At 40.5% G+C, this 144,179-nt stretch overlaps 1 protein-coding gene across 1 annotated transcript; it reads right to left on the bottom strand.

The window, feature by feature from the left end:
• Nucleotides 1-21,875: 21,875 nt before the first annotated feature.
• Nucleotides 21,876-22,676, bottom strand: LOC148035039 (uridine 5'-monophosphate synthase-like). The gene has a single exon (XM_087680617.1). The coding sequence runs from the start codon at nucleotides 22,440-22,442 to the stop codon at nucleotides 22,104-22,106; it is 339 nt and encodes a 112-aa protein (XP_087536743.1). The 5' UTR covers nucleotides 22,443-22,676; the 3' UTR covers nucleotides 21,876-22,103.
• Nucleotides 22,677-144,179: the final 121,503 nt, after the last annotated feature.

The following is a 144,179-nucleotide window of genomic DNA, read 5'->3' as shown; positions in this document are numbered from 1 at the left end:
CACTTAAGGGTGAATGTGCTGCTAGTGGAGGAGAGAACATGTAAAAAAAGTAACAAAGTACAAATGTACATAAAGTGCAACAGGATGAGGAGTAGAGATTGTCATGCCACTACGTGGACACAATGTGAAAAAGCATGGAATGCATCATCATCCGACTTCTTTATTGATCAAGAGAGTCAATGTGATCTGAGTCATTAGTACTAGTGTGAGTTGCATGGATTATCCAAAAATACTAGATTTTTGGATAATTTTAGATTATTTTTATATTATTTATTATAAAATTTTAAAAATTTTAGAAAAGCTTCTAGATTAGGATGACATGCAAAAAGCAAGTTGCTTTTTTAGCCAGTTATGAAAATTTTCATAAAAAAGGCAAATTGACGAAATCGCGTGCATCGCGATCACTGTAAATAGGTTGAAAACTAAAGTTTGAACTGGAAGAGGAAGAAGAAGTGATCTAGGAGATCCGTGATTAGGTATCCTGGGGTTTTACCCCCTTTTCGGAGCCAACAGAGCCATCAAATTTGGATTCCGAGCAGCAGAGAAGGAGCTATAATTTTGATGCACGTTTTGTTCTATGAAGAAGCTCCAGGAGATCTAATGCTTGGATATTGCTTTTGAGTAGTGCAATGATTCCAAGTTCTTTCAATACATATTGATTCAATTCATTGTGCTTTGTCTTTGTCGTGTTTACCACTTGTGTATTCTCTATCTTCTCTTCCATCTCCTATCTCTACTTCCTTCTACCTCTGATCCCCGGTAGATTCGACCTTTCGTCAAAAACCCCTCTGATATTTGGTGAACCCGACGTGAAAGGTCGTCAGAAGAAGGAAAGACAAGATGGGAGAACCTTCGAACACAATCTCCAGTGATGTTTTGCAACAATGGGTGCAAAATATAAATATGCTTATGCAGGTACAACAACAACAACAACAACAGGTGATGCAAGCTTCTGCTCAAACAGAAAGTGTTGTGATGAATGCTTTGCAAGCAGTTGAGCGTGAGGTGAAGTTATTCAATGGCAGGAATGTATCTACATATGTATATATCTATGCTCAAAAGATTAAATTCTTTGGAGTGGCTCAATTTGCATGGAGCCGGTATTTTGTACATGTTACTGCACATGAACTGAAAGCACGGATTACTGAATTATACTTGCAGGATGCTGACTGGGTAGCTTTTAAGAAGACACTCAGGGAAGGATACTAGTTTGATTATGCGCAAGACTTTTCAGGAGTGGGTTTTACAACCCAATAAGGGTCTTGTGGCTACAGAATTGTTAAGAGAATTTGAAAGCCGATTTGAGTAGTTGGATCTTGTAGAACAGCAAGCTCTTGCGAGTCAAAAAATTGAATTGTTTCTATAGGCAGCTGTTCCTGAGTTTCAAGAGAAGCTTGATGACTTGCTAGAGGATCAGACTGTAGAGGTAGGTCTTAAAATATTAATCTTTGGATTTTCACTTGGAAATGGGAAACCTCTATTGCCTATTTGAACATTATTTCATTCTATCATAAACTAACTTTAAAACTAAATGAAAAGTAGTACCTCAATTGGAGCTCTGACTGGTGGACTTTCACATTCTCCCAATGCATCCAAGTTTAAAAATCCACCTCTTATGGTTAATCATTTATAAAGGTTTGTAGATAGGAGGAGAAGGGCAATCAAACTTGGTATTGGACATGTCTTTATGCCAAATATGCAAAAAGAAAGTAGAGATTCAACCTCATCTCTTCTTAAATTGTAGTTTAATAAATAATTCCTTAATTTTGTTTACCATATCATTAAGACTTTTCATCCCCTTTCTATTTGCTAGAAGGAGTGGTTAATAGGTGAAGCTAAGAGTCTTCCAACACAAATCTAGACGTTCATTTAGGCCTATCTCTTATGGGAAAAACAACATATAGGCTCAATACTGACCTTTAAAGTGATGGAACTAATCATGAAAAAAACTTTCCTCATTATCATTATTACCATTACTATTTTTGTTGCTAAAAATTTATCGCTATATGCATTGTTATATAATGATACATATAATGATATTATTATTGGCACGTATAGTGACTAAAATAGCAATAGTTAGAGTAAAATAGTGATGGTTGCGAATAAATTTGTGATACAAATAATGATAATTATAAACAAAAAGTTTTTTTGGATAGTAGTCCATGCAGCCCTGCTATCCTCTAGCTAGATGGGCTCAACGTTCTTCTAGATTTCGTTTGTAGTCAAACATACAACTAAGTTCTAAAGATTATATATCATGATTTACGAAAATGAAGTAATCCATTGATCAAATACAAAAACAAGTATAATGATAATATCACATGTGTAATACTACATTGAATGATAGGAAAGAAGAACAACAATAGGGAAAACTGTCTATATAAAAGTTGCTCAATATGAGCTGCATAAAAGGAAAGGTAAATGTGTGTACATAGAAGGCTAGATACACTTTAAAAAAAAGGGTGTATGGAGTAGAAGACCAAAAAGGAAGGCGTGCTCATGAATCCAAACTTTGGCTATAATTAATCTCCATTTGATAGCTCATCTTGATGTAATTGATCATTAAAAGGACTCTACAACATAATGAAAGATTAATCTTGTTGGAGCTATATATAGCTCACTCTATCTAGACTAGGTATCACCTATATATATGTAGATTGTGATTAGTATGATATAGTATTTGGGAATGTATATAGTGTGTTTCTTCTCTCACTATCGCATCTCTACATATGTTCTCTCTCTACATTTCCACATGGTATCAGAGCTATCATGATCGACTACAACCACTTCCTTGAAGAAAAAAATTGAAAAGTATACCTATGTAGTATCTCTTATGTTCTTGATTCATGTTCTTTCTATGCTTAAATTTGATGTATTTTGTTTGTTATGAGTATCTTATGTTATGAATTTTAAGTATAAAATAAGTTTACTCGATCATCATTTAGATTGCAGATATGTTGAATTGTAGATATGCATTGCTTGGACACCCTAAAATTTTCTATTTGGAAAACTCTTAAGGACTCACAAGCTTTCTTTCTTTCAAATTTGTGCTCAACTTGGAGTTTTGTATCAAAGGTTATGTCAATTAGGTAAAGTGGACTTGAAACAAGCAAACAAATAGGACACTAGCTTTTCGTGCAAACTTCTATGACATAGATTTCATCACGATTACTCACTCTTCCATTTCTGCGTTTCTGTCATAATTAGTCAGGATATCATCTATTCTTTCCCAAAAAGTAAAGCGATAACATTTTGAGCATTGTTCATATTTCTCCTCTATGTTGGATAAACTTTTTCTCTCACACAGTTTGCCTATTTTAAGTCACTTGTTCTTGCCCAAGTTTCGTCTATCTTGGGTCTCTTTCTTTTGGAGTATGCTTTTTGAACAAAACATCTATTTTTACATCATAACTTCTACATACGATTTGTTGTGCTACACTTTTGTCTCATTGTTTCGTATATAGTGTGTAGATTCTGTGATCCCATATTGTACGTATTCTCTCAACCAGCTATGTCAATTTCTATAATCATCAAAAGATTTTCTTCTGGACAACATTTCCTTCCTCACTTTCAAGGACAAGGATTCCTTGGGTGGAAAGTAAAGATGTTGCTAATTCTTGACAAGGCAATGACTTGCATGATATTGTTCTTGGTAATTACGAATGTCTACTTTAACCAATTGATCGGGATCATGATAATACCCTTGTAGCTAAAGGACCTATCTTTGAAGAATGGCAAACTATTTATCATGAGTGGGTCAGACGCAACAAAGCAACTTGTTGGTATATTTTTCTACTCTTCAAGAATCTCTTATGCTTGATGTATGCAAACGTTCAACCTCACAAGCTATATGGGAGTATTTGATAGCAAATTTTGAGAAGAAATCTATTATAGAAATACTTTATATTCATAGTCAGCTAAGTGAGTTACAATACAACATCAGAACTTTTATGATAACACATATCAAATCATTTCAAGAATATTATCAATTAGCTCGTTGCTCATTGGTGATTCTAGTCTACGAAAGTAATTGGTAACACAAACTTCTTAACACTGTAAAGGATTCTGCTTATGATAATATTGTTACCATATTATCTAAAAAAGGTGGGATCAATTTTGATCAAGCTTTTATATCTTTGATTGAATATTCACAACAACATGAACAACGATACACAAATCCAGAAATAGATATGATCTCACAAGAGGACACATAATCAAAACAAATCGACCAAGGTTTACTTGCTCAAAGGCATCCCTTTCCACGCTTTACACATAGAAGTCATTGTGGTGGTAACTTCTCTTGTCTCAAGTTTCCTAATAGACATTGTTCTTATTGCGAAAATAGAAATGGTTGCACTACAAATGATTGCTAGGCAAAACAATATGATGAAGAACATGGTATTACAAATAAATAACCATGTTTATCTATAGATTATTCTCCTTCACTACTATAAAAAGAGTGGTTATCCAATCCATTTATGTTTCAAGATGCGTTTTAATTCAGATCATAATGGAGCATAGCCTACACATGACAACACTACTAAAGAAGAAAATTGTGTGAGTTATTCTATCTGTTAGGAAAGAATACTTCATGTTTGTGATGGTTCTCTTTTTATTATTCATTCTAGTGCTATGGGAAACATGAAATATCAATCCCAATGGTGGTTACATAATTATTGTTCTATTTCTGTCAAGAAATTGGTTTATCTTACTGATGACACAACCTCTCAAGTCAAAGGTATATGTGATTTATATATCAATACTATTTCTTCTACAAGAATAGTACGTGGAGTTTTACATATCCCAGATCTACAAAGGAATCTTCTTCAATTGCAAGTCTTGTGGATCTTGGTCTCTTTGTTGGTTTTCACCACCAAGTGTCGCATTGAGAAAGACAGCCAAATCATAGTTGTTGATTCTTGAAATGGTAATCTTTTTGAGTTATCTTTAAATGAAGATGTTGCAAATGTTATTACAACTCCTAGCAATCTTAACAGCAAAATATGGCATCATCGCTTTGTTCACTCTGTTTTTTCTAAGCTTGTTGATCTTTATCGCGTGACCTTTGTTCAAGGTATGGAATTCAAAGCTCATCCTCATACGGGTAGTTGTGAATATTGTGCACTTGGAAAGCATATTGGTAAATCCTTTTCCATTTCCACCACAACTCATTTTAGAGATTTGCTTAATCTTATTCACATTGATATTTGTGGACCTTTTCCTCCATCAAAATCTCAATATCGATATTCATGAATTTTATTGATGACTTCTCAAGATTATACAACTATTTTTCTCTTGCGACACAAATCAAAAGCTTTATTATCTTTTAAGTAATATCAAAATGTTACAGAAATTTGTGTTGGTCATCGCATCAAGAAACTTCATAGTGATAATGGTGGAGAATACATTTCAAATTATTTTGACGATTATTGTAATAATTAGGGAATTCATCATGAACATACGGTTTCCTATTCTCCTCAACACAATGGTATTGCCGAACGTAAAAATAGGACTATTCTCAATGCCATGTGATGTATGTTCATTCATTCTAGCTTATCTCAAGTTTTCTAGGTTGAAGCAATCTTAGTAGTAGTATTTATGCAAAATCATTTTCCTACAACTACCACAAGGAACTTTTAATCATTTCCTATATAGGGGGAAAAAAAAGGGAATTCCCTATCAATTCCCTAGTTAAAAATACACGTAAGTAGGAAAAGTAAATGATAGGGAAAATGGAACATTTTCTAGTGAGAGAAACTTGGCAATCACATAGTAAATTTTCTACGTAGGAAAATTTTCCTATGTAAGGAACTACATAGGGAATTTTCTCTAGGAAATCTCATAGTAAATTTTCTACATAGGAAAGAAAATTTTCTACATAGGAAAAATTTCCTATGTAAGGAATTTTATCTATGTAGGAATTTTCTCTAACTAGGAAATGTTCCATTTTTCCTATCATTTACATTCCCTACTTATGTATATTCTTAACTAGGAAATTGATAGGAAATTTCCTTTTTTTTTCCTATGTAGGGAATAGGAGCTAGAGCAATCGATCTATAGCTATTATAGGGAATGCCATGGATCAAGAGAGCAATCTATCTATAGCTATTATAACAAACCTACTATAATACTCTAAGCACATGTAAATCTACATTTTTTGACTCATAAGACAAATCTGAAGCTTCTTTCACTAAAAGAAATGATAATTTATCACCACTCAAAGCATGAGAAGCACAATTAGACAACTAGATATGCATTTTTATTGTAGTCCCAACCTCCTCCAAATAGGCTGCATAACTAGACAACTAGATATATTTCAAAAAAAAAACCCAGCTTTCTTTGGTGTGATGAAGAAGATTCATAATCTACCCCCTCCAAGGTTTTTCCGTAGTTGTGTTGCATCATGCACATAGTCTCTTACTAGTTTCACCTAAGCAAGGAAATAATCTGAATTTATATATTCATAGATAAAGCATGTCTTTCAAGAATGTGACAAAAAGTGTTAAAATATGGGGGATCTAGAGCATGGCAGATGCGGAAGCTATGGAGGTTGAAAGAGGAAAAAGGAACTCATGAAGACATTGAGCTTGACAAGGACAAATTGTTACACAAGTGAATTATGTTTCAAGATTGAGACTTGGACTCATAAACACAATCTTGTGTATTGACAGTGACATGATACTTTACTGAAAAGAAAAGAGTACTATCATTGCATTAGAAAAAGAGTGCAAGTACAATGCTTTATAGAAATCGAGTGGTGGTACTTTCTCCTACTGTGCATATGGGATTCTGGTCATGAGCCCTCACTGCTTCTCACAAAGGGATTGAAGTAGGTGTGATTGCAAATATCTCAACACCCCTCCTCAATCATAACCAGACGTATAATGCGTATAGAGGCTTCAGTGAAAGCAACACCTGCAAAGTGTGGGCACACCATAAACATGACAAAATACCAAAGGCTGTCGTAGAAAAAAGCTAAGTGTGGGTGCCACAAACATGATGGACATCTAGAGTTTGTAGCAGGGGGCCTCACAAAGTGTATAGAGACTGTAGTACAAGGATAACTGAGGAGTTTACAAGTTTATGTTTTGAGACATTAGGGCTAGGAAATACAAAACTAAAAAAGTCTATTTGAATAGAAGGATTGATGAGGTTTTTCCTTCTCCTGGTGGTCTTCTTCTTCTTCTTCTTCTTCCTTTACTTCGTTTTCTTCTTCTTCTTTGACTGTAACTATATAGGCCTTTTAGGACCTCTTTCTGGTGTGGTAGAACTTCTCGGTGTGTCTGGTCCATTTGTAGAAGACATAGAAGAGCTGATCCTTCTTGCCTTTGTATATGTTGCCAACATATAATGCATGTTCATCTCTAGAGGTGCTTGCTTCTTCTTCAGTTTTTAGCTTCTTTTCCTCCTCCAATAGTGATGCCTGGATATCAACAAGTTCAGGTTTTGGCATATTAATTAAATTTGTTGATACATTATTATATTCAGGAGACAAACTCTTAAGTAGAACTGATGCCAGGAGGCATATTCCACGGTGGATTCCGTGAGGTTTTACGGTGGATTCCGTAAACTTAGATGACCGGGGCTCATACGCAAAGAGGATTCTTTGTGCGAGAAGTTGATAGGGACGCCTGTCCTTTTCGGGCGTTTCATTAATTTAGTGTGTACATGGGTGATTCCATAGCGGGTGATTCTGCAAAATGCATATTAAATTAATAAACGTTTATGAGTTTAGAGTGCACACTCGTAATAAATTAAGGTTAGGATTTATTTCTAACCAGTTGATTTATTTATGTAGCTGAAGATTGCTAGGTATTCACTTTTGTCGGTTTAATTGTGTTATTTTACTAACGATTGTGAATGCTTCACTTGATGTGTAGAGATAGCAGCAGTGGCGGAGGAAAGCATTGGAGTCTAGCGAGTTTTCGACCTTTGGACTATATTTTGATAGGCGCCACGCCTATATTTTGTTATGTCTATAGAGACATTGATTATTTATTATTATTTTGTATGCGCTTATGCGCCTGGATATGTTATTTTTATTTGGACATTGAGATTGGGCGTGCCAGACTCTTTGGGCACCGTCCATTAGCTTTATTTTCCTATTTTTGGTAGAAAGCAAACTCAAAAGCTAAAAGCTTGTCATATTTTTGTAATTGGGCTATTTTTGAGCATAAAGATTGGAAATATACATTAAATACATGCTTTGTGAAGCGCTCACACAAGGCATGGGGGAGATTGAACCCAATTTGTCTCTTGTCTCATGTCGTGCTTGCTTTTACATTGGTTTTTGTGCTAAAAAGTAGAGTACTTTGTTCTTGGGGACCTTTGGGAATTCACTACGTGAGCTACCTGCGTCCGATCTGCGCACCAGTGGTATCAGAGCGGAGCAGAGATCAAGGGCTTCCAATCGCTACCAATCTCGGGCGAAGGCGGAGCTCCAGGAACAAACGGCCTCTACAGTCAATCTCGTCGCGAACCGTCGATACAGGCAGACTTCTGGCGATCAAGAACCCCTATTTCCACTGTCAGATCGCGAAGGACCACTCTCTGTCGGCGGAGGACCACTCCTACATCCTCACATACAAGTCGTGAAGAAACTGTGAGAAAAGCTCTTAATCCTATTAATCAAAAGCTTAATTATAAAGCTTAAGGGTATTAAAGAAGCTTATTAGCTTCAAATCGTCAAATCGTGGCAAGAGGAGGATCAGCCCGAAAATCGCGCGCAGTCAAAACGGCCCCCCCCCCCACGATTCAAAAAAAACGGCGGCCTGTTTCTTAAGCTTATTAGCTTAAGCTTAACTAATTAAGCTTAAGTTACCTCAAACTCTGCAAGTCAGTGAAGACAAACAAGTCTGTAAACTTCGGGTCCTGCGCATCAGAAGTCAAGTTTCGCAAGTCGACACTAATCAAGTCCTGCAAGTTCTGCAAGTCGGCTAAGTCCAGCAAGTCAACAACCCTGCAAGTCTGTTAAGTCTGCAACTCTGCAAGTCAGACTAAATCAGAACTGACTAACGCTCGAAACTCCTAGAAGACTTGTTCGTTTGCAAAAACTCAGAACTGGAAAGTTGTTCGCAGCAAGCTGTTCTACCTATCTACAAGTTCGTTGAAGTACTTTCAGCAAACGGAGACAGAAATATTGCAGAATTTCTGAAAATTGAAGAAGAAAATACCCAAAAATACATAGCCTTGTAACCCCAAATTTGAGCTACGCTCATCCCGCTAACTGATTTTGAGTGAGAAAGGTTTGTTGAGTTTTACAGGATGACTACCCCACATATGGATGATCCTATGGCTGAAGACGATCTACCCGAGCCTACCATGGAACAAAAGCTGGATCTTATCATGCTGCAATTGGAAGAAGAGCGAAGAGCTAGGCAAGCTTTGCAAGCGCAATTGACAAAGCTACAAGGAGCGTCCACTGACAAAGAAGAACCTCAAGCTGAAGATCTGATTCGTCATACCATCGACGCCACTCTTGAAGCACAAACCATTCGCAAGGAATCCAAGATAAGTAAACGAAGTTTCAAGTTTCGCACTTTCAATGGCATAAGAGAAGGAAAGACTGTTTTATCATTCATTAGCCAGTTTGATGACTATTTCCATGAGGAAACTTATCCTGAGAAAGATAAAATCAAGTGTGTTACTAATCATCTGATAGATAGAGCATCACTTTGGTGGACTGTCGTCCGCAAGAGCATAGAATGTCCTGCTACATGGGAAGATTTCAAGAAGAAGTTCATGCAAAATTTCCTACCACCGCAATTTCATGAGAAGGCTATCAAGCAATGGGATTTACTTCAACAACGCGACCGTGAGCCTATTCCACAGTATACAGAGCGTTTTTGGAATGCACTCCTACAGCTACGCATGCTTGAAGACGTACCAGAGACGACACATAAGCGGAAGTACATGTCTGGACTTCTTGGACATTACTACGCTGAGGTGAATATGTTCAAGCCTGCTACCCTTGAAGACGCCATCTCCTTAGCTCACGACACTGAAGATAAGTTACGCGGAAGAGATCGACGACCACAGCCATTCCAAGCAAACGGTAATTATGGATCTAAACAATTCAATTCAAATTTCAGAAGGTTTAATCCAGGTCGTTTTTCATCACCATCTTTCCGCAAGAATTGGCCCAAACCACCTGCATTACCATCCACTGTCAATCCAAATCCTAAGCCTATCCAACAAGCAAATCCAAATATACCCAGACTCCCAGCCATTGCAAATAATGTGACCAAAGCCAAGCCCATCGTATGCTACAAGTGTCACCAGCCAGGCCATCTCGCAGCAAATTGTCATTCAAAGAAGCCATCAGCACATATCAACTACCTTGGAGCTATGGACGAGGACGAGCATGAGGATATGCCAGATTTCACTGAAGAAGATGATGATCCTACTACTACTTCCGACACTTTACCAGGTATGCCTACTTTACATTCATTATTGACTATGAAATGTATGGTACATGGAAAAGAAAGAACTATACTGCATGATGACGGTAGTACCCATGACTTTATTTCAGCAAAATTGGTAAAGGAATTGAAATTGCATACTGTACCTACACACTATCGTATAAAAGCTGCATTTTTAGGCACTAGGTACAATGGCACACAAGAAGTTCAAGATTTAGAAATTCAAATTGGTCCATATATTGAAAGAAGAAATTTCTTAGTTGTCCCATTACAGTCTAGCGACATTATTCTAGGAATGCCATGGAGACACCAACATAATCCCAATATAGATTATTCCACACACACAATGAATATAAATTTTCAAGGAAAATCTATTACATTATTTGGTATGCATGCATCTCATATGTTTCCACTGCTTTCGCATACTCAAGCAAAACGTGCACTACGCAAGAATACTAAATCATATCTCATTTGGGTGAATGAATTGCACGCAAAAGAAACTCATATGCACCCTCAGCATAAGGAATTTCTTGCATATTTTAAGGACTGTTTTGCAGAAGACCTACCACCAGGTTTACCTCCATCACGTCCAGAAGACCATAAGATTGACCTAATACCTGGCACACAACCACCTTGCAAAGCCCCATATAGGCACAATCAAATAGAGCAAAAAGAAATCCAGAGTCAAGTAGAAGAATTACTAAATAGAGGTTTAATTCGACCTAGCAGTTCCCCATTCGGTGCACCTGTGCTCTTAGTCAAGAAAAAGGATAATACTTATCGGATGTGTATTGACTACCGAGCATTAAATAAGATCACTGTAAAGAATAGGTATCCTATACCTAGAGTTGACGACCTTATGGACAAACTGCAAGGATATTCTATATTTAGTAAAATTGACCTTAAATCTGGATATCATCAGGTGAGGCTAGATAGATCCGACATATTTAAGACTGCATTCAGGACACAGTTTGGCCATTATGAATTCTTAGTCATGCCATTTGGATTAACTAATGCACCTGTTACTTTTAGTAGAATGATGAACCGTATTTTTCTAAAATATCAGTATTGTGTGATTGTTTTCTTTGATGATATTTTAGTATTCAGTCAAAGTGAAAAAGAGCATTATGAGCATTTATCATTAGTTTTTCAATTACTGAAAGAAAATCAATTGTTTGCAAATCCTGACAAGAGTGAATTCTTTAAGACAGAAATAGAATATCTAGGTCATATTGTATCAAAAGAAGGAATAAAAGTTGATCCTAAGAAAATTGATGCAATATTGCATTGGCCTGTTCCTAAAAATGTACATGAATTACGTTCATTCCTTGGTCTTGCTAGTTTCTATAGGAAGTTTGTACGTAATTTCTCATTACTTGCTTTACCACTGACCAAACTTCTTAAGAAAGGCATTGTTTATCAATGGATTGAAAACCAGCAGAAATCCTTTGATTTACTTAAACGTGCATTGACCAATGCCCCTGTCCTACAATTACCTAACTTTAATAGACCATTCTTTTTAGTTGTGACTGATGCTAGCGGATCAGGAATAGGAGCCGTGCTAATGCAAGACAACCATCCAATAGCATATTCTAGTTCTAAGCTGAAACCCTCTGAGCTTAAATATTCAACTTATGACAAGGAACTCTTAGCAGTTGTCCAATCATTGAAACAATGGAAGCATTATTTAATGGGTTCAGAATTCATGATAAAGACTGACCAGCAAAGCATTAGACATCTACTTAGCCAACCCCAAATTTCTGACCGTCATATCAAATGGGCTTCATTCATTCAAAGTTTCCATCCTATCATTCAATACCAACCTGGAAAAGAAAATGTAGTTGCCGATGCATTAAGTAGAAGACCTGCAATTCATAACATTTCTATCATATCTTTTGATTCTTTGATTGCCATGAAAGACACATATCACCAGGATATTACTTTTTATTCTGATTGGCAAAAATTAGTTCAAAATAATTTCATTCCTGTTGATTCATTGTCATATAATGATGGATTCATGTTCTTTGAAAAGAGACTGTGTGTTACTATTCCATTCCGATCTTTTGTTTTGAATGAAATTCATTGTCCCCCATATCAAGGTCATAGAGGTATCATTTCTACATTACGCATGTTAACTGAAGATTTTTATTGGCCGCATATGGATGCAGATGTATCTAATTTTGTTTCTGAATGTTTGATTTGTCAAAGAATAAAAAGACATCATGGTAAACAGTATGGGTTATTAATGCCTTTATCTATTCCATCTAAACCTTGGGAACATATATCTATGGATTTCATTACTGGTTTACCAAATACTAAATCTAACCATGACATGATTTGGACAATTGTAGATAGATTTAGTAAGCAAGCATATTTCATTGCATGTAAGAAAACTTTAACAGCATCACAAGCAGCACAGTTATTCTTGAAAACTGTTTTTACTAACCATGGATTGCCGAAAGTGATTATTTCAGATAGAGATTCTAGATTTTGTAATAATTTCTGGATTACACTGTTTGCAAATCTAGGCACAAAGATTGATTTTTCATCTGCATTTCATCCAAAAACAAATGGACAAACAGAAGCCACAAATAGCACTATTTTAGATCTTTTACGTGCATACACTATCTCTAAACCTTAAACATGGGATACTCATTTGCATTTATTACAGTTTGCTTACAATAATACACCGCACACATCTACAAAGAAAGCACCTTTTGAAGTTATTTATGGATATAGATTATCTACACCTGTTGCCTCTTTGTCAAATAGAATACAAAGTGCCGATGATATTGCTGTTATGCATAACACTATTTTTGATGAGGTCAAGGATATGATTGCTAAAGCCCAACAATCATATACCAAACAAGCCAACAAGAAAAGACAAGCCATGAATTTCAAAGTTGATGATTATGTTTGGCTTAGAATAGAAAAGCGTAGACTGCAAAGTGTAGATAGACATCCAGTTGTCAAATTAGCCCCTAGATTCTACGGACCATTTAGAATCATTCATAAGATTAATGACAATGCATTCAAGTTAGAATTGCCATCTCATTGGAAAATTCATAATACATTTCATATTAGTTTATTCAGACCATTTAGAGGACAATTACCTATCCACCCTGTCTATGAAAACCCACCTTTACTAGAAGAAGAGACTGAAATCCTTGAACCAGAAGCCATCATAGACACTGATTACATGACCACTAGAACTGGCCGAAGGTACTCTAGATATCTCGTGAAATTTAAGAACCATCCTGTAGAAGAAGCACAATGGATGCACGCTAGAGACCTAAATGCTTTCCCCACTCTATTAGCTCCACATTGAGCTAATAGCAATTGAGGTCAATTGCTATCCCACCCCGGGGGTATGATGCCAGGAGGCATATTCCATGGTGGATTCCGTGAGGTTTTACGGTGGATTCCGTAAACTTAGATGACCGGGGCTCATACGCAAAGAGGATTCTTTGTGCGAGAAGTTGATAGGGACGCCTGTCCTTTTCGGGCGTTTCATTAATTTAGTGTGTACATGGGTGATTCCATAGCGGGTGATTCCGCAAAATGCATATTAAATTAATAAACGTTTATGAGTTTAGAGTGCGCACTCGTAATAAATTAAGGTTAGGATTTATTTCTAACCAGTTGATTTATTTATGTAGCTGAAGACTGCTAGGTATTCACTTTTGTCGGTTTAATTGTGTTATTTTACTAACGATTGTGAATGCTTCACTTGATGTGTAGAGATAGCAGCAGTGGCGGAGGAAAGCATTGGAGTCTAGCGAGTTTTCGACCTTTGGACTATATTTTGATAGGCGCCACGCCTATATTTTGTTATGTCTATAGAGACATTGATTATTTATTATTATTTTGTATGCGCTTATGCGCCTGGATATGTTATTTTTATTTGGACATTGAGATTGGGCGTGCCAGACTCTTTGGGCACCGTCCATTAGCTTTATTTTCCTATTTTTGGTAGAAAGCAAACTCAAAAGCTAAAAGCTTGTCATATTTTTGTAATTGGGCTATTTTTGAGCATAAAGATTGGAAATATACATTAAATACATGCTTTGTGAAGCGCTCACACAAGGCATGGGGGAGATTGAACCCAATTTGTCTCTTGTCTCATGTCGTGCTTGCTTTTACATTGGTTTTTGTGCTAAAAAGTAGAGTACTTTGTTCTTAGGGACCTTTGGGAATTCACTACGTGAGCTACCTGCGTCCGATCTGCGCACCAAGAACACCAATGCAAACATCTTCTTCCATTTTAATGTTGATTCCTGCAAGTTGGGCTAGAAGTCCTTCCATGTAATTTAGATGCATGGCAAGTGATGTGCTCGACTTCATTTCAAGCCTGAAAAACTCTATCAGGAGACCATACTTTGATGATTTAGACTGTGCACTGAACAAAGTGTCAAGTCTCTTCCATGTATCCTCTGAAGTCTCACAGTTATCCACAAGGTGGATATAGCTGTTGTCTAGCTCCAGTTTGATAATGGCTTGAGCCTTATTATCATTCTTTTCCCAAGTGACAGCAAGATCCGCATCACGGGGCTTCTTTTCTTTTCTAGTGGTAATGGCCCAGAGGCCCTTCTTCATTAGGATGAGTTTGATGCGGGTCTGCCAGGTATGAAACCCGATTTCTTTGAAGAGAGCAGTTGAAGAGTCTTTTCCCATGTTAGAAGGCTGGAGCAACAACAGATAAGCACTAGATTTTAGTAGTAAAGTTGATTTTTAATGTGTCAAAAGACACAAGCAATGGCAGTGTAGTATCAAAAGATACTAGTTTGAACTTTGATATTTGTTGCTTGAGTTTGACTTGATTCTTAATGCTTGCCTTGTCCTTCAACTTGAGTCCCCTCCTTGTTGATGGATACTTGAATCCTTGCTAGAAACTAAGCTGGGAGCTCAGATCAGAGTGGCAGCAGCTTTGTTGAGTCTAGAGGAGCGAGAGAAATGAAGTGGAAGAAGAGCTTGAGCTTGATGTTGAATGATTGGTCTTCCAATCTTCAAAAAACTCCAAAGATCTCCAAGAACTTTCCCTCCTTGATGTGTGGTACTGACTAAATCAGTGAATTTGGATGTCAATAGGGTCATCCAAGTAGCATGAGAGAGAAAGTGATGAGATTTTTGAGCTTCAGTGAGGTTTGGCTATGGCTTCTGAATTAGGGTTTCTAACCCATGCCTGTTGTTTTTGCACAGTGCGCATTGTATACTCAATCATTTCAATAACATTTTACATGAGATTGAAGATTGATTGATGAGCTTTAAAAGCCCTATGGAGTTGGGCAAGATTACACTGTGCATACAAGGAGAAAACGGCCCGATCAGAACTGCACTTATTTTAGATAGTCATTAATGTTGGGGTTTGATGTGCCGCTGAGCTGCACCTAAAGTTGGGGAACAACTTTGTAGAAGACACCGTGAAGAGATATCCCCTCTATTGCAAGGTCTAGCTCCTCAAAGTTGGCAGGGTTTGTCTGGCTATGGCAGACACACAGGGAAGCAACTGTGTAGAATCACAATGCTTAGCTTGAAATGGCCTAATGTTGAGCTTTGAGATGATAGAGAGGAGCCCCACAAGTAGGGCTATAGCTCTCCAGAAGAAATCTTGTCAAGATCTTGTCTGGTTGAAGAGATCTAAGAGCTTAGGTGCAGGGTGGCTATGACTGCCACAAGGTCAAATGGAGAAGGAGTAGAAGATGAGCTTCTAGACTTAACCTGAGCTGGACTGAGATCAAGCATGCCCGACTAGCTCTGATACCATGTTAAAATATGTGGGATCTAGAGCATAGCAGATACGAAAGCTATGGAGGTTGAAAGAGGAAAAAGGAACTCGTGAAGACATTGAGCTTGACAAGGACAAATTGTTACACAAGTGAATTAGGTTCCAAGATTGAGACTTGGACTCATAAACACAATCTTGTGTATTGACAGTGACATGACACTTTACTGAAAAGAAAAGAGTACTATCATTGCATTAGAAAAAGAATGCAAGTACAATGCTTTATAAGAATTGAGTGGTGGTACTTTCTCCTACTGTGCATATGGAATTCTGGTCTTGAGCCCTCACTGCTTCTCACAAAGGGATTGAAGTAGGTGTGATTGCAAATATATCAACAAAAAGCATCAAAAGCAAATCATAGAATGGTAAAGCACAAACCTTGTCAAACCGACAAGATTCAAGGATACTCAAGGTGGTTGACTTGAAAGACACTAATGCAAGACTAAGTTTGAAACCAATGCGAGTAAGTGTTTCAATTGCTACCTTCCTTATTACCCAATCCTTGTTCTCCAAAGCTTCATGTATACATGGCATCAACAAAGCCAAATGTTGTTGAGTGAGGGCTCCAACTTGTTACATAGGATATGCATGTTGAGACGAATCGACATCTCAATGCACAAATACCAGAAGAGGGCCCCTCTTCTTGATAACAACTAAGGGTTTTTCAGTTGAAGACCTAGACCAATTAGGACTTGATGAATTTGAGTCAAGTGTAGGTTCACTTCCAAGGCCATCTTCTCCTGCACCCATGCTTAAAGTTCGAAGCTCTAGATTCTGCATTGATAGAGCCAAAATCCTAGCCATCTAGGACAACATTGATAAGTGATTAGTCAAATTCAAACAAGATGCCATTTAAAAAACCCTCTCTTTTGCAGTTGCACAACCCATCTACCATAGAAGACATTAGCAAAAAAAAAGCATACAAATGAAACCACCCTTATCACAATATATCTTCTACATGTTCTGTTATTTATAACACTCACTAAACATCATATGCATACAATTACAGTCTATGAATTCGACAACAATTATAAAGTGTACCTCGGGTTTAATAATTTCCAGTTCAGCACTCTCAGAATGGATAAAACTTAACACCGATATTGAGGGTGCCAATGCCCCGCCAACCTCCATATCACTAGACGATTCCTTCATATTCTTTCCTATTATTTGCACCCGCATTACGTCCTTCTGCCTTCCATTAGATGCTTGAAATGGAGTTGCATGAATCCTACCTACCTATAAGCTAGAACAAATAACCGTAGAAGAGTTTACCTCTTTTATTTTACTCCCATTAGAGGGGAATAGAAAATTATAAACAAAAATCCAAGAATGGCCAACATTTGTAATCAACAATCAAGGAATTGTGCTGAGGACTTGCCAACATATTAGTTTTACCAACAAAAAGTTAGCATGACAAGCAATTTGTATTCAACAAGGAAATGTGCCAAGGACTTGTCAACATTTCATAATCAACTTACAAGCCAAAAATGATTAAAAAGTTACAACAATGTGTGCCTCACAAGAAAAGCTATTTTGGTACTGATGGCAAGTATTGACACCCCAATATCCACTTAAAGCTTCTCTAGAACCTACATCAAAACTTTAATCTAATCTTAGGGCCAACTAATGGTTAATATAAAGAAGTGAACCCAACCTTATTGGAATCTTCACTAAAACAATAGAAGATGAGGCTTACAAAGTCTGGTTCATTTATTGATACATTCCTTGAGTTTGCACATCTACAAAGTTAAGCATCATCCCAATGTATTCAAAGCTTTACGTAAATTAACCTCCCTTAAGTGCAATGAACAAAGAGCATGCCCCCATGTTCAAAAGTTCAGGAATCATAAACATCTCAACTTAAAGAAAGCACAAGAACAAATTCACTTCCAGATGTGATCATGCTAAAAGGTGGTTGTAGAAGAGCAGTAAAGATTATTTTCTTGACTAGCCATACTTTGATCTCAAACACAATAGTACTCACCAAGATGAGAAGGTAGGACAGTGATGTGTGGATGTGAGTGATACCACCATATGACTCTTGTTATTCTCCTAGTATCCAGAGATATCTGACGCTCGCCTACGGGACTTTCTTCAAGGTTCCAACCCTCTACCCCTTAATGATTCTTCCTTGGATTGTGCCTATTGGAAAAGCAAAACCCTAAAAGCATCTATAGTAAAAAGTAGGATGTCCTGTAGACTACGCCTATCCCTCTGTGTCTATGACATATTTCTTTGCATTCAACACCTATGACTGTCCAATTTTGATAGCTCATATTTAGAGTTGTGCAGCTTGTCTTTTACACCAACACCTCTTATCCATGATGCTCCCAACATGTGCATCAATCATGTCACTTCAGGGTTGACACAGTTGCCATGTCTCCTATGCAGGTCTCATTTACCATTGTCAAATATAAATTCTTCACTAGAAGGTCTTTTAAAATAGTTGCTGATTCTATAGATTTAGAACATTCAGTTGAATAAGGCATATTAGATAACTTTTACAAGGAGTATGCAACAAGTAAAATTTCAAAGTTCACTTGGCCATGAATAATCACAAACCAAGAAGTGATTCAACATGGACAAGTATATTGATTATATTCACATGCTTTTATAAGTGAAACAAAAAGGGCTTTGTCTATTTCAATATCCCTCTCATGCATTCCTTTGAATAGTCTCAAGTAGAGAGCAGACAACCTAGCTTTCCATGGCCTTTGATTAATGTATTCTAGAGAATGACATTTTTATTTTGGAAACTTTCAAAAAGACTTGGGATGAGCTTTCCAAACTACCAAAGTTCACATACTTGTCAATAATGGCAATTCCAATGATGACATCTTGATCTAGTCCAATTTTGACAACTTGATTGTGTATCTTTCTACCCCATTCTCCTTGAATGCTCCCACATGCCTTTAAAATGGATGAAAATAGATCATTGTCAGGCATTATACCCAGTTGAAGCATTCTCATGTATAGTTTAAGAGCAATGATATGTTTACCAGTTGCCATGTACCCTGAAATCATTGCAATCCATGACAACATATTTGTAGCATATCCCCAACTGTAGCATATCCTGCAATCAATACATTCCATGAGACTACATCTCTACATGACAACTTGTCAAAGACTTTGCGTGCCTCCACCAGACTTTTACACTTTGTGTACATGTCAATGACAATATTAATAACCTCAACATCCGATTCAAGTCCACATTTGAGCACCATATCATGTATTGATTTGCCATACATCGCATCTTTAATAGCATTGCATGCCCTTAGAATGGACAAGAAGCTAAACCTATCTGGGTCAATGCCCTTCTGCTGCATGCTGGTAAAAAGCTCAATTGCAATAATGCTTCTTGCAAGCTCTACATGTGTTGTAATACCTTTTCTACCAAACTGACCACTCCCAATTTTATGCAGGTTTGGCTCATGGGGATATTCATTTTTTATTGGTAGATCATAGTTGACCATGAGAGTGACCTGAGCTCCCCCACCACAAAAAGGCCCACAATAAAAAAACCAAACAATACAAACAAAGCCAAATAAAGTTACACCAAAAAAACTTGTTGGTTCATTTTCATTAATCTTGTACCTAAAGTTTCCACACAACAAACAAATATGTACATAAAACCTTCAACATAATCCATCAACATGAACATAAGGATGCAAAATGAATAGACTAATGCATGTTTGCACACATGCATAAAACCAAACCTAGTAATTGCAAATGCTCCTTATGTTTGTACATAGTCTCGTAAAACACACTACACATCAGTCTACAAACACACATAAAATATGCAGACATAGATGTAATAAGGTATGTACCCTACAAACAAGACAATTAACCTTTTCAAATTGTTAATCTCCATGTTTACTCACTCTTCATGTCTATGTCATACTAGTTTAGAAGAAAAGAAAAACACCAATATGATGAAACCCAGCAATCCCGCCACGCCAATTCAATACCATGAACCCTTTGCAAATATGTCACATCCTACTAGTACAACTTTGCCAATAGTAGGAGCTATTGAAAGATCATTGAAAGCATGTTCATAAATTGCAATTGCATTTGAGGCTGTAAAGGGCCTTCAACCTATACACCTATCCATGTGATGATGGAAAATCGTAAAGACTGATCAACATAGATCTCTTCCTTCAAATCATCATTGAGAAGTAGACTTCACCTCAAGTTGATAAATCGGCCATCGCTAGCTAAGGTAAGAACCGCCCTAATGGTAGCCATCCTAGCTATAGGTGCAAAGGCATTATGGAAATCCACTCTTAGCTGTTATTCAAGGCCCTTTGCAACAAATTGCGCTTTGTGCTTATCTAAAGTGCCACCATTGTGGTATTTGGTCTTAAAGACCCATTTAACACCAATCACCTTCCCATGAACATGCCTAGGCACAAGGTCCCAAGTGCCATTCCACTCAATAACATCCAACTTCTACTCCATAGCCTTCTTCCAATGTTAATTGCAAAACCTCCTTCACAGAGGTGGACTCTCTATCCTACATGGCACGGGTTATTAGGTAGGAGTTAATACAAACAAGCTTGGTGGAATGTGCTACGATCCTTCGAATGTTCTCACAACAAGATTGATCTTCTTTTAAACTTTCTACTCGAGATCCAAATAGACTTTGCAAGTAAAATATTTAGCATCTAAAAGACCCCAAACATAGCAATTGAGTTGTGATCCAAGTTAAGGAGATGGTTCTAAGTACAAGTTTGTCTAGATTGTGCCAAAATCCTAACCTTGCACAAGCTGAAATAGGTCAAGCAATGTTCACATCTCAAGCCCAGGACACCATAAAGAGGAAAACAAGTTCAGTTATCCACATAAGAATGATGGATGATCACAATACTTTGAGACTCCCCCTTCAACACGCCTTTGAACCTATGCTTTCTTGGTGCTCTATAATTACCAAAAACCACTATGAAGAATTTGAAATTATCCAATATCCCTTTGACATAATATTTTAACTCTGGAGTCTGTCCAATGGATACTTTGGCAACCACTCCAATGAGAGCCTATTAGACATAGATGCAAAAAGTATAACCACTATATATAGTAGGTGCATTTTTTGCATGTAGAAAAGTGAGCAGCCTATTAGACAACCTCATATTTTCTAGATGCAAAAAATGCACCTACTAGGCATAGATGCACTGACAACTGACTGCATGCAGCCTAGCTTTGGTCTTTTGATGCCCATAGTTAAGAGGTGGGCCTACTGTGATTACATATTTGGCAAGTGATGGTGAATACCTGAGTCTCTCATAACTCGTATTGCAATTGCCTTGATCAAATATTGTGGTGTTGTTCCTAACCAAGGCCTTAACAATAATAAACTCAAATAACCTATACATGATAGCATCCACTAGATAGATATATACAACCGAGACATGTAAAGATGACTTCAATTATACCACACTCTCAGGTCCAATCAGATAGCTCCTTGAAGAAATGCTCCTCCTTGGCTAGATGATTGTACTCATGTGGAGCAAATTAGTGCATCAAGAAGGTCTCTAGACTTGAAGTGTTGGTGTATTTAAGTTCCAGAATAATTAAAGGGCATATATATATATTTTCCTTGATCTACTATGTTTTCCAATTATGTAACTTGAAATCAATGTAAAGGACAAAGAAGCGCACACTGATCGATTGCTTGTGTTATTGGTTAAGTTATACCATCAGATCTCATTGTTGTTCTAACTGAAACAAAAACCTTATACATACCTTTTCTGCAATAGCCAATAGCTCTTTTGCTGTGTTCACATATGCAGTGACAAGTTGCTCTTCTTCCTTTCCATGAGCTCAAAAAGTCTCTTTGCTGTTGTGCTTTGTGCAAGAAGAGTACACTGGCTGTAAGACATCCTACTCTTAGGAAGATGGGGAACCTACCCTTGTGCTGGGCCTGGCAAGGAAGTCTGATTCTCTGCCAAAAACTGCCGCATAGAGGCAGCCACATCTTGCGTTAGCTTCCCATGCCGCACGGGCACCTCCACCATCTGAGTCAGCTCGAGCACAGCATGAAGCTTCATGCTGTTCCGGTGCACTTTTTCAGGGCCCTCTTGCTGTCCGCCGTCGATCAGTGAGCGGAGTGACAGTCTTGAGAACAGAGGTGCTGGTGTGGTGACAAGGTCCTCAAGGACGAAATAGGACTGGCTAGGGCGGAAGATGCCCTCGATGGCCTTGCGTGTGACGTAGTCCTTGACCTCCTTGTGGCGCATGACCATGAGAACGGCCCGAGCGAGGGAGATGGCAATAGCAATGGGGAGCGCGCTGTAGGGAATGTCATAGATGATGTCGAAGCGAAGGGAGGAGATGGTGGAACAAATGGCCTATGCGACCTGCACGAAAGGCAGGGAAGGAGACGATGACTCGGAGGTCTATGTATATGGGGGAGGTGATGCCGCTCTTGAGCTTGAAGCTCCCGAATTTGACTACCTCCATGTCATGAAGAGCCAAGACAAGCTTGTCGAGCTCGGAGAGATCATCCATGGTGGCTAGCTCATCTTTTTGTGCCATTACTCTTCAAACTCAACTTTACAACCTCCTCTACACAAGTGATGAAATGGCCCAAACCTCATTAGCCTTAATGCCTTGGTAAAAGTGATCTATATATTTAAGATTAATTATCGTTTCCAAAAGTTGGTGCTTTAAAACTTCATCAATGCAAGTGCAAGGGAAGCTATAGGGGGTACCAATCACTAATGCCTTCTTAGTGTAGCAAGGAAAGAAGAATAAGAACCACTATTGGGTTCATGGCAAGAAGAAATCTCGCTAAAGATTGTTCTTAGAAGAAAACCCAACATGTAGGAGATTCAGCTATAGCTACTAAGACAAAGCCTTTGATCCAAGGTGAGGTGGCCCAATGTGGCCACCCCCACCTAAGAGCTTCTTCTCTAACCTCATGGTGACAACTCCCTACTTTATCTTATGGATGGGAGGATTACATGAAGTGGTATTTCAATAGGAGGAACTAGTGCCTTCCTAGGAAGTATTAGAGACCATTCACCTTGAGTACTTTAGTACTTATTGGGTGTACTTTTGTTTCACTTTCTTCAATGAATCCATTTCTACATTTTGGGAGGTGATTTATAAGTCTAGTTCTCAATGTGATTAGCAGCTTGGGATTGACTTTTACTTCTACATTGAGTGCTCTTTCAAATGTTATGTATGAGTGATGAGAATAGGACAGCCTTCATGGACTTTGAGCAACTCTTACTTGGACTACCCTAGACATTGGTAAGTGATCACCATATATGTGGGGAGTTATTTCTTCATCCCATGCTTTGACTTGAGGAGTCTTTTTTGTGCTATCCCTCATGCACATCTAGTCTATGCATAGCACCAGGACAACCATGAATCTAGCTTTTTCTTGAAGTCTTTTAATCATTTTAACATTTGTTCACTCATAACATTTATTGAGCATCAAGAGAAGGTATTAAAAGTTTGTATATTGCTTTATAAATTTTTATTAGGGTTTTTCTTAGGACTTGTCCTCTCAAGACTCATCCCAATTTTAGCCTATATATAAGGGCAACCCTTTTGGCACCCCACATATCATGTACACTTGATATTCACTCACTCTTGGTTGGTGCTTCACTCTTGGCTCTAGCTCCTTGCAAGTGTTCTTAGTATCTTATTTCCATCATTATTTAGTTGGTATTTGTTTTTGCTCATTAAGCTTGTTTATGCTTTGCATTGCCTTCTTACTAAGTGCATAGCCTTATGATGGTGTAAGGGCATGCTCTCTCTTACGTCAAGGGAGAAGCTTGCTAACCAAGGAAGATAGTCCCCTCTAAACCCAACTAATCATGAACAAAGCCCTTGCCAAAAAATGTGTATTTCACCATTTGTGAAAGATCCTCCTTAAAGGGTATGCCACCCATGGAAAACATGAATATCAATAGACGTATCTTGAAATACTAAACATTGGGGCAAGGACGGATTTCTCATATCCATTTCTTATTTGGCTCAATGCTTTGGCCCCCTTTAAGGAGGATACATTTTTGTAATAAAAAACCCTAAACTATCATAACATATCTCTTAAAAGGGAATCAAATGTTAGAAGAGCATGGCAACACAAGGAACTAATAGGATGCCTTTGTATCTAAATAAATGCCAATACTCCTTGATGTCATAGGAAATGGATTGATTAACCAAAATCATGTCAATGTCTAAGGACATATTGCTCACTTTGCCTACGATCAAGTTTGATTGAGGCTAAGTCATTTGGGATATCAAGGTATCCCATTAGAAAATGTGAGAAAAATCAAAGACCCAAGGCAGATAGGCTAGTTTCTCAAGGAATATGTGTTCTGAGGTAAGTAATAAGATTTTATGGATGTGAGTGATCAATGCAAAAGTTTGATTTTTGCAACATGGAATGCCACAGGTGTTAGTACATTTAACATTTTTCTTTGGAGGCTAGTTGTGTTGAAGTATCCCATAGAGATAAACTTAGTAAGTGTATACATCTTTTATAACATTGTACGTTGTGCAAAAGAGAATTCCAATTGGTTTCTATTGTATATAGGTATTAAGCTAGGCCAAATGATGGTAAATGTTAAATCATTTATTAATAGAATTTACGAAGAAATTTTTTGCAGCAGATCGTAAAAAAGTTGGAGATGTAATGTTATATTAAGTGCATATATAACCTACAATTTCCCTAGCTATATAACCTATAATTTCCTAGTATAAGATGTGGGGAATAGAATTCCCTAGTTGTATGTAGGGAATCTATGGTGCGCAGATCGGATGCTGTATGCTCGCGTAGTGAATGCCGGAAGGTCCCCAAGAACAATAGAACTCTACTTTTTGCACAAATTACAAGGTAAAAAAACATGAACGACAAGAGCAAGAGACCAATTGGGTGCAATCTCCCCCCATGCCTTGTGTGAGTACTCCACAAAGCATGTATTTTATGTATTATTCATCTTCATGCTCAAATAATAGCCCAAATTACAAAATAGCAAGCTTTTAGCTTTTGAGTTTGCTTTAACACAAAAATAGGAATAAAGCTAATGGACGGTGCCCAAAGAGTCTGGCATGCCCAATAAAATGTCCAAATAGAAATAACATAACCGTACGCCCATGCGCATACAAAATAATAATAAATAATCGATGCCTCAATAAATAGGCATGATAAAATATAGGCGTGGCGCCTATCAAAATATAATCCATAAATCGAATACTCACTATCCTCCAATGCGTTCCTCTGCCACTGCTGCTATCTCTACATATCAACTGAAGCATTCACAATCGTTAGTAAAATAATACAATTAAATCGACAAAAGTGAATACCTAGCACTCTTCAGCTACATAAATAAATCAACTGGTTAGAAATAAATCCTAACCTTAATTTATTACGAGTGCGCACTCTAAACTCATAAACGTTTATTAATTTAATATGCATTTTGCGGAATCACCCGCTATGGAATCACCCATGTACACACTAAATTAATGAAACGCCCGAAAAGGACAGGCGTCCCCATCAACTTCTCGCACAAAGAATCCACTTTGTGTATGAGCCCCGGTCATCAAAGTTTATAGAATCCACCGTAAAACCTCACAGAATCCACCATAGCACGGAATCCACCGTGAAATATGCCTCCTGGCATCATAGCCCCGAGGTGGGATAGCAATTGACCTCAATTGCTATTAGCTTAATGTGGAGCTAACAGAGTGGGGAAAGCATTTAAGTCTCTAGCGTGCATCCATTGTGCTTCCTCTACAGGATGGTTCTTAAATTTAACTAGATATCTAGAATATCTTTCGGCCAGTTCTAGTGGTCATAAAATCAGTGTCTATGAAGCTTCTGGTTCAAGTATTTCAGTCTCTTCCTCTAATAAAGGTGGGTTTTCATAAATAGGGTGTACAGGTATTTGGCCTCTAAATGGTCTCAATAAACTAATGTGAAATGTATTGTGAATTTTCCAATGAGGTGGTAATTCTAACTTGAATGCATTGTCATTTATTTTATGAATGATCCTAAATGGTCCATAGAATCTAGGGGCTAATTTGACAACTGGATGTCTATCTACACTTTGTAGTCTACATTTTTCTATTCTCAACCAAACATGGTCATCAACTTTGAAATTCATTGCTTGTCTTTTCTTGTTGGCTTCTTTGGTATATGATTGCTGAGCTTTGGCAATCATATCTTTAACCTCATCAAAAATAGTATTATGCATACTAGCAATATCATCAACACTTTGAATTCTATTTGACAAATATGCAACATGTGTAGATAATCTATATCCATAAATCACTTCAAACGGTGCTTTCTTTGTAGATGTGTGTGGTGTATTGTTATATTCAAACTGTAATAAATGCAAATGTGTGTCCCATGTCTGAGGTTTAGAAATAATATATGCACGTAAGAGATCTAGAATAGTGCTATTAGTGGCTTCTGTTTGTCCATTAGTTTCAGGATGAAATGCAGATGAGAAATCAATCTTTGTGCCTAGGTTAGCAAACAGAGTAATCCAAAAGTTGTTACAAAATCTAGAATCACGATCTGAAATAATAACTTTTGGCAATCCATGGTTAGTGAAAACAGTTTTCAAAAACAATTGTGCTGCTTGTGATGCTGTTAAAGTTTTCTTACATGGAATGAAATATGCTTGTTTACTAAATCTATCTACTATTGTCCAAATCATATCATGATTAGATTTAGTATTAGGTAAACCAGTAATGAAATCCATAGAAATTTGTTCCCAAGGTTTAGATGGAATAGACAAAGACATAAGTAATCCATATTGTTTACCATGATGTCTCTTAACTCTTTGACAAATCAAACATTCAGAAACAAAGTTAGATACATCAGTGTCCATATGCGGCCAATAAAAATCTTCAGTTAATGTACGTAAGGTAGATATGATACCTCTATGACCTTGATATGGGGGACAATGAATCTCATTCAAAACAAAAGATCGGAATGGAATTGTAACACACAATCTCTTTTCATAAAACATAAATCCATCATTATATGACAATGAATCAATAGGAATGAAGTTATTTTGAACTAATTTATTCCAATCAGCATGAAAAGTAATATCCTGATGATAAGTATCGTTCATAGCAATCAAAGAATCAAAAGATATAACAGAAATATTATGAATGGCAGGTCTTCTACTAAATGCATCAGCCACTACATTTTCTTTTCCGGGTTGATATTGAATGATAGGATGAAAACTTTGAATAAAGGATGCCCATTTGATATGTCGGTCAGAGATTTGGGGTTGACTAAGTCAAAGGATTTCTGTTGATTCTCGGACCAAAGATAAACAATTCCTTTCTTTAGAAGTTTGGTTAATGGTAAAGCAAGTAAGGAAAAATTACGTACAAATTTCTTATAGAAACTAGCAAGACCAAGGAATGAGCGTAACTCATGCACGTTTTTAGGTACAGGCCAATTCAATATTGCATCTATTTTCTTAGGATCAACTTTAATTCCATCCAATGATACTATATGACCTAAATACTCAATTTCTATTTTAAAGAATTCACTCTTTTCAGGGTTTGCATACAGTTGATTATCTTTTAATAACTGAAAAACCAATGACAAATGCTCATAATGTTCTTTCTCATTTTGACTAAACACCAAAATATCATCAAAGAAGACAATTACACAATACTGATATTTCAAAAATATACGGTTCATCATTTTACTAAATGTAGCAGGTGCATTAGTCAATCCAAATGGAATGACTAAAAATTCGTAATGACTAAACTGTGTCCTAAATGCAGTCTTGAATATGTCTGACGTATCTAGTCTCACCTGATGATAACCAGACTTAAGGTCTATTTTACTAAATATAGCAGATCCTTGCAGTTTGTCCATAAGGTCATCAACTCTAGGAATAGGATACCTATTCTTTACAGTGATCTTATTTAAAGCTCGATAGTCAATGCACATACGATAGGTATTATTCTTTTTCTTGACTAACAGGACATGTGCACCAAATTGAGAACTACTAGGTCTAATCAATCCTCTATTTAGTAATTCCTCAACTTGACTCTGAATTTCTTTTTGCTCTATCTCGTTATGCCTATATGGTGCTTTGCAAGGTGGTTGTGTGCCAGGGATCAAATCTATCTTATTGTCTTCTGGACGTGAAGGAGGTAAACTAGGTGGTAGGTCTTCTGCAAAACAGTCCTTAAAATACGCAAGAAATTCTTTATGCCTAGGGTGCATATGATTATCTTTTACTTGCAGTTCATTCACCCAAATGAGATAGGATTTACTACTCTTGCGTAATGCACGTTTAGCTTGAGTATGCGAAAGCAGTGGAAAAACATTAGATGCATGCATACCATATAATGTAATAGATTTTCCTTGAAAATTAATATTCATTGAATGTGTGGAATAGTCTATATTTGGGTTATGCTGGTGACGCCAAGGCATACCTAAAATAATGTCACTCGACTGTAATAGAACAACTAGAAAATTTCTTCTTTCAGTGTATTGACCAATTTGAATCTCTAAGTCATGCACTTCTTGTGTACCATTATACCTAGTACCTAAGAATGCAGCTTTGATGCGGTAATGCGTAGGTACAGTCTGTAACTTCAATTCCTTTACTAATTTTGGTGAAATAAAATCATGAGTGCTACCGTCATCATGCAAAATAATCTTTTCCTTTCCATGCACCAAACATTTCATAGTCAATAAAGAATGTGGAGTTGGCATACCTGGCAAAGTATCCGAAATAGTAGTAGTGTCATCCTCATCTTCTGTGAAATCAGGCATATCTTCATGTTCGTCTTCGTCCATTGCTCCAAGGTAGTTGATATGGGCAGGTGGCTTCTTTGAATGACAATTTGCTGCTAGATGTCCAAGCTGGTGGCATTTATAGCATACTATTGGCTTGGCTTTGGTTACATTGTTTGCAATGGCAGGAAGTCTAGGGACATTAGGGTTTGGCTGTGGAATAGGCTTAGGGTTTTGATTAACATTGGATGGTAATGCAGGTGGTTTTGCCCAATTTTTACGGAAAGATGATGAAGAGAAACGACTTGGATTAAATCTTCTAAAGTTGGAATTGAATTGCTTAGATCCATAGTTACCATTGGCTTGGAATTGCTGTGGACGTCTGTCTCTACCTCGCAACTTGTCTTCAGTGTCGTGAGCTAGTGAAATGGCGTCTTCAAGAGTAGCAGGCTTGAACATGTTAACTTCAGCGTAGTAATGCCCAAGGAGTCCAGACATATACTTGCACTTGTGTGTCACTTCAGGCACGTCTTCAAGCATGCGTAGCTGGAGTAATGCATTCCAAAAACGCTCTGTATAATACTGAGGAATAGGCTCACGATCCCGTTGCTGAAGAAGATCCCATTGCTTAATAGCTTTCTCTTGAAATTGTGGAGGAAGGAAATTCTGCATGAACTTCTTCTTGAAATTCTCCCAAGTAGCAGGACAATCTATACTCTTGCATACTACAGTCCACCAAAGAGATGCTCTGTCCACTAAATGGTTAGTGACACACTTGATTTTATCTTTTTCTGCATAGGTTTCCTCATGGAAATAGTCGTCAAACTGACTAATGAATGCTAGAACAGTTTTTCCTTCTCATATGCCATTGAAAGTACGGAATTTGAAACTTCTTTTACTTATCTTTGATTCCTTGCGGATGGTTTGAGCTTCAAGAGTTGCGTCGATGGTACGTTGAATAAGATCTTCAGCTTGAGGTTCTTCTTTGTCGGTAGACGCTCTTTGTAAATTTGCCAGTTGAACTTGCAATGCTTGCCTAGCCCTTCGTTCTTCTTCCAATTGCATCATGATTAAGTCCAGCTTTTGCTCCATCGTAGGTTCAGGTAGGTCGCCTTCAGCCATAAGATCATCCATATGTGGTTCCGTCATCCTGTAAAACTCAAAAGACCTTTCTCACTCAAAATCAAGTTAGCGGGATGAGCGTAGCTCAAGTTCGGGAATACAAGGCTTATGTGTTTTTGGGTATAGCTTTCACAATCTTCGAAAAATCTGTGTTTTATCCTTCTTCATATGCTGAAAATGCTTCAGCAAACCTACATATGGGTAAAGTACCTTCCAATGAACAACTTTGCAGTTCGGAGTTTCTGCGCAAGAACAGCCCTTCTAGGAGTTTTAAGCACAAGTCAGTTTTGACTCCAGTTGACTTGTCTGACTTGCAGAGTTGCAGACTTGAACTTAGTTGCTTTACAGAACTTGCAGAACTTGACTTGAAGAAACTTGCTGAACTTGACTGATTGGGTGTGACCTGGAGTTAGTTATGACTTGCAAGATTGAAGAGCTTGTGTGACTATAGCTTAATTGATTGAGCTTCAAGCTTTATGGTAGTAAACGGCGCAATTCGTGGGGGGGGGGGCGTTTTTCTGACGCCGCTGAAATTCACGCTGATCTTTCGAGTTACTAGACGTCGATTTTTGTGGCTTATGGCTTATTTATTAAGCTTAATACTCATAAAAGCTTTAAAGCTTGTGAGCTATGGAGCTTACTGTCTGTGGAAAAAAAAAAACGTCTTGGAGAGGGAGATGTAGGAGTGGTCCTCCGCCTCTGTAGACCGGTCCTTCGCGATCCAATGATGGAAACAGGGGTTCTTGATCGCCAGAAGTCTGCCTGTATCGACGGTTCGCGACGAGATTGACCGTAGAGCCCGATCGTTCCAAGAGCTCCGCCTTCGCACGAGATGGGTAGCGATTGGATCCCGCTATGGAATCACCCATGTACACACTAAATTAATGAAACGCCCGAAAAGGACAGGCGTCCCCATCAACTTCTCACACAAAGAATCCACTTTGTGTATGAGCCCCGGTCATCAAAGTTTACGGAATCCACCGTAAAACCTCACGGAATCCACCATGGCACGGAATCCACCGTGAAATATGCCTCCTGGCATCAATCTATGTAAGCATACCTAAGATTTCCTACAATGAGATGTGGGGAATGTGATATTCTAGTTATATGTAGGGAATGCATTTAGATGTATCTAGGAAATATTAGAGAATTTCTCACATTTCATGGGTTTTCCTATATAGGAAAACTTCAAAATCCTTTTCTAGGACTACTCAGAAGCAATCTCCAAGCATTAGATCTCTTAAAGCTCCCTGATAGACAAAAAATGTGCACCAAACATTATCTTATTCTCTATTGCTCAAACTACAAATTTGATGGCTCCGTTGACTCCGAAAGGGGGATAAAACCCCAAGACACCTACTCAAAATTCTTCCAGATCACTCCTTCTTCTCCTAGTTTGAAGTGCTATTTGCTCCCTGTAAATTAGGATAACATGCCGCACCATTTCGAAAGCCCTTCTTTTTGCATGACATCTCCTAAAATTGGTTGAAAAGTCACTTTCTTTTTGCATGTCACCCTATTCTAGAAGTTTTCTATAGCTTTTTAAGATATTGACAATAAATATTATACAAAATATCAAAAATAGGCTAGCTTGTCCAAAAATCCTGTAGTTTGGAACTAACCATACTATGGACACTAGCACCAATGACAACGATGACATTGCCTCTCTAGATTAATAAGAAAATCGGATGATAATGCACTTCACGTTTTTTCACACTATGTCTGCATAGTGACACGACAACCACCCCTTTTGAACTTGCACATCCTTCAGTATGTGCCATCGTCGATGCACCACTCGGGTCAAACACCCATAGCATCAACTTGTCACTCATCATGCATATAAGAAGGCATCCCTTAGGATCATATATTAAAATACTCAGTATTTATACAACTCTTGAACCACACCCAGTGCCCCTTCTAAGGTCATAAGGTCTTGGGTGTGCATCATATAATAGAGGTTGTTGAATCTCTATATACAAGCTTTTAATGCACCCATCAACAAATACATAGCAACATGCTTGCTCTTTCAAAGTCCAATGCATGGAAATATGCTTATACTAGCAATTATATACCACATCAAACGTAAATTGAGCCTCACTTGTATCCAACACATATGCTGATTATCACCAAAAATAGTGAAGTAGTCCATATCTTGAAGTATCTTTGAATTTCCTATCAAGGCCTCTAACAAAGCATCTTAAATATTTTCCAATTGCGGAGCATTACATTTAATATCCTCTAAAGGCATATCCTCGAGCTCATGAATTGTCTCATAAACGATAAATGTATCTTGCAAATCATGTGCATCCAACAGTTCACCAATCTCCATTTGAGTCTCTGCATCAAGTAAAAAGTGAGCTTTGTATACCTCTTTAAATGCATTAAGAAAATCTATATATGTAATGGTTGACTCTTTTAGTATAGGATCTTCCAAGGCATCCTTGGCTGTCTCCATATCAAAGTGCAACTTATTTCCTAACTATTTTCCCTTGCTTGCTATCATGTTTCTACTCCTAGCCAAACTCTTCCATAACATTCTCGAGAGGTGGCCGATTTTTGTAGCTTTAGGAGGTGTAATATCTCTGCTCAATAAAAGTTAGTTGGTTGGTTCGAAAGTTAGCTAGTCAGTTAATAAGTTAGTAAGATTACTAACTGAAGACTAACTAAGGTAAAAACTAACTAACATTAATTATTAATAATTTTTATTTAATTTAAAATATTTTATTAAAAAAAATCAAGAGTCGTACATTCGATATTTTTCTCGGATTGGCAAGGACCGTCGCTACCCTTCACGTAACTTACAATGTAAATGAGACTTATGAGTTATATTAATCACTAGGTTAATGTGTATAGTTTGGATGGTCCAAAAATATTAGATTTTGGGCAAAACTAGTATATTTTAGATATTTTTGATATTATCCTAAAAAAAGATATGGAGATTTTTAGAAATTGGATGTCATTTAAAAGAAAAGACAAGAGATATTTTAGTTAGTTTGGAGATTTTATAAAAAGAAAAAAAATAAAGAAAGGATTTGCAAAATCGCGCGTGCTGCGATCACAGTAGACAGGCAGTGGACAACACTTTGAACAGAGAAAAGAAGAAGGAGTGAACTAAGAGCTTTCTAGACAAGTGTCTTGGGGTTTTACCCCCCTTTCGGAGCCAATGGAACCATCAGATTTATGATCTGAGCATCAGATCACTGATCTTTCCAAGATCCCCCTCCACAAAGAGCTCCACTTCTCAACCACAAGGCCTCTTCTCTAATTCACTATAAATATGAGGCATGGGAGAGATATAAGAAAGCATAAGGAGGCCCTGAAAGGCTGTAAGAGAGAGGGAGAGAGAGAGTATACCCCTCCAAGAGATTGTGAGCGAGAGCTTGACACACACAGAGAGAGAGAGAGAGAGAGAGAGAGAGAGAGAGAGAGAGAGAGAGAGAAGAGTCACCCCGAGAGGCTGCAAGGAAGAGAGTTAGCTCAATTTCCTCTATCTCAATCCTCGACTTAACCATCTTCTCTTACGCTCTCCCATCTTGAATCTATTCCACCTTCTTAATCTCTTGAGTCTACCTGCGGACGATGGCCTCCAAGCAAAGAATGTCACGTGCGGATGACAATCCTACAACCAGCAACAAGGCTTCGGGCAAAGGCATCACTGTCAATCCAACTACAGTTCCGGTCGTAAGTAATGTATTTTCAAATTGATAGATGCTTGCTTTGATTCTCGTATGAGATACGTTAGGCCCCATACTATTGCACGAGTATAGGTCATGGGAAAGGATAAATTTCATCTCACCTACTCGAAAGATGGAGTTTGTAAAGTGTATATATCAAGGGAAGATAATTACACCTAGTTACATATGACTTATTTGCTAGTAGAGCAATTACAAGGAAGAATTATTCAAGCGTTATGAATGGCATAGTCGTCAAAAGAACGACATTAAAAGATTGGACATACAAGTGCTAGATTAAAGTATAGTCAAGGGTTATAAATAGCATAATTGCTAAAACAATATGACATTAAGAATCATGAATAGAGAAGTACTAGTTTAAAGTTTAGATACTTCAAAAGTACTTAGCCTAAGAGTCTAATTGCTTGAGATCATCTCGCACTTATCTTATCAAGTATTTTTACGTTATGCCTATAACATGTTTGAATATATGAGGATAATTTTCTAGTTGCCTCATGACTTGACTAAGAGCTAAAGTACAAGAAATTAATCATAAGGGTTAAAACTAAGATGTCTTGAGTTCCGTCCGATAACGATGACTTTTTCCAATCCAAATCCAGGATTGGGTTATCAATCAAGGTAAGTGACCTATAGAACTTACATCATGAATAGTGTTTGAACCCTTAATATATGCCCTAGCCGAAGGAATGAAGTGTTAAGAACATTTTTGCATAGTATTGCTCTTAGATCCCAAGGGGGAGAGCAAATATGCGATGGAAAATATTATATCATCTACTCTTGCATAGTTTTGGAAAGAATGCAATTAGTTTTGTTGATTGATCGAACAACATCCTAAATGTTTTTACATTCAACCGGTTGTTAGTTGTTGTTTGGGTGATTATTCCAAGTGCTTGTGATTTATGGTAAATGCATGGCAAGGGTCTGTGATGACAAGTCGCCATGGGAATAAAGGAATGTTTTCTTGGAGAATGATATTAGGGTTGAATGCCTTGTTTGTGCTTGATTCTTAAAGGATTTAATTAAGGAAGGATATATTGCACAAGTGGATCACCTCCATGATTGCACCGCATATCAATCGAGAGGGCACTACTTGATTCATAGGCCGAAGGTCGAGTGGTGAAAAGGCCAACCACGGGAATGCTGTTTCGCTCCTAGATAGCTTGCGGGTTAGTTGGAGCTCTGGACACCCTTGCTAGGTCTAGAATGGAGTTGAAGACCTCCATGGTCCCCAACATCTGGGCATGTTGGGAGATCCTATTCTAGATAAAGGATTGTGTTTGTGGTGCCATGTGAATTGGACCAGTTACTTCTGCAAGGCAGAAGGGATACTTCTGTTGGACAGAAGCGATGCATAATTTCTCATGTATGGGCGGGAGACAAAGATTAACTTGAAGATAAGTTAAGGAACTTGTTTGAACTTGTTTGTCAATAGATTGCTTTGCTCTGTTTTCGTGTTTGTGCTATAAGTTATGCGAACAAACCCTATTTCCTAAAATGCTTAATTAATGAAGCTGACTTTAAGTGTCACGCATAAATGTGGTAGGACCTAATTAGAAAACTAAAGCTATTAAGGGAAGCGGGCGGGCGGAACCCTCGACGGGTTCTCATAAGTTTTTATCGTCATTTGACCTTTAGGTATTGCTAGGTTAGAACCCGATTCATGCCGTTTTAGGGGACCGGAATGGGACTATGCCCTATGGGCAGAGAGGTTGAGCAGCTCATCCCTCTCGTTTCCCATTCTCTTTGAACCAAGTGTGGCATGGGTCTGCTTCGGATTGGGTATCTCTGCATAAAGTAGGATGTCCAAAACCCGATGCTAGAATGTTGTTAGGAGACCTTGGCCATTAGGAACCCAAATTTCAGGTCGATCCTAGTGGGTTCAACCGTAAACGTTTCGTTGTGAGGCGGATTCGGGAAACCCTAGGTGACAAAACTCAAAACATTCCCTGGGAGTGTCGGGCAGTGATGCTTAGATTCGTTTCTTGATAGACCGCTAAAAGCGTGCCTAGACAGTCGATGGGCGGGCACCCTCACAGGAGGATACACACTTCTTCTTGTCACTCTCTTAGATATCCATGCATTATCTTCATCTCTCTTCTCTTTCTCTTCCACAAGTACATCCATGTTTTGCACTTTTGCTAAATATTCATCCATTGAATATGCATCCATGGGTGATTCCCAGCTAGTTATGTCATGAATGTCTTGCCCTACATAAGAAATTTCATTATCAGAAATATTCCTCTTTTCAACTCCATACAAATCATATGTCCATATTGCAACCTTTGGACCAACCATCACTTGGCCAAGCATTCTATCCAACTATAGACCAAAAGTAGAAGCATGTACAGTCGCATAAGCATTTTGTACATCCAAGTCTTCCAACACATTTTTCATACCTCCCTTTCCAAAATTCAAAGCAAGAGGCATCCTATTTTTTAATATGCATGTATAATTCAATAATTTGGGCTTTCACTTCATGTACAATGACCCATCTTTTGAGCATATATATGCAAATATGTGGATACATTCCTACCATTAAACACCTTCATCTCATGCTCTATTGCCAACAGAGCATTTATCACAACAGTTTCTGTTTGAGCACAACCTACATCACCTATTGTTCTTGTTGTTGTATCTACATAAGCATGTTGATATTCTATACTAACTATTGCAAAACATCATTGGAAATTGTGCTTGAAGGTTCTCCCATCATGTCTTTCCTTCAAATGACCTTTCACATCAGGCTCACCAATGTTAGAGTGGTTTTAATCAAAAGGTTGTATCCACGAGAGGGATCAAAGAGAGAAGAAAGTAGAGAATAGGAGATAGAAGAGAAGAAAAAGAATAAACAAGAGATACACAAGATAAAGACAAAGGTCAATGAATCAGAGCAATATGTATTGATAGAACTTGACAAGATGAATAAAATCCTTGTCTAGGACTACTCGGAAGAAATCTCCAAGCATTACATCTCCTCAAGCTCCTTGGTAGACCAAAAACATACATCAAACATTAGCTTCTTCTATGCTGCTCAAGCTGCAAATCTAATGGCTCTGTTGGCTCTAAAAGGGGGGTAAAAGTGCAAGATTTCTGCTCAGAATTGTTCTAGATCACTCCTTCTCCTAGTCCAAAGTGCTATTTGCTGCCTTTAAACTGCGATCATGCACCGCGTGATTTTGAAAGCCTTTCTTTTTGCATGAGAACTTCCAAAATTGGTTGAAAAGCCACTTACTTTTTGCATGTCACCCTATTCTAGAATTTTTCTATAGTTTTTAAGGATATTTACAAGAAATAATATCCAAAATATAAAAAATAAGCTAAACTTGACCAAAAATCCCATATTTTGAAACTAACCATACTATGGGCACTAGCACTAATGACTAAGATGACATTAACTCTCTAGATTAATAAGTAAACTGGATGATGATTCATTCCATGTTTTTTCACACCGTGTCCATGTAGCAACACAACATCGCTGATCTTCCAATCGATAATGAGTATGGTACTTGTCATATTTATGATGTTGATATTCTTAAGAATGCTCTCAATATTTGTAAAGACCCTCTCTCTTATCATACTCCTCATGTTTATGATGTTGATATTCTTGAGAATGCTCTCAATATTTGTGAAGATCCTATCTCGTATCATGATGCCATGTCATCCCCACAAAAGGAACAATGTCAAGAGGCCATAGAAGTTGAGTATGAATCTCTTCTCTCTAAAGATACATGGGTCCCAATCGAGTTACCGCCTGGACATACTACTATAAAATGCAAGTGGGTTTATAAGACTAAAAAAAAGTATATGGAACATTTGACAAATTCAAAGCAAGGCTAGTTGCCAAAGGTTTCTTACAAATTTCAAGAGTTGTTTATCAAGAAACTTTCTCACATATTGTTCATATTATCAGTATTCGGGTCTTGTTAGTTTTTCTATTGAGTTTGATTTGGAGGTTCACCAAATGGATGTGAGAACTGCTTTTCTTAATAGTGATTTAACGGAAGAGATATACACGGAGCAACCAGAGGAATTTGTGGTCAAACATAAGGAAAATTTTGCTTGTAGACTTTATTGGGCACTCTATGGTCTCAAACAATCTTCATGAACTTGGTATCAAAAGATTGATCTCTTCCTTACAAAACAAGGTTCTATCTCTTATTCTTCAAATCCTAACTTATATGTCAGGCGTTGTGATGATAGTTTTGTTATTCTTGCTCTATATGTGGATGATACCATACTTATTTATAACAATCTCAACTTCCTTCAACATGTAAAGAAGGTTTTATCTTCTGCGTTTGACAGGGTCGATCTTGGAGACATACACTCATGTCTTGGTATTCAAATTCAACCCTATCAAGGAAAGGGTGTTTTATTACTGCATCAAACAAAGCTCATTGAAGATATTATTTAGAAGTTTGGTTTGGGTTCTGCACATCCTGCTAGTACTCCTTGTCTTGTGAGCTCTACAAAAAACTCTTACTTTCTACAGAATGATGGACAATTATCATTATATCAACCTTATGCTAATCTTGTTGAATGTCTTCAATTTGTTGGCTTGAATTCTCACCCTAACATTCTTTTTGCTACAAATTTTATTGGAAAACATCTTAATTCTCCATGCCTTAAACATCGGACTGCAGCTAAACGAGTTTTGAAGTATTTGAAAGACACTAAAGATTTTGGGTTGGTTTATCGGCATTAAAAAAACTTTGATTTTGTACATTCACTTCAACTTTTGGATCATATAGATGCAGATTGGGTAAGCTCTCACTTATCTATGCATTCTACAAGTGGAAATTGTTTCTTTATCAATGGTTGTCTTGTTTCTTGGACTAGTAAGAAACAACGTTGTGTTGTTGTTTCCACTACAAAGGCTAAATATATAGCTACATCTTTAGCGGCTCGAGAGTTAGTATGGCTTTGAAAAGTTCAATCAAATATTGCAAAACCTCGTCTCTCTAGCACACCACTTAGATGTGATAACCAAAGTGCTACTAGTCTTGCTAAAGACTATGTTCAACATAACAAGTCTAAACATATTGCAATGCATTATCATTATGTTCAATATGAGGTAAAGAAAGTCATGATCATGATTGAACATTGTCCAAGTGATCAAATGATTGTAGATATATTCACCAAATGACTCAATGAAGCTTGATTAACTCTAATGTGCTTGGAACTTGGAGTTGTCTCAACTTCCATCTTTGGTATTAATCTACTATGACATTGTAGTGTCATTGTGCATACTCCTTGTAGGCACCATGATATAGTTCACATATGCACATACACCTCAGACCTCTTGGTCATCCTTGTACGTACATATTTAGTTGCACTTCACATGCACAAATTCACTTTACATACACGCAATAATCCTTCTTGATCATGTTTGTACATTTGTATATAAGAGATCGGGCTTTTCCCTTTTGCTCCCCAAGGGTTTTCTCACCCGCAACTAGATACCTTTATTTTAGTGGGGTTGTTAGAGCTATATATAGCTCACCCTATCTAGACAGGGTCTCACCTATATATATATGTAGATTGTGATCAATATGAAATAGTCTTTGGGAGTGTATATGGTGTGTCTCTTCTCTCTCTACTATGTCTCTACATACCTTCTCTGTCTACATTTCAACAAATCTAGAGAAGATAATCCATCATAAGAACTATAAATTTACTTACCAAAGAAACATGAAAGATAAAATTGCCATGTGCATATGGCTTATTGATAAGTGCAATCAAACTATGTTTGTTGATACATTTTTGTCAAATGATTACTTGTCTATACCATGAAATAATTTGTCAAGTCATATATTAAATTCTTTCTTGGTTTACATACATGATAGTAAAAGATGGGACTGGCTAGTTATTTCCTCACCACAATTACTTGCTAATTCATGAAAAGGCAAGTGGTAGGCATGCCAAGGTCAAGATTAGGTGAAATGTCTTATTCAAGTCACACAAGTTTAGAAGAGAAAATTTGTATGCATATGGTCCAAGTTAATGAACTAGTGACTTGTTTTAAGGCTTCTTATACAAAAGCTTTAAGGAGGGGAATGTGAGGTTGAGAAAAAGAGAAAAAAGTGGAGAAAAGAAAACAAGAGCTACAAAAAAGGAAACATGTCTAAGTTTTGGAGCTCTTGGAGAGGCCACCATAGCTTATGAGAAAGTTGAAACAAGAGAGAAACTCATAGGGATTGAATCCAATGACATCCTAGGAGTTTCTTGATACTTAGAAGTTGGATGTTGGACAATGTATATTTTGTAATAATAGTAACCAATAGGGTATCTACTATCATAAAGCATTCACAAGGTGATTCTAAGTCTTCCATGGCATCTCCTTTATGTATATGATGCTCTATTGTTGTTAGATCATTGTTGCTAGAATAAGAATCCATGGTTTTATGAAGGATTGGAAGAGCAAAGGCTTACATTTTCACTATCATAATTACATTAACTAGTAGGGTATCTACTTTAACAAAGGTTTTTTGAGGTGTTCTAGGGCCTTCAGATGCATCTCCTTCATGCATTTGGTGCTCTAGGGATGAGAAAACACTGCTAGAATAAGAGTACATGGTTTTATGAAGATTTGGGGTAGCATAGGGATTCCTTTTATTTTTTCTAATAAAACTATCATAACAATGTTGAATTACTAATTTGGTGCCCATACAGGGTTTTAGCCAAATCCAATGTATGCTAAAACTTAGTAGTACACATGATTAATAAGGGCTGCCATTTATGACATTGTTTGATAGTTTATCCATAGTTTTGGACCCAAAATCATTTGAGTAAGCCTATTTAATGCAGGGTTATGTTAATGAATAGGGTGCTCTTTGAGTAAAAGTCTTAGAGCTTGGATTATATGCTTGTACTTGAGTGCTTGTAATGATGGTATCTAACAAACTCTATCATATAAAGATTGAATCAAAGGATTTTTTGAGGGTTCTTGTCTTGATGTTTTGTATCTAAACTTGATTCTTTTTCTTTATTTCCTTATTCTTTCTAGTCTTAAGTCTCTATAACCTTCTCATCATAAGCCCCATGGTTAAGGCCTTTGATAGTATCTGTTCCCATATCGTGTCTCCAAGCTTGTAGGATAGCTATTTGTAATAGAGTGCTATTGAAAAAAATACAAATTAGTATTATTAAAATTGATTAATTATTAAAATAAATACATAAAATAAGAAAGTCAACACAACTAATAGAGAGCTTTCAAAATCCTCCAAGTAGGTCCTATGACTGTCAATTCCAAGGTGATGCATGACTCTTTGCCTCTAGTCATGTCCTTTCGACCTCTTAGTATTGCCACTATTGCTATGGAGAGTCTGTGGCCTTCTCTATGAGCTACATTTAGTCCTCCTAATCTAGCTACTTAGGATTTCCTACACCGCTCTTTAATTATTGTGTTCCTTATATCCGAGTCTCTATGGGACATATAGGTACATATTTGCTCCATCATCCACCCTGTGGAGAAACAATCGGTCATAAAAGGTATTGGAAACTCCTCATGCAAGGGTGCTATTACATAGTTCTTACTATCCTCTAGTATATTTTTCAAATGACCTAATAAATTGTGCCCAAAAACATACTATTATAACTCTTATCTATGCACAACATTCATGTAGATAGTACCAATAATCTGCTCCACCAAGTACCCATAACTTGGTGGGATATCTCTAGTATAAATCCTCTCCTACCTAGGACCATGCTCCTAAGCATGACTAGGAGACTCTTCTATATTTGATGTACCTATAAGAATGGTATCTACAAGTGTATCATCTAGAGGAGAGGCACCTCTAGATAGAATTTGGCAAACCTTGGTGTCATAGGAGTAAAAGTCACTATAGCTATAGCCATGCCAGTGGGTGTACACTCGATCAATGGGAGAAGGATACTACATCTATATCTTTGTAGTAAGCACTAGAGCCACCGTCTTTAGAAATATGATGGGAGAAAGGGAGCATATCAATAAACTATGGAGTTGTAGGATATGTATCTCTACACAACCCCAACAACTAGTCCTTGTATGGTGAGGAGAGGAAGTTTGTAGCTCCCTAAATGATCCACCATAGCCGCCACCTCCACTAGTCAGGCAAGGCGTACCTAAGCTACCTCTCTCTATGGTCACTTGGAGTATCGAATCCATCTACTAGAGATGGATGCATTGGAGAATACAAAGGGAGAATAGCTAAGCATCGATTGAGACAAATCTGCATTTAGTCTGCCCCTATAGTACACCACTAGAGACATACCTGTGAAAATCTCCTCTTCTCCTACCCTTTGGACCATCTATAGTGATATGTAACCAAAAGTAGATGTTAAAATATTGTGTACAAATATTAAAGTGAAGCACAATAACTATATACATCTATGGACTTGAAAATAAGTTTAAAAGCATATAATAATGTACCAACATAAGTAAATGGTCAATTATGATACTAACAATAAGAAAACACAAATACAATTGATTCTATAGCTTCATAACTCTATCTTGGCATAGTTTAGCATACCCTAGAAGATCCATGCAAAGGTCTTTGCAAAAATAAGAGTCTATTTTTCTTTTAAAGGATTCTTGTACACATGTCTCCTTCTCATTGGATTGCCAATGCTTGTCTCCCTCCACATGCTGCAAGCCCTCTTGATTGCCTAGTTCCTACAAATCCTTCTGTCCTACCTCAAGGGGGTCACTATATATAAACCCTTTATATAATGTGAGTTTAAAATATATTAGAAAATATCCTTTCTTTGCATGTTGTAAGGTAATAAAATAATCCCTTTTCCTTTAAGAAACTTACGTATAACCACATATTCAAGAATTTGGGAATTTTCATAAAGTTTGGAAATTTATATTGTGATTAATATTTGGACAAATGGTCAAATCTTATCCCCTTACTTCAAGGTGAAATTTTTCCTGGATATTATATAAGCAATCTCCCTAAGTCCCACTCTCAACTATGGGTTTGAGATTTAGCCACTTGGTCAAATCTTTACTCCTTATTTGAAAGTGGAACTTATGAGATTCCCAAATTCTCTAAGATGGTATTGTATCTTTTAAAATTGTAATTTAAAAATTCATTATATAAATAAAATATTGTATTTTTTGCTAAATAAAATAGCCCTTCTATTGATTGTAGGTGGTTCTCCCCCCACCCCCCCCCCCACCCCCGAGTTCCCTACCAGCATGCTCTTCATGTCCACACTAGGTGCAATGTTTTCATGATACACCTGAGCACTTTGAGATGTTATATCACAACATACAACCGGCAAAGTTGTTGTAGGTTTGAAAAGAACATCACCGGTATGGATGCAATTAAGAACTTGTTGAATGCTGAAATGACTTGGTTTTTTTTTGGCTCATTTTTATTGTTTTTGAGGCCTGAATGATTGATTTCTGAAGGATTTTGATTGATGACTAGTTTTTTTGAAAGTGTTTGAGAGTGTTTTGGATTATGTTAATTATGTTTTGGAAGCTCATGATGATTTTTAGTGTTGAGGTTCTGATTCGTTCTGTTTAGCTTCTGTTTTGTTCTATTTTTCTTCTATATGAAGCTTGTATTAATAATTGATGGAAGTTGAGGTTATTTGAAATCTCATTCACTTTTTCTTTATAGTTTGGAATGATTTTATTATGAGTTATGTGGTTTTTATGCTTCGTATTGACCTTCTGTAACCCTCTATTGAGCTTCTATAGCATCTATTTTCTTATTATGTTCTGTTTTGTATGTCTCTGTAAGTGTTCTGTGAGATGTATTTGTGACTTTGGGGAAGTTTTATAGCCTTGGAAAGATGTGAATATAAGTTAAAAAGAGCTCAAGGAAGTAGAAGAAGTAGTTATTGAAGACTCAAGAGAAAACTGGAGTGAAGTGATAGTGATGAGCTATGAAGAGTCACTGTAGTGGCTCTGGTGACCTTTCATATTAGACACACCTTTTGGAAGGGGCATCCACGACCAAATAGGGATTGCTATGAGTGATTATTGAGTATTGTAGTGAGGAGATGATGTACTATTGATTGAGAGAGAAAGAGAGAGTCAGAGATAGCCAATTCTATGCAAAACAATATATCTATCTATGAGAGACTGTGAAAGAAAACTATGAAGACAATGAAAATGAATACTATGTGATATTTTTCCATTCAAAGTGGAGTATTATTATTTTTCTCCTATGTCTATCAAAGAATTCTATGAAGAATATGAAGAGAATGATAAATCTTATTAAAGTTAAAGCTGTGGGAGAATCGTTTCTATGATGCTGCATGAAGATTTCTTGCTTGTGGCGTTCTTTTCCTTGTTGTGGTTCTCTAAAGAATGAAACAAAAGCTTGTTGATATTATAAGATAGATTTTCTTGCAGTAGAGACCCCTTTTCCTTAGTGTCTCTCTTGGGGCTCCATGTTTTTTGTGTGTAACTGGAGAACCTTGCCATCAACAAGCATTAGAAGAGGCTGAGAATGAGGAGAAGAATTCATTAGTGTCTCTCTTGGGGCTCCATGTTTTTTGTGTGTAACTAGTTGGAGCCAACCCTGTGATGAATGATGCAATCAAGAGGCAAGTACTAGAACGATTCTAGAGGTACATGAGAAGAGAGAAGGAAAAAATCAAGGTCGAGAATGAGCTTGCAGCAGAAGCCTCCTTTGATGCCCTAAAAGTACTCTTTACAGAAGTCACCGTGGTGACTTAAGGTCCCCTTCCTAGTCAAATATCTCTTGGAAATATTGATGACATGCCAGCAAATATAATCCCATTGCCCATTTTTAAGGAAGAGTACAATGAAGATCCTGATCTTCATGTAGCAAAGTTTATGGTAGCATGTGTGGCTAACAATGCCAAAACCCCCAAGCATTGGTTAGCAATATTCCTCGCCACTTTCAAAGGCATGACGTTTCAGTGGTATGAGAGACAAGCGACATGAACTTTTGGCATATGGGATGAAGTTGGCCTTCCTCACTAAATTCAGGCGTGAAAGTTTTGAAAAATGCATGCAAGAGGAGTTCATAAACCTAAGTCAGTCCTTTGGAGAAAGAGTAGAAGCTTATGTCTCGCAAATGGAATCCATCTTGAAGAGATGGACCAATCGTAATTTGGATGAAGGCATCCAGAAAGGATTGTTTCTCAGAGGCCTATAGCTAGAAGTTTGCAAGTTTGTGGAATTGAGAAAACCAATCAATCTGTAAGCTATAGTGGAAGGTGCAAGACTGTATGACAAAGTTGAAGTAAGGTTGTCAATGACCATAGGAAGAGGATTCTTACCTCCTCCCATGCCAAGAATGGTATACCCACCAAATGCAGCCCCAGGGATAGTTCCCTATCCCTATCCGAGATGCAAATAGTGCCGCAATACAATGCTCCTAATCCACAGTGGTTGCAAATGACAATGCTCCACATGATGGTCCAACCACAACAACAGTGGTCTCAAAAAGTTCCTCCAATGGCGACTCACCAATAGTGGAATCCTACCCAATGGAATCAACAACCCCAAGTTTCAACAAGAGCGCTGAATCAAAACAATAATAGAGGACCTCCTGGATCAACCTAGCCAGTGTATGTAGTAATCATAGAAGCTTCCCAAAACCCTACCACAAGTACTCCAAGAGGTGAAAATCTAAAGGACTACCTGTCCAATTTAGTTGCAAGTATCAAGAAAGAGTTTATGGATGTGATTATAGAATAGCTACAAATGCTGGAGCCTCGAAAATTGGTGTATGGATTGAAGGGCGCTTTATTGTAGATGGATTGAATGATAGAGGCTCATCAGTAAACATAATGACAGATGTGACAATGAAGGACCTAGGCTTGCAAGGACAACAACCTACACATTGGCTTATTAGATTGGTAGACCAAAGAAGAATCAAACCGTTGGGAATGCTCCTGTATGTAAAGACAACCCTCGCAGGAAGAGACTATTGGCCGACATATCGAGTGGTCAAACCAAATTCCTATGGGACCTCATATCCTCTACTGGTGGGAAGACCTTGGCTTTTTGAAGCAAGAGCAAGAACGAACTGGTTCAAAGGAACCCTAACCCTCGGCAGAGGATCCAACAAAGTGGTGTTGAAGTTGTATGGATCGCAAAAAGGCAATGGATCCACATCAATCAAAGTCATAACAGAATCCTCCAATGAAGTAACAAATGGTACATCAAGAGATGAAGAGGCCGTCAAATAGATCTTCCCAAGAAAACAAAGGTAGCCTTTTGAAAAATTTCCTTCTTATCGCTAGTCATTCTGAGTACGGCTTGTCCGTTATTCATTTTTGCAGGTTTTCGTGTCTTTTTCATGCATCTTTTCATCCTTTTTCCATGTGAACTTTCCCTATTCTCCTCACAACTGTCTTCTGATTTGATAGCTTGATCTGAAGCCCCTTCCTGCCCATTTTCCTTTTTACTCCACCATGTTTCAACCTCTGAATTTTTGGTTCTTAAATTTTATATGTGTTTTAGGCTCTCTTTTCTCATTTTTTTTTCATATGAATGCCTCTTTTGGACCTTGAAAATGCATTCTAACCTCATCATCCTGTTACCTACACTTGTCCTCCTAACTTTTTTCCTTTTTATTGTTTTTTGTTCCAAGGTCCGTCAATTAATTTTTGTACCCAGTTATCGATGCGATTTTCTTATTTTTCCCATGTGAACGTGCCTTTTTTGCTTCGGACCAGCAATGTGATATGCTAGTCTTGCTCTCTCACTTATTGTTATGCACATATTGTGGAATGTCACATAAGAATTTCTTATTGTTTCGTACTTAATTTTGTCTTAATGGGTGGAAGTAATGGAAATCATATTTGTGAGAATATAGACAAAAATAACTATCCATTATGAAAGTTGTGTGTGACCAACTTCCTCATTTAAAATGCATTTATAAGTTTATTTTAGGTGAAGAAAGTGGACCAAAGCTAAGTGATCCATTGAATCTGCAAAATGAATTAAAGGCATGGAAACAATGAAATATAAAAGATAAAAATTAAATGTTTTTGCTTGTTTGTAGCCATTGATAACACTATACTGAGATATATCAAAAAGGTGAAAAATTCACAAGCAGCTTAGACTTGGGAGGCGGGGTCACTCATGGATATATGTATGTATCATGTGGGTTCAAACTAATGGATTTTTAAAATACCACTTTTATACATTTATTACATACACAAGGGTCTGATGGTGGGGAAGAATACCCCTCTGATGACTTTAGTGATTCTCTAAAGTCTCATAGAGTAAAGAAACATGTTACATATACCTATACCCTATCGTTATTATAACCCTTTGAGTGAGAAAAGCGAGTTTCAAGTGATCAGAGGTATTACTTTTGATGGAATTAGTAGTTGGTACGTATATAGTAGAGATGCATTGGATTATATTGATGATCTTCATAGTCATATGTAAACAAAAAAAGTAGGAATCGTAGAGCCTTAGTAGACTAGAGATATCATTTGATAGTGATGTATCTACTAGGCATTCACTTCTTGATGGAGACTCTAGCAGGTCAAAGAGTTTGGATAATGAGCTTGGTAGCCCTTTAGTGAGGACACCAAGTGTGGAGAGAGGACGTAGTAATGTAAATGCTCCATTAAGTGATCCAGTGGTATGCAACTTTAGTAGGGTGAGATGCACTATTAGAAAATTTGATTTTGAGGATTTTGTACCTCACCATTATACTTATATAGTAAAGATAGTTGATGTTAAGCCTACTTGTTTTGAGTAGCTTGGTGGTCATACTCATTGGGATGTAGTAATGGATGAGGACATGGTTGTATTAGAGGCCAATCAGACTTTGGATCTAGTACCATTTTTTAAGGGTAAGAAAGCTATTTTCTATAAGTGGGTCTATAAAGTAAAGCATAATGCAGATGGTTTTATTACCATGTATAAGGCTATGCTAGTTACAAAAGGCTATGATGTTATACATTCGAAAGTTCAAGGTAGAAAAGCCCCGAAATGTCGAAAATGGAATCTTTTGTCTTATAAACGGAAATGGAGCTTGGAGCTTGAGGATTGAGCTTGCACCTTGGATCATGGAGCTACTAGAGAGCTTGAGAGAGGAGGGAAGTTGATCAGGCATGAAGGTAAGCTCAATACACTTGTAGGTGTGAGAGTGTGCATGGCTATGTGAGGGATAGCCATTACACTTTGATTGAAACACTTGAAACGATAAGCGGTCCGTGGGTCTTGGCAGTCTAGCGAGAAGCTCCTACATTTTAATTCCATTGCTAGGAAAACAAATTCAAGCTTTGAGTACTTTCACACTCTAAATCGAGTGATGAAGTAGGAGTTCAACTTTGAAATAGCACTTGGTTTAAGGTAGGAAGCAAGTGAGTTAGAGGCTATTTGATTTCTTTTGTGCGGATTAGTTTAGGTTTAGGAAGCTTTTTGTGCATTGGTTGGAGTAGGAGTTGTACACTTATGATCAAATTTGAGACATTAAGGTTTAGGAAAATGAGAAAAAAAGAAGAAAAGATAACTCTTTGGGTAACTAGAAAATAGAGAAATAGGGGAAGAAAGGAAATAGAATTTTCGTGTCCAAGAAGGAAAATGGAGTGTAAAGGGAGAAAGAGAGAAAAGGAAAGGTGAAAAAAGGGGAAGAGAGAGCTCATTTGCATTGAGTGACATTGAGAGAGAGCTAGTGAGAGAGATACAAGGAGTGATAGGTCCATAGATTACAACACCAAGGATTCATGTCTCTACACTTCCAGCTCTTCCACGTATACCCTGAATCCTTGTTGTTGATTGTTGCTTTAATCTAGAATCTTGGGCAGTTTGAATAGTGGAATTAAGTAATTAAATATGGTATTTTTGTAATTTGGTAAGTTTTTTACCACCGCTCGGATGGCGACTGCAGGCCTTGGACGACCTTGGATGATCGAGTCATGACCTACCTCTTAGACATCCAAGTCATTTGAGTGACCACTCAGATGCATGTTGACCTAGATAGACCTAACTACTCACCTTGAGTGGCCAAAACTTGGGGCCTCAAACAACCACTCGGACACTTGGACTGGAACCCCTTGTCTGAGTCCAAGTCTCTGACCACTTGGATGGCCGAATCCTTTAAGAAGTCCACTCGTAGGACAATCAAACCCATGACTCGGATGGTCAAGTTTGGGATTTGTACTAGTTGTCCAGAACCCTATTTTGACTCATTTTTAAACCTTCAGGGGCTTTTTCAGCCAATTTTGAACTGACCAGAATCAAGTTGAAGTGTGGACCAGTAGATGAAACTATAGGACTATTTAACAATTTATGGGGGGACTTAAAGAACCAACCATTAGTAGTTATCTTGGTAAAGACCCAAGTTGATTTGCTTGGCTAGGGACAGGCTAGGGACAGACCACCTTTCATGACCTGTAGAGAACATAATTTCAACTCTTAGGAGTAGTCAAATCCCCTCCAAAAGCATCAAGAATAGGAAATCGATTGATGCAATTGGCTCCATCAAAGGTCACACTCAGTAGTGTAGGCATTTAAGCACATGTGAAAGCTGGAAAGCTTGATTTCGCATTGCACATATCAAGATGCATTACTAGTATATACAAGCCTTGCACATTCGTAAGCTATTGGATTAACAAGAAACATACTAAGGGAGATTAAGCTAACAATAAGCCCACTAGTAGGAGTACAATCCCAAGAATCAGACAAGGGATCCAAAAACCTGGGAACCAAGACATAGAGGGGACCGAGCCATCACATTATTGAGAGAAGGAAAGGCTCGCCAAGATTAGCAGCTGGCTTAGTTGACCTCATAGATGCACTAGTGGATCAAGAGGAAACTACTTACATAGTAGACACTAGCTTAAATTAGAACAGAGTCTAGACCATTGTTCCAAAAGGGCCAACTTGTCCTATTCTTTAAGACACAAATAGAAAATTTTTTAGGCAAGCTCAAATTCTGGTGAAGTGGTCTGTTCTCCGTCTTTCATGATTTCAACACTAGTTCTATTTGACCGATTTACAGGCTACGAAGTCTAGCTATGTCACTATCATGTTGATGGCTTCCAATGCCCATTTCCCACTGGAGCCCCAAGAGAGACACCAAGGAAAAGGGGTTTCTATTGCAAGAAAATATATCTTGTAACATCAACAAGCTTTTGTTTCATTCTTTAGAGAACCTCAACAAGGAAAAGAACACCATTAGCAAGAAATCTTCACTCGGCATCATAGAAAAAATCTCCCTTGGCTTTAACTTCAACAAAATTCATCATTCTCTTCATATTCTTCATAAAATCCATCAACCAGCAAAGAGAACACAAAGGAAACACCACTTTGCATGAAAAAATATCACATAGTATTCATCTTCATTGTCTTCATAGTTTTCTCTCAAAGTCTTTCATAGATAGATACATTGTTTTGCATAAAATTGGCTATCTTTGACTCTCTCTTTCTCTCTCAATCAATAGTACATCATCTCTCAATAATAACTCATAATACTCCTTCTTTGGTCATGGATGCCCCTTCCAAAAGGTGTGTTTGATATGAAAGGTCACTAGATCCACTAGAGTGACTCTTCACAGCTCATCACTGTCACTTTTCTCTAGTCTTCTCCTGAGTCTTCAACAATTGCTTCTTTGACTTCTTTAAGCTCTTTTGAACTTATATTCACCTCTTTCCAAGGCTAGAAAACTTCCCCAGAAGTCACACATACATTCCACAGAACACATACAGAATATACAGAATAGAACAGAATAGAAACAAAGCAAGAACAGAGGCTCAACAGAAGGTTTACAGAAGCTCACAAAAGATCAACAAAAAGCATCAAAACTACATAACTCATACTAAAACCATTCAAAACGATCAAAAAACCATTCAATGAGCTTTCAAAAGACCTCAACTTCCATCAATCATCAATCCATGCTTCATACAAAAGAAAATCAGAACAAAACAAAAGCTAAACAGAAGGTATTAGAACCTCACAGAACCTATTAGAACATCACAGAGCCTCATATTTCTACTGAGAATCATCATGAGCTTTCAAAAAATAATCAATCTCATCCAAACCCAAAGTAATCTTCCACATGTAAAATGTTGGTGGTTAAGTGCTTACCTCGTGAGCGCGTCAATAAACTCTAGCTGCATGGAGCACAAGAGCCGAGGCTTGAAACCCATAGTTCCACACGGGAACACCCTTCACGGGAAAAGGCAAATGGATAAATGGTTAAATTTTGTGTAAATTTTTTTATTATTAATCCCCTCCCCTCATGGCGGGGAGAGGGAGTGTGGGAAGAGCATGCATGAGATGGAGTGGTGTGGAGTGGAGAAGCATGAGGGAGGGGAAGCATCCAAGCCAGCCATGTGGGAGGCTATCTCCCCTCCCCCCCCCCCCCCCTTACCCTATATAGCCACCCCTTAAGCTTGGGAGAGGGAGGAGAGAAGGAGCTGTCATGCTGCCCCAGGCCATCGCCATCTGCCACGCCACGCTGTTGCCGCCTGCTGCTGCTGCTGCACCACACTGCGCCACTCCACGGCCACCATCATCATAGTCATCATTCTCATCTCCATCCTCGTCAACATCTCCTCCTTCCCAATCATTTCCACCCCCCTTCCACATCATCTCTTGTGTTGAGAGGCTTGGAAGCTTCCATAAAAGTTTCCTATAGCCCCTATTCACATGTGCCTTCTCGAGTGCTTTAAAAACCGCGACTGTAAGGCCGTGTCCTGCACGAAGGAGAAGATATCGGGTAGAAAGGGATTCGTAACACGTAAAGAACCCAAGAGGAAGTTGCTGAACCGGAATTTGACACGTCAATGGCTCCCAAGAAAATGGCGAGAGGTGCTCACGCAGGAGCTTCTACCCAAGCACACGTGTGGACAATACTTCGAACCTCAATGCCCAGGTTCTTAGAAAATTAATTCCGCATAAAAGGAATGCATTAGGCATGTTTAATTTTCATGGGGAAGTTATGAATGCATTTATTCATTCGTCTTACAAGATTTAGTTGCGTGTTGCACATTGCTTGCACTACCAAGTTGCAACCCTGAATGCATATTGCACTTCCAAGTTGCAACCCTGAATACATATTACATAATGCACTTAGGTAATGATTTCCTAGTTGTGATTCATAGGAAATAATCGTTGACATCCATAAAATGTTGTCCAAGTAGTTGCATTGCATGAAAGGGATTTATGTTCCAATGCATATTGCATGCGATGAAAATTACGTCCTAGCATTCATGGAGTTCTTTTATCGAAGTTTGTATTTAGAAAAGAATGCATTTCATATTAAAGCTTGAATTCAATGCATTAAGCGAAGGGTTATGAGCATAGCTCTCGATGAAATTCAACGTAGGTTTTATACGAGTTAGCCCTAAATTGTCAATCATTGTAGTTTAGGCAAGGAAAAGAAATGATCATTGTACATTTTATAGTTGCATAGAAGGAAAAAGACTATGAATCGCATATTTGCATGGAATGTTATGTCTTGCAATTATTTACATCTTTTTAGGAAAAGTATTTGCGTCTTTAAGGAGAGATCACCTCTTGTCGCAAGACAATTAGATTAATTAGGTAAATCGCTTGTAATGGCATAACCCACATGGGATCCATAAAAGCATAAATAGTTGGTACAATGAACTCCTCAAAGTGCTAGGTAGGGTTTAGTTACGTTAAAAATTCTGCCTAGTATCGCACTTGGGATGCCAAGTCAAGACTTCCAATCCCAAAGATCCTACCCACATTCACAGAATGTTAGGGTTAGTTGAACGCCTATGCAAGAACAATCTAGGGTTTTTTACCCTAAGGATCAATTGACCAAATTCTAGACTTCCTTTTGAATTTAGAAACCCTAGGGCCAAACGTTGTCGGCCTAGTAGGGTTAGGTCAAGAGGACATCCCAAAACCCTACATCTTGACCATGGAATATTGTGCGATGGGAGAAATGATCCCACAAGATAGGTGCGACACTTGTCTCATTCAACAAGTTGCAATGTTGCATGATTTTGTGACTAAAACACATAATAGATTTGCCACTCCTTAGAACAAGGTTGGCGAGTTCTAAGAGGATGAACAGACATCCTGCTACATCACCCTTCTTTGAGGCTGATTTTCCTAGTCATGGTAATTATGAATTGCCTAGCAAGCAATTGACCAATCTAGATAGGACAACGAGGTTGTCCAAGAATTATTGACCTTAATGTAAGGAAACCTAAGGTATTTGTTAATTTGGGTTAACAGGGTATAAACCCTAATCCAAGAAAAAGGGTAAACTAGCAACACAGCTTACGAAACCCTTGGGGATCTTGCCAAGTCGCAATTGATCCCGGATCGAATGCTGGATGCATTCGGAGAGATGGAATTATACCTTAGCAGTTGGCCAAACAAACGACCACTGGATTGATTGTGTTTGTACAGTTAGGAGCACTATTTATACTTCTTTGCTCAAAAGAATTAAAGATGGAAAAATAATTAATGCTTCAGGTTGAAGGCCTGGAGGGAGAGGCAGCATCAGTTACCCCGGACTGTCTGCCTGACCCTAAGCAAGGGGTTTGTTAGCCGCGCCGGGTACGTGGACTGAACGTGTCGCAAGAGATCTCTCCGTGGGTGCTACTTGGAGCAAGAGGACGCTTGGGTGCCAAGGGGGGCTCTGGTCGTAAATCCCTTGCCTTCGGGTCCTCCACAAGAGGCCGACGTGACTCGGGATTGGATCTTGAGGCTCGCATACTAGTCTATGGGCAAAAACTTGGAATAGCGATCCCTGAGGATTGCTGAAATTGCCTTCGGCGGGCGGATTATGGATTAGCCTTCGGGAGGATTATGGATTAGCCTTCGGGCTGGATTATATGATGTATTCCAAAGACTGATAAATAAGATCAATTGTTGAAAAGGAACTTGCTTGACATTGTTTTTCTATGTCAGTGCTAAGATTATGTGAAGGAATCAGTGATTAATTGGCTAATTAAGGAAGCTGTTTTTGCTTGTCAAACTAAATGTGGTAGGTAATTAGATAACTAAAGCAACCCTAAGAAAAGTGCGGTGGATGTGACCATGGGTACGTCCTACACATGGGTGGTCCCGATTGGCTGTGAACTTTTCTTGAAGGAATTTGACAGCAAGGAACGATGACCTAGAATCTAGGATACTAGAGTTCCGATTTATGATGTTTTAGGGGAATGGAATGGGACTATGCCTTACGGGCAGAGAGATCGAGCTTTGCATCCCTCTTGTTTTCCATTCTCCTTGAACCAAGTGCAGTATAAATCCGTTTCAACCCTGACGTTTCTGCGTAAAGTAGTTCGACGCTAGCTACCGTTCTAGGAATTTGACCACTAGGAAAACCCTGATTCACGTCGGTCCTAAGTGGGAATGGCCGGAATGCTTCCGCTTCGTGGCAGACTCGGGAAGACCTAGATCGCAAACCCCGTGACATTCCGTGGGAGTGCCGGGCGACGCTTTCTGGACTCTCTTCCCGGTGGGCTGCTAAGACATGCCCTATGAGTGAACAGGTGACGCGTTACAGTTGGTATCAGAGCGAACCAACGAGGATCTAATATTTATAAGGAAACTTAATGAGGAGAAGTAGAGCAAATGTTATAGTTAAGAACATTTTCTTACTTACTTATTGATGTTGACTTGCAGAGTCGTGAAGCATGGAACAAATTCTTGGTGTTCCAAGTTATGTTTATGACTGCGATGCGTGCCTCGGTTTATTAATGGAGGATCGATATGATGAATATCCTAGACCGCATCTACAATCCTTCACCCCTGTACGTGGAACGGAGATGGACGAGTGATTCAAGAATTTATTACATAGCTGCCCATCAACTTGTGTACCTTTGGACCAACTTGAAGAGAATCAAGTGGATGGAGGACTTAAAGATCATGAAGCTGTTCATCTTTGTTGAGGCTCATGCAAACACAACCCTACATGTCGGCAGTCGAAAGGTTAAGCAGAATAAGTATGTGTACGAGGAAGTGACTCGAATAATCCCTACCAATAGGATCAAGGTGTTGGGATGTTATGAGAAGAACGGGTATCAAAGGAAAGGATACCCTAAGCTTCCTATGACCTATCGATTCCTGAAAATCCATGGCCCCAATCCATATTATTACTTAGTTCACAATCTTATTCTCCCCAAACTAATGTGCCAATCAGCTTGTTCCATCTTCCCAAAAATAATTGTACTCGAAAGGGCTATGCCCATATGAATGAAATAGACCTTTTTATCAATGATTGCCTTGGTTGTAAGTGCTGGTAACGGAGTTAAGTGATTAGGTCACTTGTCTAAAAGCTGAACTGGGCATATAAAGTAATGTGAGAAATGTTTAGCAAGTTTTTAACATAAAGAATTTCATGCCCAAGCGCAACCTCTGACCCCTACACCATGTACGGCTGTAATTCAAGAGAAGAAGTTCCTTCTCAAGCAAATCAAACCCCCTGAATTTGATGGTAAGGGAAGGACCATCCAAACCGATGCTGAGATCTGGATCGAATCCATGGAGGATTATTTCGAAGTAGCAGGTACTGCGCCCACCAATCAAGCAATGCTCGCCAAGTTGAAGCTTACCGGTGAAGCAAGAATTTGGTGGAAGCAATGGTGTAAAGACCAAGGGATCTCGGAAGGGTCAGTTACTTGGGAGAAGCTAAAAAAAGCTGTGCGAGGAAGATATCTACCACTTGCCTACCGCATGCAGAAGATGAACGAGTTCTATGAGCTGAAACAGCTTGGAATATCTCTTGATGAATACTATTCAAAATTCATCTCTCTTTTGAAGTATGCGCCACAAATGGATATGACACAACAGGTGTCAAAGTTTTGTGTCAGATTAAATCCACCGATAAACACCTGCCTCGAATCAATGCGCCTAACAGACCTTCAGGATGCACTCATTCGAGCTACGCCCATAATACAGGAGATGTAGGCCAAGCCAAGGAATAACAGGACTTGGTCATACAAGGATCAGAACAAGGGAGTGTATAGGTCCCAAGCTAAGAGAACGCAGGGACAAAGTCAGGGACAAAGGAAGAAAGCCAGGGCCAACACTGTCAATAATTTCATTCCTACCCAAGGTAATGGCCGTAATCTCTGTTACTTCCATTGCAATGAGCCTGGTCATTTTAAAAGGCAATGTCCCAAGCTTAATGGAGGACAATGCCAAGGACCATTCCAAGGAACTGTCCGTGGCCAAGGAGCCGCCGTCATGGCCAGAGGGAGAACCTCTAGTGTTGCCAACAAGGAGCTGTGTGATGAAAAAGACCCATCCATGGAAGCAGACATTGAGAGGGCAACGGTTCATGCCGCTCTTCACAAGAAAGGCCCGAATTGCCAATTCTCGGTGATTCAGACTCCATTGGATTATCAAGGTAAAAGCTTCAAAACCTTGATTGATTGTGGCAGTACACATTCCTTCATTTCACCAGTTTGTGCAAGAAGATTAGGAATAGCCACAATAGATGCACCTACCTTACTTGTAGAATTAGCAAATGGTCGTGAGGTCACTTGTACCAGGCAAACTGCTAAGGTGAGTTCAGACTGAACTCCATATTCGAGATTTTGGGAATTTCCCATCAATATGGGAAAACCAAATCAAAATGGATTTCATGAATTTTGGGAATTTCATTAATTTGGAACTTTGTGCAATTAAACATATTACTGCTTATGGTTGTTTCCAAGAGATTAAAAAAAAACTCAAAAAGGTGGTGTTAATAAACACCTTAGTTTTAATATCCTTGAAATATTCAAGAAAAATCTTCAGTCGATGGATTCATGTAGACTTTCTTTAGCCTTCAATACAACCTTTGGGGGAATTTTAAATTGTTTGGGAGATTTTGTACCTTTCTTCATCCAAGAGAAGACAATGCTATCTATTGTTTCCCATCGTTCATGATCTTTTTTGTTGCACATCCAATATTTATCCCAACAATTAAAATACACCTCTGCATCTGTAGCATTTTGACGACTACAAACTGGTGCCCAATATTGTATACGTACCTTGTTGAAGTTTTTGGAATGTCTATTTGTATCGACCTCACTTTGTGCAACACCAAGCCATATTGGATATATTGGATCTGAAGGTCTAACAAGCACAAAGTCATCTTTCTTAACATCAAGCATTGGTTCAAATGCATGTTTGGGTCATTTGCTCAGAGGACCACAATAGTGATAATTCAACTCTTCCAATCCAATGAAGTCATCTGCATTATCTACATCTATATTGGTTACATCACTTTGTGTTCTTGGCCAAAAATCTATGAAAAATAAATCTTCTTGGACATTTGAGTTTGAAGAGCGTAGATCATATGTTTCCAATAATCAATCACTGGTGTTATAAACTTTGTGAACTCTGCTTCAGGTCCTTGTACATTTGACCATCTTTCCCAATACTTCAAATAATCTTTAACTCCACTTACTACTTCTTGATGATCCTTAACGTACTCAAACATGGGCAGCAACATTGGAACACCCTTTGGAAGAGTAGGCTTTCCTGCAAGGTCTCTCTTCCATAATTCAATGCCACCTTCTCTTGGTAACCAGTTTGGGGACTTTGGATGCATCTTGTATTGCATGATAGGTGTATCTCCTTGCATATAAAACCGAAATTGAAGAGGTTTTGAGTGACCAACAAGTGTATCTTTTGAATCACACAAGTATCCCTCAATGTATCTCTTAAATTTAGGCACACGTGTCAATAAGAAAGGTGTAGGACTAGTCATCTGGCATGATTGAAAATGTTGCATAAGATGAGGAAAAGTGAAGGTCATGCTCGTCCTTAGCTTCTCTGAAAATTTGTTGAACATTGCATCGATGTCTTTATGTGTATGACCCACCATGAGAAACCCAAGCTGGATCATCTTGAATGTTCCTCGTGCAACAAGCAATGATAGATATGCAAAGAGATAGCGATTTTTGTTTTCTGACCCACAATTATCAATTTGATGAAGTAAGTTCTCTGGCAATCGTTTAAAATGATGTTGGTCATCCTGTGGTGTATTATCTTCCATGCATGATTTATTTTGTGCAACACCTTGATGGTGGTCTAGTGCTTTTTTCGAGTTGAGGGTATTTAGTAGCATAGAGGTTGATCTTGGCATTCCATCTACTTGTAGATCACCATTTTCATGCCTGTGTAGTTGCTCCAAGTTCCTAAAGCACAATGACAATGAGACAATTGTGAAGTTAGGATCATGAGGCCATAGATCGAGTGAGAAATGTCCATATCTACCTTCTCCATGTCCATGTGTAATCATGCCTGTTAAAGAAACTAGTAGTTGAGTAGATCTTTCAGTCTCTTTTGATTGAAGCCTTAACCTGGGGATAGCTGTCTTTTGCTGGTCCATTTTATAATGTATGATGCACAAGTTTTTATCTGGATCTAACGCTGAGAGAATCTACTTGATGTTTTTTATTCTTTCAATAATATTAGTTAATTGTGTTGAAATTTCTTATAAAGTGGTTTAAATCCTATTTTGTACTTTATAACCATCTACTATACAAGCATACTCAACAAATGCCTCACATCGTCTATCACTTACATTGAACAACTCACAATTATCCATGTTGAAGCAGACTCCTTTAGTCTCTACTTTGAAAGATATGGAAGCAATGCAACTTGCTCATGAGTTAGGATATCATAAACATTTCATAAATGGTAGTGCAGCTATCTACAAAAGTTGTATTTTTCCAATATACATGATGCAACAAGACATTGACTCTATATGGACTAATTTTGACTTCCATAGTAAATATATCCCTTACATTAAGGGCTTTTGCATGGCTATAAAATATATGCTTGTTAAAAATTTAAAGTGTTTTGTGTAGTTACCTTGGTGTTTTTAAACGCCACCAATATCAATGAGAGAATCTACTTAATGTTTTTTATTCTTTCAATAACATTAGTTAACTATGTTGAAATTTCTTAAAGTGGTTTAAGTCCAATTTTGTACTTTATGTCTTCGCTAACAAATAAGTCTTGATTGATAATAAAATTTATGTCTATTTCTTTGGAAACACAAACCATTGGTCAAAGGTTAAATCTTTAGTCTTAGAAAAATCATAAACTTCTAGCTTGGTATATAAATCTTTATTTTATGATATGAAAATTCATTTAGCTAGTCAAAGTGTGAAGCTAGTTAATTTTGGCCAAAGTCAATATCCATCTTGTCCATATATTGTCAAGATAGATAGAAATTTTGAATAAAAGATATTTATATATCATGCATATACATACAAAAAATGTAAATGGGGTGAGAAATTATTTGACATACTTGTGTCTATTGGTTTACACAAAAAAAGAACAATCACATCATAGGTTATCCAAACTTATTACGATATGGTATTAGATCAAGTTATTAAACCACACCTAGTTAGTGGTGACTCTTTTAAGGCCCTAGTTCATGAAACTTATACATGTCACTTTAAATGATGCTATATCTAAAAGAAAAACTTGTATTATAATATCTTCAAATCCATAACATTATAAATTTTGGCCATGATAACATATTTTCATACAATGTTTAAGGCTTTTGTATTCTAAATTCTCTCTCCACTCCATCAAACCTTTGTATTCTTAATTAAACTTGGAAATTTCCTAGCTATATACTCGTTAAGCCTCCTTGATGTTTCCACCACCATACAACATCATATTTTGTTAGTATGCTAGAAAAGATAGAGGTGAAATCCAAATCTCGTAACAGCCACATAGCTTACATTCATCATTTAAGCGCTCAAGATGTGTGATCTCATATTTGTAACATACAAAGTGCCCTTTAAAGATAAACATAAACATAGTGCTCTCTTTCATTCACAAAAGTAAGACATTCATTCAAAGTGGGACTTGGGAAATTCCCAAAATCTCTAATATGGTGTTACTAGGTGGAAAGTCGACTTCGGTCAGATTCAGGGTTATGAACCTAGGTGTCCACGAGTGTTCACTCAGAATGGATTGGCTTAAACCTAATGATGCCCACATTCACTACGGAAAGGGCCAATTTTCCTTTTGAAATTCTGAAGGGAAATTGGTCACAACTCAAGGAGAGGCTGGGAAGCCAAAAATTCAACTAGTCAAAACATCTCAGATAATAAAAGGAGTTAGAAAGGGGCTACTTGTCTATTTGATTAAGCTAAATAAGCTAGATCAGAATCAAGAGTCTAGGGAAGAACCTTCATGGCTAAAGGAGTATGTTGATGTATTTCCTGAAGAGCTGACATAGCTTCCTCCTCAAAGGGAAGTTGATCATGAAATCAAGCTAGCGCCAGGAGCTGCACCAATCGCAAAGAGGCCATATAGAATGTCTATCCCAGAAGCGATTGAGCTGAAGAAGCAACTCAAGCAACTGTTAGACCAAGGCTACATCCATCCTAGTAGTTCACCATGGGGAGCTCTAGTGCTATTCCAGAAGAAGAAAGATGGAACGCTCCGGTTATGCATTGACTATAGAGGGTTGAATCAATCAACCATTAAGAACAAATATCCTATCCCAAGAATAGATGAGCTTCTTAACCGTCTTCAAGGTGCGAAGATCTTCTCCAAGATTGATCTCAGGTCTGGATATTATCAGATAAGGATCAAGGAAGAGGATATCCCAAAGATGGCATTCAGCACAAGGTATGGGCACTTTGAATTCCTAGTCATGTCATTTAGGCTGACAAATGCACCTGCTACCTTCAATAGGCTAATGCAGGATATCTTTAGGCCCTATCTTGATGACTTCGTACTTGTTTTCTTTGACGATATCCTAGTCAACTCCAAACAGGAAGAAAATCATGAACCCTAGCTTCGCATCGTCCTTGAGACAATGAGGGCACACAAGCTTTATGCCAAAAAGAAAAAGTGTGCATTTTTCAAGCGACAGATTGAATATCTGGGATTCACCATATCAATGGAAGGAATTTCAGTAGATCTGACCAGAGACGTTCTGGAGTGGCCAACACCAACAATTGTTAAAGAAATACGTAGTTTTCTTGGATTGATAGGATGGTACAGAGTCTTTATAAAAAACTATGCTTTTATTGCAACGCCACTGACGGATCTACTGAAGAAGCAAACATCAATTGTATGGTCACCTGCTGAACAGTCCAGCTTTGATAAACTAAAGCAAAGCTTGGTATCAACACCTATCTTGAAATGTCTGGATCTTAGTAAGGAATTTGAAGTAATAACTGATGCTAGCATACTTGCCTTAGGATGTGTGCTTATGCAAGAAGGTCATCCTGTAGCATACTCTTCAAGGAAACTGAAGAGCCATGAGAGGAATTATGCTACCCATGATCTGGAGCTATTAGCTGTCATCCATGCTCTCAAGCTTTGGAGACACTACTTGCTGGATAACAAGTTTACCCTAGTGACGGATCATAAAAGTCTCAAATGGATCTTTACCCAAAATGAGCTCAATATGAGGCAATGTCGATGGATTGAAGTGCTGGAGGAATATGATTTTGAAATCAAATACCGGCTTGGAAAGGAGAATGTAGTTGCCGATGCACTCAGTCGCAAGGCATTTCTAAATTCTCTGATTTTACAAGATCCATCAACAACTAGATCTTTAGCCACAAAGGTATCCATGCCAAACAATCCAATTCTTGAGATAGCTAGAGAAGAGGCATGCCATGACCTAACCTATCAGCAATTACTAAGGGAGATCCCTATCAAGGATCAAGACTCGAAGCTACAAGCAAAGTATCTAGAATTCTCTATCAATAGTGGACTTGTCTACTATAGAATGAGATTATGTATACTGGCAAGCCAGTCACTCAAGCAGAAGATACTTTGGGAAGCCCATGACTCCCCTTTTTTAGGACATCCTGGCTATGCCAAGACCCTCAATGCAGTCAGGAAGAGCTATTACTGGGAGAGGCTTAAAGGTGATGTTCTCAAATATGTCACTGAATGTTTGTCTTGTCAACGCATTAAGGCTGAACATGTCAAAATGCTAGGGAAATCGCAACCGCTTGACATTCCCCAAATGAAATGGGAATTCATTAGTATGGACTTTGTCATTGGCCTACCCCAAGTTTAAGGAGGATACAATTCCATTATGGTTGTGGTTGATATGATCACCAAGGTTGCACATCTTATTTCTGTTAAGACAAACTATAAAGCCTCGGACATTGCAAGGTTATTCATCAAGGAAATATTCAAACTGCATGGGTTGCCCAGAAGAATCATTAGTAATCATGACTCTCTCTTCACATCACACTTCTGGAGGGCCATCTTCGAAGCCATTGGGACTCAGCTCTGTTTCAGTACAGCTTACCATCCCCAAACCGATGGTCAAACGGAGCGAGTCAACCAAGTTATTGAGGATATGCTAAGGGCACATTATTGTCGTGAACCCAAAAAGTGGATTCAATATTTGCCACTGGTTGAGTTTGCCTACAATGCTTCCTACCAACAAAGCATTCAGATGACCCCTTTTTAAGCATTGTATGGGCATGACTATCATAGTCCTTTGAGCTTTTCGGATCCAACCTTAAGGGTTGAAGCTTCAAAGCAGATGCTGGAAGATATGGATGACCAAATCAAGTCAATAAGACAGGACATCCAAGCTGCCAAGGATAGACAGAAGGCTTATGCAGACCTGAAATGTCAAGATAGATCCTTCGATGAAGGAGATATGGTCTTCATTCGCGTACGTCCAAATAAGAGTTCCCTATCCTTGGGTAAATGCAAAAATCAAAGTCCAAGGTATTGTGGACCCTACAAGATTCTCAAGTGCCTAGGGCCTAATGCTTACAGACTTCAACTCCCCGAGAACCTAAAAGTTCATAATGTATTCCATATCAGTCTACTGAAAAAGTATGTGCCTAACCCTAGTCATGTACTTGATGATCAACAAATTGTAATGCCTAGCCAAGGAGTCCTTGAGCTACGGCCTGACAGGATCTTAGATGTTAGAGAGAGGCATTTGAGATCCAGAACCTTGAGAGAATACCTCGTCCAGTGGAAAGATTATCCCGAAGAGGATGCCACTTGGATGGATGAAAGTACTCTCAACCAACAATACCCCCAGTTCTTCTCGAGATGAGGACATCTCGATTCCTCTAAGGGGGAGAGAATGTAATATTTTCGCACGAAATATTAATGATTTTAGATCCCGTGCCCCATGCAAAAATGCAACCTAAAGTAATCTCTCACATGTAAAATGTTGGTGGTTAAGTGCTTACCCCGCGCGCACGTCAATAAACTCTAGCCGCATGGAGCACAAGAGCCGAGGCTTGAAACCCGTAGTTCCACACAGGAACACCCTTCACGGAAAAAGGCAAATGGATAAGTGGTTAAATTTTGTGCAAATTTATTTATTATTAATCCCCTCCCCTCAGAGCCGATGCATGGCGGGGAGAGGGAGTGTGGGAAGAGTATGAGATGGAGTGGTGTGGAGTGGAGAAGCATGAGGGAGGGGAAGCATGCAAGCCAGCCACGTGGGAGGCTATCCCCCCCCCCCCCCCCTTATCCTATATAACCTCCTCTTAAGCTTGGGGAAGGGAGGAGAGAGGGAGCTGTCGTGCTGCCCCAGGCCGTCGCCATCCACCACGCCACGCTGCTGCCGCCTGCTACTGCTGCTGCGCCACACTGCTATACTCCACGGCCACCATCATTATAATCATCATTCTCATCTCCATCCTTGTCGACATCTCCTCCTTCCCAATCATTTTCACCCCCCTTCCACGTCATCTCTGGTGTTCAGAGGCTTGGAAGCTTCCATAAAAGTTTCCTATAGCCCCTATTCACCCGTGCCTTCCCGAGTGCTTTAAAAACCGCGACTGTAAGGCCGTGTCTTGCGCAAAGGAGAAGATATCGGGCAGAAAGGGATTCCGTAACATGTAAAGAACCCAAGAGGAAGTTGCTGAACCGGAATTTGACTCGTCAATGGCTCCCAAGAAAATGGCGAGAGGCGCTCACGTGGGAACTTCTATCCCGAGCACACGTGTGGACAATACTTCAAACCTCAATGCCCAGGTTCTTAGAAAATTAATTCCGCATAAAAGGGATGCATTAGGCACATTTAATTTTCATGGGGAAGTTATGAATGCATTTATTCGTTCGTCTTACAAGATTTAGTCGCGTGTTGCACATTGCTTGCACTTCCAAGTTGCAACCTTGAATGCATATTGCATAAGTAAAAAGCTGGATTTGTCTAAATGCATCCTTGTTTTCCTCGTGAAAAAGAATAGCACATAATGCACTTAGGTAATGATTTCGTAGTTGTGATACGTAGGAAATAATCGTTGACGTCCATAAAATGTTATCCAAGTAGTTGCATTGCATGAAAGGGATTTATATACCATGCATATTGCATGCGATGAAAATTACGTCCTAGGTTGGGCTAAGGGTTGAAGGACAAATTAAATCATTAATGGTCTTGTGGCATTCATGGAGTTCTTTTATTGAAGTTTGTATTTAGAAAAGAATGCATTTCATATTAAAGCTTGAATTCAATGCATTAAGCGAAGGATTATGAGCATAGCTCTTGATGAAATTCAACGTAGGTTTTATACGAGTTAGCCCTAAATTGTCAATCATTGTAGTTTAGGCAAGGAAAAGAAATGACCATTGTACATTTTATAGTTGCATAGAAGGAAAAAGACTATGAATCACATATTTGCATGGAATGTTATGTCTTGCAATTATTTACATCTTTTTAGGAAAAGTATTTGCGTCTCTAAGGAGAGATCACCTCTTATCGTAAGACAATTAGATTAATTAGGTAAATCGCTTTAATGGCATAACCCACATGGGATCCATAAAAGCATAAATAGTCGGTACAACGAACTCCTCAAAGTGCTAGGTAGGGTCTAGTTACGTTAAAAATTCTGCCTAGTATTGCACTTGGGATGCCAAGTCAAGACTTCCAATCCCAAAGATCCTACCCACATTCACAGAATGTTAGGGTTAGTTGAACGCCTATGCAAGAACAATCTAGGGTTTTTTACCCTAAGGATCAATTGACCAAATTCTAGACTTCCTTTTGAATTTAGAAACCCTAGGGCCAAACGTTGTCAGCCTAATAGGATTAGGTCAAGAGGACATCCCAAAACCCTACATCTTGACCAAAGGTATTCTTGACCATAGAATACCGTGAGATGGGAGAAATGATCCCACAAGATAGGTGCGACACTTGTCTCGTGCAATAAGTTGCAATGTCGCATGATTTTGTGACTAAAACACAAAATAGATTTGCCACTCCTTAGAACAAGGTTGGCGAGTTCTAAGAGGATGAACAAACATCCTGCTACATCACCCTTCTTTGAGGCTGATTTGCCTAGTCATGGTAATTATGAATTGCCTAGCAAGCAATTGACCCAATCTAGATAGGACAACGAGGTTGTCCAGGAATTATTGACCTTAATGTAAGGAAACCTAAGGTATTTGTTAATTTGGGTTAACAGGGTATAAACCCTAACCCAAGAAAAAGGGTAAACTAGCAACACAGCTTACGAAACCCTTGGGGATCTTGCCAAGTCGCAATTGATCCCGGATCGAATGCTGGATGCATTCGGAGAGAAGGAATTATACCTTAGCAGTTGGCCAAACAAACGACCACTGGATTGGTTGTGTTTGTACAGTTAAGAGCACTGTTTGTACTTCTTTGCTCAAAAGACTAAAGATGGAAAAATAATTAATTCTTTAGGTTGAAGGCCTAGAGGGAGAGGCAGCATTAGTTACCCTTGACTATCTGCTTGACCCTAACCAAGGGGGTTGTTACCCGCACTGGGTACGTGGACCGAACCCGCCACGAGAGGTCTCTCTGTGGGTGCTACTTGGAGCAAGAGGACGCTTGGGTGCCAGGGGGGGCTCTGGCCGTAAATCCCTTGCCTCGGGGTCCTGCACAAGAGGCCGACGTGACTCGGGATTGGATCTCAAGGCCCACATACTAGTCTACGGGCAAAAACTTGGAATAGCGATCCTTGAGGATTGTTGGAATTGCCTTCGGGTGGATTATGGATTAGCCTTCGGGCAGATTATGGATTAGCCTTCGGGCTGGATTATATGATGTATTCCAAAGACTGATAAATAAGATCAATTGTTGAAAAGAAACTTGCTTGACATTGTTTTTCTATGTCAGTGCTAAGATTATGTGAAGGAACCAGTGATTAATTGGCTAATTAAGGAAGCTGTTTTTGCTTGTCAAACTAAATGTGGTAGGTAATTAGATAACTAAAGCAACCCTGAGGAAAGTGCGGTGGATGTGACCATGGGTCCGTCCTACGAAAGGGTGGTCCCGGTTGGCCGGGAACTATTCTCGAAGAAATTTGACAGCAAGGAATGATGACCTAGAATCTAGGATACTAGAGTCCTAATTTATGTTGTTTTAGGGGAATGGAATGGGACTATGCCTTATGGGCAGAGAGGTTGAGCTTCGCATCCCTCTCGTTTCCCATTCTCCTATAATCAAGTGCAATATAAATCCGCTTCGACCCTGACGTTTCTGCGTAAAGTAGTTTGCCTGGGGCTCGACGCCAGCTACCGTTCTAGGAATTTGACCACTAGGAAAACCATGATTCAGGTCAGTCCTAAGTGGGAATGGCTGGAACGCTTTCGCTTTGTGGCAGATTCAGGAAGACCTAGATCGCAAACCCCGTGACATTCCGTGGGAGTGCCGGGCGGTGCTTTCTGGACTCTCTTCCCGATGGGCTGCTAAGACGTGTCCTACGAGTGAACAGGTGGACACGTTACAAGCCATATCCCAAGACCCTGGAATAAAAGACCAGTTAAACACTGGTCGTGTCCACAGAATCATGCAACATCCGTGGTCATGGACGAAGAATGTATGGATCATAGCCAGGTGTATCTAGCACTGTTTTGGGAGGAAGGTTAATGTAATCAGATGGAGAGGGAAATGGAGTAAGAGGATAATATTGTAACACAGGATAAGCTAAGTCATAGAATGAGGGTAAATGAAGTGATAAGGAAGGTGGAAAATATGGAGAATGCATAAAAAAGGTTTGAAGGGCCAAAAAAGAGAGGAATAGGAATGGTAGGAAGAGGTGCAGAAGGGGTAGGAGATATTGTGGGATTAGCAATAAAATGACAAATGGTAAATATAGGAATGTGAGGTGACCCAGAAGGGGTAAAAAATAAAAGAGGAATGGTATTAGGTTTAGACAAAAGAAGAGAAACAGATAAAGGAAAATGATAAGATATGAGGGAATAAGACAAAAGATCTGTAGGATCTAATGGATAGAAAGAACAATGAAAATGAAGATCTTGGAAAAAGGAATCAATAAATAATGGATGATCAGCAAGATAGCTCAATAACTAAGATTGTAAAGGCTAGATAACATATTTATGGAATATACTTTTGAGACGACGAGGTTCCAAAGCACCAATCTCCAAAGGTGGATGCCAGGCATGTCCTTCACACCAAGATGTATGTTCATGATAAGTCTTCAAACTCTCTGGTAGCAAAAGCTCCACTGAAGTGCATATACATAAGTGCACATACATAACAACTTGCAAGATCACACCCCCCACATAAACATTTAGATCTTCCTCATCAGGGATCTTTAAATGGCCTGTAAGATACATAAAAGATAATAATTGAACTTCATGGGAAACCAGCTCATCTACAAATCTATCAAAAACAGCTCTCAACAAATTTGCAGTTCAAAGATTTGACCATCCATCCTCTGGAGGTTCCAAATTCATGTTGCTTAAGGATATGCATAAGGCAAATCAATGCTGATGATATTTAACCCAAAAGGAAGGAGGTGGTGACACCAAGTTCATGCATTGTTGGAGGCATTCTACTTTAGCAGCAAATCCATAACACAGCTTACCTTTATGTTGCAATTGGTCAAGCTTCTCCCTCGAGAAGATACGACTGAAGAAACCACAGGGGCTGGAGGAGGAATAGAAAGAGTGGCAACTTTTTGATTAAGCTCCTCAATAATCTTCTTTTGGGCCTCAACAGTTTCTTGGGAATGCTGCATTTGACCTTCACAAGTTCCCAATTTACAAGCTATCTCTAACATCTCCTCAAGAGCTGCATTTTTGATAGTTGTTAAGGACATATTCTTAGCTTCTAATGTAGCTACTTTAGCTTCCAGCTCCTGAATTTTGGCTTTCTGGTTATCCATCAAAACAGTTGCCTCAATCATTTGGTTATCAATGTCACTCAGGGCAGCTTTTTTTGATGCCAAATCCTCCAATGCTTTACTCAACTGGCTGGTCAATGAATCCACCTTGTCTTGCAAGGATGTAAGGGAGGTCTTCGTAGACAGGACACCAGAAACTATCTAAGAGAGCAACGATCCAGCGATCAATGTTTGTAAGGAAGCAAGAATTTGTTGATCTAGCTGTCCATCCCTTTGAGCTGCAAATAGGTCGACATGAGAGAAACACAAGAAGGGAACTACTAGAAACAATAGTATCCTTGACCAGAGGATTTGTAGTTGATACTGTAGAGGGACTAGGTGGCCCTTTAGTACGTCGGTGCTTAATTTGAGAAAATCTCAGAGGGAGCTCATCCTCTAAATCTGATTTTGCCTGTAATGGGGGAGGGGATGGAACACAAGGTGGTGGCTGCTTCGGAAGAGGAGTAGGATCAGCCACTGGCACACCACCAAGAGGAGGGGCAAGAGTGATAATCTTTTGAAGGAAAGCACCATAAGACACATTACTGCCTTGAATCTTTGGAAATGTTGATCCATCTTGGCCAACATGAAGGCTGACCAATTAAATTTAGCCCCTTCTAGGATCTGAATAGAAGCAATGAAAAGCTACTTGGAGAAACATTTAGATGCAGGCTTGCCCGACATAAATCTATCTTGCAAAAATTGGCAAAGTTGCTTCCATATCGGGGAGGCCATAGGGGCAACAGAAACCCTTGAACTGGTAATAACCTTGCTAGACACCAAAGGGGTAGAGATCTCCTTTTGAAGAAGGGAAATGATCTCTTCAGTTGTCAATAATTGGTTTCCATTAGGGATAAAAGAAGCTGAAAAAGGAAAACACAATGCATCACTAATGTTGGCTATGGATAAGCAGAAGCGTCGGTTATAAACCAAGCCAGACTGGTTCTTGTATGACGCCAAGACGGAGTTGCAAAGCTTGTTATCCAATGGTGGAAACTTCACAGCCACAAAAGGATGAAGACTAGCATGGAAAATACAATCCACCTCCAAAAGGGGGGAATAATCATGCACCAAAGTGAGTAGAGGAAGATGATGCCATTCAGACTATACAGGATGTTCACACACACACACAACCAAGGAAAATTAGGAAAATTTCCTGTAAAACCCAAACAAAACCACGACTAAGAAGGATATCATAGGAAAGTCACAACAAAAAAACAGGACTAGACTAGACTTTCCCAAGCAATCCACAACCTACGGAAAAAATTTGACATGACCTATGCACACGTGAGACTGAAAGCTTCGTGATATGCATGACAATCAAGTGCCCTGATCCTCGTAATCAAGCACACAAAAAGAAATATATAAGTTTCAGCATACTGTAGCCTAAATGCAAACTCCAATGGAAAACATAATGACCGACTCAGACCATTATGGACAAATATGACCGTCCTCTAGACCAAGGAATCCCAATCCCTGTAATCATTGAGCGTACACCTAAAGTGCGGTGAAATGAGCGGGGTGATCACTATCGCATTCATTTTACTCAATGAAAAATTAGTTGGCAATTCATTTTTAATTAAACCCTTAGTGCATGGTGGATTGATTTCATAACCCAACCCCACTTTGATAAATTAACTAACTGATTGGATTGGGGGTCTCAAAAAATATAGTTCATTTTTACAATTATATGATGTTTGGCGCAAAGCGCATGCGTGACTTCAGGGGGTCTATTTTAATTACAATTTAAATGTGTTTGTAGTGCGTGTACACGCGCACTGTGAATGGATTTTAATTGACAAATTACATGGATTATGGTGGAAAAGTGCTTGTGCAACGGCGGGGTTCCTTTTATAATTAACGGTTGGGTTCATTGTAATTATAATTTATGATGTGCAATGTGGTCATTTAGTGGGTGCAATGGTCAGTAGATTTGAAATTACAATTAATGGTGTGTTATGGTGCATGTGGGAGAGGGAAAAGGAAAGGAACCTAGCAGTGGGTGGACACTCACAAGGTCTAAAATGTACTCCACGTCCAAAGAATCTACACAAAAGAGAAAACAAATCCACAAGTGGTAATAGCAAGACGATTAGGGAACATTCTGTCTCCTGTCAAATACAAACCAAAAGATGAATACCATGATGCACCAAAGAAAAAGATGGGGGACTTGTGCAGTGTGGATGATCACATCATTAGGGAAGGGGGATTGGAAAAATTTCATGGGTCTGTGTTAAGATTTATTGTCCTGCATTTAGTAGGATTTTGGGTGGGGTGTTTCGTTTAACATTAAAGTTGTTTGTTTGGTTTTGTTTTAGTTTGATGTTTATGTTTTTTTTTTTGTTTCTTTTGTTAAATTGTGGAGATGGGTGGTGGAAGGGTCAAAAATGTAGATAAGATTGGTTTGTAGGTTGTGTGCTTGTGGTTGTTGTTTGTTGTTTGTTCTTTTTCTTTTTTTTAAGTTTATGTGTGGAGACACTAGAGGGTTTGTGTTTGGATCATTTTGTTTTTCAAGTGACGTGTGAAATTTCAAAATGAGTGTGAATGAATTAGGTATTGGATTCAGGGTTTTTGTTATTGTTTGTTTGTTTGTGGTGTTTTGTTGGTTTGTTTTTTCATTAAATGAGTTCAGCATTTATATAGGCAATGTAAGCTCATGAAAGATTGAAAAATATGTGAAAGAATGTGTTAAATTTTTTTGGGACTTAAAAAATTAAAAAATTATTATTTAAATGATTTTTTGAATTTTTATGAATTGTGAAAGAATTTTGAAAATTTATAATATTTTATGTTATTTATTCATGTGTGTTCAACAAAGAAAAATGATCCAAAAATCAACAATTGATTAAGAAAAATTTAGATATTTTTTATGATTTTTAATTTTTATAATTATTTTATGATTTTTGGTGGTTTTTATGGATTTTTTAATGGGTTCGGATTTTAAAAGTACATGCGAATAGCTGCTAGCACATATGAACTGCATAAAACTACGTAGGAATGGCTACGACACATGAACAACTGCTAACGTCCGCACCATCGTACGAATAAGAGGACACACCCGTCCATGCGCATGAAGAGTTGCGAAATAGCTCACGATTAAGTCACGAACACGAGCAATAATACCCACGCGCACAGGAACACCCGCAATCGGGGTGGTATTTGGTAGTGGTGGTTGACACATGGTTGCGTAGGAATGTACAGGTGGTTGGCGATAGGGGTGTCGACGGAACTGGAGGGTGGCGCAGGAATAGGGGCCGAAAGGGGGGTAGTGGGGAGTTGGGCGGGTTCTGCGGGGGAACAGGGGCTTAAGAAGGGGTGTGGGAAAAGGGGTTGAGCAGGGGGGAAGTGAAAGGGGAGTGGGGTGGTGGGTGGGATGGGGGAAGAAGGGTGTAAGAGGGGGGGAGGGGGGTGGGGTGGCGGGACCGGGGGAGGGTGGTTATGGGGGGGTGGTTGGCGTGGGGGGCGAGAGGCAGGACCAGAGCAAGCAGGCGGCAGTGAGGGCGCTCCACAGCGGTGGCAGGCGCCTGGTTGGCGGCAGGGTGGCGATGCGGGTGGCGCGAGGCATACAGTGCATGGCGGCACTTCCAAGGAGAGGAGGCAGGCAAAGGAGGGCAAGGCCCTATCAACGGGTAGGGGGGAGAAGAAGAAGAAGAAGAATAGGTAGAGGGAGGAGGAGGAGATGGAGGGAGTGGGGAGAAGAAGAGAAGGAGAGTAGAGAGAGGGGAGAGAGGGGCAATGGGGGAGAGGGGAAGGGTATGTAGAGAGGGGGGGAGGTGGGAACTGTCGGGGGGGGAAGGTATTATGATATTTTTAATTAAAAAAATAAAAGATAAATAAAAAACAAAAAATAAAAAACTATTATAATTGGATTGTTGTTGTGAAAAAAGAAAAGCAAAGGTAGTCCCCCCTCGTCCCACACACAAGCACGGGGCATGGGTAAAAAAATTTGCAGTGGCAGGATGCGTAGATGGCCAAGACACCATTACGGGGGTGAATGGTGCGACGGATGCATTAGAAGACATGCAAATTGAAAAATGCAGATACTCACACGCAATGCAAGAGACGCGTACACATGTAAAAACATGAAAATTTTAATAAAATCCAAATCGTACATCGGAATGAGAAGTTGTAAAAATGAAAAATGTGCCGTAAGGCAAGGGGAAGACAATAGAAAAATACAACATTGGGTCTAGGGAGAATGCAGGGCATTCACATGGGAAAAATGTCAAAATCAAGCTTAAAAATGTATATGGGAATTAATATCAGAGAATCTGTTCATCAGAACAAAGTACAAACAGAATGAGAAATGTGTCAAGAATGTGCCCAACAATCCTATCACATCAAGACACCATTCCAATCTAGATAAGATACGTTCACATGGAAAAAACCCAACAATCGTACTCGAAAAGGGATTTGAAAATTAATAGTTAATGATCCGTCCACCGGAATGGAGGGCAGTCAAAAGGAGAAATTTCAAGACATAGATGATCTTCAGGGCTGGCACATTAGAACTCAATTCCGATGGGGTTAGGAGGCATTCACATGGAAAAAACAATAAAACAAAGCTCGAAAACACCTATAAAATTTAATAATGAAAAATCCGTAGGTCAATACAATGCAGTGTAAAAATAAGAAATGGGCAGGAAGGGGGGACGGTCAAGGCTATCTACGTAGAATGGAATTTGGAGGAGAATAGGGTAGGTTCATATGGAAAAATGATGAAAGTACACATGAAAAAGACATAAAAACCGGCAAAAATTAATAACAGACAAATTGTATGTTGGAATGATAGGGTGTAAAAAGAAAAAAGGTCAAGTGGAAGGTACAAAATGGGGTTGTTACATCACATCATCGTTCTGAAACAATATAGGATCGTTCACATGGAAAAACATCCAATGGGTGGGAATTGCTTCAAAAATTAAGAACTTTCAATCCGTTGCTCATAACAGGGGGCGGTAAAAAGGAAAAGGTATAGTTCAAAGGGATACACACAGCTATAAGGTTGGATTTGGGTTTTTTTGTAAATTTAGGGTGTGTTCACATGGAAAAATGACCAAAATGCCATGTAAAGAAAAATAACAATAGGAATAGCCTCGTAGGTAAAGGAGACGAGAGATGGTAGGTGGGCAAGGGACCCATTAAGGTAAAGTGAAGACATGGAATATACGCAGATTCCATGAATGATATATATAATATGTATGCTCGACAGACATGCAGGGACATGTCCCCACACTTAAAACCTTACTGGGTATGGTGAAATGACTCTGCATGAACACAAGATGTGCCACTAGATTGTTCATTAACATCCCCACACTTAAAACATGACAGTCACTTGCAAACAGAAGGTGTAGGGTAAGAAAAACTTGGCCCAGTTTGTCGTGCATTGCGGTTGATTATTGACATCGCGTCATGCGTCGCAGTCGGCTATAGGAGGTACCAAGATATATTCACATCATACATCTAGCATGGCAAGGACCACGCAGTAGCACCCAGGGGGAGGCAGCTTAGCTGATGAAGATGTAGGAATTCGGGTGATGGACCTAAAAACGGGCCGGCACTGGCTCATGCACTAGCCGGGCCTCGTCACTACGCACAAGACAACCCCTCGGCCTCGCGGCCAGGAGCGTCTATCAAAAGCTCTGCCTTCCTAAACATTGTGTTTGTAATACGTTGTAGTCCAACTGATCCTAACCCAATATTACTCCTCAGAGGGAGTCCCTTTCACATAGCCAAAAGGCTCGAATCACAAACACATGGGGTTCCTCCTACGGCTGAATGCCGTCCACCCTCTGCGACTCTCCTACACCTTGGGGATTGGCTCCTCGATGCGTCGCTCAACATATAGACATTTCGCACGAAATCCACTCAAGGTACCATTTAATCGTATACATGAATATACCATTGTCCTTACTTCTCTTTTCCCTAGACCCCACGACTAGCCTATGGCTTAGGGTGCCCTGTCTCTCACTCAACGTGGGTCAAGGTCCTAATGAAAACAATTGCTGTGCATCCAGGATTTCTGATACCTTTTAGCATTTCCATGATTTATGCATATTGTGGATGCTAAGTGCTCAAACAATTGTGAAATCAATATTGTGCACATGTGCAAAACATCCTTTCAATGACTTCCAACTACCGTTCTTATGCGGCATTGCACAAACCTTGCACCAAGGAAACCCTCGTGCTACTAGGCTCTTATTTTATAATTATTCACCGACCTATATGGCATGCAAACAAAAACAGCAATCTTTTCATCATTTTACTCCACATTTAGACACACTTTAACCACTCTACCCTCCCATCGATCAAATGTTGCATTGTTGTATAGATTTATAGGGTATTTTGCCATCATTTTATGTGTAGAAAGCGGGAAAAAACACACTAGAACAAGAAGGTGGGGTTGAACTGAGGCAAATCCTCATGCTTCAGTCCCCACAAACATTCACAAACATTGCTCTTAATTTTCACTAATTTTCTGCACCCAAAATGCATTTTTTCCCTATTTTTTAATGATTTTTCTCTATTTTCCTTGTATTTTTCCTTATTTTTTGCATTATTTAATTATTGAAAATTCAAGATAGGTTATGGGCTGTGGCCCTTAGTTCCTTCTTACAGCAAAAATGAAAGTTTAGTTGGTGTTCCTATTCATTTTCCCATTTTTATGCCCAAAAACATCATTTTCCCTTGATTTTCCATATTTTACGTGTTTTAGCGTATTGTTTTGAACCACAAAATGCATATTTTTCTGATTTTCTGATTATGATCAGCAAGAACTCATGGAAAACAGCAACATAAACAATTTTTAGCCCACATGAACGACATTTTATCAATCAAAAGCCATAAAATCTCAAATTTCCTTTGAAAATTTTGAATTACCGCTTATTTGCATGTTTCGGGTTTCATGTCCATGGCTGCAAATCTGAAAATCAGCAGCACTTCATGTCCATCACAATCACCAATCACCATTTCCAGCCCGTGGAGCAATCCGATCCATGCCGGACAAGCCTCCATCATTCTTTCTTCTTCCTTCCTCTTCCCACATGAACTTGCCTTTAGAAGAGAGAGAGGAAGGAGAGAGAAAGACTGATTTTCTCTCTCCCTTTACAGGTTGCCATTCCCCGCGTGGATTGAAGCGATGCGGAGCGAAGGTCGAATGTGGAAGCCTGGCATAATTCAATCCATGGCTTACTTGACAAGAAGAATCTCCATTTTGGGGGGGGGGGGGGGGGCGCGTTTTTTTCGGCGGTTGAAAACAACCGCCGCCCCCCCTCCATCACGTTTTTTTTTGAAGGGGGGGGGGGGGGGGGGGGGGGGGGGGGGTGCCAAAGGTCACCCCCCTCTATGCACACCTTTTGATATTTCAAATTTGGCCCCTTTTTGGGCACCCCGGCCGGTTTTTGGGCCACTTCCTCATACGGACTCCGATTGACGTGCTGTAAATTTCTGGGCGTCCCTCTCGGCATCCCGGACAGGCCTACAGCTCCCACATCCTGTCCTGACTGACAGAAAAATTACTAAAAATCCGGACGTGTCACTTGGGCGCCCGTCGACTGCTTATGCTTAAAATCGTCCTAGATCGAGCCGCCGCCTTTGACGGTGAATATTTTTCCCTTGAAATTCATAATTTTTAGCTATTTTTAAACACTTTCCGGCACCAAAATTCTGCTCTCATTGGCGACCATGGGATAGGGCGACTCAGCCCGTCGAATCCACGGACATATCTGCACATAAACAACCAAAGAAGCATCAAACTGATACAAAACAATTATATACTAAAACTCAGCACAATGCTTCCCCTACCCCTGGACAGAACCAAAGCATGATATCCACAAGGAGTAGGCCTAGCATCATCTAATAAAAGATGCGAAGTGAGTCACTAACTAGCTGCTCCAACACAGCCAAACTAAAAAACCTACCAAAGAGGTTGCCCTAAGTGGTAGTCAGCGCTACTTACCAACTAAAAACAACACCACTAGGAGCTCCGGCAAGGAGAGGACTCCTATAGCCTGATCAAAGAGTATTTTCTTTCAGTACATTTCTTCTTTTAGGGTTGTTATTGGATGAACATGGGCATGTAAAAAGGAGGGAGCTGAGCGTAGTGACCCAAGGAGAACAGGGCATCGGCCTCAGGACCTGTCTCGGCACCCAAGAACCTACCAAGCCCTCGCAAGGCGACACTTAATCCTTTTCTAACGCTCACTTTTATTTTCGCTCCAACCTTCCTTGTTTTGTCATTTTTTTTTCAGCAAGAAGCCACCCCTAGGAAGACAAGGTATCGGCCCCAGGTCTGATTCGTCCCCAGGAACCTACCAGGCCTTCGCAAGGCAATGATCAACTGCTTATATATTTTCATTCATTTTCTTTTCTTTGATAGGGGTTAGAACCCCTTTTTACACACCTTCGTATTTATATTCATCTTCTAGGATGTACAGGATTTCTTGGCATCATCATTATTAGCTTCTGGCAGGCTGCTCTAACTGCCTCACTACTAACAAGAACTCCCAGAACGGCTGCCTAGCAGGCTAGCAAAACAGGGCCACTAGGACTTCCTTCTAAAACAGGTATTTTGATGCTTAGCAATGTCTTTATAGGAGGCAATGACTACTCCGACCTCCCTCAAACATACTAAATCGAAACCTCGGGACTTCATACCTTGGTTGCCGGTCCCCAACAAAAATGTGTCCCCTCGACAAGTACAAATACACATATAACAGGAAAGAAAGGTACTCGCAAAGGAGAGATATCACCTGGAGTGGCCACAAGAAGCTTCCATCGCAGCAAAGGCTCTGCCAGGCTCCACCAAATTCCACTAACCACGAAACCTGTCCAGCACAACACTTAAAACAGAAACCCAATTAAACGCACCTGCACTAGACAGGGAAATGGCCCTCTTGGCCTAATGAAATGAAACTTAGCTTTGCTACAAAACTGAATCGGCCCTCTTGGCCTTATGAAATCAAACAATACTACGCACAACATCCTCCTGGAAACAACTATGATAGACATCAAAGCATACCATTCCCAGGGGAACAGGGCTTATAGCCCTAAACTAGGTGCATTAAATTATGACCTATCCCTCCTGCGTATATTGCAAGAGGTGTTCGCATCACATGTCGTCTAATCAGTCTGTGGGTCCAAGATAATAAAGGCAGATGAGTCTCGCTTACCCTCTGCATCACCCAGATCAACCATCGTCTGCCAAAGAGGGCATGTTCAGAAAGCATACCCCACAAACGACCGGGTCCTGTCTCACCATCAATAGATATATCGGGACAAGGGCCACAATTAAAGAAGAGGTCTTCTTCATATGCAAAATTAGCCAAAGAATCGGCAAACTGATTCCAATTCCGTGGAATCAGCTGGAAAGGCACTTTATCAAATCCGTCTACCAGGGCTATGGCAGTATGATGGTATATGCAAAGGATGGGGTTTCGTACCATGTACGTCCCATTGAGTTGGTTTAAAACCAATTGAGAATCCCCTTTCACCAATAACTGGCGGATACCACCCTTCTTTGCAATATTCAAACCCATAATCAGGGCTTTGTATTCTGCCATATTATTGGTAAAATTCACCCCGAGATAAGTAGCTAACTTCATGACAATGCGTCGTCGGGGGTCTCGGATGACAACTCCTACACTTCCTTTTCTGCATGCACCCCTGGACGCCCCATCAAAGTACAAGGTGTACGTCCATAAAGGGTTTACATATCCCGCCATCCTGAACTCTACTAGTAATTATGGTAATCGAAATTCAGCACATTCAATGGGTGGACTGTAGGCTCCATCCCTCCATCGTCATTGAATTCAACAGGGATGCTCGTCAAAATTTGTAGGCAGTGATGGAAGAAGACCTTGATCTCCCAAATAAATGTCCCGCCTTCTTGCTCAATCACCTTGTATCCTTTGCTCCACCAAATGAGCTTTCCCTGATGATACCTTTGTTCCAAATATGGGTGTTCTAAATAAGGGATCAGACGACCCATCAACCTCTATCACGATTTCCTTGCAGATGTTTGATCGATCTTGCCTAAACCTGCAAGGCAGTCATAGCATTAGTGTAATCAAAAGTAATAAGGTTTAATCTTATTAAGATTAACCTTATTTTTAAATTCTATCCCCTCAAGGTCAGCTAATAAGACTGTGGATTTATTCTTTCCTATTCTAACGATCCTATAGGGCCCATCCCATTTAGGCTCTAGCTTGCCTGGAAATAATTCACGTCGTGCATCATAATACAGAACAAGCTGTCCTTTCTTGAAGGTGTATTTCTTGGCTTTGAGGTCATGGAGTTGCTTCATTCGGCGCTTCGCCACTTCTTGGTGCAATAAGCTCTGCAACTTAAGCTTATCTAAATGTGCCAGTGTCGTCAAGCGCTCAAAAAGTGCATCTTCATCGCTCAAAGAATGATTGATGGCAAACCGAATAGTCGGCAGCTCAATTTCTAAAGGCAAGACACACTCCTCCCCATATACTAACTTGAACGCGGTACGACCAGTGGCTCGTTTGAAGGTCGTATTATAAGCCCACACTGCCACGTATAACTTTTTATCCCAATCTTGTTTCTTTTCCGACACAATTTTGGACAGGATGCCCACAAGCTGCTTGTTGGTGCTTTCAACTTGCCCATTGGCTTGCGGATTATATGGGGTTGTCTTGTTATGCTTGATTTGCCACATCTCTGTCAAACCTTTAAACACCTTATTCAGGAAATGGGTTCCGCGGTCCGACACTAATTCTTTCGGCGGACCAAACCGGCATATTATCTGCTCTAAAAGGAAACTAGCAGTTTCTTTAGCATCATCTTTCCTTGTTGCACGTGCTTCTGACCACTTTGTGAAGTAGTCAGTTGCTACAATGATGTACCTCTTTTGTGTAGTCGACGACGGAGTAATAGGACCCACAAAGTCTATTCCCCACTTCTCAAATGGAAGTATCGCCATAATAGGGGTGAGTGGTCGTTTCCTATTCTCTCGACTATCATGTCGTTGACAAATATCGCATCTCTTAACATACGCAAACGCATCCTGGAAGATGGCAGGCCACCAATAACCTGCTCTTAAAGCCTTTTGTGCTGTAAGCCGTCCAGCAAAATGGCCACCGCAAGCAGAATCATGGCACTCTTCCAAAATGAATGGCACCTCGTCAGGCATCACACATCGGCGATAGATGTCATCAACCCCTTGCCGATATAATGTACCTGCGATCAAGGCAAACTTTAATGCTTGCTGCTTAATTTTCCTTCTCTCAGCTTTAGATAATTCAGATTCCGCCTCTCCTGTTGATAAATAATGTGTTATTGTAGCATACCAGGAGGGAATAGATGCCGTATCTATTTTAAATAACAACTCTATGTCACTACCTTCAGCCACAGATTCTTTCGGCTCCCCAAAGTCCACAAGACATTCCACGATGCCTTGCAACCTTGGTGACTTACTCCTGATTTCATAATCAAATTCCTGCAAAGTGATCAATCACTTTGCTAGACGATCAGGCGGCTGTAGCTTATTCATCAATAATCGAAGTCCCTCCGCCTTCGTATAAAGCACGACTTTCTCATAGAGAATATAATGCCTGAATTTCTTGGTCCCAAAGACCATCTCTAGACACAGCTTCTCCATGTAGGTATAATTGATTTCGGATACCCCTAGCTTTCGACTAGCAAAAGCAATCGGGTGGTACCACTTCTCTTCCCAAATTTGGGCTAAACAGCAGCTGATACTATACATGGTAGCTGCTGAAAATATATAGAACGCCTCACCTCTTTTAGGTGCTTTTAAAATGGGTGCTCTTGCTAGCTCTTGTTTCACATCCTCGAATGCTACCTTACAAGGGTCACCCCATACAAATGAACAGCTAACGGACAATAAATTTGTAAGCGGCAACGTTCTTTTTGCTAAGGCGTTGATGAATCTACGATAGTAACCAACCGAAGACAGAAAGCTATGAACTTCTTTCGGAGTACGTGGTGGACCCATGGCAACTATAACTTTAACCTTCTCGGGGTCTGTCGCAATTCCTACCGAACTGACCACATGACCCAGCAATAGCCCATAAGGTACTCCAAAAACACACTTCCGTGGGTTTAGGGCGATGCAAAATTGTCTACAACGCTCAAAGCATTTTCTTAAAATGAGCAACTGCCTTCCTCTCACGGTGGCGGCCCCTAAGTCATCAATAAACACCTTCAACTCTTCAGGGGATATGTCACCGAATGTCTTATCTGCTGTTCGTTGCCACAAACCAGGCGCATTGCATAAACCAAAGGCCATCACATGGTACGCAAAAGTACCAAATACAGTGATAAAAGTTGTTTTCAACTTATCCTCTTCTGCAATTGCCATTTGGTTGTATCCTGCAAAGCAATCCATAAACGAATATATCTCCCTACTCGCTAATTGATCCAAAATCTGGTCAATAAATGGCAACGGGTAGTAGTGATGCCAGGAGGCATATTCCACGGTGGATTCCGTGAGGTTTTACGGTGGATTCCGTAAACTTAGATGACCGGGGCTCATACGCAAAGAGGATTCTTTGTGCGAGAAGTTGATGGGGACGCCTGTCCTTTTCGGGTGTTTCATTAATTTAGTGTGTACATGGGTGATTCCATAGTGGGTGATTCCGCAAAATGCATATTAAATTAATAAACGTTTATGAGTTTAGAGTGCGCACTCGTAATAAATTAAGGTTAGGATTTATTTCTAACCAGTTGATTTATTTATGTAGCTGAAGACTGCAAGGTATTCACTTTTGTCGGTTTAATTATGTTATTTTACTAACGATTGTGAATGCTTCAGTTGATGTGTAGAGATAGCAGCAGTGGCGGAGGAAAGCATTGGAGTCTAGCGGGTTTTCGATCTTTGGACTATATTTTGATAGGCGCCACGCCTATATTTTGTTATGTCTATAGAGACATCGATTATTTATTATTATTTTGTATGCGCTTATGCGCCTGGATATGTTATTTCTATTTGGACATTGAGATTGGGCGTGCCAGACACTATGGGCACCATCCATTAGCTTTATTTTCCTATTTTTGGTAGAAAGCAAACTCAAAAGCTAAAAGCTTGTCATATTTTTGTAATTGGGCTATTTTTGAGCATAAAGATTGGAAATATACATTAAATACATGCTTTGTGAAGCGCTCACACAAGGCATGGGGGAGATTGAACCCAATTTGTCTCTTATCTCATATCGTGCTTGCTTTTACATTGGTTTTTGTGCTAAAAGGTAGAGTACTTTGTTCTTGGGGACCTTCCGGGATTCACCACGTGAGCTATCTGCGTCCGATCTGCGCACCAGTGGTATCAGAGCGGAGCAGAGATCAAGGGCTTCCAATCGCTACCAATCTCGGGCGAAGGCGGAGCTCCAGGAACAAACGGCCTCTACAGTCAATCTCGTCGCGAACCGTCGATACAGGCAGACTTCTGGCGATCAAGAACCCCTATTTCCACTGTCAGATCGTGAAGGACCACTCTCTGTCGGCGGAGGACCACTCCCTCATCTCCATGAATAAGTCGTGATAAACAGTAAGAAAGCCATATCTCTTTTTTCAAAAAGCTTAGTTTAAAGGCTTAAGACAAAGCTTAAGAAGCTTTATAAGCTTCATAATCATCAGTCGATTAGCAAGAGGAGAAGTCCGAAAAATCCGGCGGAAAAAACGGACCCCCCCCCTCACGATCAGAAACGGCGGCCTCTTTCTTAAGCTTATTAAGCTTAAGCTTAACTAATTAAGCTTAAGCCACACTATACTCTGCAAGTTCTACAGGGCAGAGAAGTCAGTAACTCCGGGTCCTGCGCATCAGAAGTCAAGTTTCGCAAGTCGACACTAATCAAGTACTGCAAGTCTTGTAAGTCGGCTAAGTTCAGCAAGTCAACAACCCTGCAAGTCTGCTAAGTCTGCAACTCTGCAAGTCAGACTAAATCAGAACAGACTAGTGCTTAAAACTCATAGAAGACTTGTTCGTTTGCAAAAACTCAGAACTGGAAAGTTGTTCGCAGCAAGCTGTTTTACCTATCTGCAAGTTCGTTGAAGTACTTTCAGCAAACGGAGACAGAAATATTTCAGAATTTCTGAAAATTGAAGAAGAAAATACCCAAAAAATACATAGCCTTGTAACCCCAAATTTGAGCTACGCTCATCCCACTAACTGATTTTGAGTGAGAAAGGTTTGTTGAGTTTTACAGGATGACTACCCCACATATGGATGATCCTATGGCTGAAGACGATCTACCCGAGCCTACCATGGAACAAAAGCTGGATCTTATCATGTTCCAATTGGAAGAAGAGCAAAGAGCTAGGCAAGCCTTGCAAGCGCAATTGACAAAGCTACAAGGAGCGTCCACTGATAAAGAAGAACCTCAAGCTGAAGATCTGATTCGCCGTACCATCGACGCCACTCTTGAAGCACAAACCATTCGCAAGGAATCCAAGATAAGTAAACGAAGTTTCAAGTTTCGCACTTTCAATGGCATAAGAGAAGGAAAGACTGTTTTATCATTCATTAGCCAGTTTGATGACTATTTCCATGAGGAAACTTATCCCGAAAAAGATAAAATCAAGTGTGTTACTAATCATCTGATAGATAGAGCATCACTTTGGTGGACTGTAGTCCGCAAGAGCATAGAATGTCCCGCTACATGGGAAGATTTCAAGAAGAAGTTCATGCAAAATTTCCTACCACCGCAATTTCATGAGAAGGCTATCCAGCAATGGGATTTACTTCAACAACGCGATCGTGAGCCTATTCCACAGTATACAGAGCGTTTTTGGAATGCACTCCTACAGCTACGCATGCTTGAAGACGTACCAGAGACGACACATAAGCGGAAGTATATGTCTGGACTTCTTGGACATTACTACGCTGAAGTGAACATGTTCAAGCCTGCTACCCTTGAAGATGCCATCTCCTTAGCTCATGACACTGAAGATAAGTTACGTGGAAGAGATCGACGACCACAGCCATTCCAAGCAAACGGTAATTATGGATCTAAACAATTCAATTCCAATTTCAGAAGGTTTAATCCAGGTCGTTTTTCATCACCATCTTTCCGCAAGAATTGGCCTAAACCACCTGCATTACCATCCACTGTCAATCCAAATCCTAAGCCTATCCAACAAGCAAATCCAAATATACCCAGACTCCCAGCCATTGCAAATAATGTGACCAAAGCCAAGCCCATCGTATGTTACAAGTGCCACCAGCCAGGGCATCTCGCAGCAAATTGTCATTCAAAGAAGCCATCAGCACATATCAACTACCTTGGAGCTATGGAAGAAGACGAGCATGAGGATATGCCAGATTTCACTGAAGAAGAAGATGATCCTACTACTACTTCCGACACTTTACCAGGTATGCCTACTTTACATTCATTGTTGACTATGAAATGTATGGTGCATGGAAAAGAAAGAATTATATTGCATGATGACGGTAGTACCCATGACTTTATTTCAGCAAAATTGGTAAAGGAATTGAAATTGCATACAGTACCTACGCACTATCGCATAAAAGCTGCATTTTTAGGTACTAGGTACAATGGCACACAAGAAGTTCAAGATTTAGAAATTCAAATTGGTCCATATATTGAAAGAAGAAATTTCTTAGTTGTCCCATTACAGTCTAGCGACATTATTCTAGGAATGCCATGGAGACACCAACATAATCCCAATATAGATTATTCCACACACACAATGAATATTAATTTTCAAGGAAAATCTATTACATTATTTGGTATGCATGCATCTCATATGTTTCCACTGCTTTCGCATACTCAAGCAAAACGTGCACTACGCAAGAATACTAAATCATATCTCATTTGGGTGAATGAATTACACGCAAAAGAAACTCATATGCACCCTAGGCATAAGGAATTTCTTGCATATTTTAAGGATTGTTTTGCAGAAGACCTACCACCAGGTTTACCACCATCACGTCCAGAAGACCATAAGATTGACCTAATACCTGGCACACAACCACCTTGCAAAGCCCCATATAGGCACAATCAAATAGAGCAAAAAGAAATCCAGACTCAAGTATAAGAATTACTAAATAGAGGTTTAATTCGACCTAGCAGTTCCCCATTCGGTGCACCTGTGCTCTTAGTCAAGAAAAAGAATAATACTTATCGGATGTGTATTGACTACCGAGCATTAAACAAGATCACTGTAAAGAATAGGTATCCTATACCTAGAGTTGATGACCTTATGGACAAACTGCAAGGATCTTCTATATTTAGTAAAATTGACCTTAAATCTGGATATCATCAGGTGAAGTTAGATAGATCCGACATATTTAAGACTGCATTCAGGACACAGTTTGGCCATTACGAATTCTTAGTTATGCCATTCGGATTAACTAATGCACCTGCTACTTTCAGTAGAATGATGAACCGTATCTTTCTAAAATATCAATACTGTGTGATTGTTTTCTTTGATGATATTTTAGTGTTCAGTCAAAGTGAAAAAGAGCATTATGAGCATTTATCATTAGTTTTTCAATTACTGAAAGAAAATCAATTGTTTGCAAATCCTGACAAGAGTGAATTCTTTAAGACAGAAATAGAATATCTAGGTCATATTGTATCAAAAGAAGGAATAAAAGTTGATCCTAAGAAAATTGACGCAATATTGCATTGGCCTATTCCTAAAAATGTACATGAATTACGCTCATTCCTTGGTCTTGCTAGTTTCTATAGGAAGTTTGTACGTAATTTCTCATTACTTGCTTTACCACTGACCAAACTTCTTAAGAAAGGCATTGTTTATCAATGGACTGAAAACCAGCAGAAATCTTTTGACTTACTCAAACGTGCATTGACCAATGCCCCTGTCCTACAATTGCCTGACTTTAACAGACCATTCTTTCTAGTTGTGACTGATGCTAGCGGATCAGGAATAGGAGCCGTATTAATGCAAGACAACCATCCAATAGCATATTCTAGTTCTAAGCTGAAACCCTCTGAGCTCAAATATTCCACTTATGACAAGGAACTCTTAGCAGTTGTACAAGCATTAAAACAATGGAAGCATTATTTAATGGGTTCAGAATTCATGATCAAGACCGACCAGCAAAGCATTAGACATCTACTTAGCCAACCCCAAATTTCTGACCGTCATATCAAATGGGCTTCATTCATTCAAAGTTTCCATCCTATCATTCAATACCAACCTGGAAAATCAAATGTAGTTGCTGATGCATTGAGTAGAAGACCTGCAATTCATAACATTTCTATCATATCTTTTGATTCTTTGATTGCTATGAAAGACACATATCACCAGGATATTACTTTTCATTCTGATTGGCAAAAATTAGTTCAAAATAATTTCATTCCTGTTGATTCATTGTCATATAATGATGGATTTATGTTCTTTGAAAAGAGACTGTGTGTTACTATTCCATTCCGATCTTTTGTTTTGAATGAAATTCATTGTCCCCCATATCAAGGTCATAGAGGTATCATTTCTACATTACGCATGTTAACTGAAGATTTTTATTGGCCGCATATGGATGCAGATGTATCTAATTTTGTTTCCGAATGTCTGATTTGTCAAAGAATAAAGAGACATCATGGTAAACAGTATGGATTATTAATGCCTTTATCTATTCCATCTAAACCTTGGGAACATATATCTATGGATTTCATTACTGGCTTACCAAATACTAAATCTAACCATGACATGATTTGGACAATTGTAGATAGATTTAGTAAGCAAGCATATTTTATTGCATGTAAGAAAACTTTAACAGCATCACAAGCAGCACAGTTATTTTTGAAAACTGTTTTTACTAACCATGGATTGCCGAAAGTGATTATTTCAGATAGAGATTCTAGATTTTGTAATAATTTTTGGATTACACTGTTTGCAAATCTAGGCACAAAGATTGATTTCTCATCTGCATTTCATCCAGAAACAAATGGACAAACAGAAGCCACAAATAGTACCATTCTAGATCTTTTACGTGCATACACTATCTCTAAACCTCAGACATGGGATACTCATTTGCATTTATTACAGTTTGCTTACAATAATACACCGCACACATCTACAAAGAAAGCACCTTTTGAAGTTATTTATGGCTATAGATTATCTACACCTGTTGCATCTTTGTCTAATAGAATACAAAGTGCCGATGATATTGCTGTTATGCATAATACTATTTTTGATGAGGTAAAGGATATGATTGCTAAAGCCCAATAATCATATACCAAACAAGCCAACAAGAAAAGACAAGCTATGAATTTTAAAATTGATGATTATGTTTGGCTTAGAATAGAAAAGCGTAGACTGCAAAGTGTAGATAGACATCCAGTTGTTAAATTAGCCCCTAGATTCTACGGACCATTTAGAATCATTCATAAGATTAATGACAATGCATTCAAGTTAGAATTGCCATCTCATTGGAAAATTCATAATACATTTCATATTAGTTTATTGAGACCATTTAGAGGACAATTACCTATCCACCCTGTCTATGAAAACCCACCTTTACTAGAAGAAGAGACTGAAATACTTGAACCAGAAGCCATTATAGACACTGACTACATGACCACTAGAACTGGCCGAAGGTATTCTAGATATCTAGTGAAATTTAAGAACCATCCTGTAGAGGAAGCACAATGGATGCACGCTAGAGACCTAAATGCTTTCCCCACTCTGTTAGCTCCACATTGAGCTAATAGCAATTGAGGTCAATTGCTATCCCACCCCGGGGGTATGATGCCAGGAGGCATATTCCACGGTGGATTTCGTGAGGTTTTACGGTGGATTCCGTAAACTTAGATGACCGGGGCTCATACGCAAAGAGGATTCTTTGTGCGAGAAGTTGATGGGGCTTCATTAATTTAGTGTGTACATGGGTGATTCCATAGCGGGTGATTCCGCAAAATGCATATTAAATTAATAAACGTTTATGAGTTTAGAGTGCGCACTCGTAATAAATTAAGGTTAGGATTTATTTCTAACCAGTTGATTTATTTATGTAGCTGAAGACTGCTAGGTATTCACTTTTGTCGGTTTAATTATGTTATTTTACTAACGATTGTGAATGCTTCAGTTGATGTGTAGAGATAGCAGCAGTGGCGGAGGAAAGCATTGGAGTCTAGCGGGTTTTCGATCTTTGGACTATATTTTGATAGGCGCCACGCCTATATTTTGTTATGTCTATAGAGACATCGATTATTTATTATTATTTTGTATGCGCTTATGCGCCTGGATATGTTATTTCTATTTGGACATTGAGATTGGGCGTGCCAGACACTATGGGCACCGTCCATTAGCTTTATTTTCCTATTTTTGGTAGAAAGCAAACTCAAAAGCTAAAAGCTTGTCATATTTTTGTAATTGGGCTATTTTTGAGCATAAAGATTGGAAATATACATTAAATACATGCTTTGTGAAGCGCTCACACAAGGCATGGGGGAGATTGAACCCAATTTGTCTCTTGTCTCATGTCGTGCTTGCTTTTACATTGGTTTTTGTGCTAAAAGGTAGAGTACTTTGTTCTTGGGGACCTTCCGGGATTCACCACGTGAGCTATCTGCGTCCGATCTGCGCACCAAGTAGTCCTTAACTGTCTGCTTATTCAGCTCCCTAAAGTCTACACATAAACAGATTTGATTATTCTTCTTCTTTCTAATCACAACTGGTGAACACCATTCCGTGTGTTGCACAGGAAAAATCAAACCCGCTTTTCGAAGCTTCTGTAACTCTTCAAACAGGCCGTCCCTCAGTTCGAAAGGCATACGCCTTACTTTCTATCGTACAGGACGACTGCCCTCTTTCAACGGAATTGTATGAACAGCAAGACTAGGAGGGATGCCTCTCAACTCATCATAAGTCCAGGCAAAGATATCACGGAATTCCTGGATCAAGGCCACATAGTCCTCCATTTCTGCTGAGCTGAGCATAGAACCTAATTTGATTGGCCGCGAATCATCAGGCGTACCAAGGTCTAGCTCGATAACATCTGCATCTCTTATACGATCTTGGCCCTCTATCGGCTCATTCAAAGTGATCTGATAGATGTCTTCCGTGGTGGATCCCTCTTTGGACTCATCACTCGATGATGTCTCACTGGCAGATAAATCTTCTAATGTCTCCAATTATGTAGAAGATAGAGGAGCTCTCTCACTCTGCGGGGACTCAGGATAAGCATCAACCACCACACGCTGGGCACCTCTGCCGAATATTAGTCGACCGGCGGGTATATCCACTTGGCAGTCCGCTTGCAAGATCCAAGGTCGTCCGAGTAATACTTGGTAACTTGGACGGCCTGCAAAACGAATCACCCTAAAGTCCAATAGGCATTCTACATTTGCAACAGTGACATGGACCTTAGTAATGCAGCCTTCTGGCTGTCTCAAACTATCATCTGCCATTCTGAGAATTGTGGAGGTATCTTTCTGAATCGCAAGACCCAACCTTTCCATCAGTTCAGAACTCATAATGTTAACAGATGATCCCGTGTCGACAATGGCATAATCTACTAATATCCCATCGACATAGGCTGCAACCCTTGGGCAATGCTTCTCAGCATGCTCGAACCAGTCATCACCAACTCGCGCAATACCCAAAGATTATACAATATACCCGGTACGTAAAATCTTTCTAAATTCCTTGCGTACTCCTGGGGAAAGCTTAATAAGCTGTAAAAGATTCACATCTGGCTTGACTTCGCAAAGAGAGCTCGCCAAATCGAATTCATGATAGTTTGATAGAGCTCGCTTTTCACGCCAAACCATCCGCTCTTTAGGTCACTGAACCGGCTTTAATGCCTCCTTTTTAACTTTCACCTTCTTCTTTGGTGGTTCCTTATCGGCTTTACTTTCTGCGGGCTTCAGAGGTCCCCCTTCCTTGGCAGGATCCAAAACTTGCGTTCCTTTGTCACCTTGTTTAGGGTTTCCGTCGACAGGCTTATCCTTGTCGCCCTCTCTACCCTTTTGACCTCTTGTAAGAACAGCTCGCAGATTAGAGGTTTCAGCATCGTTAACGCGTACAGCTCAATCAAACTAACCCCACTACCACTTGGTAGCTCCTCCACTGTAGTCTTTGGTCGTTGAAGTATTTGTTTAGGCCCGTCCTCTCGCTGGGAATCATTTCCTTGGGCACGATGATTAACAGGCCCTGGTTGCCGACTTCCTCGCTGGAGGGAACTGATCTTACTCCAGCAAGTAGCTGCTAAATGGCCAGATTTTCCACAAATGTCGCACTTAACATTTGGGCAATTTCTTGGATAGTGCTGCCCACCACACCATTTGCAACTAAACCTCGACGGTGCACCCTCCTCTGGGTATCTACTTCCTATCAAATTTTGTTGTTTTTTAAGGAAGTTGACATCAACGGCTATTTGTCGATACTGCTCCGTAATCATGTCGGTATAATGCTTCATCATGTCCTTAACCTCGCCAAGAACATTGGAAGCACTCGACTCATAGCCTTGGTCATTACCATGTCGTTCCATCGGCCTAACAATTCGATTAGGCACTGGTTGTTGAGTCACAGGCATGGTGTTAGAATTGACCACCTGGCCTCCACCACTTGGAGCCATTTGACTGCCCGTAGGCATCGATATGCTAGGGGGAGCTGGTAATAAAGGCACATTCTGTATCATGTTCCCTCTCCCATTAGGGTTAGCCATCGCTATCCCTTGACCACTACTGCCATTGGCCATTGCCATATTGTTTCCCAATACTAAACCCATATTCGAATTGCCTCGAGAAGCATAGGCTGCTTGTAGTCGGGATTCCACCTCTTGTGCTCGTGTAATGGCAGTATCTATATCCCCCAAGGGAACACTACTCAACTGCAATTGGATATTAAAGTCCAAACCATGTAGGAAATATTGCAATTGGGCAGCTGCGGGGATAGGAATAGAGGTGTCCAACTTACGGAAAACCTCTTTTATTTTTTTCGCATAAGCACGAATATCCTCGTGTGGTTCTTGGCGGGTCACGTTGAGTACACGCAACCAATATTGTCCACCCCTTTCAGGGGCAAACTCCCTTCGAAAAGCTCCATAAAATGCATCAATGTTCAATGTGGTTCCGGCTTCTAAACCATGATACCATATAGCGGCTCTTCCTTTGAGAGTCATATTGAAGAACATCATTAAATGTCCTTCTTCTTGGATGCGACAGTTAAACATCAGCTTTTGAAACTCCCTAATGTGGAGTTCCGCATCTTCCTCAACTAGCCCATTAAAAATGGGTAACGGGTACCCTAGAGCCGGCAAATCCGTCGTTCCTGCTGGAATTGCAATAGGCTGCGCCATGACGAGGATTGGATTTGCACTAGGAATAAGGGACGGTGGGGTTACACCTCCCGCACTTGACGTGGACTAGCTTATAGAAGGAAGGGGAGCACTAGAGCTTCCACCTTCTCCTAACTTACTGCTTGTGGCCCCAAGACCACTAGATCCACTCCCTCGTAAGGGTTCAGCACCGCTACGCTTAGGGGAATATCTCCTAAAAATTTCAGCACGTCGCCTAGCTCTTTCGTCTATTTCTTGCTTTTGGATTTCTGCTAGACGATGCTTATCAATAAATAACGGATCAATCTCAGTATTCTTTGGCATAAACTGCTAGTTGGTCCCTAAACAACCAGGATTCGAGAACCGCCACTTTTAAGCGGCTCCTGGCAGACGTACCACTAATGGACCTAAAAACAGGCCGACACTGGCTCATGCACTAGCCGGGCCTCGTCACTACGCACAAGACAACCCCTTGGCCTCGTGGCCAGGAGCGTCTATCAAAAGCTCTGCCTTCCTAAACATTGTGTTTGTAATACGTTGTAGTCCAACTGATCCTAACCCAATATTACTCCTCAGAGGGAGTCCCTTTCACATAGCCAAAAGGCTCGAATCACAAACACATGGGGTTCCTCCTACGGCTGAAAGCCGTCCACCCTCTGCGACTCTTCTACACCTTGGGGATTGGCCCCTCGATGCGTCACTCAATATATAGACATTTCGCACGAAATCCACTCAAGGTACCATTTAATCGTATACAGGAATGTACCATTGTCCTTACTTCTCTTTTCCCTAGACCCCACGACTAGCCTATGGCTTAGGGTGCCCTGTCTCTCACTCAACGTGGGTCAAGGTTCTAATGAAAACAATTGCTGTGCATCCAGGATTTCTGATACCTTTTAACATTTCCATGATTTATGCATATTGTGGATGCTAAGTGCTCAAACAATTGTGAAATCAATATTGTGCACATGTGCAAAACATCCTTTCAATGACTTCCAACTACCGTTCTTATGCGGCGTTGCACAAACCTAGCACCAAGGAAACCCTCGTGCTACTAGGCTCTTATTTTATAATTATTCACCGACCTATATGGCATGCAAACAAAAACAGCAATCTTTTCATCATTTTACTCCACATTTAGACACACTTTAACCACTCTACCCTCCCAATGATCAAATGTTGCATTGTTGTATAGATTTATAGGGTATTTTGCCATCATTTTATGTGTAGAAAGCGGGAAAAAACACACTAGAACAAGAAGGTGGGGTTGAACTGAGGCAAATCCTCATGCTTCAGTCCCCACAAACATTGCTCTTAATTTTTACTAATTTTCTGCACCCAAAATGCATTTTTCCCCTATTTTTTAGTGATTTTTCTCTATTTTCCTTGTATTTTTCCTTATTTTTTGCATTATTTAATTACTGAAAATTCAAGATAGGTTATGGGCTGTGGCCCTTAGTTCCTTCTTGCAGCAAAAATGAAAGTTTAGTTGGTGTTCCTATTCATTTTCCCATTTTTATGCCCAAAAACATCATTTTCCCTTGATTTTCCATATTTTATGTGTTTTAGCGTATTGTTTTGAACCACAAGATGCATATTTTTCTGATTTTCTGATTATGATCAGCAAGAACTCATGGAAAACAGCAACATAAACAATTTTTAGCCCACATGAACGACATTTTATCAATCAAAAGCCATAAAATCTCAAATTTCCTTTGAAAATTTTGAATTACCGTTTATTTGCATGTTTCGGGTTTCATGTCCATGGCTGCAAATCTGAAAATCAGCAGCACTTCATGTCCATCACAATCACCAATCACCATTTCTAGCCCGTGGAGCAATCCGATCCATGCCGGACAAGCCTCCATCATTCTTTCTTCTTCCTTCCTCTTCCCACATGAACTTGCCTTTAGAAGAGAGAGAGGGAGGAGAGAGAAAGACTGATTTTCTCTCTCCCTCTACAGGCTGCCATTCCCCGCGTGGATTGAAGCGATGCGGAGCGAAGGTCGAATGTGGAAGCCTGGCATAATTCAATCCATGGCTTACTTGACAAGAAGAATCTCCATTTGGGGGGGGGGGGGGGGGGCGCGTTTTTTTCGGCGGCTGAAAACAGCCGCCGCCCCCCCTCCATCACAATTTTTTTTTTGAAGGGGGGGTGCCAAAGGTCACCCCCCTCTATCCACACCTTTTGAGATTTCAAATTTGGCCCCTTTTTGGGCACCCCGGCCGGTTTTTGGGCCACTTCCTCATACGGACTCCGATTGACGTGCTGTAAATTTCTGGGCGTCCCTCTCGGCATCCCGGATAGGCCTGCAGCTCCCACATCCTGTCCTGACTGACAGAAAAATTACTAAAAATCCGGACGTGTCACTTGGGCGCCCGTTGACTGCTTATGCTTAAAATCGTCCTAGATCGAGCCGCCGCCTTTGACGGTGAATATTTTTCCCTTGAAATTCATAATTTTTAGCTATTTTTAAACACTTTCCGGCACCAAAATTCCGCTCTCATCGGGTGATAACGAAGGATATTGCAGTCAATGCACAATCACTCAAATGGGGAGGAAAGAACAGTCACTCGCTTCATAACATACATCACTCAATGAATCTCGTAGAGAACCCCATAATGTACACCCGATTTAGAAATCGACAAGGAAAATGGGACAAAAGGAGTATGCTAGGGGTGCACAGCTGATGGTGCATAAGTGTGTCCAATCTTGTTTGGCATAGGTGCAAGCAGGAAGGCCAAGGCGCCTTATGGTGTAGTGTATAGAACAAGGTGACGTGTCTTATGATAGCGGCAGAGAACCATCCCGTGGGTGCATAGGGAAAGGAAAACATACCTTGTGCCAAGCTTTGTAATGTTCCTCAATCTCACCTCTCGATGATTGTTTTGAGGACACACTAGTCACACTCAACCCCCCTCTGACCGACACTCTATTTGAGAATACAGGAGGGCAACCCAATCTTTACACCCATTGTTGTTATCCTCACAATCGCTTGTGTAAAGATTGTATGCCTTGTGTGCATTTGATGGTACAACTGTGTATCCCGCCATGTGCTAGCATACAGTGTGAGAAGGAAGGCCAGGGAGCCTTATAGTGCAGTACACATGAATAGATCATACATCGTGCATTCAGAGGCCCAGCCCCTACATGCAACCCTCCATTCACACATCTCACGTCTCTGTTGAATATCAAGGGCAAGGACTGGACACTCACCCCACCCTCTGTCTCACACTCTGTTGATGAATACAAAGGGTAGCCCATACTCACAGCCCATCCTATTAGGATAAAAGCTCACATCACTCAATTGTTTGTCGATGACGATCGCTTCGTTTGTTGCTAGCATCAGGGAGTTGATGACAAGGCATACCAAGGGAGGTAGCCCATATATCTAGTATTGTAGATTTTTTGGACATCATGTCGTCTGTGTTAGGGAATCACATGTTCTGCGGGGAGTACAGAGACAGCGCACCAAGGGAGGTGGCGTTGGAATTTCTTCTGGAAAAGTATCTATTGATGATTCGGCTATCCTGGACTGCGGATGTTACCACCTTTTCCATAGCCAACTTCCCATCTAAGGGTGTTTCCACCTTTTCTCAAAACAAGGCCTACTATGACAAGGAATTGCTTTCTTTTCTCCCATAACAGTTTTTTTAAATTCTTCTTCTTTTTTTCTTTCTTTCCTACACCTGAGGGTGTTTTCGAAGAATAGGTCCACATGACAGAGTCCTTTTCTCCCATGACCGATATATTTGTATTTTTTATTTTTCTTTTTTATTGTATTTGAAGTGTTGAATGGCAAGAACGCCAAGTATCAGAACCATCCTCGCCACCTTTGTTGTATTAGACGGAAGGGAAGCCAAGGAGGAGGAGAAGGTGGTGACGAGGGGCTATCAGGACAAAACCATATCATCAGAAACAGCAAGAGGATTATCAAGAGCTTAGGTAAATCCATCTCGACCATTGTGCAAAGAATAATGAAGCTATTGATGGTGATTGTCAGGATCCCCAAGTAGGGTAATACTTCTTGAGGCGAGGAAGGGATCATCTGAAGCATGGACTATTTGGACATGGACTGAGCCATTTGGATTGATGGCAAGTACCTTGGACACAAATATTCACCTCATACTTATGCGAGAAGGTGTGTGGAGGGTCATATCCACTAACAAGCCACACCACGTTCAGGGAAACCCTTTACCTTCTGGACTTAGACTACTCTGAGCCATTCGGATCGACTGTCTAGACTTGGATTGAGCCATTCGGATTGACGGCAAGTACCTTATAGGGACCATCCAGCATTGTTGAAGCTTGCCTAGAAATTTGCCAAATCGGGAATCATAAGTGAGGACTAAGTCACCTTCCTTGAACTCCTTCTGCTTGATGAAGCCATCATGATAGACCTTTCTATGAGCTTCTGTGGCTTCCATGCACTATAGGGACATCCTACAGATCTCATCAATATACTCCAAGTGCAAGAGGCAAGGTTTCAGGGACTCGGTATCTCCCAAGTGTCCGTTGATGGCCATGCATAGAGAGGGTAGCTCGAGCTCAATAGGAAAGATGGCTTTTGTTCCATACACCAGCTGAAAAGGAGTTTGTCCTATAGTTGCCTTATGGGAGGTTCTGTACACCCAGAGGGCCTCTGTAAGTCGATCATCCCAATCATGATGATGTGTGGCAATCGTCCTTGTCAGGATTGAGCAGAAGATGCGATTGGTGACTTCAACTTGGCCATTGGCACTGGGGTAATAGGGTGTGGACTTATGATGACGGATTTTGTACAATTATGTCAACTCTTCCATGATCTTGTTAAGGAACCTTGGTCATTCACAAGCTCTAGGGGACTGCCAAAATGGGTAATGATGTTCTCGTACAAGAACAAGTCCACAGTATTACCAACGTCCGCTTCAGAGCTTTAGTTTCACACCACTTTGTTACGTAGTCTCTGTATAGACCAAGATGTATCTATTCTGCTCCCTTCTGGTTGGCGGATCAATGGGGCCCATGAAATCAATCCCCCACTTCTCGAATGGTTTTATGGGAAGAATGGGTTGCAGGGGCATGGCATTGAATTTAATAGGCTTTCCCATTTGCATTGACAGGCATCACACCGTTTGCAATAATCATAGGCATCCTTATGGAGGATTGGCCACCAATATCCTGCAAGTAAGGCCTTTCTGGTTGTCGCTTCTCCTGCGAAGTGTCCACCACAGGGATCATCATGACATGATTTCAATACTATGCAAATCTCTTCCCTACAACACATCTTCGCAAGACTTTGCCCTTACCTTTCTTGTATAGAGCACCTCCTAACAGGGTGTAGGGGACTAATTCCAATAGCAACTTCTTCCTCTCACGGCTCGAGATACCAAGGGGATAATGTTGGGTTGCCAAGAGGTTGGCTATGTCTGCGTACCATGGCGTAACTTTTTCGACTAGAAACAAGGAAGCAACAGGAAGGTTTGTATCATCTTGCTCTTATTCATCATCACTTTGAGGGATTCGTGACAGATGATCCAGCTAAGAGATGAGAGAGACCGGGTTTGGTAACCACTTCAAAGTCAAACTCTTGAAATAGAAGGAGCCATCTCATCATTATTCCCTTCACGTCAGCCTTGTTCATCAAGAAGTATAGGGCTTCATGGTCCATGTAGAATTTGAAATACGTCGACAATAAATAATGTCGAAACTTCTCCAAAGAAAACACCATTGCTAGACACTCAAGCTCCATCACTGTGTAGTTTCACTCTCTGTCGGTTACTCTCCGGCTTGCATAATAGATTGGTTGATCTAACTTAGAGGGGTTATTTTGGCATAAGATTGCACCTAGGCCTTCAACTGATGCATCGGTGTGTACATGGAACTCCTTTGTCCAATCAAGAGGTTGCAAGATGGGTGCCTCAATCAAACACTGCTTTAGGGTGTTGAACGCTTTGTCACAATCATTACTCCATGTAAACTCGGCATCTTTCCTCGGGAGTTTATGCAAAGGGGATGCCTTCGTCACAAAGTGTGCAATGAATCTTCTATAATAGCCCACATGGCCAAGAGAGCCCCTTAATTGCTTAAGGTTGGTTGGCATGTTTAAGGTGGAAATCTTCTCAATCTTAGCAAGATCTATTGCTTACCCTTGTGTAGAGACAATGTAACCTAGAAGAACTCCTGATGAGATGCCAAAGACACATTTGTCGGGGTTGAGAGAAATCCTATACTCTCGACATATATCAAAATACTATTCGAGGTGTTCCCATGCTCATGAATTAGGCTATAGACATAGAAGTCATCGAGATATACCTCAACGGAATCATATAAATGGTTCTAGAAGGTAGCCATCATCACTCATTGGAAAGTAGCAGGAGCATTACAGAGCCCAAATGGCATCACTCTGTAAGCATAGATTCCCCATTCTGTTGTGAAGGTTATTTTGGATTAGTCCTCTTCTACGATTTGGACTTGGTTGTATCTGCTGAATCCATCCAAGAGGGAATAGAGCTCACGGCCTGCCACTGAATAGTTGGTCTCTAAAAGAGATAAGGAAATAACTCTTCTTCGTCTTGGAATTTTGCTTTCAAAAGTCCACACATATTTAAAGTTTTTCGTTCTTCTTGGGTACTACCACAATGGGTGAAACCCATTCTTTGTTAGCCACTGGATAAATGAACTTAGCTTCAAGGAGCTTCAATAATTTGGTCTTCACCAAAGCAGAATAATTGGGATTTATATGCCTCTGTCTTTGCCTCACAAGTTTGGCATTAGGCTCTAGGTTGATGTGGTGGTGACATACCATGGGATCAATCCCCTTTAGATCTTTGCACGATCATGCAAACACATCTAAGTTCTCCTCTAGTAGGTCTCACAAGACCATTAGTTCCTCTTTTGGAAGATTTAGATCTTTCAAGTGATGTTCACTACCATTAGCATCCACGAATGTCAATTGCCTTTCACCTTCCACTTCATGTATAAATGTCCCATGGACTGCTTCTGGGTAAAGATCTAACTCCTTCAAGGGAGTGGTCTCACCTTCTGATGATGCACTGGAACTATTGTTGTCTTTTAATGAAGGCTTAGCTCTCTCTTTGGGAGTCTGAAAGGGTATCATTGAGGCTTTGGGTTTGGGTTGGGGATAAATTATTTATTAGCTCGAGCATTTGTCTTCTGAAGATGCATCCATGAAGGTCACATAACAGGAACTTTCTGTGTTTTGTTTAAACTGCGGGACTGGGGGTTGTTGGTAAGGTGCATCGTCATCATCTTCTTTAAGGTTGGGTAACCTTGGATGACAAGAGCCACTACTGAAGGAATGTCTATTCTTCTTAATCCATTTCTTATAAAGGCTTTGCTCATGGCATGATTCATTGGTCAGTCCAATAGGTATCATAATCATTCTGTCAAAAAGAAAGGGATCTTCTACTTTTGAGGCTATAGGAACTTTAGGAACTTTTTCCTCATCTCTACCTTCTATGAGTAGGATAGATCCTTCTAGCTTGCTTTCATAATCTTCTTTTACATTATCACCTTCATCCTCTTCAAATTCTGTTTCTACATCTGTGGATGCTCTATAAGAGAGAACAAGCTCTCTATTCTGTCTTCCGATTCTGCTTTTGCCTCTATCTTTGTCTCTATCTCTGTCTCTGTCTCTGGCGTTGTCTCTGCTACTGCCATGTAACAGGGAGAACAATATAAACATGCTTCTATCTGTTGGGGGTAAAGGCGCCTCCGCCTAGCCGCCCATGTATTACTACACTGACAGTCACCCCCACTGCACATTGCAAGTGGCGGGCGCCCGTCACCATCACTTTATTCTTTATTCTTTTAGTGACAATTTGAATAAAGGAAGGCCCGGTCACACATTGTGACTGTTGGAGTTCCCATTTCTTGTCTCTCTCTTTCTTGCTCTTGCTCTCCCACCATAGCTCTCGAGTCCAAGCTTCGATCCTTCTCTTCCTTTCAACTAGTATCAGAGCTCGGTTTCCCGACTCTTGAGCTTGGTTCGTGGCATTCTCAGCTTCCCATCGACTCTCTACTCGCATTGGCTCTCCTTCCCGTCAGCCATATCCGACTCCTTCGAGCTCCCGTCACTCCTTGGCTTCCCGAGCTTCTTCTCAGCCTATTGAGGCACCCTCAGGGCATTGAAGCAAAGGTATTTGATCATTTTCTTCAGGGATTACTTCAATTCTCATGTCTCACAGGCTATAAACAAGATTGGGGCAGCCACCATTGAAGCTCCCTTGCTTCATATCTCACTTGCCTTTGAATAAGACTTGTTGGGGCTCCTTGTGGGCCACCATTGGCCACTTCTCTTGCCCCCCAACACCTCAAAATTCAGCCACGTGAGCAGCAAGCCTCCCCTATAGATCTAAATAGTTTGCGCCATCTTTCTATATCTTGTGTACAACACCAAAGCAGCCCCCTACTTCCTAGTGGTCCATTGGCATTATGTTTGGGCTTCATAATGCACTCTTGACATGGTCTATGGCTTGTTCTTGAAGGCTTGAGTATTGAACATTGATTTGGGGCTGATTCAAACATTGTTTGGGACTGTTTACAGCAGTTCATAGTCATGTTATGCTGATGCTACATTGACAGTAAATGCTATGCTTGTCTAGGCATACATAGTCAACCGGTTTGATGCCTATTGGATGCCTATCAACTTGGGGATAGATTGCACATGTTATGCCCTCATTTTGGCACTGCTTTGGGATTGAAATTTCTCAGTTTTTATAGTCATTTTATGCTGTAATAAAAGCGGGCTGAAACTATTACACATGCCTTGGGTTATGCCTATTGGTTCCAGCCTATGTCTTGGATACATGCCATGAAGTATTAATCTTCGGGGTACAACTTCGAGCTTGGATTTCATTCCGGATGCTTTTGGAAGAGCTTTGAAATTACACACTCATTGAGATGGTTCATGCTTAACAGTGGTATATGCCTTGGGTTTATGCATACCCGTTGCCTACGGCTTGATGCTCATGTCCTGGTTGATTACCCTATGCATACGTTGAGCTTGAGTGCTCATTGAAGATCTACATTGGATGCATTTTGGATTATCTAGAGTTGTCTTGGATGTTACTTGGCTTGTCAAAGTTTGGATTGGGATGTACTTGATGTCTTACATGCTTATGGATGCTACATACGGATGCTCTACCGCCTACATGTTCGGGATATACTATTGATGTATTGTCTTGGACTTATGTCATTGACACTGTGTCTTGCCATGGTTTGAGCTCTTGAACTCGTACATACGGCTTTTATGCCAGTGGGAGCATTCTTGAATGCTTATCAGACATTGAGCAGACGGTGCTTTTATGCATTGAGTAGTTACATGCTATTGTGTAGTTACAGACACTTGAGACTTTGGGATTTCTTACCCTTTGGAATGATGCATGGTTTATATGTCTTGATTCACTGTATGCTTATGATCTAAGTCTTAGATTTGGATCCATATCTTTGTGAGCTGACACCTACTTGTGTCAAGTTTTGGTAGTGGCAGGAACACTTTGCCCCGTTGACTGGGGGTGTGCCTACTCACTGGCAGATGTTTGTATGACATGCTTGGGTGTTGGATTTATGCTTATCGACCGTCATATGCTTATGTTATGCCCGCATGATGCCGGCTTTGGTCTTGGCAATATCTGATTGCCTTGGCATCCGATTTTGGCACTGTTAGTTCTCATTTACTGAAATCTATAATTTCTTACAGCAAGTATATATGTATGGATTGACATGGATTTTTCACGCTGAAACATTCTGAAATGATGTACTTTCACTAGTACTTGGTGGGCAGCAGCTTTGGTTACACTTTTCTCGCCATTTTCTCTCGATTTTTTGTCATTTTCTACAGTAAACAGCAAGTAGTTTTGAACTGTCTACAGTCTTCCAGCCTGCATTATGGCGAGTTCATCCATTGATCATGCTATTTTCAACATCACTAAGCTTGATGGTACGAATTACTCTTATTGGAAGAGCCAGATTTGGCAGGTGTTGGTGCATAAATCGCAGATCAAACCTTTGAGGTTGAGCGGGCATCCACCTGCAACTATGCCAGATGAGGAATGGCTTGAGCTTGATGAGTTATGCAAGTCCACTATTGCATTATCTCTCACAGAACAAGTTCACTACAATGTATTTGAGGAAGAACAGAATGCATGGCAGTTGTGGGATAAAATCAAGAATCTCTATGACAAGAAAAGTCCAGCGAGTCAGATGTATTGGCTGAAGCAGCTTATGGATCTGTGCATGAAGGAGAATGTGACTATGTATGCTCACTTGAGCCAGCTCCATGCTATACTCAAGAACTTGACTTTGCAAAACATCACTTTTGTAGAGAATGTCACTCCTCTTTTCTTGCTTGGTACTCTTAATGAGTCATGGGATGTATTCCGCATTGCATTATGTGCCTCTACTGCTACCTTGAAATTATCTGATGTTGAGAGTACTCTTCTCAGGAAGAGGTTAACCGTAAGAATTTGGATGCCTCTCGTGTGTTGCATGCTATGACAGTTAGAGGCAGGAATGATGGATATGGAAACCATGGCAGTGGCAGTGGCCGTGGATAGGATTCTCAAAAATCTCGGTCCAAGTCTTGTGGAAAGTCACGTAGCAAATCCCGTGGCAGGAATGCAGATGCTACTTGTCACCATGATGGGAAAAAGGGCCATATTAGGCCACAATGCCATGAACTGTGCAATGAAAGATGCAAAGATAAGGGGAAAGACAAAGTGTAGGATAAGTCTTCTGATCGTAGCATAGTGCTTGCAAAGTCGAGTGTTAAAATTGAAGAGATCAATGTTATGCAGCCTGAGGATGTTGATGATGATGATTATATCCTAGCAGCTTCTTCTAGTGCTTTGCAGATGACAGATATACACTCTATGTATGCACAATGTTGGCTCTTGGACTCAGGTGCGTCCTTTCCTATGACACCTTGTCGAGAGTGGTTTCATTCATACCGTACTGTTTCGGGTTCTGTGCGCTTGGGTGATGACAGCTCTCTTGACATTGTGGGCATTGGTGATGTTAGGTTGTAGTTTCCTTCTGGAAGCAGTTTGGTTATGCAGGATGTACGTCATGTACATGCTTTGACATGCAGTCTCATGTAGCTGGACAGCTTGATGATGCAGGATATCATGTATGTTTTGGAGACTCTTCATGGAAGATCACTCGTGGCAGATTTGTGATTGCGAGAGGTGCCAAGGCTGGCAGTCTCTATCCCTTGATTGTATTAGCTTCTTCCCTTGATCATGTTTTATATGTGGGTTTTATCCCACATGTATCTCTTTGGCATGCCTGTTTGGGCCATATGTCTTTGAAGGGAATGAAAATACTTTATGGTTTGCAGTACTTACCACCCCTTGATTATGCATGTTTTGATTCATGTGAGCATTGTCTTTATGGCAGGTAGACTAGGTCTACGCATAAGAAGTCTGGTAGGCCACACATGAGTGAGCCCTTGGCATTGGTACATTCGGATGTTTGTGGGCCCATGCCTTGTCAGTCTATGGGTGGTGCAAAGTATTTTTTTACGTTCATAGATGAGTTTTCATGGAAAGTTTGGGCTTATCCCATTAAGCTGAAATCCGATGTCTTGGCTGTGTTTCAGAGATGGCTTGTATTGGTTGAGAATCAGTCTGGGTATAGGCTAAAATGCCTATGGACAGATAATGGGGGTGAGTATGTCTCACGTGCTTTTGAGAAGTTATGTGATGAGAGGGGTATTAAGCGTCAGTTGACCGCCCCCTACACCCCCCCAGAATGGTTTGGCTGAGCGGATGAATAGAACCATCCAAGAGCATGTCCGTAGTATGCTTAGCCACGCAGGCCTACCACCACAGAGCTTTTGGGCTGAGGCAGTTAGTATAGCTGTGCATGTCATAAACAGATCACCTTCTAGTGGTTTGGATTTCCAGGTTACAGAGGAGGTATGGACTGGAAAACCTCCCTCTTATGCGCATCTCCATGTCTTTGGCTGTGAGGCATTTTGCCATGTGCCCAAGGACAAGAGAAGTAAGTTGGATCCTAAGAGTGTCAAATGCATTTTCCTTGGTTATGGGGATGTAGGCGAGATGGGTTACCATCTCTGGGATCCACAGGCACGGAAAGTCATCCGTAGTCATGATGTAGTCTTCCATGAAGACAAGATACATCGGCAGCTTGAAAGAGTTGTTGAGATCTGTCCGGCCATATTCCAGGAGGATTCGAGAGCTCCTGCATAGCCAGCTGGACAACCTACCACTGCAGTAGATGCTCATGGTCAGGGTGTTGGACAGGTAGCTGGACAACTACTAGAGACAAACGTCCACTTGATAGATTTGAGCCCTCAATGCATTATGTCTTGGTTACAGATGCAGGAGAGCCTTTCACTTATGATAAGGCTATGCGCAGGGGTGATAGTCACTCCTGGGAGAGGACTATGCAGTCTGAGATAAACTTCTTGCATAAGAATGACACTTGGGATTTGGTTTCCTTGCCTACGGGCAAGAAGGCTTTGCCATGCAAGTGGGTGTACAAGCTGAAAAGTACCCTTGGACACCCCAAGCCGGGACACAAGGCTAGATTGGTAGCAAAGGGTTTTAAGCAGGAGCATGGTGTGGACTTTGATGAGGTCTTTTCTCCTATGGTTAAGATGACCACCCTGCGCTTAGTCTTGGCTTTGGTTACTCAGCTTGACTTGGATTTATACCAGATGGATGTCAAGACGGATTTCTTATATGGGGGCTTGCATGATGAGATTTATATGGAGCAGCCTAAGGGCTTTGCAGAACCTAGCAGGGAGCACCTAGTGTGCAAATTGAAGAAAAGTCTTTATGGCTTGAAACAGGCACCTAGGGAGTGGTATCATAAGTTTGATGCCTTTATGCAGTCACATGGCTATAGCAGGAGTGCTATGGATCCGTGTCTTTACACGAAGAAAGCCCGTGATGGTTCTTTATTGATTTTGGTACTCTATGTGGATGATATACTGATAGCAGGGAAAGCTCATGATGAGCTAGATGCTCTTAAGGCTCAGGTCAAGAAGAGCTTTGAGATGAAAGATCTGGGACAGGCTGTTCACATACTTGGTATGCGCATTAGACGCGACAGGCATCAGGGACTCCTCTACTTGTCACAAAGGGAGTACATTCATAAAGTCCTTGAGCGCTTCCGCATGTAGGATGTAAAGCCTATTGGCTGTCCATTGCCTTCTTATGTGAAGGTATCACAGGCTGATTGTCCACAGACAGATGAGCAGGGGGCCGAGATGGCCAAGATTCCCTATGCATCCACAGTGGGCAGTCTTATGTATGCCATGATAGCCATTCATCCAAATATTGCCTTTGCAGTTGGTGTTGTGGCATGCTATATGGCTACACCTGGCAAGAAGCATTGGGATGCCATGAAGGGTATCATGAGGTACCTAAAGGGCACTGCAGATATGTGCATATGCTATGGTAGCCAGGATATAGGAGTCATGGGGTACACTGACTCTGATTATGTAGGACATGCAGATAGTAGGAAGTTCACTTCCAGCTATGTATTTACCTATGTTGGAGGTGTTGTTTCTTGGATGTCGAGGGTGCAGAAATGCACGGCCTTTCTACTACAGAGGTCGAGAATGTTGCAGCCACTGAGGCTTGCAAGGAGGCCATTTGGTTGGGTCGTTTGGTTGCTGACCTTGGTATTGATGCTATCCCTACACTGCATTCAGATTCTATGAGTGCTATTCAGTTAGCCGAGAATCCAGTCTTCCATGCGAAGATGAAACACATTGAGGTGAGGTATCACTTCATAAGTGGGGTCGTTGAGGACAAGTCTGTTGACCTTGTCAAGATCTCGACTGACCAGAATCCTGCAGATCTGCTCACGAAAAGCCTCTCTACAGAGCGCTTTGCCTTCCTCAGGAGGTTGATGGGCGTGGGATAAGATGACGTCTTTCCTCATGCTATTCTACATGTGTACATGTTGTACTATCTTTTTCTTTTTCTTTTCACTCCTCACTAGGGTAGATTCACCTTTAAGTGGGAGGTTGTTGGGGGTAAAGGCGCCTCCGCCTAGCCGCCCGTATATTACTACATTGACAGTCACTGCCACTACACACTGCAAGTGGCAGGGCCCCCGTCACCGTCACTTTATTCTTTATTCTTTTAGTGATAGTTTGAATAAAGGAAGGCCCAGTCACATATTGTGACTGTTGGAGTTCCCATTTCTTGTCTCTCTCTTTCTTGCTCTTGCTCTCCCGCCATAGCTCTCGAGTCCAAGCTTGGATCCTTCTCTCCCTTTCACTATCTCACTGTCAGAGGTGACTTCAAAAGTCAATTCGGGTTCAGGAATGAGGTATTTACCTATAGACAAAGACTTTACTTCCTTCAGTAATTGGCTTACAGTGCCCACTGTTAGGGATTCTGCCTCTGTTTTCTTAGGAAAGATCTATTTAATAGCCTCTTCGTCTCCTGATGTTACTATCTATTACTTCATTAGAGGAGTTGGTTACGACTTCGATGGACTATCTATTACTTCATTAGAGGAGTTGGTTATGACTTCGATGGACGTGGATCCATTGCCTTTTTGTGATCCATACAACTTCAACATTCGATGGACGTGGATTCATTGCCTTTTTGTGATCCATACAACTTCAACACCACTTTATTGGGTCCCCTGCCTAGGGTGAGAGTCCCTTTGAACCAATCCATCCTTGCTCTTGCTTCAAAAAGCCAAGGTCTTCCCAACAGCAAAGGGTATGAGGTCCCATAGGAATTTGGTTTGAACACCAGATATGTCAGCCAATTGTCTCTTCTTGCAAGGGTTGTCTTTACTTACGGAAGGATGCCCAATGATTTGATACTACTTTGGTCTACCAACTTGATAAGCCACTGCATAGGCTGCATTCCTTGCAAGCCTGATTCCACAAAATCGGAGGCAAGCTCTTAGACTTTGGACTAGTTATCAGCAATGCTATTCTTCATTGGAGTTGGGCTTGGAAAGTCATTTGTAGTGTGACCTTCTCCTTTGCATTGATTGCATAAGGGCTTGTAATCCATAGACCTTCTAGGGTTTGGACAATTTGGTCAGATATGACCCTTTTCTCCACATCTATAACGCACCACCTTTGATCTCTGGCCACCATCAGACTGTCGTCCTCTGTAACTTTGAGAGGAAAATCTCCTTGGACCAAAATTAGGACCAAACTCCCTAGGCTTTGGTCCAATGTCCTGTGTTGTCATTTTTAATTCCAATAAGTTGAATCTTGAATCTTCATCTTTCTTTATTCGTTCATGCATCTCTTTCAGAGAGCAGATATCCTTTGTATGGTTCTTCCTCAAACAATACAAATAGAAGGCTCCAAGAATGGTGGTTTTTGGGTACATTCAGTGGTGGCTAAATGTCCTGCTTGATGGCACTTTTGTTAACCCCAAGTCAAGATGGCAGAAAAATGGAGGAAAAAGCAAAAGGAAGATGGAAAAAGAGAAAAGACACGCAGGCGGTCTCTAAAGATGAACCGGGGCTAAAATCGCAACCTTAAATGTAAAAGTGTCTCAAAAAACTCGAAAAACTCTTGTAAAAGAGCGCCAAGTTCCCTCTTGTGCCAATTGTAAAATATTAGATGGCTGTAGGCTAGAGGCACAAAGCCAGAAGAGGGAAATGGAAAATGGACCTTGCCACAATGGCTGGTCATGTAAAAAAGGGATGGGTGCCCATGGGATTTTAGGGTTTGTATATATAAAGTTCAAAAAGTGAATAAGAGATCATTCTTTGGTGTGTGGCAAAAAGAGTCTTCTTCTTCTTCTCTCCTTCTCATCTTCTTGCTTGTGTGTGCTGTTGAGAGAGGGAGTGTGAGAGTGTGAGGGAGTGAGTGTGTGAGAGTGTGAGGGAGTGAGTGTGTGAGAGTGAGGGATCAGGAGGGTGAAGCTCTTCACCATCTCCCCTTCTCTTCTTCTCTTCTCTTCTCTCTTCTTGCGCACACGGCTATGGAGGATGGAGCTTGGAGGTGGAGGAGGCTTGAGGATGCTTGAGCTAGCATCGAGGATCATGGAGCTACTGGTGTGTGTGGGAGAGGAGGCAACTCACATCGGTACTAAGGTAAGCTCACTACACTCGTAGGATCGACGGCACGTCGGCTAGGTGAGAGATAGCCATTAGAGCTCCTTGGAACGCTTGAAACAATAAGCGGTCCGTGGGTCTTGGCAGTTGAGTGAAGGCTCCCACATTTTGGTTCCGTTGCCGGGACCAATGGATTCAAGCTTGAGCACTTGCGTACCTCATATCGAGCATCGAAGTAAGGGATTCATCCTCGAAACAGAGCTTGAGATAGGTAGGAAGTTTGGGTGTTTTTGATCTTCAAAACAAGTAAGTATTTTGGGTTATTTTGTTTGTTTGATGATTAGGAAACATGGAGAAATCATTTCAGTATTTTTCTTTCGATTCTTGTAGCATTTAGAGTAGGATAGGATTAGGAAATCGCACCGGAGAAGGGTAGGGTTTACTGTTGCAAAATAGGGCAAAAATCGTGCAAAAATGGCAAAAAACTCGCTTGTGATGCCTAAGATTGGCAAGTGAGTGATTGGGGGCATCAACACCATACCCGGGAAGGGGTATAAGAGCCAAGAGGCCAAGGGAGGACTCATTTGCAACCATTTCAATGTGAAAGAGAGAGAGAGAGAGCTACCGCCCGATTCGATTTGATCGCACCAATGATGAGCCCACCACTCTATCCAGGTATATGAATCCCTTCTCTTACCCCCTTAGGTAGGATCTGGAGGTTTGTGCCTAGTACGATTGAGTGAATCACAAGAAAGGATCGAAATCGAACTCGTGCTATTTACATGTGCCGCGCTCGGCCCGTCCGAACGGTCATTTCTAGGCTGAGCCCCAAAATCGGCCCTCGGCCCCTTGCCATTCGGCCCATCTGGCCAAAACCCTAATCGGCCACTCAGCCCAAACCTACTCGGCCCATCCGAGCAACCATGTCCGAATCAACCACTTGGCCCGTTTGAACCAATCCGTCCGAGTGACCCCGTCCGAGTCCACCCTGTCCAAGTCCCAAATTTGGCCCTCGGCCCATGCGCCTCGGCCTGTCCGAGTAACCCACTCAGACCCTGCAATTCGGACCAGTTGGGCCGAGTGTAGATTTTTACCAAATTTTTAGAAATTTGACCTGACCTGGCTAGAAATGAGCAGCGCAAACTGTCGAAAGCCCTTAGGACGCTCAGAACTTGATTCTGGCACACGGAATGGGCAAAATCATAGAGCCCGTCGCTTAGCAGCTAGAAGTGGGCAGTTGCGGGACCCAGAGGCTTAGACACAAACCACTGAGTTGTAAAGCCTGATTGGACAAAAAAAAAAACAAGGCAACATATTAGAGAAACCCTGAAGCCTTCCAAGACAGCCAGGAAATTGATCAACAAGCCTATTAGGCCCAAAATGACATGAGAATGCGTAAGACGTCTAGAAATTGGTTGCTGCACTCACCCTGAATTTCCGCACTTGAAGTACACTTAAGGAAGCTAAAAGCCTAATTGAGCACAAGTGCACAGGGAAAGACACATTGAGTGGCCATAAATTGAGGACTGTATTAAATAACTGAAGGAACTCACCCAGATAAACCACTCAAGGAACCCACCAGTAGGAGAGAACCCAATACATAGACAAACCATCAATGCAAAAAAGTAGGACCAAGCAAGGGATGCCGATGAAGTGGATTTGACAAGTCCACTGAACCTGATCGATGACTTGGTGGAGCACGATAACTCGACAATGGCAGAAGAAAGTTCAGACCGCAGATCGAACGAGGAATTCAACTTAGAAGCCTTTCCAGACGCTATTCAGCAGCAGCTGGTCAACAGTTATGATGCTCATGCTCGGTATGAGCACTGCGGTAGGACAACAGATGCTATCATCGCAGATCTAGAAGAGGAGAGAAAGATGGCCCACAAAGCATTGCAAAGCATGGCTGAATACAATAGGGATCAGCAGGCTAGGAGCCAAAGGCAAAGCATGGAGTTGTGAGAGGTGCAGCAGGTGCTGAACTTGGCTGGCAGAAATCGAACGGACCATGAGAGAGCACTAGAAGGAGACTTAATGCTGAGTGATCTTCTCATGAAGCGACTGCTCGATAACATGACAGAGCAGAGCAAAGTGCCACGGCTCTAGCGACATCGCTACTCACAAGATTAGGAGCAAACTAGGGCTCAAAGAGCCAGTCTAAAATCCCTATTGTTGCCAAGCAACTCGATACAACTTCAACCCACCACTACCAAATTAAGCCCATATGGGGCCCATTCCTACGCACTACTCGGCAAGTGTAAAGCAGCCATTTCTATCGAGTCTGAGACTATTCCAATGTTTTTTAACGTGTTGCCAAAAGCTAAAAATGCAGGTGCAGAGTCACTGCTAGGGCAAACCTTCAAAAAGCAGACCCACTCCAATGTTGACTATGCGTCGCAGCGCATCCATCTCACAATAGGCAACGTTCGCATTGTTACAGCTTTCAGCAAGGGCTGCACAACCTCATCACGGGCCACAAAGCCACCGATAAAAACATCTGTAGGCAAGTCTAAGGAGGGGGTAGTGCACAGCCGCCACTCCCCGAGTTTCATAGACCGCAACCCATAGCAGCCAAAGCTAAGGCCCCACAACCTCGCCTTCAATGGATGCCTAAGCAGCCGTAGCCACCTAGGAGTCGACGCTCCTACCCTCATAAGACCAGAAACTCTAAACCTAGGAGACCCAAACGCAGTTACAGGAATAGACGTGTAATCAGTTAAAGATGGGTCCCCAAGGCCCTCTTGCACGCACAACGCTACTATGAGGACAATGCTTGGCTATGGATACCTAAGGTCCACATGGCCAGAGGCACCATTCGTACACCAGCCTCAAGCTTGATCATCCCAAAAACTGTAGAACTTCAAAACCACAAGCCGAGAGCCACTCGAACCCGCAATCATCAAGCTCATCCATGTGTGAACCCAACAGAGTCGCCCACGCCTATTGACCCAAGCAACAAGCGCTGTCACAAGGATCATCACCCGCCAGCGTCAATCCGACTTTCCAAATCCATCCTGAAAGCAGCAAGCCGTCACTCGAGGCTGCTGCTAACCCAGCCTTCATCCCAGCAACCCAATCGCAAGCTCAAGAACACTCATCCCCGCAACTTTTCGTCGCCAAAGGCTCAAGTCCTACCAAATCCCAACTACCCACACGCCTTAGACCCTCTTACGAGAGGAAATCCTTTCTCTCACTAGCAGCTAATTTAGCTAAAGAAACAGGGGATGACGTGGTGGATTGCATTAAGCGACTGGACGCCACTTTTGTGTTGCTAGCTCTGAGCTATGATCACCTCGACTTAGGCCTATTGGATGACTCCTTCGCAATCGAAGTTCAAACGATGCCTTGTTCTTGGGAAACGTTTGAATTCGCATTTGCAAAAGCCGCTACCTCTGCTGCTAAGTTGCTTAGCAGTGAGATCTCAAAAGAGCAAGCAATCCAACGATATCTCATCACGTCGTATGATCAGCGAACCACTTCTGCCATCACTGACCAAGAAGTGGCAGAGCTGTTAAGGCTTGTTGAGATAAAATCCTAGTTCCTAAGGCATTGGTATGCTCTTAGGTTGCAATGGGAAGTTGAAGGATGCCGAATAATGACCAACACTGAGCAGCACCGCTCTATCAAAACAACAAAGTACGACCCCACATACATCGTGCCAACCTCATATCGAGTGTTAACCACTATTCGGGGCCTTCCGATAGAAGAACACATCAAAGGGCACCCCTACCTCGACCGCTTTGACCGAGGAAGAGTTACACATTGCTAGCCGAGTCAACTCTGGTGACTTCCTAACCGATGTTCTCACATACATCACCCAAGTGGGGATTAAAACCTCTGACCTGGACCGTGAAGCCCATTTGGAATACAATCCCAATTTCTATACTTGGCTCCTTCACAAGTAACCCCTACACCTCCATGCCGAATGCCTTTTACCTTCTAACCCTAAATCCTAGGAAGGATTCTCCTCAAGCTAAAAGGGGAGGGGCTAAGGTGAATCAGATCAGAATCAGTAAATCAAATCAAAGTCAGTAAAGCACGTAGACATACATTGTGGAAAATGGATGGGTTAGGAAAAGGGCATGAAGTCAAAGTCTGAAAAGGGGAATCTAGATTAGATCTTGATGAATTCATTCAAAAGCATAGAGTTTTCTTTTTCAGCAAATTATTATGTCGCAAGCACTAATGAAAATTACAGTTTATGACAGGAACAAAAAATGTCGCAGCAAGACTGAGCCCATCGACTCCCCTTCACGGAAGAGGAGAGAATGCGGTACAGCATCAACCTAGAGAGCCACGCCTACAATCAATTGAAATTCCAAACTATTCACAATTTAGAAGAATTAGTGGCCAAGGAAGAGGCGGCCAAGAGAGTCGTGGAAAGCTGCAACTTCAAGAAGTACCTGGAAAGCTTCGCATAAGAACCCGACCACACGAGCTGGTGGAATTTCTCAGGTCCTAAAACCCTGCCGACAGTGAATGCGGCACCATCACAGTGGGAAAAGGACATAATGCTAAGCAAGTATTGGTTCATCTAACCTCGGCCTTGGTAGAGAAGGCATTGGGACTGGAACCAAAGGTGGAAAAGAAGCAGAAGAGGGATGTATACACCATGTTGGGGATGAGAAATGAGGATGTGCTGACAAACGACAGCATAAGTATCCAAGACATCCCTAATGCAGAGACCAGGTTACAGGCAAAACTCATACATGTGCTCTTTTCCAGCCAGCGCTACAATGCATTGATGCACCAGATCAGCGTATCGATACTAGAGAACGTGGTGGCCCATACCCTGCACGAAGTCGACTGGAATAGCTACGTGCACAAGACCATCGACCAGGCAGCTCAAGTGCTAGCCTTAGGAAGCATGCCAGCAGGAGGAGAATCCCCAGTGTGGAAGGCCGCAGAAAGAAATAGGGCCTCCTCCAAAGCCTCGTTCATCGCCTACGGGGGCATCTTAACGGCGCTTATCCAAGAGGCCGTGAAGGAAGCAGAAGAGGGGGAGGGGGAAACACCAACAGATTACCTCCTCATCAACACCAGGAGAGGTCCAGTGATAGGACGGAGACCGAGGAAGAAGGGGAAGAACAGAAAAGCAAAAAACAAGTCAAGGAGACCAAGAAAAAAGCAGCACAAAAGAAAAAGAAACAGGATGAAGGCCGTAGGAAGGAGAAGGAAGACTTGGAGAAAGCGAAAAGACAATCCCTCAGGGAGGCAGAGGAGAGAGAAAGGAAAAGGAAGCAGGAAGAAGAAGAAACAACAGAGCAAGTGAGGCAGACTAAAAAGGCATCAAAGCAAGAGGCTGAAAGGAGAAGAAGAGAAGAGCATGAGGAAAAAGAGAAACTAGAGGAAGAATACAAAAAGGCCGAAGAGGAAAGGAAAAGAAGAGTCACGGAGGAGGAAGAGGAGTTAAGAAGAAAGGAGGAGGAGGACCTGGTTGAGGCTACACGCCGGTCCATCGAGCAGCAATGTAGGGTGGATGACCCAGAAGCCTGGAATCAACCAAGGGAAGAAGGGCCTAGCTCCAGCATGCATGCACCAGAACCCGCGCTCCCCGTAGTTCCGAAAGGAAAAGGCAAAGCACCCCTCCATCCTATCCCCACCCTCATGGCACCCCCCACTGAACCCACTACGCTTACCCTTAGCATCCCTACCAGCTTGGAAGTGTCCAACCTGGTGGCCTGGATGTAATACTTCATCAATAAGGAAATGGGCCAAGGGAAGAGCACAGAAACCATGACCACGGGACCAAAAAAGCCAGCTGCAGATGCAGAATCGAGGCAGGACCAGAAGCGTCCGCATATGGAGGCCTCCACCACCCCCACCCACGCAACAATGATGCCACCAGCCAGTTACGACGAATATGTCGCTGAGCTACTCTCCCAACTGGAGAGAGCAGAGGAAAAAAGAATGGCGGTGACTGATTTGGTGACAGAAAAAGAGTCAGTGGCGGCCTTCCAACTAGAGAAAACCTGCATCATCGCCTGCAGCAACGCCAAATATTTGAACTCAAGCAGGAATTGAAAGCAAAAGAGGACAGGGAAGAAAGCTACAAACAAAGGCTAGAGGACAAGAATCAAGAACTTGTGCAGATGTAGCGGGAATACAAGCTCCTCCTGATGCAATATAAGGAACTGGAGTCAAAGACCGCCACCATTGAGCAGATGATGGAGGAACTGAACACCAAAGAAGAGGAGAGAAGACAAGAGAGGGAGCAACAACGAAAGGAGATCGAGTCCATGACTGATCAATTACGCCTCGGGAAGAAAGAGCAAGATAGCATGAGCAAAGAGCTCAGGGCCTAGGAGCAGAAGCTCGTAATCCTAGCACAAAAGCAGGGGGAGGGCATGGAAGGAATGAACAAAAGGACCGAGGAATGGGTCACCCAAAACGAGAAACAGGTGAAGGCAGTAGCGCGGTGCCTAGACTTGGTGGAGAAAGAAAAAATCTTGGCAGAAAGCAAAGTAGACGCTGCCCAGATAGCCTTCATTGCCTAGAAATAGGCCTTCCTCAACACACTACTGGACACAACTCAACCAGAGGGAAAGGAGCCGTTGGAGGTGGTGCAGAAGAAACTGAGCATCACACGCAGAGCCCTGCATGCGGGGCTACAAATGCCACCCCAAGCTGCGGAGGTTAGGTTGGGATTAGAAGAACAACGAAAGTACCTGCTACTAGCCGGCCTAACCGGGGCAGGAAGCGGATACCTGGGGATTTGAAGAAAGAGCACCACAAGAAAACCGGCAGGGGGAGGAAGCCAAACTCGAAGTTGATATGAACAGATTCAGAGAAGATGTAATCCCATAGCCCCCCTTTCCGCACGATTAGGAACATCAACAACTCGACCTGCCCTTGGACAAACAAGCCACCCTCAAGGAGCGACGGAAAAAGCTGGTGGAAGAAGCCAGAAAAAGGCTGCAGGCCAAGCTAGTCGTGCGGCCATTCGCATCCCTCCCAGCATGCCCCAATGACCTCCCAACGCAATTCCACGCATAGCTAGTGGTTTGGGAATGGCAGGAAATCGAAAAGGACCCTTTCTCTTTCAGCTTCCTTATGCCTGACAGCTTGAGAAGGGTCCTGCCGATCAAAGTAATGGAGGAGGTGATCGCAGCTGGCAGCCGACTAGGCCAAAAATGGCTGGATGAAAGGGCAAGGACCCGCACTTTGTGGGGCACGGAGGAAGCCGAATTTTGGTAGGACAAGGTGTACGAAGTGCCACACACAGTAAGGGGCTACGATTGCCAACCCCTCTGGAGAAGGCGAATATGCAATACCAACATGCTCTCCTGGATGGCATTTTGCAACACTCTACCCTACGAGAGGAACGACCCCACATTCATGGTGTATCCTCGTACGATAGGCGTGGATTTTTTCGCCACCCTCCATGGGAGGCATGACTTCCTCATCATCTACAATTCCAATGCCACCTCCTTTGAGGACACTCTACTTTTTGATTTAGGAAGCCTAACAGCCTCCATGACACGGTTCCTCGTTGAATTCTCATCCTATCCAGATCCTGCTTTCATAACCACATGTAATTACCTTAGGCTCCTTAAGCTCCTACTTAAGCAAGATCCGGCACCATAAGAAAATGGCTTGTCTCCCCTCTTTTTTGATCCTAAAGCTATTGATAGCTACGCTATGACCTGCTTAATGATGAGAGCTAGCCTACTACCTTTCTTTTGCCTAGCTCTCCTAGAGGATATGAGCGACAGACAATTCACTAAATGTAATCATCCCTTTCTATCCACCATCTCTCTCCACGTCCGCATGAACCTGAAAGGGTACATGCAAAGCCACCAATTTTTACGCAAATCCATCCGCCCTCCCTCCCTCTCATTCCGATGATGAGAATTAGACTTGGCTGTCATACTCTTGATGTAATACTACCCCTAAAGGTATCCAAAAAAAAAAGAAAGAAAAAGAAAAGAAAAGAAAATAATAGAACAACAGCAAAGAAAAGCACGATCACTGCACTTAGGGGTCCTTAAGTTAGGAGTGTCCGGTGGCTTCGGTTGGCTAGCTCCGGTCCTAACCCCCTAGTCCTTTTTACTCCCCTACGTCACGCTTAGGGCACATCAAGGGCAGAACACACCTAGGGAGGTAACACTCACCTATGGTTAGACCTGTCACCCTAAGCCACTGGCACCGTACCCCCGTGGCACAAATGGGGTCCTCAAGTGTGGGACATCACCCAGGCTTGCCTATGGTTAGACCCACCTCCCCATTCCACTACCACGAGCACACTGTACCAACACGCTGAGGAAAGCACTTCCCTTAGGTAGAGCACTACACCTTCTTCTTCAAGCACACCAAAAGCACCAAACCACCAACTTCGGAGGCCCTCGTCCACCCATGATATCCAGTGAGCTACTCTGACAAACATCATTCTTGAGCTTCCACAAGCACCTGAGTCTACATGTGGCCCCCACCCTTACACCAATGCCGAAGTGCCATGGGACTGGCACCCGTCTAAGAGGGGAGTAATGTTAACCCCAAGTCGAGATGGTAGAAAAATGGAGGAAAAAGCAAAAGGAAGATGGAAAAAGAGCAAAGACACGCAGGCGGCCTCTAAAGATGAACCGGGGCTAAAATCACAATCTTAAATGTAAAAGTGCCTCAAAGAACTCGGAAAACTCTTGTAAAAGAGCACCAGGCTCCCTCCTGTGCCAATTGTAAAATATTAGATGGGTGTAGGCTAGAGGCACAAAGCCAGAAGAGGGAAATGGAAAAAGGACCTTGCCACAATGGCCGATCATGTAAAAAAGGGATGGGTGCCCATGGGATTTTAGGGTTTGTATATATAAAGTTCAAAAAGTGAATAAGAGATCATTCTTTGGTGTGTAGCAAAGAGGGTCTTCTTCTTCTTCTCTCCTTCTCATCTTCTTGCTTGTGTGTGCTCTTGAGAGAGGGAGGGTGAGTATGTGAGAGTGAGGGATCAAGAGGGTGAAGCTCTTCACCATCTCCCCTTCTCTTCTTCTCTTCTCTTCTCTCTACTTGCGCGCACGACTATGGAGGATGGAGCTTGGAGGTGGAGGAGGCTTGAGGATGCTTGAGCTAGCATCGAGGATCGTGGAGCTACTGGTGTGTGTGGGAGAGGAGGCAACTCACATCGGCACTAAGGTAAGCTCACTACACTCGTAGGATTGACAGCGCGTCGGCTAGGTGAGAGATAGCCATTAGAGCTCGCTTGGAACACTTGAAACAATAAGTGCTCCCTGGGTCTTGGCAGTTGAGTGAAGGCTCCCACAACTTTCCACACCATGTATTAGAATGCATCACATCTCTCCCATCTCCCACATGAGTGGATATATTGGCGATATTCACCTTCAATGTCTGTAGTTACTCTGTAATCACTTCTTGGAGTACTTGTAGTAGGGATTTGGGAAGCTTCTATTATTAATACATACATTGGTTGGGTTGATCTAGGAGGTCCTCTGTTCTAGTTTTGATTCAGAGCTCCTATTGAGACTTGGGATTGTTGATTCCGGTGGGTAGGATTCCACTATTTTTGAGTTGCCATTGGAGGAACTGTTTGAGACCACTATTGTTGTGGTTGAACCATCATTTGGGGCATTGTCATCTACATCCACTGTGGATTAGGTGCATTGTCCTATGGCACAGTTTGCATCTGGGGGTAGGGATAGGTGCATTGTCCTATGGCACTGTTTGCATCTGGGGGTAGGGATAGGGAATTATCCCTAGAACTATATTTGGTGGGTATACCATTCCTCGCATGGGAGGAGGTAAGAATCCCCTTCTTGAGGTCATTGACAACCTTGCTTTAACTTCGTCATACAGTCTTGGACCTTCCACTGCAGCTTCCAGATTGACTGATCTTTTCAATTCCACAAACTTGCGAACTTTGAGTTGTAGGCCTCTAAGGAACACTCCTTTCTAGATGCCTTCATCCAAATGGTGATTGGTCCATCTCTTTAGAATGGATTCCAGTTGCGAGACATAAGCTTCTACTCTTTCTCTAGAGGATTGACTCAGGTTCATGAACTCCTCTTGCATCCGCGAGTCTTCAAAACCTTCACACCTTAATTTAGTGAGGAAGGCCAACTTCAGGTTGTCCCATGTGCCAAAAGTTTCTACTGATTGTCTCTCATACCATTGAAATGCCGCGCCCTTGAAAGTCGTGGGGAATATTGCCAACCAATGCTCGGGGGCTCTGGCATTGTTAGCCACACATGCTACCATAAACTCTGCTACATGAAGATCAGGGTCTTCATTGTACTCTCCCTTAAAAATTGGCGATGGAACTACATTTGCTGGCCTGTTAATCAATATTTCTAGGACGAATCTGACTAGGAAGGGGACCTTGAATCACCATGGGGACTTCTATAAAGAGTGCTTTTAGGGCGTCAAAGGAGGCTTCTACTGCAAGCTCGTTCTCGGCCTTGATTTTTACCTTCTCTCTTCTCACATATCTTTGGACTCGTTTTAGGGTGTCAAAGGAGGCTTCTACTACAAGCTCATTCTTGGCCTTGATTTTTACCTTCTCTCTTCTCACGTACCTCTGGACTCGTTCTAGTGCTTGCCTCTTGATTTCGTCATCCATCAAGGGGTTGAGTCCAACTAAGTAGTCTGTACTCAACCAAATGGAATCAAAGGGGCTTCAATCTCTGGAGGACTCTCTGGCCAACATCTCTTCTACTTCTTTCTTTTCTACATCTCTGAATTCAGCCTTCAAACCACTACAGAGGGAAAGATATTCCGTTCTTAAGGTATCAAAACTCATTCTTCTGAGAATTCTTATTGTGGCATCATCATAATAATGCCGGTTTCAATAGTATATGTTGTGAAGAATACTCGATCCACCAACTTCCAGTGGGTTACTAATTGGACAAACAAGAGATTGTCAGTACACCATGCATCCCACGTGTCCTATTATTGAGCATCTATGAACAAATTCCAACTCTTTTCTTTCTTCTTTTTGTGAACCTCCACTAATATCCCACTTAATGATGTCTAGAAACTTCTCAATAAATGTCAAATCTTCCATTGATGGTTATTCTCTTTGTTTTTACTCTTCAATTTATTCCCAAACAATTTGCCACCAAGATGCAAGTCTATGTTGCTTCAATAGGAAAAGGAAATAGTCCACCACATAAAGCCTGCATCATGATGGTAATATGTTTCCATCATTGTGGAATGAAATTCTTGTGGAAAGAGGCTTTGGAAATGAGAATCTCCAATTCTTCAGTGGTAGAAGGAACTTTGCAAGCATCCATTGAATTCTTCTCTTATTGGCAATGCCATTTCCCTCATTTTTAGACTTTTGTAATGCTTGTTGATAGCAAGTTTTCCTCAACTGCGAACCAAAAACAAGGAGCCCCAAGAGAAAAACCAAGGAAAAGGGGTTTCTACTGCAAGAAAATCTATCTTGTAACATCAATAAGATTTTGTTTCATTCTTTAGAGAACCACCACAAGGAAAAGAACACCACTAGTAAGAAATCTTCATATGGCATCATCATAGAAACAATCTCCCACGGCTTTAACTTCAACAAAATTCATCATTCTATTCATATTCTTCATAAAATTCATCAACCAACAAAGAGAACACAAAAGAAATGCCACTTTGCATGGAAAAATATCATATAGTATTCATCTTCATTGTCTTCATAGTTTTCTCTCACAGTCTTTCATAGATAGATACATTGTTTTGGAGACTCTCTCTTTCTCTCTCAATCAATAGTACATCATCTCCTCACTACAATACTAAATAATCACTCATAATAATCTTTCTTTGGTCGTGGAGGCCCCTTCCAAAAGGTGTGTCTGATATGAAAGGTCACCAGATCCGCTACAATGACTCTTCAAAGCTCGTCACTATCACTTCACTCGAGTCTTCTCAAGTCTTTAACAGTTGCTTCTTTGAATTCTTCAAGCTCTTTTGAACTTATATTCACCTCTTTCCAAGGCTAGAAAACTTTCCCAAAATTCACGCATACATTCCACAAAACACATATAGAACATACAGAGAACATAACAGAATAGAAATAGAGCATGAACATAGGCTCAATAGAAGGTTTACAGAAGCTCATAGAAGATCAACAAAAAGCATCAAAACCACATAACTCATACTAAAACCATTCCAAACTATCAAAAACCATTCAATGAGCTTTCAAAAGACCTCAACTTCCATCAATCATCAATCCATGCTTCATACAGAAGAAAATTAGAACAAAACAGAAGCTCAACAGAAGGTATCATAACCTATCAGAACATCATCACAGAGCCTCATATTTCTACTGAGAATCATCATGAGATTTCAAAACATAATCAATCTCATCCAAAACACTCTCAAACACTTTCAAAACAACTAATCATCATTTAAAATCCATCAAAAATCAACCATTCAGGCCTAAAAAACAACAAAAAGTAGTAAAAAAATCTAGTCATTTCAGCCTTCAACACCCACCAAATTGGATTCCCTTACTTCTCCTTTGCCATTGAATTCCAGCATTCCTTCCCCACTAGTGGCTTGCCTATATATTAAACGGTTGTCAAAAATCACCACTCCTCGCTGATGTGGTATTTATTTATGAAACCCACTCATTCATTCATACACCAACGGTGTCATGAAATCTCAAAAAACTCATTCTAATCATGTCTATTCATGGTCTATTTTATTGACATGGTGCTTATGCATTGGCCATTGTCCTTTTGCATTTCTCACACCATGTTTTTAGAAAGAAATTTCTCTTCAACACCCATATTTCTCACCCAACACTTGTGTGCACAATTGTTATCCCCCCTCTCACATTCTCTATCTCTTGCCTTCCTTCCGTCTTCTTATCATGGCATCCTTCCAACTCACCATTGTGGAAGTTAGCCCTCCCAACCCTAAGACCCTTGCAAATTTTGAAGCCTAAATTGACTCCCTACTGCTCACCAACTTCGCCAACCTCCCATGGAGTGCTATCCCAATCCACACCAACACCCAAACCATCTTGGAGCAGCTCCTCTCAAGCTCCACTATTTACATCTACGGCCACAAGTACAAGCTCTATACAAAGAGAGTGTAGGGGAATCTATGCTTGCTCACCCATGGTAAAGTCAACTCCCCAACCCTCCACACTACCACCAGGAAGATAACTTTGGCCCCTTCCCAGCAAGGAGTATCGACAGTTGAGCAACCTTGTCAACAACCATAAATAGAAACTCAATATCCTCGAGTTTTTGCTCGAGGCCCTCTACTTGCAAGCTAAGGAATTCAATGTCTCCAATAAGATAGCCTTTCTCTTCTTCTTCACTTGTGATACCCCTATCACCTGGTTCCATATACTTCTGGACCACCTCTTTGTTGAGGCAAAGTGCCTATCGCACAGGCCTAGCATCAAGACCATAAGGTGATGTGTAGAAAGCACTTCATTGTGCTCTTTTCCCTACTCACCCTTCTTGATATTACCTACCCACTTTTCTCACCTATGGTAGATGCTCCCCAATCTCATCCTAAGACAAGAACAAATATAGCTCACCTCCAATGTCAAGAATCGCGTGGTGGAGGGACTTGCTCAAGATGCTGCGCCGAACACACATAGAATGCACAAGGAGAAGCTCACTCAAGAGACAACAAAACATTTTCTTGCTGATTTCTTCTTCTTCTTCCACTCACTTTACAATGTATACAAAGTATAGATAAGATACAACATAAAGGAAAGTGGTCTACTAAGTCAGACAATGCATAACCGACTACACTAGTCGACTGGCACTATAACTATGCCAGCTGTAAATAGGTGTAACAACCTGAATATAATAAGTAATGAGTCACTGGCCATGTGTGAGTCATAATGACCACTGACGTGCTAAGTGTAGATGTGTGGACCCATCTAACCAGGCGGTCCATCATCAATGTCCGCATGTGTTGAGCTTGTCATCTCAACACTCCCCCTCAAGCTCAACTGCATCTCTGCGACTCCAAGTAAGCTTCGAAACTTTTGAAGCTTCTCTGTACCCAATGCCTTCGTGAAGATGTCAGCTATCTGATCTTGTGTACTGACATACACCAAGTCAATCTCACCTGCTAGTACCTTCTCTCTCACAAAGTGATAGTGTATCTCAATATGTTTTGTCCTGGCATGGAACACAGGGTTCCTAGCCAATTGTATAGTGCTCATGTTGTCACAATAAATGACAACTGGACCTTCCATCTGCACATCCAAATCAGCCATTAACTTTTGTAGCCATACTACCTCACATGCTGCAACAGCAGCACCTCTATACTCAGCCTCTGTACTCGACAAAGCAACTGTAGATTGCTTTTTGCTACTCCAAGCAACTGCTGCACTACCAAGAGAGAACATGTATCCACTGGTAGATCTTCTATCAGACATACTACCAGCCCAATCTGCATCTGTGTATCCAAACACCTGTACATCTGTACCTACCTCATAGAAAAGTCCATAATGTAATGTGGACTTCATATATCTCAATATGCGTCTGACTGCATCCAAATGTGGCTTTCTAGGTACTTGCATAAACTAACTCACAAGACCAACAACGTAGCTCAAGTCTGGCCTTGTAATGGTCATGTAGATCAAACTCCCCACTATCCTCCTGAACATAGTAGGGTCTTCTATCTCATCCCCAACATCAGCACTCAACTTTACATTCTGCTCCAACGGAACTAAAAGTGATTTGCATGTTGTCATGCCATACTTGGACAACATATCCAAGCCATACTGTCTTTGGGACAGCCATATACCATCATCACATCTGATCACCTCAATGCCAAGGAAGTACCTTAGCTCACCTAAATCCTTCATCTCAAACTTTTTCTTCAAAAAATCCTTGACTTCAGCAATCCCACTATCACTATCACCTGTAATAATCAAGTCATCCACATAGATGACTATGATGACCAAACCTGCATCTCCCTTTCTCACATAAAGTGAGTGATCAGCATCAGAAACATAAAAGCCAATATTGACAAGATACTCTCTGATCTTGTCAGACCATGCTCTAGGTGCTTTCTTGAGCCCATAGAGCGCCTTCTTCAACCTACACACATACGTGGGATGCTCTAAATCTTCATAACCTGCTGGCTGATCCATATACACTTCTTTTTGCAAATCACCATGCAAGATTTGCTGCAGCCTCCTACCTTTGGCTGCTGCCAAAGCAATCACACATTTGACAGTTGCCATCCTAGCAACTGGACTGAAGGTTTCATCATAATCTATGCCGTATGTCTGGGCATAGCCTTTTGCAACCAGCCTAGCTTTGTACCTACTAATAGAACCATCTGCATTGTGCTTAATCTTATAAACCCATTTACATCCAATAGCTTTCTTGCCCTTCGGCAATGATACTAGATCCCAAGTCTTATTGGCCTCTAATGCAGCCATCTCCTCATCGATTGCTGCATCCCAATGAGTATGACCAATAGCATCCTCAAAACAAGTGGGCTCAACATACTCAACTAGTTTCACCATATAAGCATAATGGTGAGCTGCATAACCTTCAAAATGAAATCTTTTAATAGGGTATCTGACCCTGCTAGATCTGCGTACCACTGGATCACTCAATGGAGCCTTTACACTATTATGAACTCTCTGTACACCTGGTGTCTTCACAGAAGGAATACCAAGCTCATCATCTAAGCTCTCTGAGCCACTAGAGTCTCCATCAAGAACTGCATCAATGCCATTTGACACTTTATTCTTTCCTTTGTCTTTACCTGTAGTGCTACTAGATGCACCTGAAGATGTAGAGGTACTCCTTAGTCTCCCAGACCAAGGACTACCAGATGATGTCTCTGGTCCACTAAGAGTCCGTGATTCTTGCTTTTCAGCCTGCACATTAGTGTCATGATCATCATCATCATCCAATGCATCACCACTAGATGCATACCAACTGCTCATTTCATCAAAGATGACATCCCTGCTCAATCTGAACTTACATGTGACAGGGTTATAACAGCAATACCCTTTCTGCTCTAAAGAGTATCCAATAAAGACACACTTTTTAGCCTTTGGATCCAGTTTCTTCCGCAACTCATCTGGCACATGAACATATGCAATGCAGCCAAACACTTTCAAGTGTGAGACATCAGGCTTCTTACCTGTAAAACATTCTTCGGGGGTCATACCATGAACTGTAGCTATGGGAGTTCTATTCATAATATGAACAACAGTATGAATAGCCTCAGACCAAAAATGCTTAGGCATATTCTTCTCAGCCATCAAGGCGCGTGCAACTTCTGCAATATGCATATTTTTCCTTTCTACAACCCCATTTTGCTGTGGGGTATACCTGCATGTGAACTGTCTCTTTATCCCATGAGACCTCAGAAAATCACTGAACTCATTCGAGAGGTACTCTCCCCCTCCATCTGACCTCAAGCACTTTACTTTCAATCCTGTTTTTCTTTCAACTGCAGCCTTGAAAGTTCTAAAGTGCTCAAACGCTTCACTCTTTTCCTTCATAAAATATACCCATAGCTTTCTAGAACAATCATCAATGAATGTGACAAAGTATGAACTGCCTCCAAGAGATACATTTTGTGCAGGCCCCCAAATGTCTGTATGCACAACATCAATGATATTTCTGCTTACATCTCTGTCATGTGAAAAGGGTTGTCTTGCATGCTTACCAAACTGACATGCTTCGCATACCTTATGAAATTCTGCAACTCTAAATGTAGGCAAACCTGTAAACCAACCCTTTGGACTGCATTATTTTCAGCCTTTGTACATTTGCATGTCCTATGCGTTTGTGCCAAATTTCAATATCTGCAATAACACTTTTTCCTTTAGCATACATAGCAGCATTCATAGTAGGAATTCCAGCATCCAGAGTAAACATACGCCCAACTCTACTTCCCTTTGTAACTAACCTGCACTTGTCATTGAACTCTTCTACAAAGCAGCCCTTTGCATTAAATCTGACTTGCAGCCCTTGCTCTACCATCTGATCCACTGACACCAAGTTCTTTATAATAGATGGCACATGTAATACATCTGAAAGACTCTTTGTCTTACCATCATGCAAGGACAAGGGAACTTTTCCAATGTGTGAAATTGGGTGGCATGAATCATCACCCGTTTGCACATAACCTGCATTTTGCAAATTTTGCATCTCTCCAAACCATTCTGCATGGCTGGTCATATGATTGGATGCACCTGATTCAACATACCAAACATCATCATATGTTCTCTTTCCTGTAATAGCATTCAGGATATGCTGCATAACAAACAGACGTTCATTTTTGTCTTCATTCTGTCGTGAAGACGATGCATAGTTTCCTTGTTGCAACTTACCACTGCGAAAATCATCTTTCTTAGCATAACATTAGGCTGCAATATGACATGTTTTGCCACAGTAGTGACACACAATACCAGAGTTGTTAGAACCTCTGTTCTGCCATCCACCTCTTCCTCTAAAGCTCCCCCTGCCTCTAAAGTTACCACGACCTCCTGAAACTTGCATATCGCCAAATTGTTGATTCAATCTGTTTTGTTGGTTGTCACTACCACGTCCTGTACCAAGGCCTCTTGAAGAGAACCTGCCACGTCCCCTTCCTGAACTGGAGTAGAAAGCTTGGACCTGTTCACCACTTCTTTCATATGTCTCACTCTACATGTTGATCTCTTTAGTGATGATCATAAGGGAGACCAACTCATCGAAATCTGGGAATGGCTTTCTAACATATACGGAAGTTACAAAAGACTTCCAAGCCTTTTCATTGTTAAGTCCACCCAAGGTAGACGACACCAAATCATCATCATCGGGCATTGCATCAATCACTGCCAAGGCATCTGCAATGCTCCTTACCTTCAGTGCATACTCATTGATAGACATCTTCCCTTTCTTCAATGTATTCAACTCTTGCTTGAGTTGAATCTTTCATGCCTTTGTATTTACAGAAAACATACTTTCAAGTATGGTCCAAGCTGCTTATGAATTCTTTGGATTTCTAATATGTCCTAGCATATTATTGTCAATTACTGCAGACAGCCAATACATGACCTTTTTATCTTTTGCATTCCATTCCTTCCGTTCCTTTGTCTCTTCTACAGTTGGAGGATCACTCACCTACGGCTCCTTTTCTTCACTTGAAACAAACTCGTAGAGGCCTTTTCCAATAAGGAAGTTCGTGACATGGAACTTCCATGATGGGTAGTTGTTCTTGTCGAGATTCTCAATGATGGGGCTTCCACTGTTCTCTGCCATTATCACAAAACTAATACCAAATAGCAAGCAAATCTTCTGCAACCTTTGACCTGTAGTGCATAACAATACACCAGACAACCTTTTTCACTGTTTGCTCAACAATACATGCAATCTACAACTTGTTTGCAGATAAACCTTATGTTTGCTTCTTGCAAACACCTCAAGAATTACAGATTCGCAATCTATAACTTGCGCACCCACTTTTGGTCAAAACAACCGAAATCACAATGTACCCTGAAACTGCTGTCCGCAACCTTGCGGCTCTAAAATGGGGCCTGAAACGGCCTCAGATGCCCAAAATAACTGCAGAATACACAACGCTCTTCGCGCACACCAAATCTCACTGCAATCTGAGATTTTTGCTCGACCCTACTTCTGGTGCCTCCACATGCACTATCCAAGAGAGAGAGTGGAAGAATGGGAGAGCTTCTTACCCGTGGCTTGCTTGCTCGAACCTTGCTTCTTTTCCTTCGCTTCAACCTTCGAAATTATCCTCTCTCAGTGGTGCGGCTTTGATACCATGTCAAGAATCGCGTGCTGGAGGGACTTGCTCAAGATGCTGTGCCGAACACACACAGAATGCACAAGGAGAAGCTCACTCAAGAGACAAGAAGAGAGATGGAGGCCAAAACGTTTTCTTGCTGATTTCTTCTTCTTCTTCCACACACTTTACAATGTACACAAAGTATAGATAAGATACAACATAAAGGAAAGTGGCCTACTAAGTTAGACAATGCATAACCGACTACACTAGTCGACTGGTACTATAACTATGCCAGCTGTAAATAGGTGCAACAACCTAAATATAATAAGTAATGAGTTAGTGGCCATGTGTGAGTCATAATGACCACCGACGTGCTAAGTGTAGATATGTGGACCCATCTAACCAGGTGGTCCATCATCAATGTCCGCATGTGTTGAGCTTGTCATCTCAACATCCAACCCCATTGAGGATGCCATGGAGGGTATTGAAGACCAAATCCTCAAAAAGGAGAATTACCCCACCAACACCACCACCCAACAACCTGCCCAACAAGACTTGCCATCCTAAGAGGCCCAACCTCCCCAGTCCCTAAGAAATTCACCTTTGCCACCAATTAACCTCTCTGTCAAAATCACCCTCCTCAAGTTGAAGGGTTGAAAGAGACAACATGAGGAGAAGACCACTAATGACAATAAGCCCCTACTTTCACTTCTATTCTCACCAATCTAGATGGCACCTTCTTTATGGCCATGCCTCTCCCTACCAACTTGTCCCAGTAACTAAAGCTAATCCCACTTGAGTTTAGTTGGGAGATGGCCCACTGGACAGTCATTGAACTTCATATTGCAATTTCAATGAAGCATTCTTCTCTTCCAAGGTTGAAGTTCATTGTGTATCATTTATTATCTCTCATTCCTTGTCTTTGCATTCTCAATGGGTTCTTGACTAGACAACAACACAAGTAGCAAGATCTTGTGGCCCAAGTGGATCACCTCAAGCAGGTCAATGCTACCCTCTCTTAGCAATTTTATGGCAAAAGGATGCTACTCTTTGGGAGCATCACCAACATCTATTTGGCACAGCACATGGGCAGAGAGAATGTCATACCAAGCAACAAGCTATATAAGGAAGGGAATGGAAGTGATCAAGGGTTGAAAGTACACACATAGTCCTAGAGTTCAAGGGTCAAGGGCTCTCATGCTTCATTGTTAGACCCATCATGAGTCCCTTTAGCCATTCTCTCTTCACTGTCATCGTGAGTGCTCTCTATCAACAAAGATAGTCTTGTATTGTTCACAACCCCCACCTCTGGTAGTAGTACTGCCATTGCCATTGCCATTGCCATTGCCTTATATCTTGAAATTGTCTTATACTCATGACAATTCTATGATCCACCACCATTAGTTGGTCCCAAAGTCATGTGCCACTACCACTTTTTGTATTAAATAGATGTATTGGTCTTATTTCAGTAATATATTTTGGATTGATCTTTTGAGTACACTTGGTATTTTGATCTAATTGTTGTGACTACACCTAGTTCTGCACCGGATGCTAGATGTCAAGTGTGATGTTGGTGTCCACTTCTATTGATTTTGAGTATGTCCATTCTCTATTCCATGGTGGTAGTGCTTGGACCTAATTATAGTGATGGGGAAAAACTATAAAACATTCAGTTGTGGTGCAGCAAGAATGCAAATTGATACTGTGCAACTTGTAAAAATATCAAAACTCCAAACTAGAATAGAATGACCTTTACTAGGTCAATCACCACTTTAATTTAGATAATGAGTGATTGAAACATCTTTCAAGTAATTGATATCCATTTTTTATCACTATTTTACCAAAAAAGTAAAAATTCACCATTAAAACTAGTTAAAAATCACTCTAAACTAGAGAAATATCAAAACTTTCCATTCAAGTAGATTTTATACAACACTTTAATACATTTCTCTATTTTTTTTTCTCCTCATTATCAGTCCATATAGTTTTATGAGATGTCATTGTTGATATTATATTTATTTCAAAATTGAATCAACAGACTGTTTTTTCCTAGCATCTTACGATGTATGTGTTTTGATAACAATTATATACTTAATTTATAAATGATTTATAGAATATTGTTCATCATATATGGCTGGAAGATTGTCACCCCAAAAAAAGGTTTCCTCTATAACCATTGCTATTTGTGTCACAAATAAATCTACACGTGTCACTATTTGCATTGCAAACCATTGCTATTTGTGTTTCTATTTGCATCGCTAATAGTCGAAGATAACAATGCAAATAGGAACTCGAAGAGTGATAAATTTGTAGAGATGTGTATATCAACGATTTTAACGACGATAGGGGTAATTTTTTGTGAATAATTTTATCACTTTAAATGTCAATATGCAACCTATATCTTGTAGTGCAATTGATAGACTTGTAGTAGCCATAGACTTGGAAAGCTTTAAATGTTTAATTTTCTTAAGGGATTGTTATAACAAATATGTGATAAGGAAAAATGAAGGAAGATATATGTTCACCACAATATGGTAGCAATTAAATAACTTAGCTTATGGATGAGTGGGTGGAAAGATGCTCCAAAAGTCACATTTAATGGATGGATGGTCTCCATAAGTCAAGTGGCTTTCCTATGATTAGGACTCTAGTTTTAGAAATTAAATAGAAACTTAAAGCCCAAATCAATCCTCTTTTAGGGGATCATAGCATGAGTTGTATGCTTGTTATGGGCAAGATGGAAAAAGGATAATGTCATCCTTGAACTAAGTGTCTGATTGATGCTATTGAACAAAATGCCAATTGGCACTACAACAGAAATGAGGCATAGACGCGCATGTTAGATGTGCAAAGTCGGGCGCATCTATCATTGCGTCTATAAGTGCGTGTAAACGTGCGTGTAAATAGACACGAATTTTGCGTCTATATATTCACGCAAATAGACGCCAATATAGACGCGCCAGCAGATGCACAATTATTTAACCACCTAAAATTGTAATTCACATAATTAAAAAACCAAAATTAATAATTATTTAACCACCTGAAATTGATTCTTGAGCATGCACATGTGCGCATGATAAAAACCATAGAATTAAGAATACACATTGAATCATTGAATTAAAAAAATAGAGTTAATAATTACTTTTTCATTGCTCTCTAATGAATGGCAGTTCCTCCAGTTGACAAGCCTGATATAAGTAATTAGCGGCAAGCGACAGAAACCTTACAATTAGTAGCAAGCATTGCAATATGTATCTCGTAATTTCTCTACATACTTGAAGATGATAAAAAATACTTCCTTTTTATTATGGAAAATTCAATTTAGCTTTAAACTTGACTATTGATTCTTGAGTATGCACGTGTGCACATGCTAAAAACCATAGAATTAGGAATACACATTGAATCATTAAGAAAATTAAGTATGTTACAGTGAATGATCCATCTCATCTTCAATGAGATCAGCCCTTGCTAAACTATCTACTTCTAGGTCTATGTTACCAAGAGGTAACGAAACAAATAAGTCTATCCCATTATCAGATGTGTTGCTATATTGCTCAATAACTTCATCAATATCATCGACAATCACATTATCGTCTTCTTCTGTGTTTCCTTGAACATCCTCGCGAGGTTCATCTTGTACTATATCACGCATATCATCCATTATGGTGTCATCATGCACATCATCATTAATTGTTGGATTGCCATCTGTTATCTCCATGTCGGTAATATTACCATATATTGGTTTTGAACGATTAGATATAGGGATGACATACCACCATCGGTTATTGTTTACCATTGGATGATACACAACCTGTATTTGAAAAACAAAAGCAAAAAACTTAAGTACTTATTATATTGTGTATATATATCACATGTATATATATATAAAAATTAGCCTATGCATATATACCTGCTCGCATTGTTGAGGTAGTACTAATGTGTCATTTTTGTTTTGGTGAAATTTTGTAGAGTCAATGATTACAAAACCACTTGGATGACGTCTGATTGTGCAATGCTCACCATTTGTTACCACTTCTTTAAACCACTTCACATCTAGTACATATATAAAGAATCGTCTAAAGTCAAGCTTCAGAATATCTTGGATCAAGCCACAATAACCTTCCATGGTACCATTGGCATCCTCGAAGTGAGCAAGGACACCACAATCTTGGGTATTTCTCTTTTCATCTATACGTTGAGTTCGAAGATGTTTACCCTCACACCAAAGTGCATTGAATAATGTGCACTAGTAGTAAAAGATAAAAGATCAAACATGTCAATTATTTATATAAAATAAAACTTATAGAAACAAATTAATTGATAGTATGTCTCACCTTTGATAAGAAACCTCGTGCGTATTCCCACTCTTCTTGAGATATATTAATTTCCTCCTCTTTTTTCATTCTCTCCATTTCCTCATGTAACCAATCTATATCAATATGACGTGGGAGCACATTTAGATGATCTGGAAATGAGACATTACGTCCATATCTAGTGCGAAATTCTTGTCTTTCGCTTTTTCCTCTTACCCTTGCTTCATTATATAGTGTCACCCATTTGCTCATTACATCACTATTGAGCACACAAAAACTATTTAACTTACGAAGTTCTTCTTTTGTTAGCACTTTACTCATTCATTTTCCTTGAGGTACTATAGAGGTCATCCTCAAGTCTTCATCATCTTTCCATAGTCGTGGTTGAGAGGGATCCACTTCAGCAAGATATTCAGAGATATAAACAAGGGATGATTGCACTAACCAATCCTCAGCCATGCTTCCCTCAGGCCGTGCTTTTTTCCTCACAAAATCTTTCAAGGTTTTCATGAAGCGCTCAAGAAAAAACATCCACCTTACATGAACTGCCCCACAAAGTGCGATCTCATCAATCAAATGTACGAGTAAATGTAATTGAGTAGTTAAAATGGATCAAGGAAAAATTTCCTCCACCAAACAAACCACCTCAACAGATAATACTCGAGCATCTTGCAATCGAGCTCATGTATCTGTCAAGATGTATTTGATAATTGTTTATTTTTGTGTAGAAATTCAAAGATATATAATGAAAAAATACAATGTATACACACCTCACAAGCTCTCACATCTTGTAAATGATATCACGTACATCTTTGGATACACAATGGGATATGCTAGTAGGAAGTACGAACTGAATGTAAACAATATTCATAGATCAAATGATTAGTTGAGGAAAAAGTCATCATACCCCAAAGTTTACACATAGTTACTCCACTAATTACTATATTCATGGTTAGAGATACCCTTACTTGAATCATTTTGTGCCAATCGTGGGACTTCAAACCAGATAGTTGCTCCACACCTCTTTTCTTTTTCTTTATGAAGGCTCCCTTGAGACATCTCATACATCCTGTGGGTGTTTGAAAGCTATATATTTATTCCTTCACTATTTTTTCCTCGTTCTTTGACAACATCCAAGGTGCATGGGGTAGCTCAATCTTTCCTCTGGGTCCAATGCGTGGCCGGGCTCGTCTCATGCGACCAATGTTACGTAAATCCTCCCTTACATTAACTGAATCACGAGCCCCTATCAAGTGATCCCATAATGTAGATACAACATTTTTGAATATGTGCATGGGGTCCAACAGGTGATTGATCTTGAGTTCAGTCCAGTACGGAAGACGAAAAAATATAGAGAACCTAACAAACAAACAATATATTATGTAAACAATTCATCATGCTAAATACTTTAAAGTCAATCGAGAGAAATACACTTCTTACCAACTCATGCCGAGTGGAGGGTGGCTGCGGAATTAATCCATCTCTCTTTCCAATCTCGAATGGTTAGAGATTGTGGAGTCATTCCATTAGTAGGGAGAATATATTTGGGATGGTCAATAGGAAGAAATCGATGATGATTGTCGTAGATAACCTTCTTTAAACGTGCCGGCCTAGAGGAAGCTAGAGAGGGACCGCAAATAGGACATGCATGATATCCTGACGTGGTTAAACCTGAAAAAACAAGTGAATTAATAAAATGCAATTGATTCAAGTCTTGAATTTCAAATATAGAGTTATATACATGTACCTGAACACTCTCCGTATCCTGGAAAGTCGTGCATGGTCCACAACAACATGGCCTTCAATGTGAAATCTCTAGAGGATGCAAATGCACTTGTATCTTGCACCTCAATAACTTCCCATAACATTTCTAACTCTTCAATCAAAGGCTCTAAGTAAATGTCCATGTTTTTTACCTTGTGCTTTCCAGGAATCAGAAGGGACAACATTACATGTCCCTTTTTAATTGCCATGGATGGAGGAATATTATAGTTCACCAATACCACTGGCCATACACTGTATGATGTGCTTTTGATGCCAAATGGATTGATTCCATCCATACCTAAACCAAATCTCAAATTTCTTGGCTCTTCTTTGAAAACGGGCCACAAATTATCTATATATTGCCATGCCGGTGTGTCTGTAGGGATCCTCCATTTTCCATCACTTGAATGATAACTAGCATGCCATGACATTAGCTTTCCAATAGACTTACACTTGAACATAAGTTTTATACGTGGAACAATCGAAAAATGTCGCAAAACCTTACGAGGCACATCCATTGACTTCATCTCCACCTCGTATCTTGATTCGCCACAAACAGGACACTCTCGTGCGAACTCATGAATCCCACGAAATAAGACACAATCATTGACACATACATGGATCTTGACATAATCGAGGCCTCCCAGAGATGTCAAGTAATGTCTTGCTTGCTCTCTCTTAGTTGGCAATTTGTTTCCTTTTGGAAGCATTTGTGATAATAACCTACATATATTTTTAAAAGTGAGTTTAAAAACCACCAACGTCATATATTTCTGTCTGATTTCAAAATAGAACAATTAATATTATGATTCATAAGGCAAACTGAATTGATACCTACTTCAATAACGCATCCAAACTGACATTACTCCATCCATATATTGTTTACAAGTTAAGTATCTCGAGGGACGCACGAAGAACGGAGTACGTACAACCTTCATACAACGGAGTAGATGATGCTACATATAGTGGATCATCTGGCTTCGTAGAGTGGCCTTCTCCCTGAACTGATTGCGAAAATAGATGGTGTACCATGTTGTCCAAAATCTCATCCTCTACGACTTGATGGGGCATTTCATGAGGGCTACTATCATGGTCGTCAGTCTCTACTCTTCTTGAAGACTCTGCCTCCTCGTGTCGACGTTTTGCAGCCTCTCGATGCCCGGGAGGGAGCATCTGAGGATGTGGCACCGCATCTTGCTCAACCACAAAAGGGAGTTTCATGTACATTGATATATAATTCCCGTAACATAGACTAGCAATCTTAGTGGTTAAAAAAAAACAATGAATACCAGTGATTTTTCTCGGTCCCATTCTCCATACAAGCTGAGGTATGACATTGCAATTCGACGTGCTCGAAAAATACACCCTCGACAACGATCACATATACATTTAATTTTTCGTCATAGCCATGCATCTCGATTATGAAGACGCAATGTTTCATCCTCACTTGAGGATGTGCTCATTGACTCATCAGCATGCACTGCATTAGGTGATGACGACGACATGATTAAATCTAATTCATGACAATATCAAATTAAAATATTTGTCATTCATATGTTTACATAAGATCTCAATTTTAAATACACAAAAATCATCATAAATACATTAAAATTTATGATAAGAATTCACTATTAAAACTTATCTTAAAAACAAAAAATTATGATAAAGCCTAAATGTATGTCTATATTCGTGTTTACCTGTGCGTCTATATTCGTGTCTATTTCCGCGTCTATGTTCGCGTTTATACTCGCGTCTATCTGAACAATAGATGCACATATACACGCAAAAATAGACGCACACATCAAAATTCAAACCATACTTAAATCATTTCTTTTCAAACTGCGCCTTTTCTTTCCTGCGTTTTTTGCGGTTCTGAAGCTTGAGTTTAGCCGACATGCAGTCTCTTCATGCCTCACCTAGTCTCTTCATGCCTCATCTCCTCATGACTCACCTCTTCTTTCATTTCAAACACACAAGAAGGGAAAAAGGAAAGCCAAGGAGAGGAAGAAAGAGAGAACAAGAGAGAGGAGAACAAGAAGAAGCAGCAAGCAAGCATCAAGGGAGGGTAACTTACCAAGGAGAGGAAGAAGGAGAAGGAAGAAGTGCCACCATCCGCCACACCAAACACCCAAGGTGAGTCTCTCTCTCTCTCTCTCTCTCTCTCTCTCTCTCTCTCTCTCTCTCTCTGTTTCTCTCTTTCTCTCTCTGCTCTGTCTGTGTATTTAGGATTTGTGATTCCATTATTTATTACATTTTGTAAATCATCAATGGCAGTCGTCGGGCTAAAATCAACCGACCGAGCGCGTCTGATAGCGCGTCTACATTTCAATGTAGACGCAGATATAGACGCGAAAAATGTTTCCTCTCATAGTGTTTGAGGGCGCATCTTAGAGCGAGTGTGCTAGCGCGTGTGCTCTGCAGTCTACACGCGATGATACACGCGCGTGCAGAGCATTGACCTGGAATATGCGTCTGACAGCGCGTCTGTGCTGCATCTTAGATGCGAATATAGACGCGTTGGACAGAAGGTTGACTTTGGGAGCGCGTCTGAGGGCGCGTCTAACCTGTAATTTAGACGCAGGGATACACGCGCCGGGTCTCCCAGTTCTGATAGTAAACAATATATTTTTGCAATGATGAATGTGACCAATCCCATGTTTGTGTTTATCAGTTTTCTTGTTTATGAGAAGCATTAGCACTTAAGTTTTATGCTCAATGTCTAAAGAAAGCTCTTTGAAAATGTAGGTAATATATGATTTTTTGTATGCAAATAAATTTGTCTTTTTCCTGTGTTTTTTTTGCAAATGTCGTATCCTGGTTCATCTAGCAATGACCCGGATTTGGATCGCATGAATGATACATTGGCCTCGTTTGGCACGGGGGTCAATGCATTTTTTGGAGGTTTTCCTAGTAGGGAAGACTTAATGGGAGAGATGACCAGACACCTTGGCCGCTCTCCCACAGCGGAAGAGGTGTTCAGTGTCATGTCTGGAATGCCTCTGATGTCTTTGCCTGGCATTACTTCCCAAACTCCACATGCAGGTACTCCACGTGCAGCACCTGTACGTGCATCGGCTGAAGCACAAGCATCTGCAGAAGCACGTGCATCTGCAGAAACTCGTGCGTCCAGCGAGGCAGAGGGAGGAGGGAGAGTCGAGGGGGAGGACGAGGCTTGTGTGGGGGTTGCCTAGGAGGTGGCGAGCGATCACCCTCACCACTAGATCACGTAGAGGAGGTTGTACGCCAGTACTATAGAGTTACAGATGCTGGTGGCATCTTTCATGATGATAAAGGAAGGGATGTAATGGTGTACATGAGGAGCGTCGTGCATGAGACGTATAAAGATTGTTTCATTGCCTTCAAAAATCAGAAAAGCGGCTTGTGGCAAGAGGTGTTGAGGGCAGTCCATAGGAGGTACCCAAATCCTGAGGGTCAGTGATTCTCGAATGATTGGGGACGTACAAAAGTGAGGGATATGCTTCACAACAAAAGATCCCACCTCATGACACGGGCCAGGGACTCACTGTAGAGACAGGAGGAGGGGTGTGGAGCCTATAGCCAACCACCTATGTGCCACCGCATAGAGTGGAAGAAAGCCAAGAATAAAGCAGCAGAGAAAGTGAAGACTCGCCAGCACGCAAAGGCGCGACGGATCCAAATGGAAACCATGGGATCGTCGCATTACGGATCGGGCGACAGAGAGTAGTGGGAGGCAGAGTTTGTAAGTATATTTTGATTTCTAGTTTTTTAAAATTTATATTTCTTTCAATTCTTTATATATTTTATTCTAATATATTGTGACTCATAATTGTTTGTATATATCATAATTGTTTTGCAGACTATTATCGTTGGTAGGATACCTACTCCTAGAGAGATAGGTTACCATCGAGGCCATAACCGTGCAGCCACATGGCTTCACTTCTATGAGGAGGGTCTCATCACTGAGGACCAATACAACCGGGCCATGAGGATTCTACAGCCAAAGGAGGTATGTTTTTCTTACTTTCCTATTAAAAGTATAGCTAATTATAACTTTTTCTCCACCATGTTTATGTAAGCAACCTTGATTTTTTGTGTGTGTAGGTGAACCCGGATGTGGAGCATAGCGAGGAGGGGGATAGCGACGCTAGTAGCCATGGTGGTACTAGCGAAGATGTTTCTTCTTCAGATTCGTAGAGGAGCACCATACCTCCTCATGAGGCCTTCTTTTCTTGTATATGTATGATCCATCTTTGAGCCTACTGCTTGCGGCCACGCTTTAGGTTGCAAGCACTTAAACTTCCCATGTAAATGCTTTTGATCTATAATGAATAGATGGACTTTTATTTTCAATTCTCGTGTCCGTAAGATACATTGTCTTTTTCCCAAATGCACAATCTGATGTATGGGAGGGGGGAAAAAAAAACCACATGCTCTTTGTTTTTTTTTTCCAGTTCTATTTTGCGCATCTATCCGCACATCTAAATTGCAAAAAATTCGCGTTTATATGCGCGTCTACAGTGCAGATTATACGCGCTTATACACGCGCTTCATAATTCAAATTTAAAAAATATATATATATCTTTTTTTAAAAAAGGAGATTTTTTATTTTCCATTCGCGTCTACCAGTGCTTGTAAAAGCGCGTCTACCAGCGTTTCTATATGCGCGTGTATATGTGCGTCTATTACGCGTGTATTTTTGCGTGTAAATTCGTTGATACATGCGATTATAGATGCGAAATGGTAGACGCGCAAATAGACGGGCGGATAGACGCGCCCGTAAGATTTTCTCTATATTAAAAAATCGCGTCTAAAAGTGCATCTATGAGGCCTTTTTGTTGTAGTGTGGTGTAGTTTGGTGCATCATGGACTCGACAAGACAGGAACCGAAGCCTATACTTCTCTTGAGAGTAAGCATTAAATTCTCTAGTCAATGAGAGTCCCCAATCTAGTGTGGGCTAGGACAAGTTTTGATTGGATTCCATAATGGGTCTAGTCACCAAGGAGAGGTTGTGACTTGATGACACGAGGATTGTCTACCTTAAAAACAAAGTGGATATAGAGGGTTTACATACCATGAACCTCTCAAGGTTTTGCTATCACATTGACTTCAATCATTATGGGTGACACCATGCATGGGACATTCCTATAACATTTATAGTTATTGAGGATTAGATGCTTTGGGATGCTCACTCCACTTGATGTTACAGTTGCAAATTACCATGCTTGTGGTGTGTCAAAAAACTCACTCTATTCTTGCAATGCCATGAGTAGCTTTAGGATTGTCACTCATCTCATTGAATCATGCCAATAATGTCCGAATAAGCTAATTATAGTTGGATCTATCAATGAAGAGAAATCTCATTTGACCCATTTCCTTGGCTCATTACTAGTAGGTCTTGAATTATATGCAACCAAATAATGGTGTCAATTGTCCTTTGTGAGTTTTGACCCTATTCGTCCTTACACATAAGGGAAAGTGGTTAGATTGAGACATGTCTTGTTTATTAGTACTAGTTTGGTTAAGTAGACCCAACATTCATTCAAAGATTTAAAAGGAAATGCTTAATGAAATGTATAGTTTAAAATGATCCACGTTGCTACATTGCAAGGTTGCTTGAGAGAGTGCCTTCCTACATTTGCAATGTTATTCTGTGGGAGCCCTGAAGCAAGTGGTTATATGGGATGGTTAAAACTTGGAGGATGCTAGAAAGAAGAATAGTACCTAGAGGTTTTCTTCAAATGTGTCCCATCATGTACTCATACAACAAGGATAACTTTCTTTTGAGAGAGAGATACACGCGCGCGCCCGCGCGCACACACTCTCTCTGTGATCGACCGCAGGCGTCACCCGCCGCCGCGCCTTATGTCTGAATTATGCGTTCACCTCGACTTGGAACTGGACGGGGACTTTGTCGGAGTTGGCGGGGGTGTTGTAGTAGAGCCAGAGCTCGCCGGTGGCCACGTAGGTGTAGACGCAGGTGGTGACGATGCTCTGGAGGGTTTGGGAGAGATAGGTGTACTCCAGGTTGACGTAGTCGTAGCCGATGTTGCTCACCACGATGCGGCAGGTGCCGTAGTTGGTCTCAAACGCATCACCGCTGTCCATCTCCAGGTACTGTGCCGGGCTGAAGAAGTAGATCGCCTCCACGCAGTCCGCGTTCGCCGGCCCGTTCTGGGGGTTACCGCACTCATACGCCTCCGCCAGCTGCACCCAGCTCGACATCACCATCCACACCACCACGGCCATCACCACGATAGGACATGGTGCAGTTGCAGTATCCCTAAATTTCCAGCTGCGGCTGCTGCTCCTCTGTGATAATACCGATCGTCTCATGCATCCCGCAGCGCCAGTACCTCCCATCTCTCGCTAATTGCTCTCTCTCTCTCTCTCTCGTCCTAAGGTATTTCTACAGGCAAGGCGTCTCTCTATCTGTGCCCAAGGCACCTGCCCTATTTGTATACGACATCCCCCCCCCTTGTCTCTCTCTCTCTCTCTCTCTCTCTCTAGCCGAACTCCCCCGCTCCTTGTCACAAATTCGCATCCCACGACCGCTGGCTGCTTCTATTTGTACCGTTATAATTTCCAGCAATGCCTCCTCCACGGCATTCTTCATGCACTCGCAACAGTGAGATTGATGTGACCAGGTAGTACGAAAAAAAGCCGTCCTTGGACCCCACTTACTCGAATCCTCCGTCGCTGCAGTACCTCGATCGACTAACCCGTTCGGCGAATTTACTTCATCGTAGAAGGTAGAGCTCAAGGTTGGCTATCATCATGTCATATAGCAAGAGAAAAAACAAGGGCGCACTATTGTGCACATGAACATTGCCCTCTTTTTTTGAGAGAGAGAAAACCTTTTGTTCAATTTCATAAAATAACATTCTTTCTCTAAAAGGAAGATACACACATTTCAAGGTTAAGTGACCACTAACTAAAGTTAATAATAGATAATTTGTTTGGGATCTTCGCCACTCACCATTGTATAAGCATATGCTTTAAAGAGCAATGTTAATGCGGTTAAGAGAATATTATATGAATAAGTATTATGAAGAACTAAATGAAATACAAAACACGAGTATAATTAAATAAGGAAACTAGTCCACACAAAGAGTGTACACCTTAAGTTCCATATATAGACATGCATATCCCCCAAGCACATGCGATCGTGTCATGTCACATAATCTAGAATTTATAGATTAAAAGTAGGGGAGATCAAGTATAGAAGTAGAAATCAAACTCTACTTTTATCTCATATAGTAACCTTCCATATTCCTATCCATTTCAACTATTATTTGTCTTAAGATCTCTAACATAATATCATGTAAAACATGTAAAGCTATACAACACATCCCAAGCTCAATAGAGACAAACCCAGTCATGAGTAAAGATGCAATAGTTGACATCAAAACTATTTTGTTTATCATATTTGATCTATTGTAGAGATCTATTTGGGATGACTAGGATTGTTATTATAATAGTTCTTGAAAACTAATGACTTGACTACAATTGGTGAAGTACAATTATTCATACATGTCAAAGCTAGAGTAAAGTTTATTTCCTTTCATCAAGGATTGATAATGAATGCTAATGTAACTTAAATTCTTTAATCTTTGAAGTTTTATTAATGAAAACACACTTGCAAACTTTTTGGGTAATATTTTGTCTTAGGAGAAACATTTAGAATCTTTTCAAAGATTCTCTAAAAAAACTACCATCTTTTCGTATTATTATTATTCAAAATCACACTTTTTTGAGTCTGTGTCTTTTTTTAATGACAATTTTTTTCATTAGTATCATATTTATCATAGTGAAAAGTACCTTGATTTGGAAAGAAAAATTAAAACAAGTACACACATTTTATCCATTATGTACAACTTATTATTCACTATGAGAAGTACGTAGATATTTCAATAAGAAGATGTTAAAAAAACATAGATCAATTGTATTATTCTAATACATTCACTCCTCTTCATCTTCCTCTTATGTTGCACTATCAGTAGTATCACTAGTTTCTGTCCATTTACCTTTTGAACTAGATAATGCATCCTCTTCTCTACTACTAACAAGAGCATTATTTTCATCTAAATATAGACTTTGCTTTTTCAAGTTTTTAGCTTTGCTTCTAGTACATCTTCTTTCTCTATGCTTATCATGATCATCATGATTATCATCACCATTATTCTGCAAACTAGAAACTTTCTCTTTAAGAATTGTAATAGCCGACTTCCTAAGATGTCTAGTCATTTTGTAAGGAAAAAATCACACACTAATATATCCACTTCATAAAGGAACTTGAGTGTGCTTGTGCATTAGCTTGAATTTTCTCACTTTCTTTTTGTTGTAGGATTTCTTGTAAAAAAGTCCATAGCTAGTGTGTATTTAGCTACAAGTATATCCTTATACTTTATTTGAAACCAATGTACTTGTATGGAGCATATCTTCCCTAAACAATCATCCTTCTTATCTCTCAAAACTTTTGCTTTTCAAAACAGATGACTCATCTCATCATCCTCACTTAATGTTGCCACAAGTGAGCCTACCTTAATATCAATAATATAACCTTGCCATATTTCTTCTAGCTCCTCATTTGTTGTTCTTGATTTTCTACTACCTCCATAGGGTGTATGATCTTTTAAATCTCCTATGACATTCGTACATTGCTCCTTGCAAGAGAATTTGCAATACTCAAACTTTAAGGCTATACAAAAGGTTTTATTATATGCCAATCGTTATTTTTTATTTTTGTAAGTATTTTCTCTTGGTCCTGGAAAAAATCCTCCCACCAATTTACATGTGTGCATGCATACTTTCTCACTTTTTCAATTAATTGCCTTCGTTTTTGTATATGTTTGTTGGCATAGTCAATCTCTTGCTCTTCTTAGATGCTTGTTTACCTTCTTTGATGAAATCAAGGGATTCTTGTTTTAGTCCAAACATTATAGTATCTAAAATACTTCTCAAGAACTTAAGTGTATGAAGGCAACCACTCCTTATTACTAAAAGAGAATTGCTTTCCATGTAGGTGTACTCTACCATATTCCTTTTTTCTATTTGTTAGAAATGCATACTGAAAGATGAGGCCATTTAACTTGTCAAAAATTTGACATTTTCTTCCTTTGAGCCATATGCAAAAAGCTTGAAATCATATGTTTCTCTTAGGTGCATGACAACTAGTTTTGGTGTATAAGCATCATGTATGAAACACATCGTTTCAAGTAAGCAAAAGCATTGTACCGAGATAGTCACTTAGTAAATATGCTAAAGTTTCTTTATTGATTGCTCTTCCCAATGAATTTGTAGTACTTTCTTTGCTATCACAAACTCCTAATCACCTCTTGCATTCTTTCATTGAGCTTTTAAATTTGCACATATGCTATATACTCCCATTCTGAATTTCCTTGGGATTGATACATTGATAAAGAGAACAACTTTTACAATTTGGTGAAATGTGGATAGCTAATAAACTTACCTACATTTTGAAGTATAGCTTACTTGTACATGGATACACTTTAGTCTTAATAAAGTTATTTGCAAGGTCCAACCTCCCAGTTGTTGGCATAACTTCCCAATGTACCTTCAATTATATTTCCATCTAAGAAATTGTAACCTTGCCTAAAGGACTAATGGTAACATTTAGCTCAAGTCTCTATCCATTATACTTTGATATTCTATATTTGACTCTTTCAAGATAAGTATTGCCGAGGCTCAAGCCTATTTTAAATGATATCATATAAACGATTGTGTTATAAAAATAATACTCAAACTTTCCATATACGCATGGTATCAGCATTGATGAAAGAAAAGCATCTTACTGACTATATGTCAAAGAAAAATAATATTGTCGAAGCGCCTTCAATTTTTTATAACCATATATAGCAAAACAATTCTTTTGGCAACAATCACATTACAATGCATACTTGATTTATGCATCATTTATAAGTAACCTAGTATGCTCCATACCATAATTTCTTCTATTCTTTTGGAAATGCATAATTGTTTTACCACCACATCTTTCTTGCATACATAAAACATCTTCATATGATTTGTGATGTTGATACTATGAGCGATCTACATGCTTTGATTATTGCACCTCTACATCATTTAGGGAATCTCTAATGTCCTCCAAAGTAATGGGATCAAATGAATCAAAAGATAATTGGTCTTATTCTTTAACAATATCCACATCATTTTTCTTTGTAACTTGGGTTGGGATGTGCATGTACTTGATAGGATCTCCAAGTCAAAGGATTCAAAAGATAGAGCATTAAATCCATCATACAAATCAAAATATAAAGCATCCACTACAAGATACATGCCTCATACCGATGTTCAAAGTGACGCAAATGTTCATAAAAAAATTTGCCCCCGTCATCGCTAAAAGCGTTGGTATAAGTGTTTCTACAAAACCCTCGCTATATGTGTCGCTATTTTGCAACACAAATAGCAGCAAGTAGCAATGCATATAGCAATGGTTTGCAACGTAAATTGTGACACATGCAGGAAATTAGTGACAATTATAGAGAAAAAAAATTGTAGCAAGGCAACAAGTTGCTCTGCCACATATAGCACCATGTATCATATAATATTCTACAAATGAATTATATGTTGGGTATGCAATGGTCATCAAGAAGAGCGCAAAATGTACTTGAACCCACAAGACTGATTACATAGAATAAGTACAAGATCGCTGATGAAAACTCATGACATTACATGGAACCATGGAGAGAGAGGAGAACCAAAACTAACATGAAATTCTATATGTAATTATCGCAAGATACAAAGGATGATAAGTACATCTAAGGAATAGTACATGGAAGATGCCTGCATAGATCACAGGACCAAAAAATAAGAGGGTGTGCACTCCACAAATCCAAGTGCAAGCTACAGATCCTCGTCATCACAAATCTTGTCCCAATGCAAAGGACCATTGAACGGAATCTACAAAATGAACAACCACACATCAGTCCACCATACATAATGTATTTCTAAAAAAATAGTAACTACAGGCAAGAAATATGATTGACTTACTGGGCCGCCACATGCACACAATCTATCGATGAGTGCAGTGACGGTGTCTCTGTGCATATTGAGTCTCCAAGTCAATGGGATCCTGGTTTGTGAGATGGAGTGCTACAAAGAAAATAGAATACAACTGCTAGAAACATGATTGTCATTACAAGTAAAATTGTAAATAAGAAAGTGAGAAGAATAAAAGAAAAACTTTCAAAGTCCTCCAAATAAGTGCTGTGGCCACCACTCCCCAAATGATGCATGACTGTTGCCTCCAATCGTGTCCTTGCTGCCTCTCGCTGCTGTTGTTGCCAACATCCTAGAGAATCTATAGCCTTCTCTGTGAGTCTTTGCCAATCATCTATGTCTAGCCACTTGGGTTTGAGGTGCCACTATTGAATATCTTGCGTGCATCCGATCATCTATGTGACATGTATACACGCATATACTCCATCATCCACCTAGTGGAAAACCTCTCTGTCGTGTGGTAGGTATCGAAAACTCCTCTTACAAGGATGCCACTATACAGTCCTTGCTCCCCTTAGGTATATTCTTCCAATGGTCCAAGATGTTGTGCCGAAAAAATTATTGGCACAACTCTCTCATGCGAGACATCACCCTCCTCTCCTCATTATTCATGATCACAGCACATGTCCTGTCATCTACAAGGTATCCATATCCCTCTAGGATACATCTAATGTGTGTTCTCTCCCACTTGCGACCGCTCTCCTGGGCATAACCAAGAGACCCCTATACATCTGGTGTACCCACGAGGGTATATCTCTCAGAGTAGCGCCCGTAGGGGTGTCACCTATGGATGGCTAGAGTCCATGGAGTAGATATCTCCACAAGTGTGAAAAATCCCGGAGGTGACATGCCTCCACTAGAATGACGAGACAGAGACACTACATCCCTCTCCGGAACCTCTATGAGAGCGAGGAGTAGTACCCCTATCTAGAGCCGACCGTAGCTCACAGCATCCACATCTCTCCAACACTTCCCAAAACCACTCCCTCCATACGAGCTCAGTCTAGAGCATCGACCTCCTCTACTAGAAACCAAAGCATCAAAGCGTGCCAAACTAGATCTTACAAAACAACCCAATGGTGTCCAAGACAACTCTTGGTCGCCATATCTCTGAATCGGCCATCTGATCTGGAGACATACATATGAATATCTCCTGCAACTCCTCATTGCCCATTCCTCAACTCATCCTGCTCTCCAAATATTGTCAAAGGTAACCTGCACAGATAGAAAATAATGTTAACATAATCAATAAAAAAAATTAAGTAAAGTACGGTAATATAACTCTGAAAAAAATGATGCTACTTAAAATGCACATTCTAAAGTACCCTTAAAAGTGATTCATCAATGAATTGAATAGGTGGATGCAACAAGTATGACCTAGCCTAGTATGGTCCCATGTCAATTTCCTAGCATAACTCTGCATACACTAAGAATTACTTGCCTCATGTCTTTCCGTCATCATTATCTAAATTTGCCTCCTCTACACGCTCCAAGCCCTCTTCAACCTCCACCCTCTGCAATATCGACCCCTCGACCTACATACTCTCCTCATCTATGTGGAAAAAATTGCTTTCATCATATACTCTCACACTCCGAGGAGCTGATAGCACAATATACCACCATCGAGGTTGCTGAGGGTTTGGATAAAAAATTACATGTTCAAAATCACATATAAGATTGATTCAACATTTGTGATTATTTTGTGTTGTGAAAAATTTTAAAAAAATAGTTCAAGCACATGTTCACAATGGGCCGATAAGGCAAACATGTCACACACAAATCCATCCATCTTTTCTCAGAATCTATTTCCAAAAATCTAGATGGACCTCGCCGAACGGTTTCCCTAGCTCCTTCCAATACCACTTTGAACCACTATCCATCGAATATGATCATGGAGAAACTACGGTAATCCACTGAGATAACACTTTGCAAGTTACCAAAATACTCTATCTCATCTATAACAGTGTTTGGATCCAAGACTCGTCACCAGCTCTCTTGCTCAAACTTTGCCATGAAACCACAATCCATTGTGGAGCGCATTTTGTCGAGGCGCTCAATGTGGAAATGTCACCGCGACCACACTGCATTGTAGATTTTGTATTGTACATTGAAATGGTTAGATTAGTTGTCACATAAAATCTAGATACAATAGCTTATAAAACATGCGGTCACCTTTGAACTATATCCCCTCGAGAATTCCCACACCTTAGTAGAGACCTCCACCCCTTCACGAGAAGCTATGATCAAAGCTCCATGTAACCATCACATAGACATAAACCGTGATATCTCCTTCATGCCCTTAGGATATCAAATCGGTCATCGATGGCACGTACTGCATCAAAATTTTGATTGTGCTTCTTTCCCATCTTTCTTGGCCTGCTCGTACCTGGCGAGCCACATCTCCATGGATGCAT

Source organism: Lygodium microphyllum, chromosome 6 (assembly GCF_053477565.2).
Source record: "Lygodium microphyllum isolate KBCC chromosome 6, Lygodium_microphyllum_v1.1.10, whole genome shotgun sequence".
Taxonomy (NCBI): domain Eukaryota; kingdom Viridiplantae; phylum Streptophyta; class Polypodiopsida; order Schizaeales; family Lygodiaceae; genus Lygodium; species Lygodium microphyllum.
The sequence above is the reverse complement of the archived record's forward strand: the minus strand, read 5'-3'. Positions and strand labels throughout refer to the sequence as shown.

Bases quoted from the DNA above. Each gene is read 5' to 3' on its own strand.
- LOC148035039 (XM_087680617.1), bottom strand. From the start codon at position 22,442: ATGGTCATGCGCCACAAGGAGGTCAAGGACTACGTCACACGCAAGGCC.